This window comes from Toxotes jaculatrix, chromosome 5, assembly GCF_017976425.1.
Source record: "Toxotes jaculatrix isolate fToxJac2 chromosome 5, fToxJac2.pri, whole genome shotgun sequence".
In the NCBI taxonomy this organism is placed as follows: domain Eukaryota; kingdom Metazoa; phylum Chordata; class Actinopteri; family Toxotidae; genus Toxotes; species Toxotes jaculatrix.
The window spans coordinates 12,080,790-12,202,685 of record NC_054398.1 but is presented as its reverse complement, the minus strand read 5'-3'; the positions used below and the strand labels follow the sequence as shown (position 1 = coordinate 12,202,685).

The 121,896-nt window shown below is 41.4% G+C and overlaps 5 protein-coding genes and 1 non-coding gene across 9 annotated transcripts in view; 3 read left to right on the top strand and 3 right to left on the bottom strand.

The window, feature by feature from the left end:
* Positions 1 to 935: 935 nt before the first annotated feature.
* Positions 936 to 70,817, bottom strand: LOC121181892 (membrane-associated guanylate kinase, WW and PDZ domain-containing protein 2-like). The gene is made up of 23 exons (XM_041038107.1): positions 70,520 to 70,817; positions 52,857 to 52,973; positions 38,240 to 38,359; positions 34,239 to 34,463; positions 32,478 to 32,706; positions 31,713 to 31,792; positions 22,553 to 22,610; positions 21,410 to 21,531; positions 20,553 to 20,735; positions 16,845 to 17,374; positions 15,991 to 16,156; positions 10,639 to 10,670; positions 9,135 to 9,327; positions 8,932 to 9,023; positions 8,283 to 8,475; positions 7,566 to 7,805; positions 6,412 to 6,597; positions 6,002 to 6,010; positions 5,579 to 5,894; positions 4,621 to 4,840; positions 4,320 to 4,463; positions 3,736 to 3,874; positions 936 to 2,650 (listed from the first exon to the last, which is right to left on the bottom strand). The coding sequence occupies exons 1-23, from the start codon at positions 70,815 to 70,817 to the stop codon at positions 1,956 to 1,958; spliced, it is 4,587 nt and encodes a 1,528-aa protein (XP_040894041.1). The 3' UTR covers positions 936 to 1,955.
* Positions 45,248 to 45,318, top strand: trnag-gcc. Its single transcript has one exon. It is a non-coding gene; the product is annotated as a tRNA-Gly (tRNA).
* Positions 70,818 to 77,841: 7,024 nt separating the features above from the next.
* Positions 77,842 to 86,363, bottom strand: LOC121181703 (guanine nucleotide-binding protein G(i) subunit alpha-1). The gene is made up of 8 exons (XM_041037772.1): positions 85,890 to 86,363; positions 82,100 to 82,142; positions 81,246 to 81,387; positions 80,038 to 80,195; positions 79,779 to 79,907; positions 79,354 to 79,483; positions 79,075 to 79,228; positions 77,842 to 78,033 (listed from the first exon to the last, which is right to left on the bottom strand). The coding sequence occupies exons 1-8, from the start codon at positions 86,005 to 86,007 to the stop codon at positions 77,843 to 77,845; spliced, it is 1,065 nt and encodes a 354-aa protein (XP_040893706.1). The 5' UTR covers positions 86,008 to 86,363; the 3' UTR covers position 77,842.
* A 6,891-nt stretch (positions 86,364 to 93,254) lies between these two features.
* LOC121182171 (muscarinic acetylcholine receptor M2-like) lies at positions 93,255 to 100,795 on the top strand. The gene is made up of 4 exons (XM_041038533.1): positions 93,255 to 93,348; positions 97,489 to 97,722; positions 97,921 to 98,787; positions 99,762 to 100,795. The coding sequence occupies exons 2-4, from the start codon at positions 97,552 to 97,554 to the stop codon at positions 100,071 to 100,073; spliced, it is 1,350 nt and encodes a 449-aa protein (XP_040894467.1). The 5' UTR covers positions 93,255 to 93,348; positions 97,489 to 97,551; the 3' UTR covers positions 100,074 to 100,795.
* Positions 100,796 to 102,521: 1,726 nt separating this feature from the next.
* On the top strand, positions 102,522 to 111,457 carry LOC121182421 (S-adenosylhomocysteine hydrolase-like protein 1). Of its 4 annotated transcripts, none has more exons than XM_041038900.1 (17): positions 102,522 to 102,836; positions 106,580 to 106,691; positions 107,153 to 107,290; positions 107,483 to 107,583; positions 107,713 to 107,815; positions 107,946 to 108,040; positions 108,702 to 108,808; positions 108,897 to 109,013; positions 109,103 to 109,166; positions 109,270 to 109,358; positions 109,491 to 109,561; positions 109,650 to 109,744; positions 109,832 to 109,930; positions 110,488 to 110,556; positions 110,660 to 110,738; positions 110,856 to 110,976; positions 111,068 to 111,457. In XM_041038900.1, exons 1-17 carry the CDS (start codon positions 102,546 to 102,548, stop codon positions 111,072 to 111,074), a joined length of 1,758 nt encoding a protein of 585 aa, XP_040894834.1. In that variant the 5' UTR covers positions 102,522 to 102,545; the 3' UTR covers positions 111,075 to 111,457. The 4 variants fall into 4 exon arrangements, with proteins under 4 accessions (XP_040894834.1, XP_040894835.1, XP_040894837.1 ...); XM_041038902.1 differs by lacking the exon at positions 102,522 to 102,836 and adding an exon at positions 103,752 to 103,854; XM_041038901.1 differs by lacking the exon at positions 111,068 to 111,457 and having other exon boundaries at positions 110,856 to 110,980.
* Positions 111,458 to 120,563: 9,106 nt separating this feature from the next.
* Positions 120,564 to 121,896, bottom strand: part of LOC121182091 (ubiquitin-conjugating enzyme E2 H-like) — an 8,284-nt gene continuing 6,951 nt past the window's right edge. The window contains exon 7 of the mRNA XM_041038416.1: positions 120,564 to 121,896. This exon is cut by the window's right edge and continues 556 nt beyond it. The gene's annotated coding sequence lies outside the window, so the exon portion shown is untranslated.

Genomic DNA, 121,896 nt, shown 5'->3' with positions numbered 1-121,896 from the left:
ACATTGTCACAATGCATTATGATTCTTATTTTTTTTAAAACTCGTACAAACCTCTAATACTGAAAAGCTCTGCTGATTCATTTTTAATGAGAGCAAACACCTTGTTGAGAAAGATGGATGACATCAAAATGGAGAAATGCAGGAGGGTATTAACTTCCTTCATCTGTGGTGTCTCAGCTTAATAGCAACATGCCTCGACTCTGCCGGCGACGAAACTTTGTGATCGAACGTAGGTTTCGATGCATTTTATGCTTCAGCGATAAAATCTTGGGTTCAGATTTAAAGTATGGAATAGACAAAATAAAGCTCAAATAACACTCATCTGACACAACGGAAACCATGGTCCACTAGGAAACCATAACCCTGTCTGGAAACACGTTCACAGAGCGACTCTCCCGGATGACTCTCTAAGAAGAGGATGTGGTGCTACAGGCTACATTTTATCCCCTCTTCAACGCTAAGGGGACGAGGGCAATCATTGACATTGACAAGCTTTGCAGCTGAGAGTGCATCAAGATAACTGTATATACTGCTTGGTGTTAAGTCCGAAGAAAACAGGCTCCACAATTCAACAGTCCGCTGATATGTGTGCATGATCACTAACGTCAGTTTTGCATTCAGTTCCCAAAACAAATCACAACGGCAACAGCTCTGCATTAGTTTGAGTAAGGCACTCCGCCCCACCTCATAACCATCGGCCTCTTCTTCCCCACACCGATGCCCCTCTCCCACAGTGATGTGGTACACTTAGCACAGTAAAAGGCATAGAAATGGGAAATATAGACTGGACAAACTTTTTTTTTCTGTTGAGCATCAAATGAATACAGCACAGATTATAATTCTGCACGATGACTGCATGGTTGACTTGTGATCTCGTTGTGTACATAACTCAGAACAGTATTATGAGTTCTTACTAAGCCAACTGTTGCCAAAAAGTTCAATTTGATGGAAAACCCCCCCCCCAAAAAACAGATCATCTTTGTCTCACATGAGTACTGACTGCTCAGCGGGGCAGTCAGAGGGTCTCCTCTCTATATTTTACATCTAAAAGACATGTGAGTCCCTGTTTAATGACATGGTGATTTATATCCATGCACACGAACACCGCCTCCCTTAGCAGTCTAGGTTTGGTGACTTGCACAGTCTCTGATATGTAGTTATAGACGAGGCCATGGAAATAGTGATCCTAAAATACTGTCCTGGTGTTTTTTTTTCTCTTTTCTTTACAATGTTTCTAACTACAACATGGCCTCAAAAAAAAAAAAAAAACACCAAACAGGTATGTTTTTGAGTTTACCAAATGTACACATTTTTCACATCTTTACATTTACAGTATATGATATATTGGTAGGCGTGTGAGATCTTAACATATGTCGGGTTAACCAGGCTGTCAGTGCGGCCAGTGCCATGTCCTTAGGGAGTTTCAGTGTCACTTTTTCCATCTGATGGATTTGTAGTCTCCTTCTTCCCACTGCTCAAAGAAAATGGAGCAAAAGCAAACCTCTTGGATGGACATATGTCTCTCTCCTGCGAGGATCTTGTTCCATCTGACGTTATGTTGCACTAACCAATCAGAGCCAGACACGGTCGAGTGGTTAAAAGTACGTGTCAAAAGCACAGCTCCACTCAGAATCCGACATCGCTGCTTCATCTGTAATCAGAACATCAACTGTCACATCTGAGGGTCCAAAATGCCTTTGTACTGAGTACTCTCCATCAGGTTTTATACTGTATTTTACAATAGCTGTGAAAGTTCCTCTGTTTTTTTAAGGTGGTTGGTGTAATAATCATCTAGTAAGAACAAATGAAACAAAATATGGTTTCAGAAGTAGATGGAGAAGAAAACGGGACAGTAAGAGAGAGCGAGGGAGATTTAATGTTTTTCTCAGACATCCGATGGTGAACTGCATGGGGAGCCGGACAGTGTGATCCAGTCCAAAACAGCTAGATCCATTCTACCTGCTTACTGTGGAGGTCCAGGACCTCAGGGTGCCGGGCAGTTTGTCAGACCCAGGGACGTTCCAGGGCCCAGGGGAGGCAGCTGCGCTTCTCACAGGAGGGTCTTCCATAGTTTTAGACGGGCAGCAGAGCCCACTGTGGCCGCTAGCCCTCTCGTCTTCTCTGGAGAACAGACCTCTGGACACCAGCCTCTCCTGGAGGCTGACATGTCCATCTCCACCGGCCAGAGAGGCTCCATTCGAATTCACACTCACATATGTGTCCCAGGGCCAGACAGTGCTCATTGCCTGTGTGTGCAGGGCCTTTCTCTCACAGCAGGGGGAGCAAGCATCCCTCTGCCTCTCTCGTCTATCAACGGACCTCCCCAGGACAGCTTTAGGAGGCAAAGCACGAGGCTGTCTGTCGCCTGGTCCGCAGTCCACCTCTCCACACCCCTGAGGGGTTCCCTGCCCCCTGATGATGCACTTCTGCTGGGTGGACCTGCCACCTGTAGCCCCTCTAATGAAGCTGTGGTCTGTCTGCTGTGGAGCTTTGTTTGCCATACACACTGTGGCCTCTAGAGGGAGCTGATGAGGGGAGTCTGGGGCTGAGGTCGGATGGGATGAGAGCAATGGATTCGGGTGGGTTCCAAGGGTCACTTCCTGCAGGGCAGAGTGGGCTGTAGAAAGGGAATCCCAGGGGCCGGCACAGTCTGTTGGGGTAGGAACAAAACACACTCAGGTAGACCAAAATGGAAAAAAATGGAGTGGCACAACCAGCATGCTCATGCATACAAAGAGAAAAGGAAAGAGGAGAGGAAAAAGAAGAGACAGAGAGAAAAATGTGCACAGCAACACAGTGAAACACCACATCTTGATATAATGTCAGGCAAACTCTCATGCAAATGTGAGTGAGCAGCAAACGCCTGACCGTGTAGGCGTCTGTAGCTTATATGTTACACCTCAAGTCTGACACTGTTTCTACAGACACAGACGTAAGACAGGATTTATTCAGAGCCTGAAAACGATTAACATATTTGTAGTTGAGTGACAGACTGATCCTGAGCAGATTGATTTTGCACAGTCTACTTCACAGACCTCTTCAGGATGATAGAATTTCATCTTGAGGGTCACTTGAAACGATATTGCTCTTTTACTACAACACACACACACACACACACACACACACACACACACACACACACACACACACACACACACACACACACACACAGATACTGTTGTTTTCCCATGCATAAACTCATAAGCATGCACATCTACACAGATTAATCAGTATGGAGAGAGAGACGTGCAATTTTTCACAAACCGTGTCTTTAGAGTGGCCCATTAGGAAGAAATAGGGGGAGCTTAGTGTGTCACCTTTCATGCACATGGAGAGGTTGGGAGGTACCATTCCTGAGGGAAGGCAAGTAAAATCCTATACCAATCATTAGACTTAAAGCAGAGGGGTTACAACACATGAAGGCTAGAGAGCAGGTTGTTATTCGACTGTTATTCATCAAAACTGTTCCTCACATAATGACAAGTTTAAATTCAGATAGAAGAACAGAGAGGAATAAAATGCAGAAAGATATTAATGCATGTTAATATGTTCTCCAGTAAAACATACAGCATTTGGAGGAAAAAGCCATTCTGGTTAAAAAAAGACAGTAATGTTAACCTTCAAACAATGAATCTCGTAGTAAGTGAGACAGAGATCAGCTCAGAGACTAATGAGGGAGACAGAGTTGAAAGGGTGGGACAGTGAGAGACTTCAGCTTGTGTCAGGGAAACCCACCATATTCTGGCACCTGTCCTGTGCCTCTCTTTAGCAGCAGCCTGACCCGCCTGCCCCCCGCCTTGATGAGTTCAATGGCACGGGCGTGAGTCATGTCCCGCGTGCTGTCCCCGTTAATCTCTATGATCTGATCCCCTACCTGGAGGAGACACACAGAGGACAGGGTCGATTTCTGTCAAACTGTGTTTATCCATGGAAAGCTGACTTTTCTGCACGACTGCTGTCTCCATTGGAGCAACTAGGGAATAAGTGCCACTAAGTGCCTTGTTCAAATGCACTTTAACAGGAGTTGCTGAGGGTGAGCAGAGGATTACTCAGTCAACAAGTTCACACTTACATACTCACTTTCTGCCTTTCCTAACCTGTAAGCTATACCTGTCCCAGGAAGGAGGTGGGACAGACAGAAAAATAAATATCTGTCTTAACAAAGGAAAGAGTGAAATATATGAAGAAAGGAAGAACCACAGAGGTGCTGTTTTTATTTGAAAGGCAAAAATCGATTGTTATTCATTGACAGTAATTCCAATAATCTCAAAAAACTTTTTAACTTTGTAGTTTTTAACATCTCATCCATGCCATCTCACCCTCATCCTTCCATTACGTATGGCAGGACCATCCTCAGCAAGGCGCAGCACAAAGAGGTCCATCTTGTACTCTCTGCCCCCGCGGATGCTGAAGCCGAAACCTTTCGCACTTTTCTCCAGCTCCACTGTGAAGTAATCGAAGTCCTGCAGAACAAAACGTACAGAATTTTCAACAAACCTACAGCAAATGACAGTATTTGACCATTCTGAAAACAAAGATTACAAACACCACCTCTCCACAGCATGGTGATAAATAAACTGGAAGACTTAATACTCAAAACAGTTCTCGGTGTAGCTGTACCTGTGGTCTGAAGTCAGCAGGGATCCCCAAGGGGAACTGTGCAGCTGCAGGATGCTGTCTGAAGTCCAGCAGACCAGGCGGGTGTCGGTAGTCCAACGTTGGAGGCTGTCGATAATCAGTGACTGGTGGGTGACGGTAGTCTACTGGAGGTTGCCTGTAATCAGTGAATGGAGGATGGCGGAAGTCAGGTTTGACGTCCTGCCTGGCTTTTACCTCTGACCTGTCAGGATAAGAAACAGAACAAAATCAGAGGAGAGATCTGTATGATGATGGTGACAGGATTGATCTGAAGAAGCGTAAAGGGATGAGATGTCTTGTTGCCCAAATCCTCACGTCTAAAAGACATCTTGTAGATATATGTATTGGGTAACGTGAACTTAACACGCCACATGAAGGAGGAGATCACTGCGTGTGTGCAGCCAAGGAGGCTCACCAGACAAACTAAGGAAATATCACTCTGCTTTGAAACTTTTATCAACTCGCCACTCATAAAACTGGCTAAAATCCAAAGCTCTGGGAGTGCTACTCTCAGTGTCTTGATCTGAGACTCACACGCACACACGCCGATCCACGCACACACTCACACTTTCATAGTTTTGACACATAACAGGGCTTGATTGCTGGGTTACTGAATTATTTAAGAGATACCTTAAGGTAAATTATTCACAGACACTGTAAGAGCTAAGTGGTGTTACGCAACAAAGCAGAAACCAGCCTGAGACTGAGAGTCTGAGTGGGACTAAAAAAAAGTTGTCTACAATCAAAGGTTTGCCCCTGAACTTACTGGTCTGCAGGGAAGATGGCGGCGCACTCTCATCTATATACACAGTTTGATATCAGTGGCCTTTGAAAACTCCTGCTCCTTCTCCTAGACACCAAGACACTCTCTGTTTGGCGATTCCCACAAAAGGCTTCAGCTGAGTCCAGACAAGAACATCCCTCTTAGCACACCTCTTACCTGCCATCGTGGAGGTAGAGCTGTGGAGGGGGACCAGAATGCTGGGTGACCGGGCTCTGCTGGGCTCCGGCTGGTGCAGGCTGGGAGGCTGCTGGTGCAGGAGGGCAAGTCACGGTTTGGCTTGTCTGAGCCGGTGCCTGGCTCGGCTGGACAGGTGCTTGACCTGGCTGAGTTGTGGTTTGGCCTGGCTGATGAACTGTTTGGCCAGGCTGGATGCCTCCTTGGCTTGGCTGGGCTACAGGGCTGGGCTGGGTCTGTGGGCTGTGTTTCTGGGTCATGGGGCTCTGCTTCTCTGAGCTGGGCCCAGAATGGGAACCTGTGAGGGACAGAAGGTGAGACAAGAGTTCACCTGGGTGGAAAATGTCAAACTGTGGAGAGAGAGATTTAGAAATTGAAAAAGAAAACACGCACAGGATGAACAACTGTGCCATTCTGTTGTAGAATTTTCTGAGATGTATTTGAGAAAATTACTAAATTATGTGCTGAATAACCTAGCCTTATTATAAATCACACAATTAGAGGACTCTGAAGTGTCAGTGTCATAAAACACGATAGTAAAAATCTGATTCTTAATCTGACTCTGAATCTGATTCCTTTCTGGTTTATGTACAATTGCTCTGACGTTCTTTTTACTTCAGAATACTTCACACAATGCATTCAGTTTGTAAGGCTTCCCTTTAGCCAAGTGAAATAAAATCTGTTCATATAAGACAAAGGAAACCTACCTGTCTTCAGGGAGTTGTCTTCATCAAGTATAAAGGGTAAACTAAACAAGCAGCCACACAAAATTCACAATGAAAAAAATGTATTCCATTTCACACATAGACACTTACCCTCCTCTGGTATGATGTGCAGTGTGACTGTAAGCCCAGCGTCTTTAATGAGCTTGACAATGTCCGCGTGCGGCATGCTGATGATGGACTGTCCGTTCACAGCCAAGATCCGGTCGCCCACCTTCAGCTTCCCACACCGGTCTGCAGGGCTGCCCTCGATGATACGTCCTATTTTATGGGGCACAGCTGGAAACAGGCAATAACAAGGTGGTTGGCAACACAAATGTTGAAGAAAGATGTAAAAACAGCACTGGTAAAAGTCAAATTAAAAGTGGAAAGAATAACATTTTGGATTTTATTACAGTATGAGTCCCACCAGTCATGACTGAGGAACAGTGCAGCCACAGTTACAGTTACAAATATTTATTATGCCTTATAAAGTCCTGTGACTGCATAGAAATACACTGTTAAAAGGCAAAAAAAAAAACCCAACATTTTTTAGAGACACTTTTCACATGAATAAATACAGAAAACTGAAAATCTTCACTTCAATGTAACAAACATTCTGGAAGCACCAAGCAGAGAAAGAGATTTATAACAATATTTTTTCAGTGCAATAGATGCTCTTGTTACTGCATGGGCATTTGTGCAGGGTGTATTAATAATATTCATATGCATTCAGTCCAAGCTGACTTAAGAATCCCACTGTCGGTTAAAAGATATAAGCTCTCTATAGTGTAACCACATATTTGAAGCCACATTTAAGACTTTTAAAGGCTCTTTTAAAGATTTTTGACATGAAATTAAAACCAATTTTGGAACAAAAAAGACCCCAGCTAATGAAAGCTCTTAAACTACTGGACGGGATGAGAAACATGACTCAAATAAATTAATTGGTAAAGGACGACACCCTCTGGTTCTTAGTAAAGCAGATATTACTGATATTATACTTCTGACACAGTTTCTTGTATGAACATGCAGTGCAAATAGAAGTTGTGTGGGAAAAAAATCTGAGATCTTATAAACACATAGTTTCTAAAGAAAAAATTCAAATGATCACAGAGACCATGTACCTGAAAATGATATAGTAGCAAAAACCCATAAACAATCGCTCTAGGACAGTCACCACCCTTTAGATCGTTGTTCATCAGAATTTACAAAACACCATTTGCGTTCAGTAACAACCTCTAGGGCTCCAGACAGAGGCAACTCACTGATGACGGTGGCGTTCTCCGGTCTGTTCAGCGAGCTGATGATAACGAAGCCGAAGCCCTCATTTTCCTTGCGGTGAATAACCACATCACTGGTTTGCAGGGCAGATCCCTCTGGGGGAGAGGTGGCAGCTGGGACGCTGACCGCCGGAGGGCCCGAAGCTGAGGCCGCATCACTGCGTGGAGAGCTGTGTTGTGTCGACACCGAGCCAGGGCTGCGGCCATTCACAGGACACAGTTCACCTGGAGGAAAGGAAGCAAGAGAGGAGACAGGATTTATTGAAAAGCTTGCTTTAAAATAAAAGCAGCTTAAAATGTAGCAACTGGAGAAATTCCGGGTCTGCATGGAACAGAGCACTTCTCTACCTCCAGCAGAGATTCTCTGTCTTGCTTGTCTGTCTGTCATTTGACAGTTAGGACTCTTGAGTAACCACATGCCCTTGCAGTTGCACCACACTCACAATGAACAAAAGATAAATGTATGTATGATCTACTACCACAGAATAAATGTGTGGGTGAGAAGTACACACTGATCCTGCACACAGATTGTCAGCATGTGTGTGCTGTCCAAGTTGTCTTTGTGTTTTTTTTTTAAAATTTGATGCCAGGGAAATGTGCAGCATGTTCTCCACTCTTGGTGAAGTGTGAAAAAAACCCGAAACAAAACAAAACAAAAAAAAATGAAACCCAAAAGGAAAAAAAAATAAAACATGTCCTCACCAGGCGTTTGCACTCTCCTTCTCACAGTCAAGCTGACTTGACCGTTGCGAGCGGCTGCATGCATCAAGTCTATAACGTATTTGTGCGGTTTCCCAGCAACCACATTTTTATCCACAGAAATGAGCTCATCCCCGGGTCGAAGCCGCCCATCACGCTCAGCAGGAGTGTTCTCTATTATAGCGCCAATAACAATCTGTTCAAAGACAATCAATATTAGCAGCATAGATGAAGGTGAAGAGGATGAGACAGGGACACAGTGGAATAACACAATATTTTCTTCATCCAACTTGTAAACTACTTTTGGATTATGTTAGTGTTTTTCTACTTTCCAAATATTCTGCTGCCACACTCTCTCTGTATCACAGTTTGCATGCTGTTGTACACTTGCACAAGTTCAGCAAGGCGTTACTTTAGTATGGGAGGTACTGAGCAGTTAGGGGGTCAGGACAGCGTGAGAAAGTTAAAGTGTGCTTGTGTGTATGTGTGTGTGTCTGTGGACGGTATGTTGGTCAGCTGTATGAACTGTAACTTGATGAAGAGTGCGAGATGAGGTTAGGTGCAGGTCAGAAGAGGTTGGTGTGTATGAGGTTAAAAATGTGTGTGGTCCAGCCCGTCCCATACGAGCCTTGTCACGGGCGTCCGGACTCACAGCCTGCACGGCCTCGTCTCCCCCCAGGATGCGGAAGCCGAACCCAGTTTTCTCCCTCAGCAGGTGCACCTCCACCTCTTCGTACTCTGGACCTGACACACACAGATGCAGACAATAAAGCTCGACTCTTTCATTTCAAATCATCAGATGATGTAAGGCAACGTGATGCTCTATCTGCCATGATCTAAAGCTTCTGTACTCACGTCGGCTCTCGTAGATAGCCCTTGACTTCTCATAAAGGTCGTAAGGGTCAGGCTTGTTAAGGTCAAAGCCTTCGGTTGAGTCGGGTACAGAAGTGCGGTGCTGTGGCTGGTTTGGGAAGGGTGTGCCAGGCTGCAAGAGTGGGCCAGACAAGTTTGCCTGGGGGCTGCCATGAGGGTCCCACTGGTCAGTCAACTACAAGAAAAACACCAACAACAGATGTTTAATTGAAGATATGGGGTCCTATTTTAACTGTGCAACCACAACTGCAAAGCAGTAGGTGTTGGGTGCATGGACTATGTGGATGTATCCAAGTGCACCTGCTATTTTGGTTCATGCAGGTGCAACAGCGCAAAGTGAAAAACGGCTGGTTGAGGTGGTGCATAAAATGGAGGGTATGGTAATTAAAAACATTCACGTTTAACCAGTCAAATCACTGGCCTCATCATTCTGAAACAGATGTGCCAATCACAGTGACGCATGACGCCAACAGCTCACCAAACGGAACTTATATTGCTGTGCAGAGCAGCACAATCTGAGCACACAGAAGCTCAAAATGGTGGTGTGAGCTTTTATTTAACTTGATAGAAATTTGATATAAATAAATAATAAAAAATGACTGATGAGGTCATTTATGTGACCACATCATACCTTAAAACGTGACACAACAGCTTCTGCACTGTGATGCATTTCAAGAACAAAACATGAAATCCTATGTTTGCCAAAAAGAACTTCAGTATTGTATGGGGTTTACTTTGTAGCAGCCTGACATCATTTGCATGTGATTTAATTAAGGTAAACACAGTGGACAGCCGTGTGTTATCGCACTGTGCTCTGACACGGCACTTCTCAAATCAGAAGCTGCAGATTTATCAACATATGTGTCCTGCTGCCTTCAGATGGCTGAGGGATTTAATGAACTGAAAGAGACGCTTTTCATACAATATAAAGCAGATGTGGACATGATTGTGGGGTGGGGTGGGGGTGATGATAAGACATGTATTATGTCAAGCATGTGAGTTATATTTAGTTAAATGTGACTTAGTAACTTTATGCAATAAAGAAAAACAGCTATTTGGGGCAGATATGATAATGAATTCAAATCAGTATTCAAACTTTAAAGTTAAATGAGACTCATCATGTCTGAATATTCTGACTAATATCATGAATGACTGCTGATTGTAGAAGCAGTAACAGGTGCAGTTTGCGTATAAATCTGAAGAGCTTTTCCCCAGCTGGCGAGGTGTGAGATCTGATGTGTTCAAACCAATAAGCAGATCAGGATGGGCTGGTTTGTTTCACAATGATGCAAAAGCCAAACACCTCTGAGGCAACACAGCCTCGGTGACAAACACTGACCCTATACACTGCTAGCTTACCTCTCTGCTTCAACAAACAAATCTGGTTCACAGATGCACATTTTCCCTCTACCTCTCTTTCTGTCTGACACACACACACACACACACACACACGCAAGCAGAAACACATTTGGTTCAATCATTGTACCTGTTTGGAGGCCTTCCATGGAGAGATGTGGCCTGAGGAAGAAAGAGAGAAGACACAGTTGACAGAGAGCAGACTCGGACAATTTATCAGATGCTTCTCAAACAATAAAATACATACAATTAAAACTATACAAACAAAAACAACTGCAATGGAACAGACAGTACAGATAAGTGCATATACTGTATATATTTCTACATAGATACTGGATGCAAGTGTTAAAATCATCATCTCTTAACGTGTTCTCCCTTTTCTGATTTCATATTCCTCTGTTTTGACTTTGTTTGTGTAACTCTTCCTAAACGGGTTTGGTTGTTGCGTTTGTTTTCAACATAATTACATCATTAGCTGCGGGCAAAAACACAGACCCCCACCCCCAGACACGCGCGCACAAACACACACACACAGAGTTTTCTCAGTAAGTCATATTTTATCTGCATGGAGGAGGCAGGGAGCACTCTACATCACAACAACAATCTCATCAACACAGCTCCCCTGTGACTCCACTGAATCAAGGACATACACTACATTTATGCTGCTGAGACCCACATACATACATTTAGACATGGGAGAAAAACATGCAGTGGCTGCCTTGTGTAAACATTCAATCTGAATCTTTATACATGGGGACAGGAACAAATACAAGCATTCATCAAGCACACTAGACTCCTGCAGCATCGCTGATGAATTCTTTAACAAACGTGGGCGCTTGTAAAATATTCTTTAGAGAATCCTGATTTATTTAATATTTATTCAGTTTATGAGATTTCCGGAAAAAATGTCAGAGAGCACTAGATGGAATATATTTATGGAATTACTCTCCAACTACATCCGCCTGCTTTTTAGATGTGTGAGATGAAGGCCAGAGCACTTAGCAACGAAGCAGAATGGCAGAACTTTCTATCAAACTCAGCGAGCGAGGGGAGATTTGAGGAAAATGATATACAGCAGATCACTGCTAGTCCATGTGAAGACAAAATGAAAACTGAAATTCATTTCTGCCATTCCTTACACGTTTATCTTATATTTTTCCACATTTTTCACCACAAACCGTCCTCCATATGCTCAATTAAAGCATTTTTGCAACCTGGAATCTAAATGTCCTGCCATCCCTGCTGTGAGCATGGAGGTGGACACATGGAAGATGAGGAACACTAGAGAAATAAAAATCCTCCTGCCTGTGAATGCAGTGAACATGAACTGAGGCTCGGGGAGAGCTGTCCGTGGTGCTGAAATGATTCAGCACAGTGGCAGCAGCAGAGGGAGGGCTCAGTGGGAGGTTGGGACTATTAACCACATTCTGCAGGGAATACAGGCCTTAAGGGACGCCTTTAAGGAATTCTAATAACTCATTCTCATGAAACTTTCCTTAATAACCCACTGAAGGAAATGAGTACGAGCTACAAGGCAATTGTCCACTCACATTAAAGAGGAGCGTCATCCTCACAGATGCATATAAGCTTAATTTAAATGCTAATACAGCTCATCGGCATATGTGCCGGATGTGTGGAGCACTCGTATGCATGCTGATGAATTACAAATGAATGACTGGTAGAGAGGCTTCACGTGGCCTCACTCACGAGTCAGTGGTCAGACAGTCTGGCAGGCCGGCCTCACAGACTAGCCTGCTGAGTTCTGGATGGCCTTCAGATCAGCCTGATTGGCTCGTGCAGCCTGACACCCTTTTCTTCACAGCCATGATCTGCGTCCTCATTGGTGCCGCAAAATGTCTCTAGTCTATGGTTGGCTCTGCTTCAAACTGGGATGTCGGGACGGAGCTGTGAACACGACCAGAGCTCAGTGGAACTCTGGCAGAGTGCCCACGCTACAGCGGAGCAGTCAGACACACACACACACACACACACCCAGCAGCAGTCTAACACAAAGCACCGATGCTCTAAGTCACACATCTGAATTCATGTGTGCAGGCTGAATTTCATTCAACGCAGGATTTCTTTGCAGAGCACTGAAATCCTACGTCTGTGAACAAAAACATGCTTAAACATTTTTGACATTCTGCACATCTGAGTCATTGTAAAGGACCTTGCCCTTTTTTTCACCCTTTAGAGAGGAGAGAGACACACAGAGAGCCAGAGAGGCTCCTGGTGTGTCAGGCTTATAGTCCCTGTGGGGCTGTTGTCTTGAGTTGTTTGCTAGAAACTGGCGAGTTTGACGAAGATGTCATCTTTGGGGGAAGGGAGGTAATTTGTCACATTCAACTCAGCATTTAGAGGAATGCCCATTGCAAGCTGTGTGTGTGTGTGTATGAGTGTGTAAATTCGAATACAGATAATTGTATGTATATGTGACAATGCATTAATGTGTGTAAGGTAATCTCATTGTGTATTGAATTTCAGCATCCTTTTTAAATGGCGTATCTGACAGGGAAACGTGAGTGTATGTCTTTGCAAAGATTAACCACCAGGTGGCAGATGCTGGCACTGCATGGTCATAAGATGGTCTGCTGCTCAGCAGCACAACATTTGATCTCAGCTGCTCACATACACATCCATGCATGCTGGCGGGCAGTCTTTCTCACACACACACACACACACACACACACACACACACACACACACACACACACACACACACACACACACACACACACACACACACACACACACACACACACAAACACACCGAGTGTTTTTTTCTATTCCTGCTGGAAACACTTGAGTGATTTATGCTCATCACAGACTGAGAAGAATTTATTATCTTTAACGTAATCAAGTGACTGTGTATAATAAACTGAACAACATACAGAACACAATCAATTCACTTGATCCAAGCAACAGTTTGCCAATACATCTCCAATAATTGTCAATAATGTAGTTTAGGCTTGAGACAACTGGACTGGCATAAAATCAGCAAACCATCCAGCAGCACTTCAGATAGTCTGATGTATCAAGATCACTAGCAGATCATGTCTTTGATTGCTTCTCAGGTCTGAAATCATAATTCTTGTCACACTTCAATTAATTAAATCTGAGATGCATATGAGACTGATTGCCTTCATTCGCAATTAAATATAACCGATGAAAAAGGAGCAAATGCAAAAGCGAGCGTATCTATAATTCGCCTTTATTGTTCTGTTATCATCTCAGAAACAATGCAAATTAACTCTTCACTCCTGGCAATTTATCTCCAGAAAGAAACTACAGACTTGACGACAAAATGAGCATGAAAATGTGAACTGCAGAGCTGCTGGGTGTCACATCAAAAGCAAACATTGAACTTACGACGCCCCAGGTAATTATCAAGTCAAATTTTGACCCTGTGACCAGAACACTTTGTAGAGAATGAGTGCAAGAGCACATGCCAAACAAATAAAGCTTTCAATGTGCAATTTAATTTCCTCGCAGGTGGCCAATCTTGCAGGAAATAGGAAGAAGAGGGAAAATGGCCACACTCCATGTCATTCTGGCAATATTACAAGAACTCTGCACTTCAAACTTCCCCACTATGAAATTTTCTCTCATCCCTCTTTGCGGCTACTTTATAACTTCATTTTGATATATTTTCTCAGACCGAGAGCCTGTGGTCGGCTCCTTCTTTCACTTCAAGAGGAAAGGTAAAATGCTGAATGTGTGCAGAGAATTAAAGGTGGTGTGGAGCAGCTTATTACAATGCAGAACCTGTCACAGGGATTCAACAGGTGACAGGTATTTTGGAACAACACTGGCCCTGAAGTCTGTGTCTAAATACACAGACAGCCAACACTGAAGTCTATCAAAAATGTTTGCTTAAAATTCAAATGGATGTAGGAGGTAAACTGTGTCACTGTGAGAAAGATCCAGGAGAACAGTTTTCCAGACGAACGCGCAGACTGAAACAGGATGGTGGGCAGTCACACACAGAAACAAATCATATTTTATCAGTATATTAAGATCTAGTTAATAATTTTAAAATTGCTACACTACAGAAAGGGACTTTGTGCTTATTGGCGAAAGCGTTTAATAATACTGTTTGTATAATCGAAGCGTCATCATTTCGGAGCACAGTCAGTACAGGTAGCCAAACAGCATCATGCCAACCAGTTCAGCTTGTCTGCCAGCTAGATGACACTCTCCAAAAGTAATTTCTGTCCAAAGCACATGACAGTAAAACAAGGGCATTTATTTTGAACACAAGTGGCCTCGGTGAGAATGAAGCTGCTTTCCCCACAGCAGTGTTGGCGCCATCTCAACCCACGGAGATGTGCTACACCTAACAATGAGATTAACTCTACCTCTCGTCGCAACTCTCGAGTTGCTGTATCTTAAAACATTTCCCTGTGTTAACCCCCCGTGTTGCTCCAGTCTGTTTCAGTGGAAAACATCGATGACATGTTGGTGATAAAGCCACATTTGGAAAACACTGAGAACACATGGTGTGACACACACTCACACACACACACACACACACACACACACACACACACACACACACACACACACACACACACACACACACACACACACACACACACACACACAATACTTAATATGACATCTGCTTACATTCTTCTTTGAACTGTAATGTTTCTGTGTTTTCTCTGCATGAGTCAGCACATATGAAACACATTAAACAAAATACTGTCCATTTCATTTTTCTTTCTTTTTTCTAATGTCTAATAATGTGTCCTGTGGTTGTTTGCTCCTGCAATTATCTAATTTCCCAAAGATGAACATTAAAGTTTCTTTTTTTCTTGACCATCACATAGAAATGATTGGTTTGTGAAATAATCTGGAATCATTACACATTTTAGGAAAACACTTTTGTTATTTCAAGAAATACTATGATAATTTACCCAGTTTTGCACCAGCAAAATTATTCTTCTACCCTCTAAACTATTTAATATTCCAAATATAAAATCTCATCTTCAGACTTGAATAAAATCATCTGAAAGTGTTCAAAAATAGAACGGGTCTCAAAATGATCATAATCAAAATCTCCTTTGCTCTCTCAGCTCTCACTGTCAACTCTACTTGACTCCTCTCTTTCAAAAAGCTGCAGCTGGGGCTGAAGATGCACAGTAACATGATATTTGTGAATTTCAATCAGAAGTCAGCTTACATTTAGCCGGGCAGTTACTCTTGCACTGGACCTTTCTTTATTTTTGCTAAAATGATTTTGGCCTTTGAAAGGTGCCAAAAATGCCACTAGTGATTTGACATTAATCATTTGACATGTAATCATTTTTGCCACAGCTAATGACTTTAACAGATCAAGGGGTATCAGCAGGTATTAAGGTATATCACATTTATACCCCAAAAAGATAAATGTTAGTCATTACAAATTAAATGTGTTATCCATCAATAAGTATAATTATCAATTTTCATTTACTTTCACTTATGTGGCACTCTCTCTCACCTGTTCCTCTCTGTATGAGGAGTGTTGCCTCAGCTCCCACAGGGCACTCTTTCAGCATCTCCACCACTCGTCCATGTCCAGCTGCAGCCACTGGCTGCTGGTTCACCTCCAGGATCAGGTCTCCCTCTATCAGCCCCGATGCTCCCTGTGAGCCTGGCTCCAGCACCTGCACCCCAACACAGTGACACATCCACCATCAGTCAATTTGACCTGCTCTGATTTGATGCTGTGGTACTTTGCAATCACATTAAAACAAAATTTCCAAACCAGTCAGGAATTGTTGAGCCCTAAAATCATATTATTTTAGATCATTTGAACTATTCCCAATATCAGTCTAAGAATTTTATACTTTTTTACAGGACAAATACAAGATACTGACATGAATTCTGAAAATTCTGAGAACAAAGGAAAATGCCCTATGAACAGGGACAATTATTTTACTCCACAGGAATCAAGTACACAGATTGGGATTTTTTTTTTTACTCTATGGCTCCTTTAGGACAGTCTTCATTCATTATCATAGTAGTAGATAGAAAATCCAATATAAGATGAACTGACTTTGTTCTCATCATCTCAGTCTCTTTCTTCTTGGTTGAATTGACTGAATTAAATTTACCATGACCTGCTGTTTTAACTGTATTTCAAGTTTAATTTGCTGCTCAACTCAACTACTGAGTTTAGCTGACAACTGAGATTTCACTCTTTAAAGAACACATTCACTCCGTGAAACAGTAAATGAATGTAACAGTAAAATACAATTAAAATATTAAAAATCTGTGAAGCCTTTTATTTCTGGACTAATCACGTTCTGCTAAGTGAATATAGAGATGTACAGATGATCCATGATACATCACCTGTTTAACTCGCTGACCAGTGGGACTATCGGCAATTGTGAACCCAAATCCCTCCGACCCTTTCACCATAGTGACCGTCAGCAGCTCTGCCCCTTGTGCTGCTGCTCCGGCAACCCCTGCAGTTCCCGAGGAGGCCATGGACACATTGTCGTCGTGAGGTGTTAGTGCCGAGGCTGAGCCGGGTGTGGTGGGCGGCAGGGACGAGCCGTCTAGATGTGTGTCCCCCGGGTGAGGTGCTCCGGCCTGGGCCAGAGCCTGAGGAGGCAGCTGGGAGCTCAAGGACAGGTACTCCAGGTACGGGTCGTAGCTGCTGCGGCCGTTCACCACCAAGGGCCGGTGCTCCAGGCCGATGGGTGTCAGGGAGGTGCTCGCAGCGCCACTAGGGTCCTCTGGGTCAAAAGGCAGAGGATATCCTCGACAGAGCACGAGGGTCACACTCTGACCAATGGGTACCGACTGAAACAGCTTGACAACATCGGCGTGTGTGGTGCCGAGCACACAGATGTCATTAATGTAGACGATGACGTCACCTGAAGAGGGAGAAGATAGCAAGGTCTCAACAGCTTCAGTAACACTCACACTGTGTTGCACAGCCCACATGATATGGTCTCAGTGGTTCATGTGTAAACATACTGAGCTGCAAAAATACATCTAGTCACTGTCTGCTGCCATAAATGTTAAATCTCAGGGGCATCAGGACACAATGCAGGAACACAGAAGAAGCACACTGTCCCTCCTAAGTGGCAAACAGGAATATGATATCAGTTCACGGCCACTGCAGGCAATCTACAAGTGTATGTGTGAGACAGAGAGGTGAGAGAGAGAGTGTCTCTGTGAATATGATAACTATCTGGTGCACTGGTGTATCTTGGCATTCACAGAGAGCCTTTATCTCACAAATTTTAGTGGATGGGCACAGTTACACTCACATGTAGTAACAGTTTTGAGTATAGACTCATGCACAATGAATTATGACATTGCATTTTCATGATATTCTGATGACTAGATGGAAACACAAACTGTGCACCACTGTTCCATCATGTTTTGTGTAAGAAAAGTTGTATTTTTCAGGTCACACCTGTCCTGGCCGGCAGTACTGATGCTGTCTAACGTCATCACTTCACTAAATTTTATATTTGTGTTCACTTTACCTGGTTGGTCGCTGACATTTTACCTGCATACCAACAACAGCGTACTGAGACCACTTCACAAATGCGACACTAGATACTCTGTCATCTCTGCTGTATTTTGAACGTGCGGAAAGTTATGGATTTCGGCTTTAAAGTCACAGCCCCATGACAAATGCAGCTGCCCCAAATCCTCTATTTCACACTTCTGGAGGCACTCTCTGTCACACATGCAGTCATGCACACACTCCCATGAACATGTGCGCACACATAAACACACACTCTACATGTCACATGCACAATCATACACAATCCCTAAGAGCAATGCCGCACAGCTCAAATAGGCCAGCTAATCTCAGCCAGGGAGTGCCCGTATGTGACTGTGTGCATGCGTAAGTGTGAGTGTGTGTGCACAAGTATGTGTGTGTGTGCGTGTGTGTGTGCGTGTATGTGTGTGTGTGTGAGCAGCTCTGGCAATGTCACAGAGCGGAGAGGAGCAAGCTGGAGAGAGAGGAATCAGAACAGAGAGAGAGCAAGAGGCTGACAGACCAGGATAGAGGGAAAACTAGAGAGGTAGAAAGAGAAAGCAGATGAAAATATACTGAGGCTGAAAGCAGGGGAGAAGTGTCAGATGACATGGTTAGATAAGAAAGCATAATAAAGGGTAAGCCAGAGAGACAAAGAGAGAGAGGCAGATAAAATAGAAAGAGATGGATTCCAGATAAAAGAGAAACTCCGGCAGAGGGAAAGACATGAAATCAGAGAGAAGTAGAGAGTAGGAAGGAGGATTCCCAGCTCTGAAATGAGACCTAAATGAGCAGTTTAGGCACCAATCGTGCTCGGCATGGGGCCAGCTCACAGGTTCAGAGCAGAGCACACATAAAGCCTCATACAGTTATGCCTTCCCTGAACCCAAGACTACAGCCCACTATGACTTTTACTAACAGCAGCTTTTTGAGATCTGGCCTGACTAAGGTTTGTTTCTGTAAAAGATTAAAAATCAATCATTGTAACATAGAGGACCCTGAGAGTCACCCTACAGATCAGTCTTTAGGTCTACATATTGCTAGCTGGTAGCTCCATACTGTTAGCTGAGGCTTTCATCCACAGCAACCTACAGTAAACAAACAGGTAGGGATGAGATGTCTTTCTCAAGGATACTGTAAATGAAAACATGCTGATTGTTGCAGGGATCCACTGTTAACCTTCCGCATAAGGCAAGGTCTCTCTAATCGCTAAGTAAGCCATGAGAGACTGTATTACTGCCTGTGTGGATGTTACAGATCTTTGGTTTTATGAATCAAAGCACAAACAAGTATGGGGCAATTTCATGGTGCTGGCAGACTGATTTTTGATAATACTGTGACCGCTGGTGCCAGATTAATGATGCTGCACCTGTAGTATCACTATGCAAAGCAGGGATTTTTCTTCTATTGAAGTAGGTGTTGTGTGGGCTGCTGTCAGTTATGGCTGATTACATCAGATCGTCTCATTAAAAGCCGAACGTCATAGTGCACTGACAGAGGACAGTGTGTGTGCTGAGAGGAAAGTGAAGTCCTTGTCTGGGACACACAGTGCTACAGGCACAAATATAGGGCACCCCAAATATGCCACCAAGGGCCAATGATGTCCCCTTTTAAGATGAACTGATATTTCTGGGGATTCTGAAACCTCTACCACTAAGTTTTCACTTCTAAGATGTGCTTCAACTGTTCTTGGAGTATCGCTGCCATTGTTGATACCAATCATTTAGTATACAGCTCGTGGGAATTTCAACAACTGTGTCTGAGTTGTATTTGTGAAAGATTCAAAAACTTTAACACTCAAACTTGGCAAATTTGGCAGAAAATGTTGGCAACAAAACTGGACCCAAAGGGGGAAAAAAAAGGCCCAAAGTTCAGGTTTTAATAAATAAAGAGAGCTATTTTTTTCTACAGAGGAAGAGTTGTGCCTTTGTTTTGCGTATTGCATATGTCCATCCATATGTGTTTATCCCTTGATGGTTTAAGGGAAGAGCCTACTTCAGATTAAGCCTTAATATCTCCTTAATGGACAACGGACAATAATAAATTATGCTCTAAATCAATCACTGAAGGCAATATATCAAAGACACAAACTCAGCAAGTGTGGATGTGATTTTCTGGGTGACCTCAGCCAGCTACAACCATAAAACCAACTAAAGCACTAGTGCTTATGCTAAGAAATGTTCAAGGCACAAGTTTAACTTTTGATACCAAAATTACACAGCATCACCAAATTAACTGGATATTGACACTCTGCTGTGTTCCCCTGGGCTTTTAGGTACAAGAAACGTTGACAGAAATTACCCAACAGGCAGGTAAAAACCTGCTTGAATTAAATTGAAACTCTGCCAGCAAAAGGTCTTTGCACTTGATCTGCTTTGGCAGGAAATTAAGGTCCATAATGTTGAGGTGTCAGAATAATGAGGCTGGGCTTAAGCATTTCTATAAACACAGTATTACAGTATCAGCAGGGACAACAGTGACAGCTTGTATTTTGTTCAAACCTCAATTTATTTCTCAACCAGTTGTCAAAATTCTGTGTTGGTAAACATAATTACCTGTGTCCATCTTTCCGTCCTGAGCAGCTGGTCCATCTGGTATTACACTCTTCACTTGCAGGAACTCATCTGGCTCGTCACCTCCTATGATCGTGAAGCCAAATCCCATGTTGCTCTTTTGCAGGGCTGTGGACAGGAAGGTGCCCTTCAGCTGGGTTGGGTCCCTCGTAAACAATGGCTTCTCTGCAGGGGGAGAAGGTTTTCAAATATGATAAATTCAGATCCTTAACATGTACATACCTATTATGTACATTTGCTTCGTCAAATTATTTTTTGCGTTAAACTTTCTTTTCAGTGCTGAAAGAACCTATTGCACACTTTTTCTGAATGTAAAAACGAATAAAGACACGTTTTCCTTCATTTCTGATAAGCTGACTCATTGGAGATACGCAGATGCAGTTTTCTCTCAGACGAAACTGCACATAATGTACTTGTCTCTGACGTCCTTATACGTGTGCCTGGATTAACCCACTGGGGGCCTGAGGGTGAGCATGTTCTCTGTCCCCCTGCACTGCCAGCAGTCTCCATTTGACCCTGTACAGTGTGACATTGTGCATCTGCCCCATCAAATATTTAGAAAACTGTCCAATATATGACATGGGTTGCGAAAATAATGAAAAATGCACAATGTTTAACACAAAAAATATCTGTACAAAATCTGTATAATAGGGAAAATTAACAATCAGTTTAAAAATCTATCAGCCCATGAGTTTTCAGGGGTCCTCTATGCCCTTGAGACCAAGACCATGTGCTGTGCATGTCCTTTCTGCAGCCCTGGCATTTTCATATTTGTGCAACTAAGTATGTCAGCATGTTTTGATTCAAGTACTGCACATACTGTAGTATTTCATGTGTACCTCTGTATATAGTGGGCAGTGGCAGGGCGGACAGTCCCTGGCTCTGCATCTGCCGCTGCTGCTCCAGGCGTCTCTTGGCTTCCAGGACGGGGTTCTCAAACTGAGTCCTTCGGTTGATGTGACTGAAAACAGAGTGCATCATTTCAAATAACGGAAAAGAGATAATTCAGAGCCTTTTCTCGGGTCAGCAACGCAGATGAATTCTAAATTTTACCAAAGTACGTAAGTATTTTCAATAAAATATAATTTAAGAACCCAAAGTAAAAATGCTCATTCATAAAAATGCTGTCTTTCAGTGTACTAAATTACTGATGCATTTAAAGGTCCTGCACACAAGTTCTCAATTACGTAGCCATGAATCATATGTTAGGCTTGCTGCACCAATTTGGGTGGGAAAAATTACATTAATTTCTACCACTGTATCAATACACAGAGCCTGGTGACCTCATGTTATTTACAACTTTCAGGCACCAGAGCAGAGGGCTTCATTTAAAAGAACTAAAAAAAAAACACCTGTGTGTGGGGCCTCTAAGTTCAACAGATTGATTTGTTTTTTGTTGACTCTGAATCAAATGACACAGTCTAAGAGCAAAGGTTGTTAATCTTCCTAATCCCACTGAAAATCAACAGTTACAAACACCTGGCAAGCTTCAGACATTTTTCTCAGGAGGTGGCAAATCAAACCAAAGATAGAATTAAAGTAAATACTGAACTAGCATTTCATACTATGTGTTTCTACTGGATGTTAGATAATGCTATAAAAGAATAATGTTAAAATGTTACTTTTAAAGTAACTTATAGCCACAGTCAAATGTTGTAAAGGACCGAGTTTTCACTTCTAATTACAATTCATTCTGGTTCAAGTGGAAAAAATGTAATGTACCTCCAAATAAAACTGCACCTACAGAGCAACATTTTAAATAATTTTGACCAGATGAACGATTTTTATCAGCAGCGTTCTCAGGATAGTCCTTGCGGATGAGTATTTCACTGTCAAAGTTTAGTCAAATGAGCAGAGAGACATAAAAAAGAAATGAGAATTTATTCATCTATAATTCATAACGAGTTGCTGTAAACCATGGAAATGCATTTTCTGTTTTACTACTGAGCAGCTGAGTTAACCAAGTCAACAGGGAGACTTACTCTACATAGTAGCTGCCGTAGATGGGGTCATCTATCTTCTCCCAGCCATAGGGCAGCTCTGAGAAGATGGGGAAAACAAGAGGAGGAAAATGAAGTCAGTTTATGCTGAGAGCAGAAGAAGGAAAAAAGACACTAAATTGAACCACTGAGGGGAGACAACATGAGTCTCAGGGCTCACAGCTAGACACTACCAAAGTGCTCCTTTAATAGACAGACAACACTTCGATCTGCAGTGGCTTCTTCATGGAGACACGAATCACAACAGAGACAGGAGGAAAATAACATTTAAATCGTCTGACACATCACATCCTGCTCTCCCTTTCTTTCATTCTCTCCCCTCTGTCGTGTGCACAAATACTTCAAGGCCAAAATAGCTTCACTGTGCTACTTGATGTTTGTCTCTTTTTTTCTTTCACCCACCCACTCATTTTCGCCTTGGATGGCTTCCATGGCTGCTATGTCAATTGTCTCCTCCTCTGCTTCTCTATTCCCTCCTCACTTCATCTATCCCTTTGCTGATTTATCTCTTCTCACTCCATCGTAAGAGAACTGGGTCAATGCTCTGCTAAAAATCCCGTACTCCGTGCCCTATTCTTCTATTTCACTTATCGTAACTTCACTGACACACACAATATACAGTGAACTATAATGAGCTCCCTCTACCGGTGTATGCAAAATTCAGGATGTTTTGGTTTTGGGCTTCAGCACTCAGCCTTCACTGAGGCTTAAGGAACACAACAAGGAGACTGACCTCATACTGTAAGGCTGAGGTGACATACAAAGATACACACACACACCCACAATCACAGTCCATCTGCCCAAGCTGTTACCTTCCCACTCAGACATATACTCGAAATACAGCACTTCTGATTAGCATTCATCAGTGAGCATTACTGAAAGGTTGATCTTCCTCCCTCATATTAATTCATCCTCATGTCTTGTCTAATAAGAATAAGAGTCTTATTCATGCAATTCATGACTATGTCTGTAGGTGGGCATTTTCCACAGGGAAATAAAGCAAACCTGACGGAAGCAGAACAATACTAGTGTCATACAGATTGAAAAAGGTGACAAATACACTAACAATGAGTCATCAGGGACTCGGCATGACCCTGAGCTTATTAATGAAATGTAAATACACACACACACACACATACACAAGAGCTGACAACCTTGGTGGTAGAAGAGCTCTAGGTGAAAAAAAAAGTTAGACAAAGTGGGAATACAGCATGTGCTGGGTGTTGGACTTTTGTGGGAAGGTATGCAGTGGTGGCAGGTGGGGTGGGGAGTTTAGATGCCCTGCTAATAGCCTGCACAGGGCAACTGACATGTCAAAGACTGTCTATCAAAGATTGACAATCTTTGATAGACAAAGATTGACAATCTTTGATAGACAGTGCTAAAAACACATTTTGGTCAGTGCCACTGTCTATCAAAGACTGTCAAGTGTTTGCATCAAAAGCCAGGCTGATTCATGGTATTTTGTTTTGTTTGACGAGACTGTTCATTATCTAAATTGAGAGCATGATTATTTCAAACTTTATTTTATTTGGGCAAATTACCTTGGCTGTTTGTGTTTAGATAACATTTCATATTTATAGAAAAATGTTACTAACAATAATTTCCTAGAAAATTTATATCTTGGAAAAAGCTGGTGCAATTTGGTATTAATTATAGAGAAAAAGGAGAATCCGTTTAAACCTGAGCAAAATTTTTTTTTTAATCATTCTTCATAGGACATATGTTGAATTGTATGCTTGTCTATAGACAAATTTCATATTTATGTATGTTCAGCAGAGCATGTTCACTTGCTGCGCACTGACTAAACATTTAATCTGGATGTTGCTATAGAATAAATTATCTATAATTAGTAGGGAATTCCAGTTATTTCCATTAAGCTTGGGGAGTTACTTTCAAATTACAGATGTGTAAAGTAAAGCATTACCAAAATGTTTATATTTGTCCAAGCCAGGTATTATATTGGCAAAAGTACAGAATTTTTTTAAGAATACCAAAACACTTCCCAACCCTCTGAATTCTTTTGAGATTCACAGTCACTCACTGACACACATGCACACACTCACATGCAAACACACACACACACCCAGCTCTATTATATTTACAATTATTTGGTCTGTGTGACACTGATACTGTGGCTTCATCCCCTCACGCTATAATGTAATTATGAACAGATTTCTGATCTTGATATCAATAATCTGTCTGTGAGTTAGTGTGTCTGAGTGTGTCTAAGTGTGTGTGTGTGTCCTGGCTGCTGAGCATGCTGACTGTGCAGCCCAAGGTGAAAGGGGTGGATGCTGCAATTAACTCTTCTCTGCTTTACCGTTTGCTCAAACTGCCTGCATCACACTGCCATTACCTCGAACGACCCTTCTCATCCCCGAGGTGGAAAAGTCAGATGGATTCACACTTCAAACCACCTTAAATTCCCTCCCACCCTATCCATGAGCCACCTTAAATGTCGGCCTAACTCATCCACTAGTCGCTTGCCCTCCCCCTAAAGTGAAAGGGAGACAGTTTCCATGGAAACCACCAGTGGAAGTCTTTTTTTTTCTCGCCTGAGCTGAGGGCTCTGTCTTGTCTCTATTTCATGCCACTGAAATACAGAGAGCATAGAGAGAGCATTTGTGTGTGTGTGTGTGTGTGTGTTTTTTGCATTCATATGAGTCTATATTTGCAGTGCGTGAGTGTGTGTGTATTAGATGGCTGAACTGTGTTTGCATGTCTGAATGAGTGAAAGTGTTATCTTTCTTTGACACTAAATCAAACACCTCACGTGTCTGTGCACAGAATGAGCACCGAGGGGCTTGCTTGTGTGTTCGGGTGCTTGTTTATAAGTATCTGTATTGGTGTCTCTTTTGACATGAAGTCTAATTGTGATTCCTCTGCATTAGATGACTCATCTTCCCTCTCACACAGACTCTCTGACCAACAGGCAGCCAGGAACAGATACAATGAACTCATCTGACTCCGAAAAAAAACATACTAACCCTGAACTCAAGAATAAGCTCGAACCAAAAAACAACCTCCAAAATTTTCACAAAAATGACCAGAACCCATATCTATGTAGGGATGCAATTAACGATGAACTGATAAAATGTTTTGTCCATAATGTGTAATAAAGTAGTAAAAATGCCCATTACAATTTCCCAAAGCCCAAGCTGACATACTCAAATTACTTGTTCCATCCAGCCAATCTGTTTAGTTTAATATCGAAGACAAAAACCAGGAAATATTCACACATGAAAAGATGGATAACATAAATTTTTGGCATTTTAGCTTAAATAAGACTGAGAGTCTCCAGCCATGCCAGTGGCTCTGTAAGGCTGTACTGCATGCTACCATACTCAAAATAACAAGCAGGCATAATGTTTGTGTTCACAGTCTTAGTTTAGTGTGTGTATGCTAATTAGCACTAAACACAAAGTAGAGCTGAGGCTTACAGGAATTTTAGTCTTGCAGGTCATAAACCAAAATGGTGGCATTAGTTTAAACATGATCACCAGACCACCTTGTAGCTCCAACGCCTAAAAATGATATAAATACAGATTATGAAAATGGTTTCAGATTAATTTTCAGATGATTGCTTAATTGATTAACCAACTAATTGTTGCAACTTTAATTATATGACTGAAACACAGTGTTGTGTTTTTGTGTTTATACTGCCATGTGAATGTATACTGTATCAGCTTTGAATCTGGATATAAAGGACAGAGACAGGAAATAAACAAGAGCCATCAAGACCGAAACAAAGAGACAGGGAGAACATGAAAGTGACATTAAAAAAGACAGATAAATGTTCTTGGTCCAAATAGAGAGACGTAACATTTTAGCATAACTCCATCACTTCTGACAGTGCTTCAACTCTCCTCAACGTCTCTCCATCATTTGTTTCTTTTCAAGAAGCGGCTGTAGCAGGGTGTCCCTCTGCTCATCTTCACCACTTCTTCTAACTCCATCATTTCTCAGATTTCTTTTTGTTTTCTCTCCTCTGTCTAGTCTCTTTCCTTACTTCACACTTTCTCTGTTGGTTACAGACCGTGTTTCGACATCGTGACATCGGCCTCAGTGAGGATTCCTGGCTCTAAATGTGCATAAGCAGCATATTTTCATCATTAGCACTGACATTACTTTGAAACTGGCGTTGGGATTGAGCGCGTATAAGTGGCAGAACTGAAACCAACACTTGCCACGATTTGAAGCTTGTCCCGCTCTGTTCTTGCCTCCTCTGAGCAAGAGACGAGATATGGGCTTGTGTTATGTAACAAAAGACTTGCCAGACAAAAAGACTGCAAGCGAACCAGATCTGTGGTGACAAGCCTTTGAACTCTGGGAGTCAGTCTCAGCATATAGATAGAACTAAGGAGATCATTTCCTGCCAACATTTAACCATTGAACCCCCCCCCCCCCCAAAAAAAAAACAGTCTTACAAATATCCTACGATTCACCCACAAACACTGTGTGGTTTGCATTTTGTTTTGCAAATACAAAATGTACCTATCAAATTTCTACCTATCAAATGCAGAAAGGCACAAAAATTATATCCTACAATGACCAAAAAAAAAAACCAAAAAACAAACTCAGGTGACACTTGGCACAATCTTTCTGCCATGACTGTGCTGAGAATTTTCTCACAAATGTCATGAGTAATTTACCTTCCCCAGCAGGAGGTGGCGCTATGAGTAATTTAAACACACTAGGAAGCTGAGCAGAACAGAGTAGCACAAACTGAACAGCCACTGGGAACAAGAGGATCACGGCTGATTTATCTTAGGCTTGGATGGCTAGACAGAATCCAGTCATCCTCTTCTGCACAGTGCCGCTCAATGGTTGTGGTCGTGTTCCAGGGCGAGATCATGTTTACTCTACCTGATTAGTATGCAAATAATCTCAATGTGATTTGTTCTACACATAGTAGATTTGTATTTAAGCTTCCTCTTAAAATCACAGGATATTTAAAAATAGCAGAAAAGAGAAAGAAAACTGTCAATCTTTGATAAAAGACTATATTGTTCATTTTGATGACATTTTTTCCCCAATTACATAACTGAAACAAGCATTGGGCTTCAATTGTAAACCTAACCCTCTAACCCCAGTGTCTGATATGACAAGCCTGGTGTCTAATTGTGGTAGCTTATCCAGGTTTGGTCTTGAGCTGATAACGAGAGAGCAATGACTGTATATAAAGGTGGACGACGAGTCTCCACTTCCTCCCAACATGAAACCAAAATATCCAAGACAGGGGTAAGATATCATTTGGAGCCAAAGTCTGCATAGTAGTGATTGGCAAGTCGAGCTGTGGTATCGAGGTCCCACCCATACAACTCAACTGTGAGTCAATCACAGCTATCAATCATGACATCACCCACTTTTCATGGTATCAAATAAATAATTAAAAGCAAAATTATGAGCTAACACTTGAACATACATTAGCGCAATAATGACTAAAATTGTAAATCAAATAAATAAATAAAATTAGCTTCTTATACAAAACAATACACACAATAGTGCACATTTGTGCAAAAACATCAGCAAAAAAAAGCATCTCTTCATTTTCACCAAAAATACTGCAAGGGAGAAAAGCAAGTCTGAGAGGCTGAGCGAGGGGAAAAGGGAATAGTGGATGACGATATGAAATGCTAAAGGAAACTGGACCAAAACGACCATGAGATGGACTCAACGGAAAGGGAATAACAAGAAGGAAGACGCAAAAACAGCATTGATGAAAGTATGTCTGAATGTTTGTCTGCTTTCTGTCTGAGGCTGTAATTCTCTAAGAAATCCTTCGGGCAGATGGGGCAGTTAAAAACAAAACCAAATCTTCCTGCTGTTCCCTCCCCACATTTATTGTTTTATTCAAATCTCCTTGCAGAATCTGACATCCTTGCTTCCATGCATATTTCATTATTCAAAAATTACCTGTCCATTAATGTTGGCAGAAAATGTGAATTTGCGTTTAAACTGCTGCATCAAGGATGCAAAAAGTGTAAACATCAGAAAACAGGCAGTACAGCAAATTACTAAGAGTTACACAGTGAACATTAATAGAAAACAATAGCATGATGAGTAAAACAAAGAGCACTGCGCTGGATTAAACATGTGGCCGAGCTGTGAGCTGTTTATACTGAAAAAGAGAACATTTCCTGGCAACTAAACCTGTTTTCTGGAAGGCATCAATTCAAAGGTGCTGCGAGAGGATGTGATGTGTCATCCAAGACCCTCACAAACGTTCGGCTAACAGCCTTTGATTCAAAATCCTCTGCCAGTGATCGCTCAAGCATTAACTTCCTTTAACCACTGCTTCCCCAAAGACAGAAACAGGCAGACCAAAAAAGAAAAAGCCCAAATCAACTTTGCACAGTAGATAAACTGCAGACAAAGGAAAAGAGAGAAAGAAAGATGACAGACAGAGGAGGACATGGAGGGCAGTAAATGGGTAATTTTTGCCACTTTCACAAACATGACTGATTTATCTGCCTCCTGTTTCTCTGAGAAAATATATGCATTAGTCAGCAAATGCAAAATAACAGTCGGATCACATTATATGCTTTAATATGGCCAATCACATAGTTCAGGTGTTGTCACTGACACATCCTACTTTCTTCAGGCAGGAAGACTACACTAAAATCTAGACTAAAGTCTAATGTTAGCATTAGGATCTAGATTTAAGTCTAGTGCTGGCTGCTTAGTATTGCTTATGCTAATCCCTGGGCTGTTAGCTGTTTGTGTCCTTCTATTAAAATACGTCTCATGCAGAGCATAAGTTCCTTATTACAGCCTCACAGAGCCGCTAGCATGGCTGTAGACTCTTGGTCTTGTTTGTACACAAACAAAATAATCTTTTTTTTTTTTTTTTTTTAACTTTGCTAAATTCACAAAGGATCGAACTCTAATATGATGTGCTGAAGTAAATACTCATTTAGCATGGATAGTAAACCCAAACCCAAACACAGCCAGAAGCAACAGCAAGTTGTTGGACTAATGCAGAAAATAAGTGATCACAGAGCAACACAGTTGACAGAAACTTGGCTTCTGAACATTGCTGGCATTGGTGAAAACCGATCTTTGCTCTGCCAAGATGAAGCTGAAGTACGTCGGGCATGTTTGTGAAAAGGGTTTGTGAATTGACAACAGTAGTGTGTGTGTGTGTGTGTGTGTAGAGAGAGAGAGTGAGAACCAGTTTGACCAGAGCTGAGCAGTGTTATTAGAATTCCTGTCACAGACCAGCCCTTTACTGGGCAGAGGAAGAGAGGGAGAGATGGAAAACGAGAGTAAGAGAGAAAAAAAGAGAGAGAGGAGGAAAATTGAAGAGTGGAGGGAGATTGAAAGGGGAGAGTGACAGAGACGTGAGGTGAAGGAGTGCAGAGGGGAGAATGGAGGAGGGAGAAAATTGAAGAGATGAGGAACAGAGGAGAGGTAGAGAAGGTATTGATTCAGATCTCCCTAGTGAATCACATCACAGCCTAATTCGCTGACCGAAGGCTGTGACAGCAGCAGGGATGTAAGATCACCTCATTGTTATAATCTGATCACACCAAACCACCACAGGAACTCTCTTTTATTTACATGACTGACATCAGCACCAGACATTCACTGTATTAAATTCCTGTTCTTAGGTTTTAGACTGTGAAATTTAATTTTTTCCTTAATTCAAACACCTTTGCTTCCCGTTTCAAACTGCTTTAAAACAAACCTTAAAAGACAAGGCTAGTGACACTACATCTTTTTGTCAACAAATCCAAAATCCAAACAATGAACTGATCCCACTAATGAGTACTGTTTGTGTAGCCACAGCCTGATATAGTTCATTCCTCTGTGCCATAGACCACCTTCGTTGTCCACAAACTATTAGAAACACATAAATTAGTCACTTGATCCCAAATACACCATCCTGCTGCTGTAAATAGTCACTAGAGCAATAAATTGGGACTCTGTTAGAGGACCAGAAGATAACTCTGAAGGGCCATGAAATTATTAACAGGTAAGAAAAGGACTAAAGCAATTTCTGCAACAAAAAATAGAATATTTTTCAGACTGTAGTCTCTCTACTCTTTGTTTTCTTTTCCTGGATAGATTTACCCTACAAGGCCTCTAAAATTATAAAAATAAAGAATTAAACAAATATGAGGGAGGGAAATCATATTTCTCTTTAAGGGATCACACACTGAGAAGTCTGGGAACTGCCTCACTCGAGCACCAACTCTGTATTAATCTACTGCTTAAAATAATCTTAAATAAATTCACTTTTTACTCCTGTTTGAGTAGTGTTTGCTAAAAATTGCAGTGACCAGCTGTTTTAGAAAATTACAGAGTCTTTCTAAAAAAATAAAGTGTATATTTATGACTCATTTTCAATGGATTTCTGTCTTCAGTAGGACAATGGGGTTTGCAGCTGAACTCTACACACAGAGTAGGAAAGAAAGTAATGATGGGATTGCTATGGGATTTCTTGACAATTAGACAAATACAGGATACCACTTTTATCTTTAAACACAGCAAACAAGGTTTTATTCTGGAGTGATGGAGTCTGAAGCACACGTTATAGTTAGGGCTTTTTAATAAGATGCAATTACTAATGTTTTGACATGAAGCATGTCCTCATCAGAATAAGATGAGACAGTGGCAGTGTTTCCTCTTATTCACACTGGTTACAGCTGTCTTATTTTAATTTAAAATAATTACTACAGTTTGGTCATGAAGAAAGTCATAAAAAAGAATATTGAATGAACGTCACTGCACTCCTCTCTGCACATATAGCAAGACCATCCGATGCTAATGAAAACCACTAACAACAAACCTATAAAGGTATTTATATTTATTTATTTGTCTAGTTTATTCTTTCCATATTTCATAACCCCCTTTAATATGTAAGTGCTCTTCCCAAAACCTGTGGAGAACAGTGAGACCATCAGCAGACTAACAAACACCTCAAACAACAGAGTATTTTTGTGCTCTTTTTCTCGAGGAGGGAAAACACGCTGAAACAGTGAGTCAGGAACAGACAACACAGGTACACAAACAGCAGGAAATGCAGAGACGACGCACTCCCACGAATGCTGAAAGATGAGCCCGACTCAGATGAACATATACCAAAGCTTACAAAACAAGAGAGCAAACAGGTAAACAGGTCGTTCAGACTCACCATCTTCCCTGCATTCTTCTGGTGGCTTTGCTTTCTTTGCGAGCCGAGGATCCAACCATGATGTAGTTTTCGTGTTGTGACTGGAGACGAAGAAAGAGATGTGTAGATGAAGGCAATAAAGAGAGGAAAGGGGCAAACAGAGGTCAGACAGAGACTGACAGTGAGGATAAAAGAAAGAGATGAGTGCAAATTAACACTAATGACCTGAACATAAGAGTGTGTGTGTGTGTATGTGTGTATGTGTGTGTGTGTGTGTGTGTGTGTGTGTGTGTGTGTGTGTGTGTGTGTGTGTGTGTGTGTGGAGGGGCAAAGAGAAACAAGGGGATTTCTAAGGTAAACTAAATGGCCATTAATCCACTAATTAGCCCTCAGCCACTAATTAGTAAGGGTGAGAAGAGAGGGCAAAAGTTTGCAGGGGTGTGCGTGTCTGTTTGTGTGTGTGTATACATCCTGTGTGTCTGATTAGCAGCATTAGGTTACATCAATTATTCAACATAGAGGTCAGTGCTTTAATGTTTACACAACAAGCCATACATAAATCCTGTTTTTAAAGAGGGTGCACTCTGTGAGGTGCATGACATTGGTTTTGTTTTTCAGAGTTTTCATTATTTTCAGAGAAAGTTTTACATCATTTCATAATAAAGACTTAACTTCCTGTAACACATACAGACATAAAGGAACATGGTGTTTTTTGGCGAGTAAAATTCTTATATTGGTATATAAAAGAATCCCAAAATAGATTGATACAGCATTATTTTCTCTTACTCTATGAAGTAGACCTCCCCCTTCTCAGTGTAGGCCATCTCCCAGTTGTCAGGCAAAGGACCGAGCTCTTCCTCATCTGCGTCTGGGACTTTGGTGGGGGATTTAGAGGGAGATTGTGGGGCCTCCTCTCCTTCGATGGGAGGCTCAATGGAGGCTGGGGCCTGGCTGGACACTTCAACAGCAACCTCCCCAGAGGCATCTGTGCTCTTGTCCTCATGTTCACTGGACTCTGTGAAGCACACACACACACACACACACACACACACACACACACACACACACACACACACACACACACACACACACACACACACAAAGACACACACAGTTATTCACAAATTCACTCCATACACACATGCAGACCTGGATGCACACGACACACGCCATGCATGATGAGTCAGAGCCAAGCCACTGCAGAGCTATGAACCCCCCAGGAGAGAGGGGAAGAGAGAGAGAGAGGAGGGAGAGAAAGAGGGGAGAGATGGGGTCTGAGGACAATGAGCATGAGGAGAAAACAACATAGAGATGTCAGAAATGGAGAAACAGGAAAAGACAGTGACTTTAGGGGTCAGAGACTGAGTCAGAGACACAAGAAAAGGTTTTTGAGTGAGGAGGAAGGCTGGTGGCATCTAAGTCAGCGGATGATGAACACGCGATCGAGGGGAGTGAATACCAAAAAGGTCAATATTTGCCTTTAACATCACAATTCTTATAGGAAAGTAAGATGGAAGAAAGTCAGTGCTCTTTAGCAAAACTTATTGGATTTCAGGGTCCACATGTCCACATCCAGACTTACTAAAATTAGTTTGTTTGATAAAAATCTGTTTTTTTTTCTTTAACCATCCAAAATGTCTTATTCTTGATGTTAATCTTCCACCTAGTAATAGTATCAACAGTATCAGTCACTTTTATTGTTGTAGTGATGTCTGAACGGCATGCATAAAACACAATTTTTCCTGATGTAGTCACAAAAAAGAAAGAAGTAAATATAACAACACAACAGTAAGAGAATGAGGGGAAAAATCTGATATGCTATACCAACACTGTCTAAAAGAGAGGGGGGAATGAGACGGAAGAGGAGAGGGCAGAAGGGACAGGACTACAAAGATGAAGAAGAAGCTAGAGAGCTCAGAAGGAAGAGGATGGTAGAGGAGAGGAAGAGAGAGGGGAGAGTTGCGGTATTAATAGAAACAAGGACAAAGGCCAGTGGCAGGAGAGCAAAGACGGCAGAAGAGATGGAAAAATGAGAGGACAGAGAGACAGAAGCTGAAGCCAAAATCAGACTCTGGACAGTGATAACAGTGAAGACGTTGAGGTGCCCTTGTGAATTCTGTTACATAAGGTTACTGAGAACCCTTGCAGTTAATGTCTGTAATGACTGGTCAGAGTACAGTTTGTTGTCAGATTTGTAGCCATCTGCACTGGCTGAACTATATAAACAGCAGATATGAAACTGGACTAAAGAAGAAAATAGACTCTTCATTTGTCCTTAAGGGAAAATAAAGAGGAAAGGTGACAATTGCTATGACAACCGGCCTGTTTCTCCGGTTTTACTCAATCACACCAGTGAGACAGCAATAAATCACCCAGGGGACAGTCCAGGCCTTCAAACCTGATTTTCTCCTCACCTAAGTATGATGTTATAAAATGTCTTCATGGTCACGGCACTTGTGAAAGAGATTTTGAATCTAATTTCAGTCAGGAGTGAAAATTTGGAATAAAAACAGGAAACTGATGTTTTTCCCTCTTATCCATCAGTACCTGGTGTGATGGCCACCCCATTGCCGTTGACAACCGGACTCTCCTCCTCCTCCTCCTCAGGTGGCTCCAGACTCGCGCGCTGCTCCATGTTGCTGACTGACTGGTTCCTCTTCCTCTTGCCCTGGGCGCTGGGCCGGGCTCCGGGCAGCAGAGCCTCACTCACATTCAGAGGAGGAGCTGCAGGGGACGGCTCCGCTGGAGGTTTTGGTGTGCCGTAAAAGTTATCTGAGGGCAGAGAGGCACAGGGGCATTTGTGTTAGTGGCCAGATGCATGACTCATGCATGTGGCAGGTGATGTGACACACCATCTGTCAAGGAGAATGGAGGTCCACTGGTTGAAAGCAACTGAAGCTTTGAACAGAAGATTGCCTTTTAAAACATAAAACTTAGCCATCTGAACAGCTCATAGCAGAAGTTACTAAAACTGTTTTTGACTGGGAACTAATCCTTTCTAATAAGTCTGATCTATTTTGTGTATTTGCATGTTGGGTGAGTTTCAAGAAGACATTAGAATTAGCAGTGGCTAATAGCTGAGATCTTCTGCCTGAATTGAACTGACATAAACAGTTATGTGCATTTTTAATTTAAAAATCTATCAGATGCCAATGCTGTAACACAATACTGAACACAATACTGAGAGGGAGTAAATAAGCCAAACCCCCACACATTGGAAGTCAATGCCATTATCGTGCTTCCATCACAACGTTTTGCATGACATTTTTTTCTGACATATTATACACCCTATATAACATTCTGTTACAAGCAGCAACCTTAATCTGTCACCCAAACCTGAAAAGGAGAAAAACAGATAATACTGTACAGTCCTCTGAAATGTGACATAGACATGAAACAAACTGCAAACCTGTGACATCCACAATATAACTGTGACTCTTAATCCAGAATTGTCTTATTTTGAATGCATACCCGCAGCAATACAGACGAGAATAATTTAAAGCCTGCAGTATATAAAATGGGTCCAGACTCAGTTTAGGTTTCAGTCTTTTTTGTCATTTGTTTAAGACAAACATAAAGTACAGTAGTACTTTTGGGTCCAGTGGAAAGTTTAGACATATCTCTTGACATTCAGGAGCATGTGTTGTTCTTAAATTCTGTTACTCCGTGTAACTTTGATAGAAAATCTCTACGAAAGATGGAAATAAATTAGCAAAAAGTGTTTAACCTTTTGTTGAATCAGAAGAGGATGTTGCATAGGTTCTATAAGATTCAGACATGGTATGGTTCAGGTTTTGTTTGAACAGACAGATCCACACTGAGGTACAGTTAGAGTTTTGGGTATTTTTTGGGTTGAATACAACGTTTGCACTGCTGCTATGTTAAATTAGCCGACTCACTAGTTTTGGCTCTCAAAGCCCGAGCCAGCTGTCTGTTTATCTTAATTAAGATGACTCTTCCTAAACTACAAATGCTGCTTTGGGCAGACATGGGACAGTTTGCCTGGAGAAATACTATTACAGTATTAGTTGGAGGAATAACATATTATTTAGAGGTGAGGTTTCAATAATAGCTAATTGTGTCCTATATAGCGGACAGTATCTCCTACTAAAAACAAAAAAAAAAATCTACTAAAAAGCAGGATTCAAATATAGACACAGCTCTCTAAATATGGCCAAACAAGGGCAAACAGTGCCCCTTTTTAAAACATTAATGTTTTGGAATTTAAGAAAACCCTGTCATTGCGCTTTCTCTGCCTAATGATGCACACAGACCTATTTTAGAACATAATGATAGCTGTGCAGTCAGGCTACAACTAGTGTCTTCGAACAATCTCCATTATTATTCAAATGTTATCTATAGTTTTGTTTTGTTAAAGTGTGTAAATGTAGCATCCATTAGTCTGTTCTTACAGCATGTCCTCCACTAAATATCCCATTTACAGGATGGAGAAAGTAATATTGCTTTGTACAAAAAAAAAGAAATTTTGTTTTTGATTGAAAACATTATCCCCAGTCCTCTGGTGGAGGACATCTGCTGTAGCAAGTTTCATTACCTGTGTGGATTAGCTTAGCAGGTGGAAACAGGTGCAATGTCATGATAAAATAGTTACCAAAGCTGTACAGAGTTACTTGATTTGTATAAATGATTGTGTCATTCCTCCCATATTGGTGCAAGCAGCTCTGTTTGGAGGCACAATCACACAACAAAACACACAGCAATCAAAGCAAAGAGCAAAAATAGCATTGGGATTCCAGGAAAATTAAGAAAAGTAGAAGTTAAGTACAGTACCATGAAGAGAAGAAGCAGAGTACATGAAGCTCCTCTGGGTATCTTACTGGAGATCGAAACATCCTCATTACATTGTAAGTATACCAATCTCTTTTTTTGACACTGACATTTAAGTTTCTGTGATTTTGCACCTTTCTATAATTTCTGATATTCAGTTCTGTGTTATAATATTTGACTGGGCACATTTCTTTCCTAGTGTTATTTGCTCTTCAACCACAATAACATTCTACATTTATCTGAAATTTAAATACGACCCTCACTGTCAGGGAGATATATTTTGTGATTAAATATTGAATGTGAGTGAGGCAGAGATGTCTTATCTTATAATCCCTCAAAGTGGAGAGGAGTGGGGGTTTCACAAAGAGGAAACAAAGTGGACAGTGGCAGTTGGAGGAGAACAACAGCTGAGCAAAGAAAAGAGAAGAAGGAAGCAATCAAGGACAAAAGAAGGATCAGTAGCACAGAGACCACAGAGATCTGTTTACTTTCATCCCAGCAGGAGGTGGATAGATATTAGGAGAGGTTCAGTCGCAGCCACCACTTCCTCAATAAACACACTTACCCTGCTGTCCACCAAACAGAATTATCACATTGTGACAAAAATAAATAATATGCACACACTGGCACATGTAAACAAAGAATATGAAACTACATAAGCGGCAAGTACCCACCTGTGAAAGCTTAAACCTGAAGATACACTCTGGAGAACACAAAGCATGCTGAGATAAGTTTAGGTCAGGGTTCCTCCTTATGCACCACGCTAGTTTTAAAAACATAATGTTACCCTGATCCTGAGTGCTCCTGGTTTCGCCTGAAGGCATCTTGGCTTTATGCACAGTTCACATACATAACTGTGCATAAAGACTGCTCACATAAATAAGCTCTTATGTGCAAAAGGCTTTGCACACACTCGCACACATGCAAACACTCTTGCTGTACAATTACTTTGAAGACTTTTCTGATAACATTTCATGTCTGATTTTGGCCATCTTCACAATCTAAATCTTTTTCTATCTTGTTGCATTCTTACCTCCCGTCTCTCATTCTTTCTTCTCTGCCCTCTCTTATTTTTCTGTGCACTACAAATTGAGTTGCTGCACCTTCAGTGCAGCCAGCCTGAAAGAGACAGCTTCCCTCAGTGGGCATAAGTAAGCTCTGTGTTAAGGGAAACATACACCGTAAATATACAGAGATCCACAATTATGAAATCCACACACAAAAAGGGAACACACACGACTGTGTGTGTGCCTGTACCCCCAACACACACACATGCACTCACACATGATTTGTGCTAGTGTGTTGAGCTGCACATGCTCAAAAAACTGCTACTGGGCAAATGAACCAGCAAATCTCCCATCTGCAGATGCATCCCTGACACTGTAGCAAAGCAGATGTACGGACTTGACATGACTTGGAAATGGCATTCATCCAGCTCACACACATGAACGCGCACACACACAGACACACACTTGTAGTCAACCAGCCGTTCATCAACCACGAGAGGAAGCTGTAATACATGACTCTGTGCAGAAGACTCATTTTGTTTACTTCAGCTGTGTGTAAGAGTATCACCTGACACACCTGATCCATCAAGCAAAGATATCTACAAGGCAGCACAAGACGGCAGATTCAATTTAAAAATAACAAAATAGCTCAACTGAAACATATGTTCCCGTTTCTGCTCCCCAAGCACCTGTACTTGTCTGGCAAATGCAGAATGGTTCCTGCACAGCGGCCACAGCACTCCCAGAGCTCACCTTCATAGGTTCCACTCTCTAGCAGGGCTCCACTTTGCTCCAGTTCCATAAAACGCTCCACACTCACAAAGTTGTAGTCCACCCCTGGCACCTCCCCCTCCTTAGGCTGCCTGGTGGTACCTGCAGAGACAGAGGAAGAGAGACAAAGACAGAGGGAGGGAGAGGTCATCAGAGCCAAATAGGGCACTTCAGAAGAAAAGGCAGGAAGGTAGAGAAAGAGCCTAGAAAAAGCGCTGGACAGAAAAAGACGGCAGATTTGAGGCTACAAAGTGTATGAGAGGAAATGGGAGGGGAGAGGAAATGGAACAGAAGAGGCTGAGTGAAGAGTCATCACTGGTGATAGCCAAATCCATTCACACAATTGTGTGTGAGTGACAGTGAGAGACGGAGAGAGACAGCTAGAGAGGAGAAGGGAAAGCATGCTCAAACAGAAAACCACAATAATTCAGTCCCTACAAGCCAATCCGGTGCTGTTTTAGTAATGAGTGAATCAATATGCCACTTTTACCAAGCATAACTCAAACCTCCTTACACAGCAACACACAATGCTGTGCCCATTGGATTATTGTTGAAACAGCAGGAATGCACAGGCAACACATTACCATGCAGCAATTACAGCCTTCCTACATCAACGCTCTAGAGATCTCCATCAGTGCTGCAGCGTCGAGGCTCGGCGCTGTGATGGCAGCGATGGGAGTTTCGAGTTTAATGAGGTGCTATGTTTGTGTCTCTGCCAAGTGGACTTTCAGCCCAAGCTCAGTCAAGTCTGTTGGTGTTGATTCCTGTTCTCCATTGATCATGCCTTGAAACAGTCATTGGCCCAGTGGAGACCGCTTACAGAGCTTTTCCCAGAACTCAGGCCCACATGGTAAAAGCTAAGTCAGATTGATCTGGCTGTGCAGTTGCCAGAATGTCAGATCTGGTTGTGTAATTGTAAGATTTGTGCTCCAATGGTCCAAGTGTACATATCTAAAAAGGCAATGAGCAGTTCTGACAAGGTTGCAAAAAGCCAAAAGAACAGCAAATATGCTAAGGTATGAATGGAGGGGACATAATACTTACTAGTATCATTATTGGAGTGTGAGCTGTGGGAGATTAAAACAACAGGTGGTGGATGTGTGGGTGTGAGTGTGTGAGACAGACACCCTGTATGCACACACAAACACACACATATAGACTCAAATGCATGCACATGTGCAAACACTGAGTGAGTGGGGGGGGGGGGGGGGGGGGTTAGTCATCTCATGGAGTGCAGGAACCTCTAACTCTCCCCAGAGTGTGATATCTTAATCATTAGATCTCTATTGATCGTCTGTCACCACTTTGCTCCTGCAGTGCATCTACTGAGCATTCTCTACTGTATTTACTTCACCGGTGGGAGCAGAGATGAGAGCTAAGCAACGCATAATGAGTCTATAAGGCTGTCCAACACTGCCATTCTGTGTACAGACGGGTGTTTGTTTGTACTTATGTTCTGTGTACATGTGTGTTTGTCTGTGTGACTCTAAATGTAATAAATGTGGTAAAGTGCCCACTGTGCCAACAGTAATCCCATCTCCAAGCTGATCACAGCTCAGTAGGACACTGTAAATCCACTACAGGTATGAATGAGCTTGTGTGTGTGTTTGAGTGTGTACATATGAGTGTGTTCCTCCATTCGCATTGCTTGATGTATTCTGACTCGTATCAAAACTCCATATCAGATGAATATATTGTGAGTGGCTGTAAAGCTTATATAGAGCTCTATACTGCTTGACAGGACCTAAAGATGTCATAATGCATAAACATTCCACAAGGTGATTTAAAATCTTGATATGCTTCATGACTTGTTGTGTAACATACAGTATTTAACACTCCTGATGTTGTTTTTGTACATGAATAGAAGTTTAAAGCTTTGACACAGGCTTTGCTTTTGACTTGCAGATCAGTGAAGTTTTTTCTGATGAACTGACCATGTACCAGTCCCTGGTTAAAAATTTAATTGAGCTACTATATAAATACAGATCAGTGAACATGATGGAAAAGCTAACCAGCCCTAGTTAGAACAATGAACACCTGAAGTGCTTCTTCAAAAACCAACATGAAAGTCACTCAACACATCTTATACAGAACTTCAAAAAAAAAAAAAAAAAACATGCATTGGAGGTCACTTTTGTTGTATTGCACCACAGCACACAAGCATTTATGTCCACCACTAGCAAATATTTAACTTTTTGCATGTTTTGTCTAGCTCCTGTATAATGTCATGCAAAACGACAGTGCTGCAGTAAATACTGCTGTGTATCCCATTTTTCTCCATTTTCAGAAGTATTGATTTAACTCCATGGTAATTTTTGAGGCTGCAGTTTAGGTGCTTATGTATTGGATTGCATTATATCATAAGGTAAAATAAATATCTTCCTTCCCCACCCCCATGAGTTGACTCATCACTCCTCTGACTCAGTCTATACAAAAATTTAACATAAGCACAACAAAGACACTGAAAGGTTATTTTAGCTGACTGAATTATATTGTCAGGTGCTGTCAGGTGATCATGTTGACCACCCCTTCATGTACTCACAATGCTCAGTGTTCCAAGATGCTGGCTATCCTCTGATATCGACTATAACAAATGCCTATGTAGAGAAGCTTCACAGACCAGTACAATGAGAGCTACTCCATGAACTACACTGCATGTTAAACTAAAAAAATGAATCTTGAAGAGGACCATCCATTGTGTGTGCATTGCTACTCTGAATACCGCAGCAGCTCAGTCAGCCAGGCGGGGCTGGTCGCCTTCCACTGGGTACAGCTATTGATCTGTAAGATCAGAGTGAAATTATTCTGCTGCCCACACCAGAGTAGGCAGAGCCTGCTGGAATACTGATGACCTGCCGATGGCCTTCTCCCACAGCTTCCTTCACTGGACACACCAATCGAGCAGAGAGAGAGAGGGAGAGATAGAGAGCGTCTTGTTGGATCTGAGCTGGGAATATTGATCGACTATCTGGCCTTGAGATAGGCAGATAGGCCGACTGTTCCTCTTTTCTTCCTTCCTTTTCACACATTTCTACTGAGAGAGGTTTAGCACATTACCTGTTTTTCTCCCTGGCGCTCTGCTCTTCCTCCTCCCTTCCCCTTAGCAACACCCACTAAATAACTGTGAAGTAGACCTTTTTATTAAGACGAACCCTGTTCCCAGCAAAATCCATACTCTGTTCCTTCTGCCCCTGTTGCTGCCTTTCTCTGTCTTCATCTATCTTTAACCATACCAGCTTCCTTTTTCTTATCCTCGAAAACTCCCAGGTAGAAACCAAAACTGATAAAAATTCAATGTATAATTGATGGGGTCTTATGGTTGAGGGCTGACATCCTCTTCAGTTCAGTTCAGTTCAGTTCAGTTCAAGGGTTTTTCTCTTTATAGTTTTTGTACATAGCCACAAAAAACTGCTAAGCAGAGCTTTAATAAATGAGCTGAACAAAGCAGGACAAGCTGCACAGGTGCTCAAATTAAAAAATAGCAGCAGACTGTACTGAGAGGAGGCAGCGACGCGTCCCCTGAGCCAAAAGTACTGCTGCTGTTGACTATTGATTGGATGTCGTGCTCTCACTAATAAAGGATAAAGTCGGCTGTGAGCCAAAAATGGTCTTTGCATTGCAATCAGCCAGTGTAGCCAAACCTCTCAGAGGTGACGCTGCGAGTAGGAGTATGAGTGGCATAGAGATTTATGGCTTAAATGACTTAAATCTATAATAGCACAGAAAAGCTTCGGAGCTGCCCCTTTAGGGGGTGAAGACATTCTCTGCCTCAAACCATGACGACCAAGAACTACAGCATATTTTCACATTAGTGGGAGTGAGAGAGAAAGAACGAGAGAGAGATTACGTTGAAACATAACAAGGAAAGTCCATTTGGAGCTAAAGCTAAAATAGCTGATATACTGAAATAACTCAGCTGGGTGTCAGACGCTAAGAGGACAAAGACCTTTGCTAAATAATACAGTGGCAGAAGAGTGGCAAGCAGAGAAAACTTGCAACAGACAGCAACGGAGAAGGAAACAGGGAGAGGACAAAACGAATGATTGGTTAACCTTGCTGTGCATCCACAGCAGCCTGCGAGTGAGTTTGATACTGTGCATGTGTACGCATACACATTTGTATAATTAGACAGGAAGTCACCAAGAGGGAGAAGCAGAGCGAGGGAGACTCAGAGCTAAAAATAGATGGACTGATTATCATAATAAAGGGTGGGGGAAGGTGGTCAGTTGATACTGTCTCAGCTTGAGTATGTGTGGGAACTAAGAGATGAGGGTAGGGGGAACCAAGTATGTGTTTCATATTAAGAGTTAATAGTTAAAGATGCAGACAAAGGGCTATAGATAACATTATGTCCTCCAGAGTTCTGAGACTCACTGTTGAAAAAAAAAAAAGACTCCTACAGTATTTGTAGTTGTAATACATGGAACAATTGTACGGTAATTGGATTGAGCAACAAACCCAGATGAGAAAAACTGGATTCACATGGTCCCAGCTGAGCCTCCAGCTCTGTCTCAATGCGCACATATATGCATTGTGTTTGTCTCACAAACCCCTCTTGGTTCCAGCGTATCATCCATCAGAGCCATCAGGTTGCTTTGGGAGTTGGAGTGAATTTGTTACAGAGACCGAGGTAACACCAAATCTAACAGTAACTAAAAATACACTGCAAAAGGTGAACAGGCGTGATGCTCTTCCACAATAATCCACCTGGGGATTATTGTGGAAGAAGACCGTGAAAGAGAGGACTCAAACACGCCAGTACAAATGTGTTAGCACACTTGTCCTCTGAGCTTAATGGAAGTCCAACCTAACCTAATCATGCTGCATGAAGTGGAAAGAGACATTAATTTTCTGAATGCATATCTTTTCCTCTGAACTGAGACATGTTTGTTTAACCTCCTCAATCCTACATGAGCATGTTGTGCAGCTGAGAGCAAACCTTTCCTTAATACTAGCAAAGATCCCAAGGGTTCTAACTATTTTCAGTGTTTCACAAAAAAGTGTATAAAATGAAGCATTAACATTTCAATTCAATCTAATTGCGAAGCCATAAAAAAATCTTATCTAATTTTGAAGCAACCCAAGTGGGAATACAAAGGGAACATATTGGATTTTAAGATACAATCCTGCAACTGTACCACACACACACACACACACACACACAAAATACCAAGACACTGCCCTCAAAACCCTGAACTTGTTTACCCAGAATCCTTTTCAACACAGAGTGAGCAGAGCACCACAACAGCATGAGAGCAGAGAGGAATGTGAAGACTGTTGCTCTCTACACACACACACATCCACTGCTGCCTTCTTACTCATTTACTGTCTCAATCTCACACCTATCTATCTTATTGTGTTGTCTTTTCAAATTGCTCTCCTCCATTATCCCTTCTCTTTCTCTCATTCCTCTCATTTCCAATTTACCTCATTTTTCCATCCATTTGTTTCTCTGTTGGTACCCTCTGTCCCCATTACTCTCTCGCTCTCTCTGGCTTTTTTAATCCGCTCCCTCTTCCCCTCGTTATCCTCCTCTTTTCTTTTCTCTCCTTCAAGCCCTGTCTCGCACTTTGGTCTCTCTTCTCATTCACTCTCACTGTTCACCCCTCCTCCTCCTTTTCCTTCTTCTCCGTTCGCAGATGTGAAGTGTGACAGCAGGTCTATAGGAGAGGTATGATCGAGCACACACACAGGCATCCTTATTTACACTACAAAGCCCAGGCTACAGATGCAGCGACGCAACATGGCAACACTCTGACAGGAGCGTCTGCTACCACGACAACACGTCAGCGCCTGGCAACACAGTCTTGCCATGGTAACAAGCCGCAACATCTACATTAGCTTTACAAAAATAATATTTATGTCAGATATGACACTCAGTCGTTCTACGTAAACAGCCATTTCACTTGTTACAGTCTCGGAGGTCTTCAAATCAAGCCCTTTCGCTCTGCGGAGCTGCAGGTCTGCGATTCTTGCTGCCTCGCACTTCATCAATCAATTACTGTCACAGCTTGGCCACGGAGAGCTCACACCTGGTTACCTCAGAGTAATTCAGCTGGCGTTTAAGCGGACAGGTTTGACTCCAGTGGCGGCTGAAGACAGGGAGGACTGGGAGACTTGGATGTCACCTCTCCAGTGTAAATCTCTCTTGGGGCTGGAAGATGCTCTGCCCCCACAGATTTAGCCTAGTTGCAGTCAGCAGTGAGGATAGTGTGTAGGACGGATGTGAGATTGGGCAGCTCACTCTGTTACAGATACAAACAAACTTTAGAGTTAAAGGCAGACTGTTGTAAGGTGGAACAGCGGTACAGTGGTTAGCACTGTCACCGCACAGCAAGAAGGTTCTGGATTATGCACATTAGGTTAATTGGCAGCTCTAAATTGCCTGCAGAAGTGAATGGCAGCATGAATGGTTGTTCGTCTCTGTGTCAGCCCTGGAAACCTGTCCAGGGTACATACCGCCTCTCGCCCACTGTCAGCTGGGACTAGCTCCAGCACCCCCCTGGAACCCTCAAGGATAAGTGAGTATAGGTAATGGACGGATAGATGGATGTGGTAAGACACACTATCTTCCAGTGTGCTCACAATAAGAGAGGTTCAAAGCTTTATAGGCTGACCAGTTATAATCATTTCAGTCATTTACCAACCAATTAAAACATCAAACATGTACTGATTCCAGCTTTTCAAAATGTGACTATTTGGCACTTTTGTCTGTACAGGATGGGCTTTGAACATTTGATCACACAAAATAAACAATTTAAGGCTGGGACATTGTGATGGACATTTTTCACAGTTTTCTTAGATTTTACTGACAAAACTCTTCAACAAATATTTAGAAAAACAATCAAAATATGAATTGACATTGAAAAGAACTATTTCAGTCCTACTTTGTTCCAATGTAGCCTAAAAAGCTAAATAAAAGCAAGAAGACAGTGGCACATCCAGATGCAGCAACTCTCTCTCACTCCATATTTTAAACTATTCATGCAAGCATTGGTGGTTCAGTGGTAGAATTCTCGCCTGCCACGCGGGAGGCCCGGGTTCGATTCCCGGCCAATGCAACACAAGTTTTTGTTTCAATGTTGTATATACTGCTCACACTGTGTGTATTGCCATTTGGTTTATAGTATCTATTTTCTACGGTAGATCTTATAAGTCTTTATATTTTTTATTTTTTTGTATATTCTGGGTGCCCGAATCTGTCTGTTTGCTGTTGTGACAGATGCAATTTCCCCATTGTGGGACTAATAAAGGTAAATCTTATCTTATCTCATTTGCTGTCATTTTATCTCATTTGTTGTTCTATTTTTTTTCCGTTATTTACTGTTTTTTACAGCATCAAGTACTTTCAAACTTAACCTTGTTGCCTTTTTTGCAGCTGTACTTATGCAGTGACAGTAAAGATATTTAATTTCATTCTATTCTAATTTAAATCATGTTTTTGTGAATTCCTTACTTACTACGACAAAGTTATTCTGCTATTTGTGTTAAGACAGCATCACACAAGGTGAATCTGAGAAGTTTGTCTTATTTTCTTTCATGAAAAAGGATTATGTAGAAAACTGTTTGCAATTGGACATTGACAATGTGTTCTGGTCTTGGCATTGAAAACCTTAAAAATGGTAGCAGCTGTGCTGAAGTTCTCTCTCTGAGTAAACCGGTGTAAATTGAACCAGCCTACTTGAATCTCAGTATTCCTCTTGAAATAAACACCAATTTTCCATTTCTCTACATGACTTATATACTGTACAATTTTATCTCTTTTTCCACTGAGTTCAACGTGACATAGTTGGTATGTTCTGTGTGTTCTGTGTATTTGAGCTTTCCATCACAACCTGCTTATGGACCTTTAAATGACTCCATCAAAATAATGAAACAACTGAAGCAAAGTACGAGTAAAAATATGAGCAATAAAATATGAGTAAAAACTAAAAGAAGTGATTAATGAATGGGAGGCAACATTCAGTAAAACACCTCAACAGAAATGAAACCTGGTGTATAAAAAAAAAAAAAAAATTGTATCTTGTCAAGAGTTCCTCCCATAAAGTATCTGTCTGTCGGGTCCACTAGAGGCTGCGAAGACGTCTGTGTTGCTCAGTGATCAGTGTCTGGCGGAGCTGGTGCCTGGGTGACATTGAGAAATTACCCCTGTACTGAGGTGTTTCCTGTGGTGATGGAAATCAGCCCTGATAGGCTGAAAAGCACCTTTATTAGTCTGCAGTGCTGACTGACACAGGACGACAGTGCGGGTCATGATGATGCACACACACAGATACACACACTGGTATGCAGTGTGTGCAGCTGTGTGCGCGTATGTGTTTGTGTGGTGAGGTAAAGACTGACCAGAGTATACAGTCGAGGTCTCTGAGGTGTCAGCGCTCACTGACCATCACAGGATGAACTGCTCACTGAGCACCTGGCTCATTACTGCACATTACTCTGATCTTAGAAGAAGCACAGACAGAGACATGGGGTGAGGAGGGTGAGGTGGTGGAGAGGTAAAACTAGAGACAGGAACACAAACAGAGTAGGCTTCAGAAGAACCTCATTTTGTGATTAGCTGCTGAGTGAGAGGATCATACCGAGGAGAGGAAAAAGAGATGAGATGACACCTGTCCAGAGATTAACACGGAAAGTACTTTGCAAACATAACCAATTCATTAATCATGTTCAATATTTGCTATTTTCATTTCATAAAATTCATATCGTTCCCTCGCAGTTTCTTTCATCTGTGGAACAACATTAATCCAGTGTGCCAATCAAACTGCAGGGAGCACAGAACCACATCAAAGCATGTCAGCCAGCCCTTTAACAAGAGCAAGCGAGCAGGCAAATCACCCTTTTAAGGAGAGAGTCCCTGGGGGATGATGTATTTCTCTCTCTCTCACACATATAGAGGAAAGCACACACAACGTCGACATAGAATGGTGTGCAACACCCCCATTATTCATTTATCAGCTCAGGCTATTAAATCTCGACACACAAATAGAATAATCAATGCAACAGTGTAAAAACTACATGCGTACATGTACATTCAGTGTTTTTGTGCACACAGATATACGTTGAATCTTCCACTGAAACATACACGAGAAATTTAATTTATGTTTACCACCTCAGCCAACTTCACCATTATATTCATAACAAACATCCTCAAATAGTTGACACCACTCCTCTTCCTTCCTCTTTGCCTTATCATCGTCAGTCACAGTACCAAATTAGGGTTAAGGCCCCCTTACATCCATGAGAGTAAGCATAGATAAATCAATGGGCCATCTATAAACAGAAATCAGCAACCGGTAACTAAAACGAATACGTTCCAACTACAAAAACAACCAAAAACGGAACCTATATTCTTGGTTCCATTTCAGAACAAATTTTTGGATGCAACAATCACATACTTTTCTTCATCCAGTCAAATTAAAAATCAAACACAGATGGAGGTGGGAGAATTTGGTAGCTCACTGCAGTGACAGCTTCCTTCACTGAGGAAATCATTACAGAGGAATCGCCTAAGTGTTTGTTTGAAGGTGGAGATTTAGTCCCTTTCTATTTATAGCGTCACAAACTGGCCCAAAGTCAGTGACAAAAATGGTAACCAGACATCGATAATGTTTAAACAAATTTAATTTATTTTAAACTTAAGATGAAAAAAATAAAATTAAAATAATTATGTTAATCAGTACAGTGTGCTGGGTGCAAACAAAAACACAAAATCTTATACAAACTGGCTGGTGTAGGGCTGAGAGGAAGAGAAGCCAGAGAGATAAGAGACCAAGTTATTTAATAGGCTGGGGCCCTATTTACTCGGGTGTCAGCCGTTTCCTGATGTCCTTCCCTACTCTGTACTCTCCTGAACCAGGAAGCTAACCAACCATACAAGCAGCAGGCGGAGGGACGTCACAATCCTAAATGTCCATCTGACTGCACATTCTCAATAGCATAATGAATTTTAAATCTATTATTGTTAAAAAAAAACTACTTGTGTTCCTTTGTTTTGAAATAACTGACTGGTGACTGCTTTTATATTTGTAATTCTTAAAAGAAATTCACTCGGCAGCACAACAGCTCTCTACGGATGTGCTTTTCTACAAACTAATTTGCAAATTTTTACATACTCCAAACGGATTCACTCACGTTTCACATGTTAACACGTTAAATTCCAGTGAGCCACATCTGGTAAGTAATACCATGTTTAGACAGAGCACCGTGAAGAAATGAGAAAAGTCTCTAGTTATCACAGAGACAAACTGCTGATTGTAGATTGACCAGTCACAGCAGATTCTAGATGAAATTTTTTTCAGGTGTAAAGGGACATTAATTTTCTTCACTATCAATAAAAAGGGGAATCATTTTGTGGAAGATGGACCCAGCAGGAAATTGAATTTTTAAGCTATACATCTGGCAGAAAAAGAGACTGTCTGCTAGAAAAAGATGACGTACATAGAGTGATGTGTAAAAACTTATGTCAAAGTGACACACATGTGAAACCGTGACCTACATGTATTGTATTAAGTATATATATTTTTTGTAATTATTAGTTGTTGCCATAAACTAGAATTTTTTTTTCCTGTATCAGCGTGTTACTTTTAACTGCTAAATGTACTGTAGTATTTCTGGCATATAAAGCACACATATAGTATTCTTTTTGTAAAGCAAATATGGTTGAAAAATATAACAATCTATACCTCTTATTTATCAAAACTGATTTACTTCTTCCACGGTATTTACATGCAGTAGAGTGTGTAATGCTACCTGTTGACTGAGCTCTTGTTTTGATTGTGTTTTTGTCGGGAATGAAACACTTCACATGCTTTACACTAACATGTTTACAGCATTCTGGTAGCTTTTGATCACTGGGGGTGTGAAATGAGCAGTTGTGTTGAGCTGCATGGTGGTAGAGAGAGCTGTATGAAGTATTTTGTACAGGAATTTGGCAATGAAAAATGTTTGTTAGCAACTGCATAAATTCTGCGTTAACAGGACTGTGCATTCAAATCTTCTGCACGCATCACAGATAAGAGGTGTCATTTTCCACAGATTTCCTCACATCATCATGATAGCCATCTTCATTACTGCTATCACTATCAGTGGCGTCCATCAGCTCCATCACCATCACCAGCCTAAACATCTTGGTCATGTTCCTCATCAGCTTCTTTATCTTCTCCTCCTCTGTAGTAGAGGAGGATTCCCTGTTGGAGGCTGTGGAGCTGCGGGGCAGCATGCGACCAGAGCAGAGGATGCAAAGTGACAGAGGCTGATGTATTTATAGGCTATCTGAGTAGAGAAACGTGCTGCTCACTGTTGAAGCTATTTATAGACCCTTTTACTGATGCCTCCGAGTAGAGTGGAGAAGAGGAGATGGTTCTCTGGGGAATGACTTACGAGGCTCCCTCATATCTCCTTCTACCCCCATTCAGTGCACGTCTGCCCTTCTACTCCCCATGTCTCTGCTCAGCTCATCCCTCCATCCTCTTCCCATCCCTTTGCATCGACTCTTCACCTTCTCAATTTCCATCCTCCGTCCGCTCTCTTCTTCCCTTCCCATCTCTCCTCTGGTCATGTTCTCCTCTTTACCACCTCTTGTCCTGTCTTCTTCCCTTTTTCCATCTTCTTGAGGCTCTTTGCTCATGTCCACATCCATCATCTCCGCTCCCTTCTCTCTCTCTGTTTACTCTACTCCCACCTTTGTGCTTGTCCCTATATATTTTCCAGATTTTCTCACTCCTTTAACCCCCCCCCCCACTCTTAGCTCCACTCATATCCAAACACCACTTACATTGTTCCCATGCAGAAAGCAAACCCATCCAAAACTCTTCCTTAGACTCCTCAACAGCAGGTGCACCGGCAGACGCTCAGGCTCACTTTGTGAAGTGGCCAAGTGATCCCTGTAAATGAAATGAAATGGTGCCGCAAATTTATAATCTCAAAGGCTTGAGAAGTTAGTTAGACTTTCAAACAGTGACAATTTCATCAAATGTTTCAACCTGTAAACTGTAATGACTATCTCAAGTTTTATTCCCCCACATTCCTCCCATATTCTCTTTCTCTGCCTTTTGGTTTTCTTCTGCTTGACACTTCTTGCAACTATTGATTCATTCTTGCATGATTTTTTTTTTAACAGTCTGCAATAAGTGTTAGTCCCTGTTCTGGTGAAGATATGTGTATGTGAAGGTTTTTAAAGTGGCGGTCCTGCTAGTGTTTGGCATGTGAGCTTACTGAAGTGTGAAAGCATGTGGAAAACAACTCTGCAAATAGGTAAACATTCGCATACAAACAGCAAAGACAAAGACACGCATAGAAGACAGCCTGGAGGCAACAATACATCATGTGCATAAAGTTATTAATATCAGACAGCAAATTATCACATTCAATTCATTATTTTTTGGGGGAAGAACAGCCAATCCTTGAGCTGAATGATGTAACGGGATGCAGGAATTGATGTCAGCATGTAAGCCTTCTAGCTGTATGAACACACACACTCTCACACACCTCCTCCCACGTCCTTCAGTGTGACAGCATGTTGTGATGCAGAGTGGCGTCTGCTTGTCAAGCTGACAGACTCGCACTGACAGCATGGTCAGACCGCTGCAGACACGGGAAAAAAAAAACACTGATTTTGTAACGCTCCAAACCACAACAACAAACAGCCTGCCGGGCACGAGCAGCACAGCGCTGGGGATCATCGTGCCTGTTTTTTAGCCGTCTGATGCTGTGTCACTGTGATGGTTGAGCAATGCCTGCTACCATGTGTCTCAAACTGCCAAGAAGTCATGCAGCGAATGTGTATGAAATATCCTCATGCGAAGTACAGATGACCTGCTGACCAACGACAAATTAAATCAGGTCGGTGAGATTAAGACAAACTTGGGGAAATTAAATTCAAATATTCAGCGTATGATTCAGCTGCTGTGCAGGAGGTCTATGAGTTGGAATTTCTATAATCTTCATTACACTGCATCAGCTTTGTTAAGTGATAGGCAGTTAATTATGGGGATGTCATTACCACTCACACATCACACAGAATAACTGTCTTTCCATTCTCATAAAGGGCTGGGAGGCAGCTATAATTGAAAAGTGGTGACAAAACTATGGTTCATGCTACCAAAAGGGGCCTGTGCCGTCCTTCGGCCTCGACAGGACTGAAAGCGTGCGAGGACCTGCAGTGTTGAATCTTAGCCAGTCCCCATCACCCTGGTTGTCACCCTGTCAGTCCGCCTTGGCTGCACTATTACACACCCAACAGGCTGAGAAAGGTAGAAAACAGGAGAGGCACAGGGAAGGAGAAGGAGGATGGGCCATCTGGAGTTAAAATTGAAAGGGAGAGAAAATGTGATACAGTGAGGTGGTGACCAAAAGAAATCAAAGAGGCAGAGAAGGAGGGAGAGGCAGGGGAAAATGTGGGAGAGCAGAGAGTGAAAGCAAAGAGATGAAGTCCACAGGAGGGAGGGAGGGAGGAGAGGAAAAAGAGGGAGAGAGAGTCTCAGGAACTGTGCAGCTGTGGGAGCGTATTAAACAATCACTTCTGTGTCAGACGCTCGGCACACCGGCAGAGGACATCTAGTATAGTTTAAGTGCTCAGTCGATGCAAAAACAACCATCACTGACGTCAAATCAGAGCTTCGTTTTCTCATGGTTCTGTACCAGAATGTGTCTTTTCACAAACAGCCCAAAAGGCCGACTGATTCAACTCATCCACCTTCACGTGTAAAGCACCTACACAGCACGACTCAAGTTATTAACAGGATGCCGGAACATGTCAGACGACTACAAAGCCCTTCAACAAACATCAAATCAAAGTGCACTGATCCACATGCTGCATGAAAGGAATGACATGTGTAGTCTGCAGAGTCAAGCATCTGAGTGGCTTCAGTCTCCAGAGAAGCTGATTCACAAGCTGCTCGGTGTATTGACAGCAGGCGGAGCTGCTGCGGACGACATCCCCTCAATGTCAATCATGGCAATGACATCGTGCCCCAACAGGCAACAGGCACACGCACTGATAACTCAATGCATGCATAGACACGTACACCCACACGCAGCCCATAGCCATGAAGTGTCTGTCTGAGGATTTGTGTGTCCAGCATGTACAGTTTCTCACAGACAGATAAAAAGAAACATCTTCCTTATGTATACAATAGAATGACGTGTTTGTATATTAGTGTGTGTTGTGCATGTCGAGCGTGTGCTGAAGGGGGTAGGGCGTCACAGCAACGCAAGCCTAAAGACAAGAGGGTGGTTGCCGTGGAAACCTCAGGCTGAGAGCTTGGCAGCCGGACGATTGAGGGAAAAAGAAGGAGAGATAGACGGTGAGAGACAGAAAGAAAGAGCGTGTGTGTGATGAAAAAATACGAGGGCAACGTCCCGAGGGCGAGAAGGGAAAACTAAAACAGAGAAAGAAGGAAATAGAGCTGGAGGAGGGGGAGGAGGAGGGAGGAGAAAGTGATATCCAAGAAAGAGAGAAAGACAATGAAAAAGACTATTACAGGCACACAATGAGGAGAGGAAGAGATCAAAGAGGAATGAAAGAGAGGCATGAAGGAGTGATAGATGCCAGAAGGAAGGAGAGAGGAGAGATAGAGCCAGGGTGATGTGGACTCACAGGGAACGGTGCGGAGGTAGAGGTTGTCTCTGATGATCTGCTGGTGGTCGTGGTCCACAGAGCCCTTGGAGAAGCGCAGGTTGAGGTAGTGCCGCAAATCCTTGTCAACCACTCCCCCTAAGCACAAACACAGGAAGAGAGAGGTTACAGCTTGCTTCCATTTTGTTGGAGTGATCTCTGCAGATTTCAGTGGTCTTTTGTTTCAAGATACTTCATATTGTTCCAAGATCATTCATGATGCTAGTGACTGTGCTGGAAATAACCAGAAGGATTTCACTCCCCTGGAAGAACAAGCTACAATACAAGCACATGCTGTGCAGCCAAACACTGCTCAAACCCACAGAACTTTTAAAGTCTGGTGAAGATCCCAAAGTTCCCAAAGATACCAAATATCTCACGCTGAGTCTTGGGCAAGTGTGTAGAAAATCATGCAGAGGATTTTGATGGAGAGGTGCAGCTATAAAAATTTCCTTCATCCTGAGTTTAAATATTTTTCTCAGTGCAAACTTTATATAGCTTCAACAAAGAGCTGAAACAAGCTGATACAGAACGTAGCACAACTATCAGACTGCGAAGAGTGAGAGAGGAGATGATTTTTAACAACCTTAAGTAAAAAGGAAAAACTATTTGTTAAAGGTGTTAAAGAAAAGAATGTGATGATTTTGTGGTTTAATATAGGGTCAAAGTGGCTTAATCAGGTTGAAAGCTTGCTCTGATTTTCACACCATATGACTAATACACACACACACATACACACACACACAGATCATGATAATTGTGTAAACCAGTGATCCCCTTGGGGCAAAATGTGCAGTGTCAGCAGGTTGGGTGACAAAAGCCTACAGAGGACAGAAGCTCACACCACCTTGTCTTTGCCTCTCTGTCTCTATTTGCTGCACAAGCTGTGTTCCTTCTCATTAAATCACTGAACTGAAACACAATAAAATAAATGACATACATAGGCAAGGCAGAAGACTAAGAGCAGGCCAACATATCTGTGCTGTGCACACACACTTTACAATAATGGCCCAGAGAAGCCCAGGAGGATGAGAGGAAAACTTATTCTCCACACAACATTCAGTATGCAAGACTATCACATCCAGCAGCAGGAGGGATGAGGTTACATGCCATGCATTTACAAACGACAAGCATGTCTCACTCATGCATACTCTAGTGACCTCCCGCCAAACCGACTTGACAGCGTTCAGGCTACCGATTGAGATTAATGCGGTGCCTACCGTCAAAGAGAACATGCAGCATACCATCAGAGAGGAAATTCTTTACATGGGCTCCCACTGCACAGACTCTGCAGCTACATGCATGTATGTTGCTGACACAGGTGACTCGGTGGTTCTGCAATAATGAATCCTTTTGGAATAACATCTTATATAAACTGACACCATTTTAGAGAGGCTGTGAAGCACTGTGAATTGCCTCACAAACAGCAAAGCAAGAGGAGAGGAGAGGAGAGGAGAGGAGGAGAGGAGAGGAGAGGAGAGGAGAGAAGAGGAGAGGAGAGGGCCAGAAAACAAAGGAGGATAGGATGAAATCTTGATTAACAATATAAGGACTGTCGCAGTTTTCAAATGGGTAAAAATCACATCACTCAGATATGTATTCAGACATAGGCCATATCTTAGACATGCACAGACACCAATACACACATATTTATACATGCACACCAGCACACACAAAGACATGTTCAGACAGAAATGGAGAGACAGACAGAGTTAAGAGAAGGGCAGCGCAATCCAGGCACCTCATCAGCAGCTGCCCCAGATGTTGATAAAAGCAGTCCTTTATCCACAGGTAAATATCCACAGACAGCCTGTCCTCTCAGGCGTCCTCTAGCCTTGCATCCAACCACCGCACATCTTCTGCCGCCTCGGTGAAACCTCACTGTCTCCCTCCTGCCTCTGCTTCTCAACCACTGCTCCAGTACACACACCGCACACGGCCGCAGCCAATTTTAATCCCAGAAAAGAAGACGTGGATGAGGGGGAAGGGAGACGGTGAGAGACACGGAGAGATGGAGAGAGACGACGACCGTCGGGAGAAAAGAGAGGCGAAGGAGATGTGCCAGTGGGAAGCCGGGCTACAAACAACCTGCCCGCGGATTGGTCAGACAGCTTCTACAGTCCTGCAGCAGCCCCTATCTGCCGCTGCTGTTACTGCACTGGAGTGCTTGTGTGGTTTGTGTTAGTGTGTGTGTGTGTCTGTGTGTGTGTGTAAGCAAGAGACTGAGGATAAGGAAATAAATGTTTGTGCGTGAAAGCATTTGTGGATGTGTTTCTGTCTTTCTGAGTGTGTGTATATGTGTGTGTGCGAGTTCACCCAGATGCTCCCTGACATTCCTCAAATACTGTGTGTCTCGCCCACCAGATGCTCTCCCTGTTTGACCTTGTGTAAACGTCACCAACTAGAGAGAAATACTGTGAAACGCAGCAGCAGCAGCAGCAGATGTCACACTGAGGTTACACACACTCATACGCACATGGAAGGCTGATAAGCTCACAGCTGCAGATGCCAGTGAAGACGCCTTGAGCGCAGACTTGGGCAAGGTTTCTTCTAATTACAAGGAATAAACAAACACCAACACATGAAATGAGAACTTAGCTCAGGGCACAACTGAGTGTGAAGCAGAGGTATATGTATATATATTTAAAGAAGCTTTATTGGTGCAAACTGTTCAAATTAAGCAAATTTTGTAACCTTAGAGTTCAACTTGATGATGTAAAAATCTCACTCAACTTGTTTTGTGAATGGCTGCTCCAACAAAGCAGGAAAAAATTCTGGGGGGGAGAGAGTTTTATAGATTTCCAAAAACCTAACACGTCAAGGGGAAGAAAAGATGACAGCCGCAATCAATCACAAACTCATCAAGGCAAACTGCAATCAGTGCAGCTTCTGCTCAGTGAAGCATTACATGAGTCCATGCAGGTCACATAGTCTCCTGCCCATCAACTGATCTAAAGAAAGAAAAAAAACCCCAAAAAACAATTGTGTTATGACAATTCAACAAGGTGGCCGATTTAAGCTGTCTGCGCCACATTCTCTCCTGCAGCACACAAACTGCTGTTACTGGTGGAGCCGCACTCTCTCTCTACTCTCCCAGCAGCCACCACCTTATTAATCAACACGCTGCGATGGCACAGTGGGTCTCCATGGACTTGTCTGTTGAATTTATATGTTCAGTATCTTGTAGTATATGTCTGCTCTGTTACTGCTGGGTGAGTTAACTGTGCACCCACTGACTGTTTAGCATGCTGCTCGGATCCAAATGTGGAGGGCTGAGTCTGTACAGCACAAACAACTGTGTAAGCATCTGGGCAGTGGATGGTTCTGCATGGCAGGAGTGAGCATTAGGCCACATCTGGTTAGTATGTTTAACGTGGTACAGCTTTTCATTTCCACAAGAAACCAACGAGAAATTAGTTTTACAGGGAGAGATGTATGGAACGATAGTGGCACACACAACATAATCTAATGCCTTTGTTGCTTAGCAACACAAAAGAAGCAGATTTGTTTACACAGCTGTTGGTTTACCTAACACACCAGCACTACAGTATGCTAGTGAGCAACACTGGGTCTTTGTTTCTTAGCGAATCCTCTCATCCTAAATATCTACCCTAACTGATTTGAGTGTATTCACATGGGAATACAATCAACAATAATGTGTACCTCAAATGCCAATGCCAATATACTACAATCATTTTAATTTTGGGGGGGTATTTTGGCACTCAACTGAGAATAGCCGAGACGCAGACAGATAATGTGGGGAGAGAAAGAACGAGATGACAGGCCACAGAGGTCCCTGGCTGGACTGCTGTTTATGTGACATGCGTCATAGCTGCAATGTCGCACCACCACAATACCACCAAATTAGTAGATTTCTGAGAGCCTTGTTGATTGGCTTTTTTTTTTTAATCCTACAATGCAATGTAGGAGAATATAAAGTCTTACTACCAAAAACAAATCTGCCATTTCAAATGAGAACACACCAAGAAATGAACAAGTCCAGCCTTAAAAATAGCTATTCCTGAACTGGCAGTAGATCTGAAGGGTCAGTTTGACAGTATTGCAATGCAAAATGGTAGAGTACATGCACTTCTTTCCCAAAACCAGTGAAAAAAGTGCACTATGAAGATTTACTTTGTAGCTCGGACACCCTAGTAAGTAAATGTGAAGCATAGTTTGAGTAATCAGTAAAGTTTTTCTGATTCTAGTTACTCTCCTCAACTCAGAACACTACTGCTATTTTATCTTAACTGTAATGGCCTCTGTAAAAATGAACTCCTGTTCTTCCACTCAGTGGCATGACTACCAGACCAACCAAACCCAAAGCCCACAGGCTTGTTCTGGTATTTACAACACTTCACTTAAGAGCCTGAGGTTGATTTCAATTATGACTGTAAACAACAACAAGTGGATCTGACATGAACTCCATCACTGTTACTTACTGCTGCTGCTGTGGTTTTCAGACTCTCTCTTAGCAGCCCGGCCTATAGTGCTTGCACACCCACATTTTTTAAAATAAAAAGAAATGCAGCTGACTCTTTACCTCTTACACAGTGACCACATATTCAGTTCCCTAAATCTGGACCTTATTTCCATTTTAGAGACTGTAACATTTGGATATTTAATACAATAGTTGTATTGACAATTGTGTAATAAATCAGAATCATTACAGCTTAGCGTGCAATCATTCTCTTATCAAAATTTATCTGACTTGCAAAAATACACATAATATACAAACTAACCTTAACAGATATCATCCTGAAAGAACCAATCTAAAAAAAAAAATCTAACTTTAAAGCCAAACCTAAAAATCCAAACTAATGCCTTTTTAAGGTGAGGACCAAAGATCTTCCTCACTTTTTCTTTCCTTGTTTAAATAATAAATACCTTTGAGGGTGTTGTTCACCTTTCCATCTTTGTAAAGGCATTTACATGGGTGAAACTACAGCACAAGAACATTAAAGTTGGAATATGGCAGGCCTGATAATGATACAACCTTTCTCCAGGAGGCAGCTAACTGAATTGTTAATCCTGCCCTCACCACCCTCAGCAGGTCAAGATCACACTCCAACACCTGTCACTTATCTTGATAAGCCATCTTCCTTGAAACAGCATCTAGCCTGAGGCTGAGCTAACCAGCATGCAAACTATATGTTCAGAGGAAGATGAGAAGGTAAATATTCCTTTAATTAAAACTGTAATGCAAGGCTCACCACAGCCTCACCTACCACACATCTACCTGTGGTCTTCATACTAATTTAATGACATTATTTTTGTCTTTCCTTCTTTATGTCAGTTACTTTTATTCTATTCAACATAGGTAGACGTGATTTTTAATTCTAACACTCAGACATACGCACTTGTATTTCATCTTGCCTTTTACTGCACTGTATTTGGGTTTGTTGTCATCAATGCACTTCTGATGTGTTTAATACCTGGCTAAAAGACAAGTTTCCTCTAAGATATTAATAAATCGTTTCATTACCAATTAATCTGCCAGTTACTTTCTCGATTAATCATGCAGTCTCTAAAGTGTCAGAAATCAATGAAAATGCCCAGGTCTCTTCAGATGTCTTGCTGTGTCCAACCAGAAGTCCATAACCCAAAGATATTCAAGTTTACAACACAGAAAAGTGGCAAATCCTCACATCTGACAAGATAGAACCCAGTGAATGTTTGGTACAGAACATATTCCTGAGTAGTGCTGTCTTCTAACAAGGTGGGTCTGAACACACTGCATTGTTTGTATGTGCACCAACACGAGGCTTGAGGGAGGAGCAGATAGATGTAGAAACCAACAGGAGCCATTTTGTTTGATTTGGGAAGACATAATTAGGTCTGACATGCCCACTCTCCCAGGAGGCCAACAGTGAAGGGAAGCACAGTCGTACCACATCGATTCTATAAATCTCTCTCCTCACAAAGTTTAACTGCTCAACTCTTAAGTGCAAACAATCTTCCAGTCATGCTTCAGGAACTGATGCAGGCTTGCAAACTCTGACTCTTGTACATGCACACACGCACACAAACATAATGCAACATGTTCGCACATACATGCAAGTATAACCTCACAATCCAAAAAAAAAAAAAAAAAACAGAAGAGAAACAGTGAGACAAACGCAAAGTAACAGCAAGTCAAGTAGACATTCATTACTTTTAAGGTCAAAAACTTACTTCATGTACAACTTTTCTGCACACAATCCCTGACTTTTTCTCTTGACACACACATCAACACTCCCTCCTTTCCCCTAACTAAAGCACAGACACACCTGAACATGCACCACAACACACAACAGATCGAATCTGTGCAACACAGACACACAAGCTGAGCAAACCAAGAGGTCGTCTGGCCAGTTAAAGGCCGAGATCTGAGCTGATGGTCAGGGGCGTCTAGGGAGAGCTGAGGTGAAGTGGTGCTGTACCCGAGTGGTTGTCATGGAGAGCAAAACTTGGAGAAAGACTTGGTGATCAATAGCTTGCCCGCACTCCCACAATAGGTCACATAGGTTACAGAGGAGTACAAAACTGCAGGGTGGAAGTCAGCATACAGTATCTACAGCTGCACCTCTGGAGCACACACACACACATGCAAGTAAAAACAGGAATATATCTCCGCTGCATCCTGATTGAGTATTATCATAAACCCCAAACTCAGTCCACGTTCTCTATTTTTAGTCCTACTGTTTCTTTCATATGACCTGAGGGAAAATATGGAGTGGAACTGAAGCTGAATAGACCTTTTTTTGTTACAGCATAAAATGGTTCAAGTCAAACACAGGTATAATTAATAACAAAACTAATCACTGCACTGCATTGCAATAATTGCTGGAACAGGGCCATCATCAGTGTTATTATCTGCATCCGTGTTTTCCCTGCAATGACACGCCAAAATGTCTGATTTACACGGGAACGATGAAAAAAAGTTTCACTTTTCAGTTGCAGGACAGAAACTAAACTGTGTGAAAAGCAACATGAAGGCCAGGTTGTTGATAATGTTGTAGGATTACAGCCCAGTAGAGGAAAGTGTTGACTGATGGTCAAGTGCTATTTGTTTGTTTGTTTGTGTTTCGTGCACCTCATCAAACCAGCCTGAAAGCGGACTACAAGTAACAGTTAACCTTGACTAATAACAAGCTAACTTAGAAACTACCTTGTTTAACTCCGATCCGAGCTTCACCGTCGGTTACCGTTTAACACGGTCCATTTCCTGTATCACGTCTGACTTTCAAAATAAGGGAAAAACAAAATAAAAAGGTACAAAACAAAATAAACTTAAGAAGACAAACTTTACACCTATTAGGCATGAAACCAGCCATATGTGGGAGTGATTTACATAACATATATATGATTTAAATAGAATTCTACTTGGCTCATTCTTTATTTATACTTGACATTTATACTTTGCACCTACTTTTTTTGATTTTTTTCTACTTTAATTCTATTTTATGCAAGTTCGTGGCGTATATACAGTACATATACTATGTATATGTATGTTTCTATATGTGTTTTGTTTTTGTTTTTTTTTCTTTCTATATTGAGCATGTTAAGCACAAAAAAAATTCTGGCTGGAAAAAAAACATCTTCTGGATGAAAAAAAGTTAAATTAGTTTCTTTAGACCTTGCTCCTTAAGTCTTCTCCTTTTTTTCTCTCCATTTCCCCTCTACCCACTCATTTCTACTATTCTGTTTTCCCAACCATCCTTTTTGGTCTTTATTTCTCCTCTCTCTTCCTCTTCTGTCCCATCTGACATTTCAGTTGCCCAATTTCTCTCTTTTTGCCTCTTCATCCACCTCTCCAGTGGTCCAGTTAAGGCTACCCTTATCTGACCTAGTCTACTTTTTCTTGTTTTAGAGCCCCAATTAGGCACAGGTAGTTTGAGCTGGCCTCCGAAGGCCTGTGTGTGTGTGTGAGTGTGTGTGTGTGTGTGTGAATTAAACTGTAAATGTACTGATAGTTTCTACATATGACAGCCATTTAGCTATGGATGAAGTATCTGTTTCCAGTACTCCTAATGGCATTATTACAGCAGGCGACAGGGCCCATTATTAATAGTAAATGACAGAGACTCTCTCCTAAAGGTCTTAATATTGATCCCCCTCTATCCTCAGACTAGTCTTAATGATGATGTTCCTCCATGTCTTTCTCTGCAGCACCGTAATCAGGACCAGACGCACATTTACAACCTCTGAGTCACTATAAAGAGAAACAAGCCCATGCTACAAATGAGACTTCAAGATAAAAGGAGGGAGGTTATAGGAATTGTCAGACCTAATATTCCTCGTACCGTCCTACTCCTCCCACAGCGGGCAAATTAATTCCTCGTCTCCCCTCACCTCACGTCTACACTGATGAGATAAATAAAGATGGATCCGAGGAGATGCGTATTTGTTTGTACGTGGTGGCTCCTGTTTTAAATGTGGCTGCATGGAGATGTTTGTCTCTCCTGATTGCGCTCTCCAGTTCAAGCAGCGCTCCTCAGACTCTATCAGGAACAACAAGCAGGATGCATCTTAATGAGAATTAAAGCAACAGACCAACTAAGAGACTTGAAGAGGGAAAGAGGAATGAGGAAGCGTGTAAAGGTGTTTGTAGGCTCAAATATTTCATCCTTTCTTCTGTGGCAGTGGGAAGTTGAGTAACAATAATGGGGAAAAAAGAGAGAGGAAGAGAGCTATGAAGGAGCCTTCGAGGCAAAACAGAGTAATAAGAAACTCATTGGTTTTGGGGATGCAGTGGTCGATAACCTGAGGGGTTAAAACCAGCATGGGTGTGTTCCCAGTCAATACAAAAAAATTAATAACTGTGGCTGTGGCTGAAAGAAGGCCGCCCTCTGAGCATCATAATGATTCTCTTCTTCAATGCTTCATTTGGCTGCTATGGTCTGATAGTCTAATAAATGCTGTCTGTAGTGATTAAGGGGTCCTTCATGCTGCTAAATCCAAAGCAAAATGAATTGAATTCTGCTCAACTGTACTGACCTGACTGGTTCCTTTCTTTTCTCCATTACATGTGAGGACGGACTAGATGAACAAGCATATTATACACACCCAGCACATAAAGTCAGTGAAAAGTGGCCCAATAACTCACATCCCAACAAGTCAGGTGGAAAACTACGTACAAGCACTTCACAAAGTGAACATTTTTCTCCGACTCATCGACACAGTGACTGTCATTTCATTATGACCTTCATCATTTACATTGCTCCTAATATTTTTGTTATCACCAGAAAAGTCCAATGTGCTGATTCCAACAATAAATGTTAAGCACTGAGACATAGCTGAATAGCATGCAGCACTGTACTGTACCAGTGTGGTTTGTTAAATAGTGTTACACAATTACTTGCTACTTTGCTGATAATTATCTCCTGGATTTGGACAGGGACATCACTGCTTTCAGCCAGTCTCAACTTAGCGCACTATTTTCAGAAGCAAGAGCCAACCTCTGTAAATAAAAAAGGCAGAACATAAAAAAATAAGTTGGATTAAATTACCGCATCACCCAAATTAAAAAATAAATAAATCATATTTTCTTATTTACTTACCAGTTATAGTTGGCTGGACAGATAGTTTTGGTTTTATTTGCCAAGGTTTGAGATATCTGTCTCCAAGATTTCAGCCTTCACCCTCTTACAATTGAGATGAGCAGAATAATGTCGGGGTGTGAACAGCATTGAAAATTTGCATTCAGTGCATTTAACAGCAATGTTTTTCTCAGACAGTGTCCCTGCTTCAGTGAACATAATGTGAGCCATTTTTGTTGGAATTAATTTCTAACAAAGAGACAGTTTCTGTTAGCAGTTTGTTCTGTGGATTTTCCAGAATATCCAGAACACTGTCCCTGGGAAAACAATTTTCTGTTCATGTTATTGTTCTGTGCTGTGAGCACCACAAACAAATTATTATTTACCTCTATTATGTGAATCTCTGGCAATTTAAATCAAAACTACCTACATGGGCAGATCCCACCGGACCACTGACATTTTTATAATTTAAGAGAAGCAATCATTTAAGTGGAAAACTTACACCATGTCAATACTTTAAAGTAACAAACATATAAAAATAAAAATACATCTAAAATCTAGGGTAGGTATGAGCAGAGGACACAGGTTGGTCATTCCAGATATAATCTATAAACCTCTGTTTCAAACAGTGCAGTTTCTTTAGTACAACTATGCAGTCGTGACATCAGCTACAGTTTATACAATTACAATCTATACAACTACAGATGGTAACAATATGCAGGTTTAAACTTTAGCCATGATATAAAAGATTGGACTGGTGCGTAAACAGCACCATCACCACTTAAGTTCAAACTGAACTGGACCATTAATTTCCTGTTACAGAAGAAACAGAGAGGGGAGCTGCTTCAGGCCTTCTGAAGGCTACTAAATGATTAGACAGCTACTGCCCTCCACTGGTAGGAAGCATTCACTGCAGTGGTGAAATGATCCCTAATGCAAATGAAGCACTAAAACACATCAACTGAGATTTCTTCCAGTAAGACAGGAAGCCTGCTGCCGTAATGAACACGATTTGTTCGGGAGTGCAATTTAGGTTCATCATTAGACAATCCAGCAATTAAATTCCACTCTTACATGAAGTGATGCATTTCCACTAAAGCACTCATTATATGAGGTACAATGAGGAGGCAGATTCAGGTGGAATCCATTATCTCTTCATTTTGATATGACAACAGAGGGTGATGTATGGATAAAGAGAGGAAAATGAATTAGAGAATTTTGAGACAGTGGAGGTGTGAATGTATAAAAAGGGCTTTAACTCAGTATCGTGACAATGTCCTTCATGTTTTGTACATTCAGTGTATATAATACCGTGTATATAAGTTGGCTCCAATCCAAGATATTCAGCTCAGAAATGATGGCGAGCCTCTTTAGAAAGTCAGAAGAGCCCAGAACATTGTTGGTAGCCATCTTCCAGTTTCAGTGCTGCAGCTGGAGCAGCTCCTGACGCCAGCTTTTATAATCCTTCTCATTCAGATCTGAAGCCCACAGCGAAGCTATCAGATTAGCGCTGCTGGCTAATCTACACTATGTCAATGAATGAAAACCATCCACTGCCTTCTGTGCTGCCATGCCTGACTGAATAAGATATGATTCTGTGAAAGTGGGAGGTTGGATTCTTGTTTCAGCACAGACCTGGTGCCCAGTTGCACTCAGAAAGACAGAAACACACAGTGCATATCATTTTGAAAGCAGACCTCTGTGTTATATTTTGAGTTTGTCTGTCTCTGTGTGTGTGCGCCAGCAGGTGGAACGCACACAGACGTACAAAGCCACACTGAATAACTTTCACTACAGGTGGATGCAGCAGTCGCGATGAACCAGAAGTCCCAATTGCCCCCATCTCTGGATTTGAGAGACGGTTGTGTCGATCACTGAACACTCCCACTTGCAGACTAAAAAGGGAAAATAAGGCCTGTAGTAGTGACTTTTGTGTGCAAAACACTTTGGAGCCATAGTCACACATCTGAACTAGTGTCCGCCACTGTTGCAATGGCAAGGGGATCCTGAATTGCTTTGTGCAAACACAGACAGTCAAAAACCACATGCTTCTTTCACAAAGTAAGTCTCTATTAGTCACCTCAAAATAAGGACGCTCCACCAAGTGGTTGGAGGTGTAAATACAAATAAACATGAACGCATAAGAAAAAAAATGGTTTCTACACATAAACCTTGTGAAAACCATATTTCCAGTGTTAAATGCAGTGACAAAAGTCAGCTTGTAATTTCTGCTGGCTCAGCACTGATGGCATGATGTGGTGCAAAAACTTTGGCACAGAGCAGGAAGGAAGTCAAAAATAATGAATGTAATGTGAATGTAATGTGAATGTTCTAGCCAAAAGAATTACTGTTATTGATATTTCTTATTGATAAAAATAAGAATTTAATGCAATTAGTTAAATTTAAAAATCATATTTCTTATTGCTCCCACTAGAAATATATGCCTGCATATACTTGCATTCATTCTTTCTCAGCATAATGCGCATATGCACACAAACACACAAACACTCACAAACATCATTAATAATCATAAGAGATAATAAAACAGTTGCCTTGATGCTGGAAACCTGTGTATGCCTACTTTTTTTTCCACACTTGAATACGGAATCAATAAAGAATCAGACCGATAAGCAAAATCAGTAATGGCATTGGTATCATTTGAATAGGGATACTGACGTTTAAGCAAAAATGCTTTGACAAAACCTCCTTCCAGTCATGTCTTGTGAACACAAACTCCTTCTAAATACATTTCACAAACACATGCAGCAGCACAGTCCCAGATTGTCCCATGCAGTGTGTCCATGGTGAGGAGAATTACATTGACCTAATTCACTTAACTGGACCAGTTAGATATTTGGTCATTGGCTGGCTGAGCTCGAGTTTGATCCTCTGAGCCGATCTCCAGCAGCTTCTAGCCTCAATAAAATCATCCTCCGCCTCTGACAGAACTCATCTCTTGGTGAGTTATTAATACCAACAGAGCAGACAGGATGTTATGCACTGATTCTTCAAGCTTCTCATCAACAAAGCGACAAGAGAGCAGAAGAAGGTCACCTTCTCTCCCTCTGCTCCATCTGTCCCTCCATACCGTACCCACATCAAGAGGACTGGCAGGACTCGGACAGCCGAGTCAGAACCGATGACATCTTCAAACAATTTGCAAAGGTCTTGATCGTAAAGACAGTAACATGCTAATTGTACACAACTACTTCACACTGTCACACAGCTGTCCAGCTTCACATGGACAGTGAGGACACTCCTCCTTTTCTGAAGTCCAATCTGACATAAATGGTGCATTTGAATGATGGCTGAATTCCATAATAAATGAAACTTTTCTGAGACTCTCCAGACCTATACCAAATGGCCTTCTCACCTCCCATTCAAAAAAAAATTCAGACACTCTCAGGAAATTTTCTGGAAGAATTTAGTTGTAAATCTGCCACCATTATCACTGTTACCTATGTGCTGTATGAGAATGGAAAACTTGACATGTCACTTGGCAAATTTCACAAAACAGGTCATAATCAAATGGACTGACAGAAAGTTACAGTTTAAGAGAAATTTTTATATTTCAGATGAAGTGGTTAAAGTCCACTGCTGAGTTCCTGTTTACAGGTTCATTAGTAGTGGCTTGCTCCCTGGCCTGGACTGCCCTATATATGCTGTGGCCGAGAGCTGCAACACAGTGGGATGGAGGCTGGTTGTGCTCCACTTAGATGTTAAAGGGCATGTTAACATTTTGAATTCAATATTGTTCCCATAACCCCGAGTGGTACCCTGGCATCGCCAGACCAATTCATATTTGCGAACGGCGAATAAACATGAGCTTGCTGATTGGTCTGGTTTCCAGGCTACCTGAGTGGATGAAAACATCCTGGGGTCTTCCTCCTTCACACTCCTCTCTAGAGGCAAAAAACACAATTTGGAAAGTAGAAAATTACATTTCAGAACAGGCAATATCAGCAAGTGGTTACATGTTTGTGACTTTAAGTCTACATTTCTTATCCAGAGCTAAGTACATTCAGGTAGGAGCATTTCTAATATTCTGTTTATTGTTATGTAAATCAGAGCAACATTTGTTGTGGATTGAGCCTGGGATGATGGCCCTAATATAATCTGAATGAAAAAAATAAAACTCCAAAAATAGCTGACAGTAATATTATTTATATCACTGTATTTGCTCCACAGCTATTTATCACAAAAGATTAATGCCAATTAAGGCAACTACAAAGAGAGCTGGGCTATTTAGAGGTGGATACATATTTTATGAATTTATTTAATTTACAAACAACTGTGAATAAACAGGAAAACCTAACTGATAAGATGCACTGAACTGGAATTGACAAACCCATAAATTATAATGAAAATTATGTCCTGTAAACTGAAATCTGTAGCTATTTTGCTCAACTAGCTAGAAAGAAAAGACAAAGACAAGGCTACCACTTTAATAATTTGTCCATTGTGCTTTAGCCATTAGGACTGTTGGCACAATGAAGACATGACATACTTATAGAAAAAAGCGCTTTAGAAAATCTATTTATTTTAATTTTTTAAAATGAAGAATCTGCCAAAGATAATCTGACAAAAAAAATCACAAGACTGCATTTTCTGTCTCACAAAGTGTGTTCTTACACCTTCAACATACTATTCTCTTAAAACTCCACCTCTTTTCCTCTCTCTCTCTCTCTCTCTCTCTCTCTCTCACACACACACACACACACACACACACACACACACATACACATACACACACACACACACATTCACACTTCTCTCCTCTCCATACTGTTCTAACACCTCTCAGCTCACTTTTATAAATCTGTCTTACTGAGCCGAACAGCCGTTTGCACCTCACTCCTGCTTGGTGTTGATGAAAAGATGAGCACAGACTAAAGATGTTATCACATAATTACGTACAGATGGACGCAGCCAATAACTCCTTTACAGACCAGAATTCAAAACAAAATCCACAACTGTTTTTTTTTTAAGTTACAAATGTATTTAGAAGAATTCTTAACATTCAAGTTCAAAAGCAATCCTTTCAATAAAGCTTCTGCTGGCAGAAAATAAGTAAAGCACAGGTCTTACTAATAACATTAAGCATGGCTCTGTTATATTAAAGTGCCCCAGTGAGCCATGACAGTGTGACAGTGAGGCAGCATGCACAGTACCAGGATCCTGAAACTGAAGCAGCTAAATGGAATTCAGCCATCATTCCTTTTATTATTTATACATGGTGTGACATGTCAAAGTGTCTGCCATTCAAAATTAATTTAATAGCTCTGAAAAAAAACCTAAAAGCCTTATTGTAAATGATGCAGAGTATTACTTACATATCACTTCCCAACAACCCACCATACACTCCTCAAACACCAGTGGATAGTAATATGAGCAATGTTTCTTTGTAAAACATGCAACTTTTTTCTCACCTCTGCCTGACTTCACGCAAACAATGTGCAACATTATTCATGTAAACGATGTTCAATATTACACGTTGTGTAAATACACAATGATAAATATTGTCTCTCTCTTAACTATGCACAATACCTACCCTCACCTATATCTTGCCGCTGCCGTAACAATGAGAATTTCTCCCTGTGGGATTTAACAATGTTCATCTTACATAAATGTAGAAATCTTTTTGTTCTGATGCTCTGGTGAAGTTTGGTGTTATGCTGATAGACTGCAAATAGTCAAGATAAATTTACAACACATCTATTTATATGACAGAGAAACAATGCACTTGAAGCACTTACACACACACACACACACACACACACACACACACACACACACACACACACACACACAAGCCAGTTTCTTTGCAAAATAAAACAATGTTCCATGACTGACTGAGATATTAATTGCTTTAACAGCTAGCCATTTAGAACAAGAAGTCCACAGGCGCTGTTAGAAGGTGACTTGATACACAACTCGCACCTGCATGTTCTGAAGTGCAAGAAAACTTGCCAACACAGGACCTGTAAAAAACGACACCTTCTGTGTTCACGGCTCAGTCTATAAACTGGCCCAGAACTGGGTTGTGAATGCAGGAGCACCACAAATAAAACACGTTACAGTAAAAGTACATAATATTCCCATATTTACCAAGCAGCGTCCTGTCCTATTTGTTTGGGTATGGGCACACCTGCCTTTATGCAGTGTGTGTTTCCTGAAAATTGCAATCAGAGTAGATGAAACAGGCCAGGGCAGAGTCAGGCTGTGACCTCACTATGGAGGCCCATTGGGCCTCGCTGTCACTGCTGTACCCCCTCAGGGACAGAAGGGGGTTTCTACATTCTACCTGCCCGAAAATAGCTTGTTAAAATGTGTAAGTGTGTGCATGTTCGCATGGGCAGTCAGACATGACTGTGCGCCCAGAGAGGACATCCATCTCTGATTTGGCCGTGTGTGTGGCCTCTGAGCCGAGAGACTGGACTGCTTCTAGATGATTCCTCAGCGGGCCGTGAGTGTGTCAGCAACTGTCTGCAAGCATACTACCATAAATACACTCCACTCCCCACTGGATGGAAGTCAAATAGTAATATGACAGCCAAGAGAGAATGACAGAGGGGATGAGAACAGAAAATATATAGTGAAGGGGACAATAAGCAAGGCACAAACAGCAGTGTGCTCAAGGACGTTCTTGGCAAAGACTACATTCAGATGGAGAACAGTGTGAGGTGGGTAGTTCAATAAACAGATAGTCTCATGTTTAAATGGATAAGAGAGGGAGGGGGGAAATAGACCTGTCTGTGATACATGCACATTAGCATTTAACCCCTTACACATTACAGGCCCAGACTCTTACTCTGTCAGCAGCTCTAACTCAATAATCAATCACATTGACGCAACCCATGGAAACACCGAGATTGAGAGCAAGCAGTCAGGATTGCGTGAAGACAAATCCTCTGTGAGCAAACTCGGCAATGTCCAAAAATAAAAACTGGTTTGATTTCTTGCTTTACTCATGTCCCAGAAAGAAGCCACTGTAATGCTCATTTCATGGCTGAGAACACAGCCCTTTCAGCTACTTATTGGGACTTAAACTGGGCCTCAGAGGGTGTGATGATATCTATCTCCTCTGCTGTTTCTTCAATCCAATGTTCTACTCTCACACAGGCCCTGTCTGCTTTCACACTGGCTGACAGAAGCAGGTCACTCAGTCAACAGTGTTTCCATAAATCCACTGCTATGCTACGAAACATTACAACAAGCCTCCAGCCTCAGAGGCCACAATAATTATACAACAACACAGCACAGGCTGACAATAACAAAACACTCAAGGGCTTATCAAACCATGACTGCGAGAGACCTGAACAGTTTCCACTTCTGAACTCAGGAATATTTCATAAACAAAATAGGTGTGTGTGTGTATGTGTGTGTAATTTGGATGGCGTGAGTTAAAGCAAATCATGTTGACTTCAGAGTTGATCAATATGAAAGCGGGCTCACCAGTAATTAGGCTACTCGAGTTTAATTTTTCATCAGTGCGTAATTATACCGTAATAACAGTAACAGTCTGGACTGGCAGCCAGCAGACTCTCTCTCTCTCTCTCTCTCTCTGTGTGTGTGTGTGTGTGTGTGTGTGTGTGTGTGTGTGTGTGTGTGTGTGTGTGTGTGTGTGTGTGTGTGTTTGTGAAGCTATCCCTCTGTCGCTCAGACTCGTACAGCAGCAAAGAAGAAAAACATTTGATCCACGACGCAGGCCTGTTAGGTGAAACGAGCCCTGCGCTCGACCAAAAAGAAGGAGAAATCGCAGGCTGTGGCATGACGCCTAAACGGACACACCCCCTCCCAGGTTGTGGCCTCAAACCAGCGACACTGTGATAAACAAGCGGCGGCTGCTCCCGGCTGCTATATAGTCATTACAGTTACTGATCCTGGTGGAGTGAACCCATCATTACGGCTCGTAATTACATTTCACCAACAATCAGGCCTACGCGTAGGTTTGCGCTCGGTCCACCAAAACGCACGGTTTCTCCCTTTAGTGCAGACTGACAGATGACTGCACAAATGACATCTTTATCAAACCAGCGACACACACACACGCACAAACAGCATTACACTCCTCCCCGCCTCTTCGGTGCGCTCCTGGCCCCTCTCTCGTTCAGCATAGCTCACCTTGTTTGACACATTTGAAGCGGACCGGGTCTTTGCAGTGTTTGATCACGGCCAGCACGTCCCGGGTGGTGAGCCCGGCCACTGGCATGTCGTTGACCTCCAGCAGCAGCTCATCCTGAGCCAGTTTGCCGCTCTGGATCAGTCCCTTCCCCTGCTTCACCTCGCCGAAGTAGGGGAACTGGCCGTTCTCCGCGCCCCCCTTCAGCTCGAACCCCAGTTCCCCTTCCTTGCCCCGGGTTATCACCGCTTCGTGGACTTTGTTGGTCCAGTGGTTTTTCTTCTTGAGGCTCTTAGACATCGTTAGGGCGAGTTAATCTCCACGGGCTAGCCCATACAACAGCCTCCTATCGTCTCATCCCTGCCTTTGTGCGACCGGCTGCAGCTTCACAGCGCCCGTGGCTCCATCATCACCGGTGCACGCCAGGCGCAGTGTCCGCTCGGCGAGCCGCGCAGTCGGACAGAGGGCTGCAGTACAGCACGGCGGCGGATGAAATAATTATTACTCTGTCAGACACAGAGACGCAAGAGACAGATACTGGCGGATGACCCGGATGTGAAGCCTGAAGGAGGGGAGAGATGAATGGTTCTGGTTCGGCGTTAAAGGATGGAGAGGAGGGGAAATAAGACAGGAGGCGCTTCACTCCCACTACACTGCCAGGGGCGCTTCCTCAGGCTCACTGTGATCACACACAGGCGTTGACATGTAGGCTAGGAGGAACAACACTTTACACTGCATTATACGTATATACCTCAGCCTATATGATCTACCTGCAACCGTGTTTGAGGCTTTTCGAGAACGGAATAGCTTTACGACAGAGTTTTTCGCCATGTGGCCCCTAGTTTGTGGTAATTACTGTAAATTAATTAGTTAATAGGCTACTGCATGGTCCACTTATACACATTATTAACTGAAATGACATAGAAGCCTTAAGGCAATACCGGCATTATTACCAAATCTTGAGGAATCATCTTGTTTTACAATAAAATAAAATAAAAATAAAAATACATTTTAAAAATAAAAATACAAATATTATTTCTGTTTGGATTGTGTTTACATGATGCATCTTAAGATATATAGAACACACTGAATACCTGCAAGATTCAAATCTATCACCGAACGAAAGCTTCATTATTGGATAATTTTGCGAAATCCTTGATTTATGACCAACAACTGAAAGAGTTCTCACTTTTTACAATATCTGCACAGGGCAACTACAGTATGGTTATCATGGTTCTGTAAAATAAATAAATAACGGTTAAGACATTCTTATATTAAAACACGTGGTTAAGGTTGTGGGGCCTCAATACATTATCTCCCCAACATTTTGGCATTTAGGAAGTGAAAACATCGTGCATGATATGTTTTGTTTTTTGTATTTTTTTTTTGTGGTGTAAAAGAAACAACATTCAACATCTATACTTCTGTTTTTTTGAAAGCTTCACTCTATTTAAGTTGGTCACCGTTACATAATTGCTATGTTGACATAAATCCAAGTCCAACAGAGAATGACAAATCCTTTTGTTGCCATTACTTTTTCATGGCTTGCATGGTTCTGCGAAGCGGGTGAAGTAAAGTTTCATTCAATATTTAACGCATAAGTCAAGAGCCGCTCGTCCAAATCTACTGAGGATGACAGTCCCTCTTACTGCCACTCTGAGCCTCTGTGTGAGTGTGTAGGTGTGTGTTTTAAGGATATACAATGTACTTTTGTGATGTGAGTATCTTCCCTACAAAACAACATTACTGTACACAACCTCCTGTGCTTTTGCAACCAGTAAATAATCCATGAAGAGCAGTGGATTCACTTTGACTGTCACTTTACTTACTTGGCATTTAGGTCATACTGTACGTTCTGGTTACAGCAGATGCTTCTGACACTAATTCTCAGCAGATGATGATGCAGACTAGATGATTATTAAAGACTAACCACTGCACTGGAGAAAGAGTGCTCGTATAATCCAGAAAACTGGCTGGATTTGGAGATTATATACTCAGAAGGGAAATGAATCCCTGCTTTACTATATCTGTGCCTCTGCTGGCGAATGTCAGAACTGCAGCTTCAAGAGGCCTGCAGCCTGCACCGGAACATAGTTCAGGGTTGAGGAAGCACAGACTCTAAATGGCTCAGAGTCTACGGTTTTTCACACCAGCAGCAACTCATTTAAAGTTACTGGCATGCTAAATCATGAAATCTGCTTGATGCTGCCTTCAAATAGGATAATAATCTGGCACCTTGTAGCTGTTTTTTGAATACAGGCCAAATCATACACTAAATTTTTGTCCTGTGCTCATCTATCTATATATGGATCAGAGTATTTCACTATTTTGGACCTTTCTTTGTGAACAGAAGTGTGACAGAAGAACAAAAAAAAAGCCATCGGCTGTCGGAGCTTTGTGCTGGAGCGTCTAAATTTGGAGTCACTTCAAGGAACTCATTGCCACTTTAAGATTTTCTGTTGACAGGATACTAAAGTACAAAAGAAGCTCTCAGTAGTGTATGGGTGGCCAATAACACATGGACAGAGTTAGGGGGAGGAGAACTAACATGATCTCCTAACAGCATTGTAATGTGGTCCTTTGGTCTGAGTGACATTGTGCTGCACGATGGCTTGGAAGAAAAAGAGCTTCGAAAGCAAGAAGTGCTTTATGTTTGTTATTCTTTCTGTGAAAGTTTGAGCAGCTGCAACAACTCCATTAAATCTTTCACTTTCTGTCAGAATATTAATGATCTGGCCACAACGGTTGTATTAGCTGTGGTTGTGCACACCAGAAACATCCACAGAGGCTTCCTCAGAGTGTCTGTAAATATATTTGTGACTGTGTTTGTGTGCACAGGGTGGGGGAGGAAGAAGAAAGAAAAGGATATTACTTTATATCATCATTATAGACAGAAAGTAATGAGCATCCTAAAGCAGACTGTCAACAACAGAAGGCAAAAATACAATAGCACGAGTCAGTCTGCACACTCAGAGGGGGAATTTCAATAGAACTTATATGGATTTAGCTCACTGCTTCCCTCATTGACTCTTTTCTTTATGCATTTGCTGTTATTGAAGAAATGCACACTAAGTTGTTTTTATTGCTCAGCAAAGACAGGGGGGAGTGGGGTCACCTTCACACAGAGGCTCATATTCGTATACTCCCAACAGGGTGAACAGACTCCTCCTGTCTTTATCATCTTTATTTTATCCACGAATGTGCCAGAGCTTAAGAAGAAAAAACAGACCACAGGCAAACATATTAGCTATCATCTACTGTCTTTTGAGGTAGGAACAATATTTGGAAGTCATTTTAAACTTTAAAATTATATAGACAACACAGTGGCCTCTGTGAGAAACTCAGGGGGTGTGCTGGACTGGAGAAGTGGTTAAAAACCGGTTTCAAACATGCACCCACACACACACTCAAATGCAACACACACACAGAATAAGTTAATTAGACTGAATGGCTTAAGGGAATTGGCAACTAAATCACGTCGGCTTTTTCTCCAAGCTCACAATGAGATTTAATTATACACTGAAACTTGTGATGGCAAAGTACACCTGCAGAAAGTCCAGACTGACTCTAAACCAAACCAAACAGACATCCTGACCTGAGCCTGTGCAGCTGATATTAGCTTATAATTATCAGCTATATTGGTAGCCTATCAGACTACATGTCAGCCCATAAAATACCAAAAAACTGCTGAAGATATTAAGCTAATTTTGACAGTGACGCCATTACATTTTCAACCATAAAATGTCCTGCTTCATAGATGTCTTTGAACACATTTTGTACCAGTCAATATTTTATGATCAGCAAATTTATAACAACCACGTATCAAATGACAATGAGAAAATAATGTAACATTGTGTTAGTAATGATATACCTAAAGAGAATTATCACTGGTATCTGGCACTCCTCTTCATACGAAGCTTTGTTTAACAAGCCCAAACTGTGGAACTCTTCCAATATCAAAAATATATTTATTGTATTTAAAAATAAAGTGTATTGGCCAACATGTCAGTATAAGATTATCAAACCTGTCTTGTCAGTGGACAAGAATCCTTGCCTACATGGATGAATTGTTATCAGAATAAATAAATAAATAAATAAATAAATCACACTTAAGTTATAAATTCTTTCTCTTCTAATCTTCTCAGATGTTAACTCTTTTAAGTGGAATATGACTCGACTACAGATATAAAAAAATTAGCTGGTTGTTACTCATAGTTTTCAAAGCATTTCTACAGATGTGGTATGTGGTTTGGCTTGGATTCCTTTTGCTTTGACTCTGTGGTCAGCTGCAGTCTGCAGTGCTGTGATGTTTGATCACCTTCATTAGCATCATCCTCTTCTCTTTCACTCCTTCGTCAGCTACATACCTTCTTTTAGAAGAACCTTCATATCCACACTGTTTGATCTCCCTGTGAGGGCTTTGGGGATTAGCTAAATGAGTCTACACTTAGCTTTTAAATCACACAATGCCTCCCTAAAATAGTGTCCTCTCAGCTAATGCCTAATCATTGTGCTTGAGCAGTGATAGCTTAGCTAAGTCTGCAAGACAGGAGTCAGCCTTGGCACTGCTCTGACCCATTTGTGGGATGTTCGTTGCCATCATTTTGGTGTTTATGAAATTTATAAAAATGAAAAAAAAAAAAAAAAAAGACTGGAATATGACAGTTGTTCTGATAATCCTGTCACTATCTCTGGACTAATTCCTTTAACGGGTGATTGGCTCATGAATACTGGAAAGAACTCTGGGCCACAGTTCTTGCTTTAAATCACCACAGCTTGGTAGAAAATCACTTTCTCATACTAATTCGGGATTAATTAGTCCTAATCTTTGGGGTGTTTCCAATGGAGACTCTATATAGAAAGGCCCATACATCTTTGTCAGGAACAATCTATGTTAATTATATTAAACCTGATGATTAGATTTTCCTCAGTTGTCTCGTTCTGACCATCAAGCGGCCGTCAGTTTTGGTCATTAGTTACTCAATGTGTCCACTAGATGGAGCTATTCACTGCTGAACAGTGTGATCTGAGGCCATTAATTACTCCTCCTAAATATCACCCCTGCTCTTAGTTCTCCAGTTAGTTTTAGGATGAATATTAAAGAATCCGGCTGCTCAGAAATATACTTTGCTTATTGATGTTTGATATTAACAGTGCAGAATGATGTATGTGCAGAGTTTGGTACTAGAGGGAGGATTTTATCTGCTGAAGGGCAAAAGTTTCTGTGTTCTCACCTTGAAACTTGCAGGAGACACAAATATTCTTCTAAGCGAAGCAGGAAGCACCTCATGTCCAGGAGTTACATATCTGAGGTAAAACATATTTTCATTTTTATAGATTCTCAGCTTTGCAAAGGAAAAAAAGTTGCTTTTCTTTAAAAAAAAAAAAAAAAGTAGCTTACTAAACCTTTTTGCTAAACGAAATATCAGACAAATTCCTAATTTGAACAGAGTATTTTTTTAATGTCTGTGAACATTTCTAGCCAGGGCCTTTGAGATTCTCCTGCTTGCCTATCCTTGACTTTCTGCTGCTCAGAAAAGAAAAACTAAGACATAAACCTTAAGTGAAGCTGCTTTCTGTGTCTCTGAACCTGAGGAGACCAACTTTTTTTTTTCACTTGTTTAAAATTTTTGCTGTGTATTTTTGCCTTACATTTTAAGTAAGACAATACGTAACCTATTTTTATCAAGGGATGACACAGTCCAGCTATCAGTTATTCTATTCTATTCTATTCTAACTTTATCAAATGACATATTAGAGAAAAATGTCCAATAAAAACTCATAGAGCTAAATGGGAGGATCAAATAACTTGTTTTGTCCAGTCAACAGTTTAAAACCAAAACATGCTGAATTTCCAGTGAATCAAGACAGAATCAAAATGCTAATTCTCACGCTGGAGGAGCTGGAGCCAGAGAATGTTTGGCATATTTACTTTAAAACTGACTTCTAAATGTCACTGATTATGTCAATGTTTGACACTCATCAATTGACTGAAAATTAACTAATAGTTTCAGCTCTGCTTCTGTGTTACTTTCCTGTGTAGTGGGAGCAACCTTTAATGTTCAGCAGCATCAGTCAAATGCTTTCCTGTTAGAAAAAAAAAACACAAATAGTCACACACAAAAAAAGACAGGAGAAACAGGTGTTGCATAAGTTGCCATGGTTTCACCATAGCACCTTTTTTATTAGCAAAATCATGGATATTAGTCCACTAATGTCCCCATCCAATGGAAACAGAGGGCTGGGGGTCTAGGGGGGATATGTAACTTGAAACCATCACAGATCATATTCAATAACAGTGCACTTGTACCCAGCCACCTGTCTGTCTATGCACTGAATACAGATCTACATATGGTCCTACTGTCTGCTACAAAGCCGCCATTGACATCCTCTATTCAAAGCTTCTCTTTACTTCATGGTTCAATCAGGAATGTTTAAGTTTGTTGCAGCGCACCAACAACGTGCGCTCATTAATTACAGAGAGTAGCTTCTTTTTGGTCGCTTAGAAAAATAAAACTTTGAAAGAGGATGACAAGTAGAGGAATAAAGTCCCTTTGTTTTATATTTCGCACACACTAACACACACAGTCAGTCAGAATCACACAGGCTTTTGGCCTCAATCAAAACAAAGCTCCCACTCGCAGCACACATGCAACCCACACGTCCGGAAAAGTTTTACACAAAACTCTCACAGTATGTCAGAGTCAGAGTGAATTGGTCTACAGAGTGACTTGGTCTTGCTTGGTTTGTACAAGGAGGCAAAAATGATGAGATAAGGAAATAATCAGGAAAAAAAAATAGATGATATAGACGCCAGGGGGCTTGGGTGAGAGCTGAATGGTAACATCTACATAAACCTAATATCTAAGTCAACAAAGAGAAGACACTGCAACTAAGGCATGCAAGGCACAAGCAACTACAAATGAAAGACAAAAAGTGTTCATTCATGGACACCAAAAAAAAAGCGAAGGCCCCCCTTTTTATATAAAAATTAAAAATAATGATAATAAGGTAAAACAAGCACATTTTAAAAACTGTGAAAAATCCCCAGGCATAGACAGTTGTACAAATATTTTACACAAAACGATTTTTCTACATACCGTCTTTAAAACTTTTAGAGATGAACATAAGTTAATAAGAGGTTAAAAGTGACATTCTCCATGAAGATCCCTCCAGTCAGATGAATACAGTCACTTTATAAGTCGGCCACCAGGCTGCAGAAAAAAAACACAAAACAAAAAAACACAAACAAGCCATGGTTAGATGAGAAAAATGAGACGGACCACACTTCTTCCAGCTCGTCCTTGAAGCAGCAGACATTACCTTTAGAAGAGGCCGCAGTCCTTCAGGTTGTTCTTGATGATGACGTCAGTGACGGCATCGAACACAAACTGCACGTTCTTGGTGTCGGTGGCACAGGTGAAGTGGGTGTAAATCTCCTTGGTGTCCTTTCTCTTGTTCAGGTCCTCAAACTGGCACTGAATGTAAGCTGCTGCCTCCTCATAAGTGTTAGAGCCTAAAGGAGAGGACACAAATGTTGAGTACACCTGTACAGTAAATCCAATTATATGTATTAGTCAAGGTCATAGTTAATGGTGGTGTTGTACTGTATAGCATTATATTGTGAGGTGTTTCTAATATTCTGCCTCCTCGTGTATGTAAGTAGAAAGGACAACAAAATGAGAAACATCACTCAATAAAATATGATCCAGTACAACATATTCCTTTAACTAAGACCTCAACTAATACATATATTTGAATTTACACATTTCGGCTGCATATATGTATCTACAATCTGTCAGTTATTTGACTGGTTATCAATGGCAGTTTGAACAGGATGCTACACAGAGTACTGACACTGAACTGCTCCGCTTCACCTAAAAACAGCGAAGTATCTTACTGCGTAATAACTGAGGGTAAAGGTTGGACGTGTGTTGTTTTTACTTCATTAAAACTTAGAATCTTACATAGGTTTGGAGTCTGGACATGCGAGCGCCAGTAACTATTGCTGAGCCTGACAAGGACATGTTGTTTAAATGAGAAGCAGCCCACGCAGCTCAGGAGCAGAGCAGAGAGGACAATAATGAAAGATGTCTGTGTCAGCTGAAAGACTGCCACACCTTCAAGTGGTCACAAGAGGCAGACAGACTAAGGGTTTAAAAAAAAAAAAAAAAAGATGGCCCACGGTGAGTAAGTATGACCTGGACTTACAGACCTGGGTATAAAAACCACACAGCGCTAAACACTAAAATACCATGCAGATTACTTTTATGTTTATAGCATTTTTCAAATTATTGTGAAGTTTGTGGCTTTTTAACATTCATTGTTAAGCCATCCCTGGTCTGACCCACTAGGGGATTTAAGACCTGTAAAACCACTAAATTACCTTGTTTTACCATTCTTTAAAACACTCAAAGGCACTACAAAGCTCTATGCTGTCACTTAAAAGCACAGGTATACCTGACAGGTATATGCCACACACAAAGTACAGTATTTGCATATTTAACACACCTGAACTGCATTCAAGCGTGTCTGTATCTGTATCTCAGTCTCTCACCTGCATATTCTGGGTAGCAGATTGTGAGAGGGCTCTTTTTGATCTTCTCCTCAAACAGGTCTTTCTTGTTGAGGAAGAGGATGATGGAGGTGTCTGTGAACCACTTGTTGTTGCAGATGGAGTCGAACAGCTTCATGCTCTCATGCATTCGGTTCTGAATGAGATAAAGAGAGACGCAAAACGGTAAGAAATGGGAAAAGATGCACCAACTGAATTCACATAGCTGAATGAAAGAAAAATAATTAGTCTCAGGGTGAATTAAGGTCAGGCAGGTCTTACCATCTCCTCATCCTCAGCCAGCACCAGGTCATAGTCACTCAAAGCCACGCAGAAGATGATGGCGGTGACTCCCTCAAAACAATGGATCCACTTCTTCCTCTCTGATCTCTGTCCGCCTACATCAAACATCCTGCAGCAAGATCACAGAAACACTGTTAAATAACTGCAGCAGACACACAACACATTTTCACTCTTAAACATTCATCTGACACTCCTGGCAGTCACTGATACTAATTCCACATTTCCCTGCATCAGCAGCTGCGTCAATCTCGCCCGTGCTTGTCGCCATTTTTTGTAGCTATTTAAGCCATGTTAAAACATGACTTCCCCTCTCTGATTGGTCTGACCAGCTTATACAGCTGCCAGTGAAAACAACACTGCACTGGACAAATCGGCAGCAATTCAACTGTGGTGGTTGTACTCACTTGAAGTGCAGGTCCTTGAAAGTGAAGTGTGTTTCCACAATACCAGTAGTTTTGACTCTGGTCCTCAACACATCCTGCTGGGTGGGTACGTAGGCACCGTGGGATATTCTGTCCAAGTCATTTAGGTAGCTTTATAAAAAAAAAAAATAAGGAGACAGAGAGAAAAAGATTGGCATCAGATACAAAACCGACATAGATTTGCAGACTGGGAGTTATTCTGTCAGGTACAGTTCCAAATGAGTCTCTGTGTCCTACTCACTAAGCTGCGGAGTCATTGAGCTGATACTCTCGGGAGCGGCTGAAGCAAGCCTGAACTCCTCCGTCCTTCCACAGCCGCTGGATGACCCCGGCCAGTTCGCCTGTCATGAAGCCCTCTTCTGCTGAGCCTGCCAGGACGAACAGCTGCCGTGCATCATCCTGACAAGACAAAGCCCCCGCCCCCAATTTAAGTCAAAATCCACTACTTTTTCTTCTGAATTCATATCATCAAGGTTGTTCATTTTACATTTTGATAAAACTCTGAACATAAAAAAACAAAAGCAACAATATTTATTGTATCACAATAAATGTTTACATTACATTACAGTTGTAGTATGTGTAACCCTAACTGACTGAATTTGGATCTAATAATAGGCATTCATTTCTCATAAAAAAAGAAAACAAAACACTTAAACAGCCATGTTTGAGAACAAATTCAGAAATTATTTAAAAAAGACAAATTTGTGTGTCTGTTCTGGTCATTTTAACCATGCCACTTTGCATAAAAATTGGACTTGCAAAGCTGCACGGTGTCTTTAGCAGGTCTATGGCCAAAAATTGATATCTGTAAGAGCAGAAAATCAGGCAAGAAAAGGTTTGGCTGTAAAATTGGTCACGATGCCAGGGCAGTCACGCTGAGGCAATGACTAAGCCTCCTGTTATGCCAGGAAAAAAAACAGATTTGCAAAAAGAAACAAGAGTCTGTTTAGAATAAAAGAAGAAATAAAATACTCAGCAGTCTGCACTGTTTTTATTTGCACTGCATGGTTATAATACACTACACATGTGCGAAAACACCAAACCAATATACTCCCAAAAACAAGGAAAACAGAAATGTTGCTAATAATTCCTGTAAAACCCATTCCTGGTGACAGGCAGCTCTTTTGTACATGCACATACACGTACTTGTAAATGTCCTGGTTTACCACACAGCAGAGTTACCGTAGAAACTGAAGAACCCGTGGACAGTTCTCATGTCAGTAAACTTCAGCTTTAATGAAGTGTTTTGAATCCGATAAGAAACCCCTACCAGCTCTATCTGACCTGCTGCAGAGGAGGGAGTGAAAATAAAACTGCCCAACAGGGCAGGATGACATATGACTCAGTAGTTGTTGCTCTTACGGCACTGAGCTATACATTAGCCCAGAAATTCAACCTGTAATATCCTGAGAACAGTGTAAATGCCAGCTTGGTTTTCGCTTCACTCACCGCTCTGGCTGGATCAGCAAAATCAATCTTGAGGCGTCCCATAGCTCTGATGATGGCAATAATGGACTGGATGGTGTTGCTGTAGACCACGGCCTTGTACTGCTTACACTCCTCCTCTGAGTAACCAGCTTCGTGGATGATCCTGGCACACAAAGACACAACATTAGCGGCCGTCTCCAAGAAGCACGGATATGTTGATAAAATAGATTATCATGACAATCAGGCAGTTAACAGCTGAGAATGGCAGGGTGTATTTAAACTCTGTTTTTTTGGATCTGGATTTAGACCTTTTGTTCAGATTTGTCATGAAATTTGATTGTTCTCTAACCTAATTCAGTTGTTTGATATGTGTATATTTAGGAAACTTGCGTAACACTGACATTTTACACTCAAGGTTTTTTTCATCTAAAATGGAAGTTTTTGTTGACATTGAAGGAACTATGGCTGTGAAATACTCCCTATTTACTACCTAGAGTATATATAGTGCCCTCAAAATAACATAAAATCTGCGACTGATGACGCAAGATGACGATAACGTGTGCATGAAATCTTCACTTACTTCTCACTAAAATACAGATTATAGGGATAAATGAATAAGTGAATAAAGGAATGATTTTGTTCACAGTGAATAAATGTGTAAAGGGTGTATCACCTGTTGATTACTGATAATCACAGCTGTATCAGGGGATCTGTGTGTGTGTGTGTGCGCCATTAGCTCTCCATGTAGTCTGAGGAGGGTCAGTGGGAGTGAAACACTGCTACATGCTGTACATGATTCTCTGAACAAAAAAATACTTGAATTGTTGCAGTTGTGCTCAATGTGTTGTTAAATGTGATGTTGCTCAGGGACTCACTTCATCTGTTTAACAATTGTGCTTTTCCCAGACTCTCCAGCACCTGAAACAGTGAACAGATGGGACAAAAAAATTAAATTACAGTCAATACAGCAACATGATTTTCATCAGTTTAAGTATAAATCACAGACAAGTAGGCACGGTATGTGCAGCATCCCCTAAAAGTCACCACAAGTTCACTGCTGACAAGTGTGATGTAAACACACCACATACACATATTTTTTGTTGAATAAAGGACTTCCTCTGTCATGAAGCTTCATTTGTCTGTTTGGTATCAAAAAAAAAAAATTTGAAAGGTTAAATTCTGGTTTAACTTTGTGACGTTTGTCTTGGCCTCTCCTGTCATTCACTTAAGTGTTTTGAGAACAAACATGTACAGACCTAAAAACAGAAATAGATGTGTAAATCCCAGTAAAATTATGAATTCATTTTTGCCAAAGGTTCTGTTTTATTTTTCTGTAACAGGTGACATACCTGAAAATAAAATAATCCCTTAAAAACAGGTCCCTTTACCAAACATCCACGTTGTTTCATAGATGATCTTTGTTAGCCTGGACAAAAGTTATTTCAATATACACTGGTTGAATTTTCATAGAAGTTGCAAATATTTTGCAGCTGTCTGATTCTGTAAAATTATATGTGAAAATTCTTTCCCCGTAATCCCAAAACTACATACTTCTAAGGATTAAAAACTACACTTATCTGTATTTTAAGTTCAGCAGCCCTGCAGTCAAAACACAACAATCACGACTGAGCTGCTAAATTAACAGTTAAATGAGTAATCTTAAATTTCACACCCAAACCAAAAGACAAGTCTTTGCCAAACACACTTTCTTCCAAATGTTATCTACTTTAACCTGTAGCATATTAGCGGCTACACCGCCACAGAATACAGTGAAGCGTCTAAGACTGGTTTAACCAGGTCACAGTGCAATTGGATTAATCAACTGGATCCTCTCGTCAATGAGATTATACAAAGCCTAAACATCCCTGGGTTAGAAACTCACGCTGCATCAGTCTGACTGGCAAGACTCACGGCTGTCAGACGCATCTAATATGGACCATGTGATTTATGTGCCATCAATATACAACGCTAAGGCAGTATGACAGCTTTGTGGCCTTAATGGTAAAAGCTATGAAATATAAAAAACATACAATGGTACGACTCTAACATCCATTTGAATTAACCAAAGAAGTGTTTGGTGCACAGTCTCTCATTCAGTTCTCCTGCAGCTCCCTCTGAGATCCAGGGGTGTTTTCAGCTGAGCACACAACATTTTAATTACCTTACCTCTGCAGGGACTCACGGCTCCCTGGTGAGGAGAACTGTTCATCAATTCATCGTCCCATATGATAAACAGCCACACACTGCAGAAACAGAGCTAATATTACTGCAAACATGCTAACACACTTAAAACTAATTCCCAAACACATGCTCACGCCTCACTGAGCTGCTGAAATTGAAGGGCTTAATGGCTGGCAATTATGGCAAAAAGTAAAAAAAATTGCAATGGTTCAAGTTTGTCACTGAGCTATGATGTTTGATAGGGCTACACTGGCTGGACCAGGGAACACACATTCCTCTCAGGCTATGGGAGATGCTGACGTCTCCCCTGCAAACAATAAATAAAGCGGCAGCATCTCCCATGTGCTGCATTTTCTGCTACAGTGCTGCAAATATGCCGCTACACAAAAAACAAAGATCTTTATGATTTGCATTTGTGCAGTACACAGTCTACATCTGAGGCGGTCCTCCCACTCAAAACACTCGTCTCAAGAGCATGTCATTTGCAGATTACTGCATTAATGCAAACACCCCCAGTGGGATGCCTGACAGAGCAGCAAACTGCAATACGCAAGTAGGGTAAAGCTGCCTTTCTCTCTATCTTGCTCAGAAACACACACAAGACACACCCACAGACAGCATAAAAGACATCCAAGGCCACAAATGTTGAAGTGAAACACACCCATGTGTTCAAAGATATATGGTAATAGCCTCATCAGATGATAAATCCACAAACCAATCCCACATGTCTAATGCAGGTGCTTGTGGGAATCGTGACAGGAAAAAAAAACAACCATGAAAATTCAAATCAGGTCCATCTCAAATGATGCACACACACATACAGGAACCCACCGCTGTGGCTGGGTATTGTACAGTGTCTGTGACTGTGGTGAAGTCACATGTCTGAATATAAGTGGTGCCACAGACACACAGACCTGCCTCAGAACCTCCCCCCACCAAAACATAAGAAAATAAATAACTAAAAGATACACAATTCTGCTGCATTTTCTAAACAGCCTGTGGACTACATGACCCAAGCAGACTTCCAGTTAGCATGCACTAGCTGTCTCTGTTGTGTGTATAGTTGCCACAGATGCTTATTGCTGTCAGCCAGGCTGAACAGGTTGCTATGCAACCTCTTGGCCGTCTTGTCCTCGCTAAAACAGCCAGCAGTGGTTATCAGCTACCAGTAATAATAAGAAGTAAGAGGAGGTGTGGCAGCTTCCTTTGGAACAATGGAACGATTCCTGATAAATCTGTGAGATGCAATACTGGTAAAGGGATGTGAATCTGGATATCATCTGGAAGATCAGTTCTTCTTTTACCCTCATACAATGTTGAATGTTGTTTTTAACAGTCTTAGAGGCTGCATTACAGTTCAGTGATACAATTTCCTTGACACATTTGCCCGCTCTACCTGGACAAACTGGGAGTCCTAGTCTCCTGCTTTGCCACCACATTCAAATGACCACACTAATGTTTGTCCCTCAGACACCCTATCAGCTAACTTAATTTTGGATCGCACAGAGTATAAAAATCACTATCAGTCGTACACAAAATATCATTACTGTATACATAAAGGTAAAGGTTAAAAATAACATTGTGTACAACTCTTGAGAAATCACAGATGGGCCACTCTTTCTTCTAGGTCCGAAGTTAACCGAAACAGACTAGCAGGATAGCTGGCATTGTTTCTGTGCCTACCGCTACATTAACTGCGTGAACTGATATTCCCAAAGACAACATCTTTTACGTGTTGAGAATGGATATTTATTCAAAAATTAAAAAAAAAAAAAAAACAGCTAGTTTCATCCAATGTTGCAGACTGATCGCTTGTTTATGGAGTGAGCCGGCCTGAAAGTAGGGTTAGTGTTTATTTTCTGTGATTATGGCTGCGAAACAGGAAGACGACTAGATACATAAATTTAAATCAAAATAATGAAAGGAAAGTCTGCCACGCTTACGACAGCAGTACGGACATTTCTGACTTGTTGACGGATAAAATCTTGTGCACAAGTTTAAGCTTTCTGCTGCTGGCTAACTAATCCGAGCTAGCGTTGGGGCGCTAACCTAGCTAATCAGCTAACCGCTTAGCTAAATTAGCTCAATGATACAGCGGCTGGCTGCCGTGGGATTAAAGCTCATCTCGCTGTAAACTGATAACTAGTTTGTTGTCTGAGCTGGTTTTATGGTTTTAATTTGCGGAGGAGAAAAAAACAAGAACTCCAGCGGCTACAACTTTTTTTTTTTTTTTTTTGCTAACTACGCCTCCATAGGGCCATTCATATAAAGCCGTGAAACGTCTCTAACTCCGTGAAACATCTCAAACTCTGCCGTTTGTTCCGTCAAGTTATTTAACAGCAAAACTTTAACTTAGCTAAAACACAAATATACTTTAGTATATGTTGAATATAAGTTCACAGCAAGCGGCGGAGAGGAGGAAGCTCCCTCTCCAAGAAACAGACCGAGACCCTGTCCCCACCGTCCCCTGCGTGTTTCTCTCACCAAGCAGCAGCAGCTTGACCTCCCGGGCCGCCTTCTCTCCGTCGTCCCGCAGGTTCCTGTCGATCATTTTGCTCCGCTCCTGCGCCGCCTTGTCGTCCGTGCTCAGAGTACATCCCATCTTCTTTTGCCCTGGCCTCCGAATAAATAAGTAAAAAAAAAAGATACGGACTACAACGCAACTTTAACTAGGAGTGCAGCACCATGCAAAGGCTACAGAGCTAGCATCCAGTGAGGGGTAGGAGGAGGGGGGAGGAGGCAGTGTGTCTCTCCAGCACTTGCGATTCAAACACGCCCTTGACTCGCACTCAAGGCCCCAATCTCACAATCACGGCGTTTCAAATATTAGTTAATCACAGAACGCGACTATCTGGACGTCTGCCTTGCGTCTAAATCGTTCACGGAAAAAACGGAGCAGGGCGGAGCAGACATCTACTCACTCTGAGTCCGAGTCTGAAAATATTCGCTTCCTGTTCGTCTTCCAACATACCCGTAAACTGCGCATGCGTGAGAGAGCAACAAGCTTCTTTCAAATTTTGGATCTTCGTGCAGACATTCAGACAAGTGTGCTGTTAAGTCGTATATGTGGGTGATTTGTGAAGTAGAAATAAGTAAATAGAACCCCTGTTGGAGACATTAAAAATGAGCCCTTCGATTCGCCCTTACTTTTTATTTTATTGGAAAAAAATAAACGGAATTTAAAAAGTAACTGTGGCATGTGCAACTCTACTATTTGTAAAACGCTCATAACTTAATTTATTCCTTAGGACTTTTATGGCAGGTCAAGAGTGGCCTTTAGGATTCGTCAGCTGATGACATTTCCAGGGCTGATAAATTCAACTCTTCAAACCTTGTAGTTTCTCGTAAGTAACTGACTGAGGATATGAAAACGAAGCTAACTGATTCCTGCAATGCAGGGAACACTATAAATAGTTCTCAGAGGACGTCAAGCTTGAGATGTTCCCTGTTCACCAATGTCATTTGGAATTAAGAGGAACTGTGGAAGCTGAGACAAGATCTGAAAGACCGAGAAAACTTTCAGATAAAACATCACATTTCCTGGCAGAACGGTGAAGTAAAAAAAAAAAAAAAATACAAAAAAAAAAAAAACATATGACTGCAAAGGAGCTACAGGAAGGTTTATCTGACACAGGAGTGGTGGTGCACTGGTCCAAAGTGCATCTATGATCCAAAGCAGACCTCAAAATCCACCATAACATTTTACATCTTCAAGAAACACATGTTGGAGATTTCTGAACAATCCTCGCAGCCCCCTGACGTGAACATCATTGAAAATCTGTAGGTAGATCTTAAACATTGTTGCGTGTGCAAGACCAAAACCAAGGCCTAGAAATATATGGACTTTCATGAGTCCTTTAAGGGCCATGAGATCTAATGTCTGCATTAATGTCTGTTTGCTGCAAGGGTATTTGCTATTTGTCTTTTCACTTCACAATCAGCCCACAATCTGCCATTCTGACTACTAGTAATAGTTCATAATTTTGATTTCATTAGTCAAAATATTGACCTATCTCATCATGTTTTTGCTTACTAAGTCTTACTTTCAACTTAGTCTTTCATAATTTATGCCTAAATTTGGATCAAAACATTGATTTTGATCTCATATTTTTTATTAACCATAGTTTTGATTTAATCAGTAACTTGAAAGTGACTTGCTCTCTCATTTTGATTTAAGAAGTAATGATTTTGACTCATAATTTTCATACATCTAAAGTGTATCTCAAATGTCATTTGCACCCTGCCTAACTTTTCATCCCTTATATGCTTTTTCCACAGAGGCCTCTATAGATTACTGCCGTTCATACACCAGTTCTTAATTTCATGTCAAGTTTTTACAGTTACAGTGTGTTCCTGGCACATTGAAAACATTGTGGTGTGTAGACATTCAGGAGACAATTCAGGCAAATCAGCTACAATTAAATTGTAGCACGTTTGTTTTATATGAGTCTGCAACACATGAGCGGGAAAGAAAGAGATCAGGATAAATCATACTTCATCCGTGCTGTCACTGCTGATTTGCATTGCAAGCCTCTGTCATGAGCTGCCAGTACCCAGTAACGTGTTTGCATGAGCAGCTCATACAGACAAACTGCTCAAACGGAGACACTTTTAGTGCTGAAAGGTTTGGCTATTTGAGAATCTGACATCTTAAAACAGAATAAGTATCTACATATATATGTATATGTATATACATTTATATATATTTAGATACAGGTGAAGGAGAACAGACTTCAGTTTCTTTCTTTACTTTAATCTGAAGTTAAAAAGTGATTCACAATCAACACAAATTTTAGAGAAAATGTTGCACAGGGAAAAGAAAGGGGCCAGAACAAATAATGATATAAAAGAAACAGATTAAACTGACGTGCATATGTAGGAATTAACTCCTTAGAGAAAGATTTAAACAACACTGGGTACAAAGGTTAGCAGCTCACTTGGTGAAGGTCTGCTGTCGTTTAGTGTTAAACGTCTCTGTGAGGTGATGGAAAGATAAGCTGACAAATGAGGGTTACACCCTGCGGTTAAGCTTTCTCCATGACCACATCCAGGAATTCAAATGACTGGCGGATGATTGTGTGATTCAACCTGAAGAGCTCTGTGGCCAAATCTGTACAGCTGAAATGAACAGAACCTGAATACGTCATTTCCAAATGATGTGACATGAGCAGTTTAGATGAATAAAAATGGATATGCAATGTGACTCATTAACATGGGTCGAATCATTATATTGAAGTGACTGTGTGATTATGCTTAAACACACCGTAGACACATGCAATGCAAATATGCTGAAAACATTTCAATGAAAATCTGTCTCTTTTCATGTTGCAGAGCAGTGCCACACACAATGATCAGTTTTAGTTTGACCTCTAATGAACCATCATATTTTCCAATGATATTATGTATAAATGGGATGGGAAAGGTTTGAGTTGTGGTCACAATTCATGTCCTCGCTTTGCATACAATTTCCATTGCAGATGGCCCCTGCAACATGCAAACTAGCGCTATAACTTTTTTCCAATTCGCTCTGAGTGAACATGGAAAGATTTTCCCGTGCATGAGACGCATGAGAAGAAGAGGTCATCAGGTAACCACTACAAAACTCTTTTCTAAAAATTATCGGCAAACAATAAAGATAACTAGACATCTTTTTTTCTGACTGGAATAGAGGGACTAATATAATGTTGTTGCCATTACACAACCATGCCACAGCACCGCAAGCTACACAAAATGTTCTGACTCTTTCGAGTAATGGAGCCTCATGAGTGTGAGTTGAATGGGGAAACGAGCAAATCAGCTTGTCAGCACACTGATGCTCATTATGTTCCACAGAGATCATGACCTCCAAGTGGGACCTATTAGTGTGTGTGTGTGTGTGTGTGCGTGTGCATGTGAGCAAAATAGGCCTCTTTATCACTGCGTAGATAACAGAGAGCCTCAAAGATTGCACCAAACTCTATATTCAAAACACCAAAGGTCAAATAATCACTCCTGAATATTTTCAGGACTGGATTACAGTATTCTGGCTAATATGACTTTGGTAGCAGCAGCACCAGAAACTGGTCATAGCATCAGTGGGGAAGGAGTCAAAATCATCAACCCGGAGGCAGTGGATGGTTGGAGGAAAATTAAGAAGGACATTCAAAAACAATTCAGGACGTCACAGACAAACCCTACCTAGTCCTCCCCTTGACCACATATTAATTAATCCCCATAGTTAGGTTATATGATGACAACAAAGTCATCTCCATGACAACTGACCAAACTCCATCAGCTGATGAAAAGAGACACACTTAAAAATGCAGAAAAAATCCTCTAAAAGGATCTTGAGTTCTAACATGTTTTGACAGCATTTGAAAGATAAATCCCAGATAACAATTCTTCACCATATTATTCACGTTTACTAAAAATATTTTATCTGACATGTTCATTGTCATATATTAATTTATATTCATTTAGTGAGTGACTTTGGTTTGCTGCTTACAAAGTTAGACAGTTAGAGATAGTTAGATAATTTCCAGTTTATTTTTACCTCCAGTCAGTTATAAACTGTGTTTGTCATCTGCCAGCCTGTGAGGGAGACTAAACCGTATGAGGAGTTGTGGTAAGGTAAGGTAAGGTCATACATTAGTCCTCCAGATGGCAGCAGAGTCATGAAGCAAACAACCAGGACAAGACAGAAACATGAGAGCTGGTGACCAGATGATTATGAGTATTTCACAAGGGTTAGTCCACTTACAGTATAGCGAGTTTTGTTCTGTACTGAAGCATGAGAACAAAAATTGTTGAGCAGGGGTTTTGAAAGAAAACATGCACAGGTCTCATTCATTTCTCTGTGCCTGCTGTGATGCCTGCTGAATCTTATCTTTCAAAGACTTGGTATTAAGTGTTTTATCATTAGTTTGGGAATAAGCCAACAGTGGGGCTGCAGAGAAGAGAGCAGCTGAATGTGGTGCTGCTATTAATATTATCACCCTTCATTGGTGATATTATTAATTTAGAGAATTTTAGCTGTTAATCTACAAAGAAAATCTGAACGATTAAAAAGGAGTTTTTCCCGTTCCCGGCCAAGTTTCACCATTGATACCTTGAAAATCTTTTTAATCATGCAGCAGAGGGAATGTGTTTTCATCCAGATGGTTAGAACACAATAAGTACATATAGTTAAATATCTATGTTTTGCAAAGATTGCAGGTTATTTATTTTTTAGAAAAACTGATGTACAGCTCTGTTACTTGAATCTAATGGAAATACACGAGGCACTCAAACTAATTTATCTAGAGGTAATATCAGTGCCAGTAGCTGACCAGAGTCCAGGTGGCCCAAATCCCAACTGGACATGATAATGAGTTATAGCCTCTCTTTGATGAATCATCAGAAGAGATTATAAAGTCACGATTTTCTCCGGGCCCCTGAGGAGAGCTACAGTAAATGTTCAAGCGTTATCAGCATTTGCCTATTAGCACATGATGTTGTGTACAGTTATGCTCAGAGAAAAATAAATCCAGAGGTCATGAGAAAAGCATAACTTGCAGTGTGACTCAAGTTTTCTTTCTCCTTCTGTCACACTTTTTCAAGAACTCCACTTTGTTAATAACTGAATGCACCAGTAAATTTCAGAAAATGCCAGGCTGCTATTGTGCGTTGCCCCTTCTCCATTCAGATAGATGCTCTGGCTCCAACAAGATGACCTCATTTCCTTGCAGCCTTGAGGCTTTTCTTCATATAGTGAAGAGGAGAGAGCTTCATTGTTAGCTGTTTTTTTTTTGTGGATGGCAAAAATCTGAATGAGGGTGTTCCTCTCACCATGAAGACACACAGAGATGTGATTCTTTTTTTTTTAAGAATCACGTTGTGAGACCGTTGTGCTTACATGGGCACAGAAAAGAGGCAATGTGTGAAAATATCAAGAAAAGGACAGATGAGAGAGGGGGTTTGTGTGAAAGGGCAGTGCATGTGTGTGCCGAGGAGTGATGGCTTTTACCACTCATGGTGCCGTGCAGTAATATACATCGTATGCCCTGAAGCAGTTCATCCTTTATGGTTTCTTTCTGTCCTCCTTTCAACTCTGAACACTTTCATGAATGTATATATAACAGTCTGTGTTGGGCTTTTGAGCGTGGGTCAGCTTTTGCGTGTAATTCCACCAGAAAAACATGTGCCAGCTCGCACAATAAAAAAAAGGATGGAGCCTTTGATGAAACTGAGACCTTTAACCAGCCCATTCACATATGCAGACGCTAATTCAGAGCCTGTGCAAGGAGAAAGCCTTCGCATGATGTTGCCATGCAAAGTGATTGCCAGTGGCTAGCAAGGACTAGACACGACCGTACGACCCTCATGAATTATACATTCAGAGTCAAGCTTTAAAACCACACAAGCTGTTTCCCAGAGGAAGCTTCATGACAACCAGCTCCCTAGTTATATTTTGACATTTCACTTGGAATCACAAGAACCTTAAATTATGCACAACACAAACTTTTAAATATCCTGGGAAAAATATCATTACTAATACTACTCTTGTAGCAGAGTGCACTTGCAAGCTTACTGACTGACATGTTATATCTCAGTGTGAGTAAAGACAAAACATGTGGTTTTGTGGGGGTCATATGCCAGACTATTTCTTGTCCAGGCTCAAGTAACTTCTGCCTTGCTGTTTGCCTGTTTCCAGTCTTTCTGCTCGGCTAACTGGATGTCATCTCCTAATATAACTGATATACCCTGTCAAACTATTCCTATTTTACCATTCATATGTTGCATATCCTTATTACAAGATTTAAGTGTTATCATTCACCATCAGGATGAGTGATACTGCTAAATAAAAGCATTTTCAAATGGTTAGAATGACAAATAACAGCAATACATGCAAGAGTGTCCTAGAAATCCAAGGAGCTTCTAGGAGACAGGAAACCAAAGACACATGAAGCTAAACACACACACACACACACACACACACAGTGGAGACAGAGTCAAAGCCTCTTATTGATTTGTGCTCATGACAAATGGTGCAACAGCAGAGGTGGAGTTCATGGCTGCACCAGTACAGTTTTCTCAGTGAACATGCCAAAATAAATAAATATAAATATAAATAAATATATATAAACAAAATAGTAAAATAATACACAAGTTTTCTACAGTTTATATTATATTCCAGCAAACAGACTGATGTAGATGTGATCAGTGAACCCTAAGTCTGGACCAAGACAAGCGCAATAAATCATCTCATATTCCCTCATGTCAAATCATGTTTACATGTCCTGCCCTGTCCTGCTTGATGCCACGCTCTTCGTTTCATTTGCAATATTGTTTTGTGGATAGGGACCATTATTCTCTGTGATAATTCCATCAAAGTAAGGTCATCCACCAACTGGGGCAGACTGCGTCACCGGTTTGGTTAAAAGGTCAAAACAGCAGAGTCTTAAAGGTTAACGTCCTGCAGCAACAGAATAACAGTGCGACCCTTCTCCTTTGTCCTCTTTTAAATAGTGCTTTACCATTTTATTTCAGGCCACAGCCACTCAAACTTCCCTCCACATGATTGCCTACAGCTTTGTTGTGCAGGAGGACATGATGTTTTATAGCTGAAGAGGCCAGTGCTCTCCATGGTTCTGAAACAAACATCTCTCTCTCTGTCTCCGTCTGTCTCTGTCCCTTGTTTATTCAAATTTGCGACCCTAGCTTAAGGGATTCAACACAACACTCACTAATAGCCCTCATAACCCCTCCCTAGTCTGTCTGTCAGTCTGTCTTTCTATCCAACACACACACACACACACTGGTTCTTGTCAGAGGAGGAGCAACATCAACGTCGGGTTACTTTCTGCTTCTCTCTCTGCTCCAGTGTGTCGACAGAAGTGACAGTAACATGGACGAAACTCAGACAGCTCACCCATGTTATTTGTAAGATATCATTTCTCTGTGGATTTCTACCAGTCTGCTGCAGGTAAGGACACTTTTTTTTTTAGAAAATTACTCTGACTTACGGATCAGCAACTTTCAAGAGATATTAACACCTTTTGGCTGAGGCACCAGAAAAGCCAACTATATTTCAGCACATCTGTAAAGTTGTGAAATGCATTTCCTCTATTTTGAATTTCACACGAAATTCCCTCGGGGTGTGTATTTTTGTAACCCTTATCTTATTTATGCTGTAAAGTAAAAAAAAAAAAAAAAAAAAAAAGATTCAAACGTTGCTAAAAGTCAAATAAGGACAGTCATTTACAAATATTGCAAAACTGGAGTGTCTAAAAATGAAAAGCTAAATTATGGGAACAGTCAGATATTGATAAAATTGTCTTTGTAACCTCACAGACCAAAAGTCAAATTCCAGGAATACAATGTGATACATCAATATTGATCAATCAATATTGATTGAAATTTTGCCCTCCTCAGCTTCCTGAGAAAGTTTCTATTTATTGTAGAGTCGAACTGGGCTTAATTGTTCCCCTAAGGCTGCTCTAGAAATGTTTATCTTCATTTCTGTACTGAGCTGAAAGGTTTCAATCAGCCACCAGCATCAGATCCTGACTCTGGATTCCCCAGTCTCCCTGCTCCCGAGGAATCCCCCTGGTTACTTGTGTTTGTGTTTAAGAGGGAAATTAGATTTTGAACAGACAGCTCCTCCCTGAAAACTGTAGGCCCACAAGATGAAATTAAGTTATGTTTGTTAATCTTTGCTCATTAACTCTCTCCCACTCCTGTCCCCTGAGATGGACTTCCTCTGCCTGTATGGCACTGCGCTGTCCTTTTTTTATTTCAAAGTTTTTCATCTTTTCCCCCTTTTGTGAGTTTTCTCCTCTCTCCCTGGTTTTATATTTTCATCCTTTCCACCTTGGTATATCTGTTATTTGTGCCTTGTTTTCTTTCTCGCTCTACTGCAGCACCGCAGTACGGACATTCAGAGGTTTTCTCTTCTCTCCGTTACACTGCTGTGCGAGGCCAAAGCTCAGGTTGATGTGAAATTTCCCACTCTTCAGGTTCAGGACGCACTCCTCTGAAATCACAGCAAACCCACTTATAGGAACTAGTGCAATAATATCAGGAAACGTGCTGGAAAATGCTGCCTCAAAAAACAATTTCAAATCTGTCAAATGCTGCTTTTGCAAATCAAACATCATCAAACTGGGCAATTTCTAGTTAATTTAGTCCCATATGGTAAAATTTGTATGTTTACATGCTTTGCAGTTGCTGGTTGAGTAGGGTCCCATCTGTACAAACATCCAAAACCACGACAATTTCCATTCAGAAAAGACACAGCAAACAATAAAATGCATTTATGAGATAAAAATCTATTTGAAAAAAGCACTTTGATCTCTGTAGCCATTAAATCCTTCTTTTGATGAAGCTGTGTACTCTGTGTAATGTCCCCAGTCACAGATGTGTTTCCACACCTGCTCTTGTCTCAGCAAACAAGCCCCTTGTTTCACTGTCTCATCTGCTGGTAACTACTGACTCTGCACCCGACTCTTGTTTAGTTCATGATATCAAAGACAGTACAGACTTTTTAAAGCAGAGCTCGCCCTGCCAGATGAGTACTACTACATCCTAGAAGCATATTACCGGTACAGCTGTTGCAGGCAGCATCTGCTGGATCTAATTACTATGCCTCTGTGCCTGTCAAAGAAATGCTGTTTGCCTCTGTGACTCTCTCCAGTAGCCCTGAACAACAACAAGGGAGATCCAGTAATGTAGGCCTTATTAGCCTGAATGAAGGGCAGAAGTGAAGATGGGCTTGTGAGCAGGCAGCCCCCCCGCCTCATCCAGCCATCTCATCACACGGAAACATCTTCACACAAGCTTATTAGACAGCCTGTTAATAAATGTGGTGCACTTTGGCAAACTAATAGAGTTTGACATTAACCTCACTGTCCTGATAGCTTCTAAAAACGAAGGAGAATGTGATTTGAGATTTGGTGCAGCTCCCTCTGGAGCCACAGAAGGTTTTATAAAGATGAAATAACAGCAAAATACAATTGGGTCCTAATGAAGGGCCTTTGCTGCAGAATGTGTACTTTGACTTTTGATACTTAAGTACACTTTTCTGATAAAATTTCTGTCATTTTAAAATGAATAATGCAGGACTGACGTATACAATAATTATTTACTTTGTTGTATTCCTACTTTTACTTAAAAAACCTAGACACTTGCTCCGCCACTGCTTAGGAGGATATCACATTAACTTATATTAAATTCCTTTAAGACTTACCTGGTGTGGACCATTATTGCTACATGACTTACTGCGACCCCAAACCTAACTTTAACCTAAAAGCAAGTGTAATGTAATGGGTTACCTTGTGGAGACCTGCTTGTTGCCCCAAAATGAAGAGATTGTAATCCACACCACATGATAAAGGCAGGATCTTAGCCCAGATCTTATCTATACTATAAATTCACTATGAGACCAAAATGTCCTCACAACTCAAACCTAAGAGGCACAGGCTGTCAAGGCTAAGCCACCAACACACAGAGACACACACACACACAAAGAGAGGGAGAAAGAGACACTAGCTCTTTCTCATCTGTGACAGAAAAGCCCCAGAATGGGTCTTTGATGAGTAGGTGATAGAGTTAGAGATGCCGTAATGAAGTTTCATCTCGCTGTAAGAGCAGGAAGGAAACATCTCTCAGGTACAGTATGATGTTATCCTGTAGTCTAATGGAGTCACTTACAGGGTTTCATCAGTGTGCAACAACCCTCGTGGTCTCATCTAAGTGTCTTTACATTGATTTTCTGATCGGAATACATCAGTTAATCACATTGTTATGCTGTGTACATACTGTTGGTCTATATCTGATGTTTCATGTTGTTTTTTTAACATAATAGTAACTGTAAAGATACTTTGCCTTAATTGTGGTGTTTTGCTGTTAGCCTGACTGCCTGGGGCCATTCTGAACACACAGCTCATAATAGATACAAAAGAACAGGTATCTCCATACACATATCATTTGCTATTTAGTAGATGCTTTTATCCAAAGCACCAAACAGCACAATGAGCGTGGGTGGCCCCAATGGAAATCTGTCTGTACACACACTGAAACAGTCTCTCTTAACTCCCAAAACAGGCAGCCATCCCCCACCTTTTTCCCCCACTCAGAGAACAGAAATTATTCTGCAGATAACCCCTCTTCAGCCTCGGAGAAGCTGTCCTGTTCTGACATTTAAACCATGGCTTCTATTGAGGTTTATTTGGACATCTGTCTCAAAGAGCAGGCACACAAGCACAAATAGACATATTCAGTCACAGTCACACACATCCAGTACCTTTTCCAAATGAAAATCCAGTTTTCAAACCAGACAGCAGCTCCTTCATTTCCAGGAGCAGAGATTCTAGGAAAGGACTTCTACATGCCTGCAGGATCAAAATGACAACTTGACATTTTTGAATTGGCTCTTGCGCACAGATTGGATACTCTCAAAGGGCATTTTGTGACTTTCAAGGCTGAACGGGAAATTTAAATTCCCTCTCTAGAGGTGTAGGTGTCCTCGTTACATGGTCCCGTTCAACCTGTCAGGTCAGATTTGATCAGAGTTAAGACTTCCGAGTCAGTTAAGACGTAGGTGAGGAGAATAGCTCAGCAAAGAAACCATTTATACCTCTATACAAGTATAAAGATAACTCAGACCCAAAATTAGCCAGATGCAAAATTGTTTAAAAACTCAGTTTGTAGTAGAAGCATCAGATATCTTTTAAGTCTAGTCACATCTATGACTTTTTACTACATTTTACTATAACAGTTGATTTGCACATAAAAGACAACACCTACTGTGCAGATTTACATATAAACTCCAAACCAGTTTCAAATGGTTATTCCTGAAATGAGTATGCGCTGTATATTTTAACACAGTTGCTGCAGCCTTTGTTTGCTCACCTGTCTATCCTTCACACCTGGGCCATGCCACAAGCTCAGAAACACTCAAAACACCTGCCAGCTGTTTACACGCTCGAGGTTACACATGATTTTGCATCTGTGACTGTGTGGGCAGATAAATGTGCACACAAACACAAAGATGTTGTATCAAAATCAGAAATATCAAAATAGCTGTAAAGAATCTGACTCTTTCATAATCTTTTTTCATTACCAGGTATTGTATAGATATGACTCAAGCCTGAAGCATCTCTGAGAAAGATATCCAAGAGGAGACAGAATGGAGTCTCTGAATTCAACCCACACCACCAACATCAGCAGTGCTGACAACACCAGCCTCTTCTCTAGAAGCTTGTACACGACCGTGGAGATAGTGCTCATCATCCTGGTGGCTGGATCTCTGAGTCTGATCACTGTGATTGGAAACATCCTGGTCATGCTCTCTATCAAGGTTTGGGTTTTCTTGTTTTGATCAGTCCTGAGTAATGAGTGTGTTTTCAAGCATCCATCTCTGGACACCCAAATTAGAGATAACCATGTGCAACCCTGTGCAGAGGGGTAATCTAATCGATATGAGACACCACACATCACATTTTACAAAAAAAAAAGATTAGCATCTGAAGGCCTGTTCCATGTTGTTTCTCTAAAGGTAAACAGAAACCTGCAGACCGTCAACAACTACTTCCTGTTCAGCCTGGCCTGTGCAGACCTTATTATCGGCGTCTGCTCCATGAACCTCTACACTGTCTACATTGTGATAGGCTACTGGCCTTTGGGAGCAGTGGTGTGTGACCTGTGGTTGGCTGTCGATTATGTTGTCAGCAACGCCTCAGTCATGAACCTACTCATCATTAGTTTTGACCGTTACTTCTGTGTCACCAAACCACTCAGCTACCCAGCACGCCGCAGCACCAAGATGGCGGGCCTGATGATCGCCGCAGCCTGGGTCTTATCCTTCATCCTGTGGGCTCCCGCCATTTTGTTCTGGCAGTTCATTGTGGGTGGGAGAACCGTGCCACCAGATGAGTGCTACATCCAGTTCTTCTCCAACCCAGTCGTGACGTTTGGGACAGCCATAGCAGCTTTTTACCTGCCAGTGGCCATCATGATCTACCTCTACTGGCGCATCTCAAAGGCCAGCCGTAGCCGCATGAGGAAGGACAGCAGGAAGACCTCAGGCACCAGTTTGGGAGAAGGCCCCTCTCACAGCCAGGAGGAAGGATGTGAGAGCCAGAACAACTGCATCGAGGCAAGAGGAGCTCAGGAGGAGGCTGGAGATGGGAAGGAGAAGGAAATGTTGCAGCAGCAGAATGGAAGAGGCCCTTGCAAAGAGGAAAGAACCGACCAGGTGGACTCAGACAGCATCCACGCCTCAACATCTAAAGACTTGGCTGCAGTCCCTGCGTCCTCACAGAGAGGATCAACTGCTGGGAGGAAGGCAAATCAAACACAGCCACCTTCTCCGGAGAACTCAGCCGCTGACAGGCAAAGTCTGGTCACAAGGACACTGTTTAAGGTAAATTTGTTTACTGGATAAAAGTCTGGACATCAAACACCACAAATTATCAATCACAAATTTGACTGGTTTTACAGTCTTACTGCAGTTTTGTTCCCCAAAGAACGAATCCCAATGATTCTGGACTTTTTCTATAGCACCACCAAGAGGTTGACATTTGTGGTTTTGAGAGAGGTATCTCAGCAACTACTGGACTGATTGCCATGAAATATAGTACAGACTTATGTTTGCCTCAGGGTGAATTTTAATGAGCTGGTGTTCCTTTTACTTTTCCTTAGCCATCATCAGTTTCTGTACAAATACCTGCAAAACTAATCAATTTTAGTACCAATAAGCAACCACTATCGTTATAACACACCTAACTGAGATAATGAACATGCTGAGATGTGATGTTTCAACTGTCATTGTGAACATATTAGCATGTTGACATTAGTACTCACAGACCGACTAGCATGGATATACTTTCTAAAAAAAATACTCACTCAGCTTTGAAGAATTTAAAGTCTTTCAGCTCATCGTTTTCAGAAACAGAAAGCAGCTGTTTTCACTGAAAAAGCCCCACAAAGCCATTCAACACACTACCAGCTCAGCACCAGATGACAGACAGACACACTTAGCGACTAGCTGGTGAACATAGTGGAGCATTTAGCTGCTAAAGAGCCAGACATTTCCCTCTGGAGTTCGTACAGACCAAAACAGAGCTAGAAAGAGAGTGACTAATAGATTTATATTTGCAGCTGGCCAGACACACGAGTCCAAATGAATTTTAACGTTGCTCCAGGTCTGCCGGATGTGTAAACAAACAATTGTTTGCTAACATCACTTTCCTCACAATTCATTAAGGTCACAGTATGTCACTGTTGCGTTTACAGCTAGCGCCACTGCCTCCAAGTGGCCAACAAAACCAATTCATATCATTTTTAAGACGACCAATAAAAAATTTTCTCTACTCTTTTTCTACTCACATTTTCCAGGTGACAAAGCAGAACGCTGTGGCAAAGTGGAAAAGGAAGGGCATTTCCTCCAGGGAGAAAAAGGTGACGCGAACCATCATGGCTATCCTGGTTGCTTTTGTTGCCACATGGACGCCGTACAACGTGATGGTGCTGATCAACACCTTCTGCTCCATCTGCATCCCAAACTCCCTCTGGACCATTGGCTACTGGCTCTGCTATATCAACAGCACCGTCAACCCGGCCTGCTATGCCCTCTGCAATGCCACCTTCAAAAATACTTTCAAGCACCTGCTTCTGTGCCAGTACAAGAACATACGTGCGGCACGATGAGGGTGGGAACACCGCCTCATGTCCGTGATGGAGTCAAAATAATGTGATAAAGAGATCAAAGACACCAATATTGGCGTGAACATGTTGTTGAAACATAGGCTAGGTGTGTTCTCGTTGTGCACTTACTCCATTTCTTTTTCAACTTTCTCCCTCTGCCACTGAAAATGAAATGAAACTGTTTTAATTTCATAATTGTATATGCTTTTTTTAAATTTGTAATTGTACTTAACTTTGATGGTTTTAAAAAAGACATGGCATTGTATTATAATGTTCCAGCCAATGCTTTCTAGTAGGAATGCTGTTTATTGTGAAAACATTGACCGAGTGTCATTTGGGGTTTTACTTTGAAAGGATCTTTTCCTCTTTGCTCCTTCTACATGAGCTTGTGCAGCACGTTGTTTAATATGCAACCTGTTTTTACCCCAGCATTAAAAGTGTGGTTAATGTGATAAAAGTATAAGTCTACTATAAGAAGAAGACGATCCACTGTAGAAAAATACACTGTATTCTTGACATGTTATTGTATAAAGTGACACTGAGCTGTGAAGTGGGAAGAATTAGCCAAACTGAGAAATCATCAGTCGAATTAAAAACTTTCAGAAGTCTGTAAAAAGATGTGTGTGGGTGTATATGTGTGTGTGTCTGTGTGCGTGCGTGCACGTTTCCTCTATGGTTAAATTTACTCACTCCTATTAAACTAATAACATCTGTAATCCATGTTGTGAAATGAGCCCAATGTGAGATTTGTCCATATCCTCACCTCTTTCTTTATGTATGAATATATGTTCTCTATAAATAAAACTGATTATGACAAAGCATTTTATTTGGTATTATTTTGTTTCTTTCTCATAAACTGTCCTAAATGTGTTCAGAGTTAAACAATGCTGTTTTTTCCATTTCCATATTTTCATATTCATTGATGCACTTCTGAGTAGGAATAAGTGTGAAAAGTGAAAAAACAAAAAACAAAACACAACCTGTCAAATCAACACTACAAGCAGCTGAACGAAGTCAATCAGTTAAAATATTTTCTGTGATAAAAGAGATAATGGAAGAGCGAACCTGGTTGACAAAGAGAATAAGACGTACTCCAACAAAGAAAAGCAGAGCAAATGAAATATGCCTAGACAATTTTCTTTAATGTTAGCCTTTAAAATTAAAAACTGTTTAAAAGGTCCTCGTGAAAACCTCACTAGCCATTTAGAGGGACATTTTTATACCCCTCTCAATTTAACACCAGAGTCAGAAATTCCTGCACTGAATAGAACTGAGGATCAGAGACCTATCTGGCCAGAGAGAGAGGACAGGATACAGTATCCCTCTCCCACTGCCCCTCCCTCTGGACTGGGTGTCATAAACCTCTCCTCGTTCTCCCACAGCCTTTGCACCTGAAGAATAAAGGACAGAAGGTTTCTCTGTCTCAGCTGTGGGAAAACTCCTCTGGACAGCTGTGGAACTGTTACGCCATCTGGTGGAATAAAAAGCCTGTCTCAAAATCAATACTCCACTGCCTGAAGGGGTCACTGGTAGAAACCTGAAAACTTTAACTATGTGTCTGTACTGTTACAACATCAGTTACAACATTTGTTAAATATTTAGGATGTGTGGAAAGAGAACTTTTGACTGTGTGTGATCACTGTGTGTTTTTACTGTGAGCTGCATGAGAATAGGACAGATACATAATCACAACACAAAAATCCGATAAATCCCAAAAATGACAAATCCAGGTTTTATAATGGCTCTCAACACTGTCAGCTTATATGAAGTCTGATCAGTCCAACAAATCAAGTGGATATCTCTTTTTTTTGGTCCCTCATCACTTACATTGAAAGTGAAGAGATGTTTTAATGGCCAATGTGACCATGAAGAATGATTACAGCAAGAAAAACCTGTTCCAGTGTTCAAATGGGCACACTTAGATTACCACATTAACCTTTAATCCTTAACATTATGTATTTCAAGCCTGATGACTACACCAGTCTATTTGAGGGGCCAGCCACACCACTCCTTCCCATAACTGTGGTGTGAATAATGATTTAGTTGTGCATATTTGTCTCAGCCATTTTGTTAGACTTACATCAGACTTATAAGGGGAGGTGGAGGAGGTGGTCACCCTGGAGCCACTATTGATGCTGGTGGAGTTTTATGTAAACACGTCACCATGCCGTTTGTTTATAATGTAACCCTTGGTTTGTGTTGTATTCATGTCTTTGTTATGCAGTGTTAGCAAAGACAACACAGATTTGGAAAAAAAAAAGTCTAATACAGTAAGTGCTTCTTTTTGGAGAAACTTTCTGTGCCAGACTCTGAGAGGGCCCCATGCTGACTAATGTTTAGAATAAAAACACACGCCTTGCAGGAGGAAATATCAGATGTATGTGGGCAGTTTATGGCTGAGCCGTCACCTGGTTTGTTGTCAGATCACCTGAGCAGGAAATCTAATTCATTTCACTACTGGCTGCCAGAGGAGTCATGGCAGAGTTAAAGGACCAGACAGGAGTCTCCCAGGAGGACCTGCCACTACCTGATGATTACCCTGAACCACATGTGGAGGACGGAGCAGTGCTGAATGGAGAGGCAGAGTGGGACGCTTCTAGTACCACAGGGGAAAGCACCAAAGATCAGGCTGTAAAAAGCAGCCCGAACTTGCTGCAGATGCTCAAGGCAGCAGAGAGCAGGTGGACTCCTCAGGGTCGGGACAGAGACGGGACAGAGGCGTCTGGGACAGGAGAGCTGGTTACTGAAGCTCTAAAGACTGACATGGTAAGCAAGGACTCTACTACACTGACTGACTCCACAGGCAACGTGAATCTGCATACACTCAGGCTGTTAATGATTTTAGTTTCGATGTGCAGTCCTCTCTCAATGTTTGACCAGTACACCCACACACATGTTGGTGTGGGTGTACTGGTCTGGTAAATGTACTGGTAAATGTCCACATCTTGACTTTCGGTCATGAATTTGACCTCTGAACTAAGGTAACCCGGATGACTTCACTATGACATCATCAGGGGCTCTCTCCCCCCCTTTCCAGGGCCACAAAAGGCATTATACTACTGCTTTTACAGGCTGTGTGATACTTTCCATGATGGGTAAACTGACCAGGATGTGTAAAATCTGTGCAGTGGCCCTTTAAGAGTAACACTGCAGAGCTGCTTTGGTCATTTAGTGGACAGAAAATGGTAAATTCCAGCTCCATTGTCCGATTTATTTATTTAGAGAAACCTAAGCTGCCCACTGTGTCCCTGAACGCAGCCATAACAAGGCTCCTGTTTTTTCGCTTTGCTGGTTCTTTTTTCACTATAGCTGCTCTCGTCCCTCTCCCTCTAACAAATGAATGTATGGTCATGTATGTATATCTCTCTGCTGTCTATTGAATGCATACCCTGAGAGCAGAGTGCACTTCACTGCCCATATTCATATTCATCTGGCCTCAAGTAACACTTGACTGAGCTTCTCTTGCCTCTCTCCATCTCTAACCTGCATCCCTCCCCTATGTTTTCCCAGAGTGCCCCTCTGTAAGCCTCACAAAGACTCCATTTGTTTCCACTTTTGTCCCTCTATCCTCTCTCCACCTGTCACCTGGGCCTGTTGGGCGAGGGCGTAGCATAAAGCGTCACTCTGTGAACTCTGTAATCAGTTCAGCAGCATCAGCTTGCAGCTCTGTCGAGTTGTTGAGTGTCACTGTGGGGAGCGCTCTGCCAGCATGAAGAAAGTGTACAGTCTAGTGAACATAACTAAGGCCAAGGACCAGGAGGCAGTGCAGTCCATCTGTATCAAGGTATCACTGCTTTTGTTTTGGCAGCACAGTTATGCTCTTTATGGGAAACGTTTTTGAGTTTTATTTTGAAGGACAGTGGGTCAGGCTTTCTTGTGGAATTAGGTAGAAGTAAACAAAAAGCTGTTTTAATGGCAGCACTTAAACTTAAAAAAAAATCCTTTCTAACTGCTTTTGAAACAACTACAGCTGTGAATTTTCAGGTCTTCTCCAAGAGCAGAGTAGAAAAGTAAAGAAGAGGATTTGTCATTTGAACTGTTCGAAGCAAATCAATGCACAAATTATCTCCCAAGGAAGTTTTTTTGATTTCACATTAAGACTCACACGGCAACATTAATTAAAATAATCCTAGTACTTTCACAGCAGCTGGCTTGAATTCAAGCCTATTTTCTGGTCCTTGTGAGAGACAGTTTTGTGACCATTAAGTTAACTTTCACACTGCTCCAAGTCACAGCTTAATGTCTTTTTGTGTTAAAGATTAAGCAGCTGCTTGAGTTAGTGCCAGCTGTACTCAAAAGCCTGTATTCAAGATTCAAGATTCAAGATTCAAAGGGTTTATTGTCATTTGCACAGTAAGGAAACAGGTTTCCCTGTACAATGAAATTCTTACTTTGCTCTTCACCCAGAATGCCATACAAAACGTTGTAAGTAAAATAAAATAGATAAATAATAGTATTTACAAAATATTAACAAGAGCATAAGTGAAAAAAGTTACATAAAATATAAACTGTACTGATTCAACCGATTAAACAAAAATAGAGTTAAATTTTACACCAGTCTTTGAACAGGCACTGGTGCCTGTTCAAAGACAGGCACCAGTGCTTTATTGAAACTCCAAACTCCAGGTGTGTTAATATTAGTTTTTTATTTGATCTATTGACTTGTCTTTCATTGAGGAATTATTGTATACAGATTAAATCAACCAGGTCAACAAAGTGGACTGATTGATCCATTTGCAGGGAGGTGAAGCATTTCCAGGAGGACTGTGATTTCTTCATGTGAAACATGGTGACGATAAAGTGAAGGTGCTGTTAACATGTCATAATGGTGACTGATGACAGATTTTTGTTCAGTCTTTGTAAATTGATTGGCTTGGCTTTGTGGATACTGTTATCACCTCATCACAAGTAACTGAGGTCACAAGAGTGTCAGCGTCTTAAACCCTGTAGGCCTCCACGATGCCTCTTTGGCATGTGATAAAACATCTAATGAAAGTCAGAGGAAAGCACGGGCCTGAGAAACCCACACAGAGATCCTCATTTCAAACGTTCACAGGTCTCTGGCTTAATTGCTCCTAACGAGGATTGGAGGGCTCAGTTTGAGTAGCAGCGTCACATGAAAGATGCATCACTTAATCCTGTCTGATACTGATGCCTTTCCCCACTTATTTCTCTAATGCATCTGTAATGAATGTCATTAGTTATGAGTAGAAGGCTTACTGGAAGAATTATTCCTGAAATACCTGGAAATGTCAGATGACAGTTTCACTTTGACTTGATAATGCATTTAAGTTTTAATTCACACCTTGGTGATGTTGGAACAAGGTCACCTTGTTATCATTGTATTATTTTTTTCTATTACACTCGGCCCTTTCTGTTTGTATTCTAAAAATGTCTTCCTGGCTTCTTCAGTGCACTTTCATCTGAACTGACAAGTGATAAAGGACTCGTGGTCACAGTACAGCAGAGGGAGTAGAAGAGAGGAGCAGCAGAGAGCATCTACACATTGCACCCCTTCTACAGTTTCTCCAGCAATTCAGTATTGTACTTGCAGAAAGCTGGGGCACTTAGACAAACTGATGTTTTTATGAGTCTAGTTACAAAAAAAGCAAAACAAAAAAAAAAAAAAAACAGGATCCTACATTTCCTTGAATGCAATTTGAAAGCATCTTTCATTAAACATAACTAATTGGTCATTCCCACACACCCAACCCATAATCACTGGGGCTATTTTCTTGTAGCAAAGTCCCTCCACAGCTTCAAAAGAGATTATACAACTGTTTTCACCTACTGGGTAGTGCTCCCTGTGAGTAAACTCACCTTATATGTGTAAAATCAATGCAGTGCCCCTTTACCTAAATGTCTTTAAGATTTGATCCAACAGTATGTGTGTGTATTAGAGTACAGTAAATCAGCAGTATACTTTAGCTCAGTACACGCTTGCAGCCCTGCAGCTTCAAACACTCATGTGCATGTGTGTATTTTTTGGAGGTGGGGTCAGTGTGGGGGTGTGTCTGGGTTGGTGGGTGTGTGCACATGCCTGCACACAAGGAATAAGCCCCCAGTAAGCTTGAGGGTGGTGTGGGGGTTTTTTTTGGTGGGGGGAGCTGGACCTGAAGCTCAGACTCAAGCAGCAGAGTCACATTGAGCAGCCAAGGAGCGAACATGGCCAAGTGGGATTCCTGTGGCAGCAGCCCAGCCTTCACACAGCCACACTGGATGGTGAGACAGCAGCAGATGCAGGGATGAGTCAGGACATGAGAAGGAGATGTATGACAGTGACATGCTGTGAAACATAAAGGTGGTAGTTCACAAGAAAGTCTGCTGTGATGTGCGGCACTTATCTGCAAATTTCATCATTTAATTCTTATGTCTGCATCAGGTCTGTCCGCTTCAAACATGACGTTGATGAGAGTCTCTGCTTGTGACCTAATGGGAAATAGAAACTGACATGTTCTTTCTCATCTGGTTTATTCTGTACGTTTATGTCTCCTCTTTTGTCTCCACAGCAAATACAGTTCACTGACCAGAAGCAAGAATTCAACAAACGTCCCACCAAGACAGGTCGACGCTCTCTATCTCGCTCCATCTCACAGTCGTCCACAGATAGCTACAGTTCAGGTATGGAAACATACACACACACATACGCTCTTAAGTCTGATCACATGTCTTTGATACATAAACTGAGCTGGTTCTGATCCCAGCTGCACGATTACGACAGGCCCTGAGGATTAGCCTCGCTGCTTTCTCGTTCAGCTAAACCTTAATTAAAAGGAAAAGTCTTCTGAAGAATTAAGTCTCTTTAATTTGGTCCTAATCGGCTCTGTGAGCCTTTCTCAAACATGTCAGTCACTGCCAGAGTTTGTGCAAAAGGCTCACTTCAAAGGCTCATAGAAAAGACTGACCTCGCTTAAGTCTGATTCCAAACACGATATCAGAAACAACAAAACCTGAGCCGATTCATAACTGTAAAGCTCTCCAACAAATCATATGTCTGTTTTGCTTGAACTATGTTTGTTCTTGGATTTTATATTCTACCAGCTGATGGTTTTTACACACAGTGCCTTATTGCTGTGTTGCAGTGTGCAGTGACAGCTCTGAGGATGAATCTTCTCCCAAAGACAAGCTTCAGAAGACCTCCAAGGGCCTTTCCGACTTCTGCATCAAAAACATCAAGCAGGCTGATTTCGGACGCAGAGAAATAGAAATCGCAGAGCAAGGTAAAAATACTGAGTCCTCACACCTTTGTTTATGTCTTCACAAGTGATAAATGTATGAGATATATGTAAAACACATCTAATAAGACTCTACAGAGGAAATGTAACACACAACAAGAAGAAATAAAATATGCTTGCATTCATGATTTCTGTCCTCCTGCTGAATTTGACTCTGTCACTGTCTGTGATGTTTAGAGATGCCAGCACTGATGGTGCTGAGGAAAAGAGCAGGTGGGGAGAAACCTCTGGCTGGAGCCAAGGTTGTGGGCTGCACACACATCACTGCACAGACAGCGGTCAGTTCAACAAACACAAACACAATCCAACACCGACCGAGGTTTAGTGAGAGCAACAGACACTTCAGAGCATCAGAAGGTTAACGTTCTGTACGTGCTGTTGACTCTGTATGTGTTGACTTCTTGCAGGTGTTGATTGAGACTCTGTGTGCGTTGGGGGCTCAGTGTCGCTGGGCAGCCTGTAACATCTTCTCCACTCAGAACGCTGTTGCAGCTGCTCTGGCTGAAGGAGGTACAACCAGCCGTGTGCCAGCTGCTCCTCCACCCTCCTCCACCATCACCCTCACCTCATCAATTTTTTTTGTCCTTCTTTACTTTCTCTTTTGATCTTCACTTGCTCTTTGTTTCTCACTTACTCTAAGGCACCTCAGTGTTTGCGTGGAGAGGAGAATCAGAGGACGACTTCTGGTGGTGCATCGACCAATGTGTCGGTGCCGAGACCTGGCAGCCCAACATGGTACTGGCAAACAATAACACCACTGTGCAGTTATTTGTCACAGAAAGACAGGTAGTGCTTGGTAGCTCTACAGTAAAAAATTCAATATGTCCTCAAGGACATGTGCATTTATTTATTTATTTTACAAGAAACTAAAATTTATGTGTCAACTGTTTGTTCGATTAATTTTCTATATTTCCAAAAGTTAGTTTTTTGACCATTTAGTACAAAAATGCTTAGTAAGTTTAAAAAAAAAAAACTATGGTCATGTTATGTTTGGTTAAAGATAATAGTGACATTTCCTTATTGCTCTGTTCCTTTTGTGCACATGTATTTCTGCACTAATAAATATAAAGTTAATATGATTTCCGAGTAGAAATTTAGGTAGACACAGTTGGTAGTTGTGCTCTCCTGCTCTCTCTGTGTCATGTGAGCATTTGAAGGTACTAATTAAAAATATTGCTCATTTCTTTTTGACAAATTGAGCACCAAAACCCAAGCGTTTAACACATTTTAATGGCCTGTGATACAGTTCCTCAGTACCTCCATATCTCAGCAAATCAAACTTGAAACTACCCATTAAAAATGTACTTTATTATGTTTGGGTGAACTGTGCCTTTAGTTTCACTGCCACAGTTACTGCAGTGATGGAGACATTATTTTGCTTTGTCACTCTTGTCAGATTCTGGATGACGGTGGTGACCTGACCCACTGGATCTATAAGAAGTACCCGAGTCTGTTCAAGAAGATCAAAGGCATCGTGGAGGAAAGCGTTACAGGCGTCTATCGGTTGGTTTCACACTAAACTTGAATCTCTCTACAGGTACACAAAGTTATTCCTCCAGCTCACACGTGTGTCCCTCCGACTGTGTTTTAGGTTGTACCAGCTGTCAAAGGCGGGCAGACTGTGTGTCCCGGCAATGAACGTTAATGACTCAGTGACCAAGCAGAAATTTGACAACCTCTACTGCTGCAAGGAGTCCATACTGGATGGGTGTGGTGACTCATGTTGTGATGGTAAACAGGTAAAAACACTGGTGCAGCACAGAGCAGCGACCTGACTGTGTTGAATTTTTCTTTCAGGTTGAAGCGAACCACTGACGTCATGTTTGGAGGAAAACAGGTGGTAGTGTGTGGATATGGTGAGGTCAGTTTCAATAAAAATGCTGCAGTCTTTTTTTTTTTTTTTTAACAAAGGCAAATTATTAAATTTAAGCAACTCTTCCAGTCTCTTATCTCTTTCCTTTTAGGTTGGAAAAGGTTGCTGCGCTGCCCTGAAAGCACTGGGTGCTGTTGTATACGTTACAGAAGTGGATCCCATTTGTGCCCTTCAGGCTTGGTATGAATGGAGAAAGCTTTTATCAGCAGAGTTGTGAAAAGTGTTTCCCTCCCACATTGTATCCAAACACCATAAAAACATATTGCGAAAAAATCTGAACTCCATTCTCCGATCCCCCCCTGCTCCTCTTAGCATGGATGGCTTCAGACTGATTAAACTGAGTGAGGTGGTCAGGCAGGTAGACATGGTCATCACCTGCACAGGTAACTGATGCCCTCTTGTCAACAGCACACCTACACCACACTAATGTTTATTTCTATTGGTATTTATTTAATTTTCATTTCTCTGCAGGCAACAAAAATGTGGTGGGGAGGGAACATCTGGACAGAATGAAGAACGGCTGCATAGTTTGCAACATGGGTCATTCCAACACTGAGATAGATTTGGTAAAAACATGGAGTGTGTGTGTGACTCTGCGTGTCTCTATATGTGTGTGCTCGTGTGTGTGTAAACTATTGACTCTTGCTTCTAAGGTGAGTCTGCGGACCTCAGAGCTGAGGTGGGAGCGTGTGAGGCCTCAGGTGGACCACGTTATCTGGCCTGATGGCAAGAGAATTGTCCTGCTGGCTGAGGTGATGATACTGTTATTATTGTTTCTGTCATACACCACTACCAAGGGACAATGTACAACAACATATGTACTACAAAACAAAGCCCTGAAGGAGCTCAAGCTGCTTTAATGACTGGCTCTCTGCACATTATCCTGTTTATTACACAGCTACTTACTTGACATTCAATTTAAATCATTTCATGTCTAATGAAGCGAACAGAAGTTTTCTTCAGTGCTCACAGTGTGGCTGTTCTTCCTGGAAGAGGTTTTATATATATATTTTGGCCTATTTGGAGCTACCTTACTAACTAATTTACCTTGAAAGTCACTGTTACCAAGCTTGATGAATAAAGCTGGGTGAGATTAAAGCTGAGTGACTGAAATGTTTTCTACATAAAAGGTAAATTTGTCCATTGTTCATGATCAGAGCTGAGTATTTAAAACTGTTTTTCAACAGGCCTTTTTCACAGCTAATGTTTTGACTTAGATCAGGTGTGCAGGTGTGAAGTCTGTGGGTTATGATCAGTGGCTGCTGTCACATTATTGTGTCATTTCAGTATTTGTTTTTTTTTCTCTTAGGGCCGTTTGCTGAATCTAAGCTGCTCCACAGTGCCATCATTTGTCCTCTCCATCACTGCCACAACTCAGGTATGTTCTTACAGATTTATTTGACAAAATAGACTGTGTTTAGCGTTAGTGCCAGTGTCACCTGTAGTTGTGTTAACAGAGGCTTTTTGCTGCTGTGTTTCAGGCCCTGGCTCTCATAGAGCTGTACAACGCTCCTGAGGGACGATACAAACATGACGTCTACCTGCTGCCAAAGAAGATGGGTAAGTCCACTGATTTAAAATACCCCGAAACAAACATGACTTTTATTGGTTTCCTTATCAACACAGTCAAAAGGCTCATTTAAAAATGATAAAGCCTATATGTTTACATATTCTCAGATGAATATGTGGCCAGTCTTCACCTGCCCACATTTGACGCTCACCTCACAGAACTGACTGATGATCAGGCCAAGTACCTGGGCATCAGCAAAAACGGGCCCTTCAAACCCAACTACTACAGGTGAAGACAAGTACACTGTTTCTCACATACAATACGCACATTTTATTTATTTATTTATTTTTGTATTTAACAAAAAGCATTTTTTTAATAGGTATTAACCTGTGGACATAAAAGCTGGAGGACAGCAGCTCCTCAGATATGCTGTGGTGGATTTTAGATCTGCAAACAGAGCACTGACGCCCTCTACAGTCTGAAGATCACTCAGATACAATGTTGTGAAAGAGCAGATGAAGACTGCAATCTACTTTTGTTCACTTATGTTTTTCTTTTTTTTTTTTTTGTGCATGTGCAGTTGCATCTGTTTCTGGTTATGAATGTTCACAGTGTCCAGGTAAATACAAAGAACTGACTGTTTTATTATTTACTCTTCTGTTAAAAAACAAAACAAAAATTAAAAAAAAACAACAACACACCATTTATAAACTGGAGCAGCTGTCACTTACATATATTTAATCAACCACTTGTAAACTATAAATTGCGGCAGACTTTATCGACTGAATATCTGCTCTTTATACCATTAGCACTTTTAAGTAAACTTAAACTGAATTTGAACAGATCCCAGACCTCTAACACAGTCTGGCCAGAACACATTTTCATTGAGTTAATGCTCTGAAAGCGAATTGTACTGGAGTTGTGAGATATAATAAAAAGAACAGTTTCGCTCTTTTTCAAGGCTTTTCCTTGTTTTTCTGTCTGATAACTTTAACAAAACTTTTGTCAGGAAGGTATTTTAAATTTTGCTCTCAGAAACAAACCTAAACAACCTGTGCTCACACACAATATCTATAGTTTCCTATTAAACACTAAACAGTGAGTAATGGAAAGGCTGACCAGTGGCCCTGCTGGTAGGAAACAACTCCACAAAGACTGCCGAACTTCATTAGTGACTTTTTTTTTACCCACTAGGGGGCGTGAGAGACCTATTGTCTTTGAGTGAGTTTAGGTGATTGAAATGCGATTCTGAAGAGTGTATGGATAGCTGAGAATGCGTGTGGTGCTGTGCACACACACACACAACATCATCTCATAATGAAAAATGTCCAGAGCTTTGAGTAGGAATATCACTTTAATGGCAAGTATAGACTCCAGTTGTTATTTTAACACTACAATAGAGGCAACCTGTTACTGAATGAAAATAAATCAGACTACAGACAGTCCACATCCAAAAACTGTTTAAAATTAATATTCTTATATGGCATTCAAAATATGTTTATAATATACTTATTATAAAGCCACGTTCATCATTATTGATGTATACTGCTGTGATCGATATGATAGAAAACTAATATATATATATATTAGTTTTCTATCATAATGTCATATCTTTTTTTGATTTTGATATTTAAACATTCCACAGAAAATTCACATTACTTTTAATACTAATTCAGGTAGTTTTAAAGTAGTAAATTTAAAGTAGTATTTTGTTTTCGTATCAGTACACAAAAATCTTTCTGATACTTCCAGCAGCTTTATTTGCAGTATGACCAGTCAGCATTAGTTTAGGTTCCTGCTAGACGCTACGTAATTAACTCTGTTCCAAGAAAATCCAGCCGGTCATATAACAATCATTATCTGTTTTCCTCGATTGTTGCATCCTGTCTGTCTCTGATCGTGAAGTACTAAAAATACACACCTGTTCCTGGATTACTGTAATCCAGCGCCTCCCTGTGTTCGTGTGTGTGTGTGTGTGTGTGTGTGTGTGTGTGTGTGTGTGTGTGTGTGTGTGTGTGTGTGTGTACCAAGGCATGGCCTGGCTGAAGCTCTTCACTGAACAGTACACTTTGTTTCTCTGGGACAGCAAACTGAAGGTGAGTCACTAATGCTAATACAGCCAGTCTCTCTTTCTCCTCCTACTCCTTCTTCTTCTTCTTCTCTCTGATATAGGAACATATCACTAAAATAAACATCTCACTCCCTGGCTCTTGTTTTACCACAGTGACACTAAATGAATCAGCTGACCAATAAAACATAAGCATTTGCACCTGATTTTTGGCCAGAAGAGTTAGTTGGCAGTCTCTTTCACTTTTAGGTCACTTTTCATCGCCTTTCTGAAGCAGTTCACCAGCTCTCTGTGCGCTGTGACCTAACATGAACTGACACTCACCATACTGCTGAGTTTAGTGTTAAATATCTTTAATGCATGAGACAAGTAACACAAGAATGTACAGTGCAAAGAAACAGTTGAGACAATAGCAATTAAACAGCCATTAGTGTAAGAGATTAATGAGGGGATCCATTAACTTCCACACCCAATCTAATATAACGACACCATTCATTCTCCTGTATTACCAGTTTTCTATGGTCAGAAGGGGTTTAGCGTGTGTGTGTGTGTGTGTGTGTGTGTGTCCTTGCCTCCTCCTCCCCGTTAGGGATTCTCCCTAAAGAGCTTTGATGCCTTCTCTACATCACTACAAGGTCTAATCACCCGTACCAGCTGTCAGTGTGTCGGCCTCCCTCCTTCCTCACTCTGTGTCCACTGGCACCACTTAACCTCACATCCTCTGCAGTCGGCCATAATGGACTCTCACAGCATTCATACTGAAACATGATGAACATATATCAGCCACTGATCGCTCTCACTGCCCCAACCAAACCAACCCCTCACAGATACAGCGCAAGTAATATGTTTGGTCCTTGTTTGAATGTACATATTTTTCTCTTGTACTATGTTTTCTATAACTTATCCTAAATTGTCCCTCCTTTTCCTGGGCACCACTACTCTCTTCATACACTCCATATAATTGTTGGCGTTTAGGTAAATCATATTTTTGACATTGTTACATAGAAATCAAGTTTACAGTATAATCTGTACCTGTTTCCGTTGAGCTGTAACGCTTACAGTAACTGAAATATCTAAATACAAGATACAACTTTAAAGGCTTCATTGCATGCAAATTCTGTATGTCTTAGTGCATCATTTTATACACATTTACTGTGATTCTTTCTGAAATAGTTATCCTCTTTGGAATCTAAAAATTTAAAAAAAGCACCAGTGCATTTTAGAAACACTGATGTCCAAAGTCCATGTCCAAAATGTATGCATTTTCTATATTTGACAATTAAAGTATACACTCTGCAAATTGTACCTTGTTTCTAATCCTAATGACAGGAGCATATTTTTCAAATCAGCCTAAAACAGTTAAGTATAATTATTTTGACTCTGTAAAAAAACAGAACTAGGCTTTAAAAACTCACTATGTGTAATGTGTGTTTAACTGTTCTCCTCAGGTCAAGAAAACCTTAAAAATTCCAAGAAACAATACTGAGGATGTGTGCAGCTATGACCCTGTGAAGTCCCGTAGGTTTGACGAAAGCTGATTCAAACAGCAGGAGTTTATAAAGATGCATTTGCCAAAGTGTCTGTGGGGTTTAAAGCTTTGACGCAGCGCTAACATCACTCGTGTTAAACCTCTGCAGTGCCTCAACACAGGCCTTTCGTGACTGAGCAGGATCAGGTTGCACCATGAGCTGAGTGTTAGCTGCTGCTGCTGCTAACACCAACACTGACGATTTACAACCACAAGCCTTCATCTGCTGGTTTCACAGCCAAACACATGAACACCATTGATTTATTGATTAGGACAGATGATAGTCAACTCAGTGCTTAATGGTCTGTGTATGGATTTATGGGTTTACGGCCCAATAGTCAAAGGTCTCCTTTGGTCCATACCTTCAGAGGTCTAAGATTACACTCAGGGTTTGATGTCATGATCGGCTAAGTGTGGCAAGACGACCCTGAGGGACATCATACATCTAAGGGAGGAAAGAGGCAGGAGAAAGAAGGTTTATAATCTATACTGATGCTTTCCTAACCAACAGGCTCATTGGAGTTGTGTTGAATTTTTGTCTATGGCATGTTCTCAGGTTAATTCCTCTCAGAATAACCCTCTGAGTTTATATGGTGTTCTGAGACTGTAAGAAAGCTCAGGGAGGGATGGTCAGCTTTAACCCTTCACTTCTCCACCTGCAGTCAGTCACACACCCAGCATCCACACCCATACCCCAAACCTACCATCCAAGACAATTTGTTAACACCCAGGTCTGTGCTGATGGATAAAATTACATCTTCTCATTTCTAAACAAAAAATAATCCTCTTCCTGTGATGAGTCCCGGGGATGACGGTGGAGGGCCGACGGGTAAAAACTCTCGGTCAGTTGTTGGCAAGTCTAGAACCACCGGATCCTTCCAGCCCACCAGAGTGAGTTCTACCATTGCCAAACACTGTGGGAGAGTGCGCCGGTCACCACCACCAGATCTGTGTGACGACTGGGGTTCAGGTTACACGGAACGGCGTCTCAGAGATAGAGCACGGGCCTCCATGGCAACCAGTGATATCTGAGAGGGACAGCATAATCGATCAGATCCATAGTTCATCCCGCCCTCTCCTCTCTGTATGTTTCTCTCTCACGCAGAAAAACCAGGGAGATGCCAGAGTGTTTATGAACAGCTGAGTGTCTGTCTTGTCCTATATTGGCACTACACATGATTGCTCAAACAACGAGAAACAAAGCAAAAATGTGCTAGTGCCAAAATGGGCAAAGAAGACTTTGTCTCTTTGTCTGTTGTTTTACATTTAAAGTTCAGAGCAGAATCTGGACACAGGCACAGGCAGTGTGGTTCTGTCTCTACTCTGTTTATGGCCCTATGGTAATTCACTGATAGTGTGCTGTGACAGTGAATTCTACCAGTGCCATACACAGAACAGGAGGAGATATGAGTGCATCTTGACATCTTGCGTGTTGCTTCATGCTTCAGGTTCTATTTTTTATGTCTGCAGAGTCTTGAGGAGTTTGTGGAGTCTTGTCTTAACTGAACAGTCCAGTGTGTGATAGATACAAACAGACAGTGTCACGGTGTCCTTTGCTCATGTCTGTTTGTCTACCTCACAGGATGGGGAGTAAATCCAGCCATGCCATCTGCTGCTGGGACAGATCAGCCCGTGGTGCTTATTTCCCAATTCACGATTGTTCAACAAAATCTTCACAGACTTGAGGCTGTAGTTATTATATCCTTCTAAGAGTTATTACTAGGTTACTGTTGGGTTTAGTATTTTGGGTCAATTTCTAGCCTCCACAAGAGCCATGCTGATCCTGGTGAAGGAGCAGGTCTGCTGTCAGATTGATTCTGGCTGTAGGGAATGATGCGCTAAGTGATTTTTGAGATGCTCCAAATGGGTCCCAAAGCAGGGCTCATCTTCCCGTTTCCGGGAGAGATCAATAGAATAAAAAGCTTGAGAGAGAGAGAGAGAGAGAGAGAGAGAGAGAGAGAGAGAGAGAGAGAGAGAGAGAGAGAGAGAGCATAAACAGAAATCACAAGAATCCAGAAGTTGCTGTACTGCGTTACATGTTTTAGTTTCCCCTCATATCTTGGTCACTGTCGTGATTAGTTACTGATCATGTCTGACAGAAGATCTGTAACTCTCCATCCAAAGAAATTCAAGAAGAGAATAAAATATATCCAGGTCCTTCAACAGAATCAGTTCCTGTAATAACTGAGGCTCTAGTGGAGGATAAACCAACTACACTTTGCATATTTTTTTTTTTTTTTTTACACATACTGAGTATAATAAGCGGTATTCTAATTTTGGGCAGGTACCACCACGTTCAGTTATCAGGACATTGCGCACGAGTTTGCCACGCACATCCAAAAGGGCCTATGCTCTTTTTTTTAGATGCAGCATTGGGCTTCTTACCTGAAAAAGTAGATCCTATATCCTCTTTGCACACAACAACACCTTAGTTAGAAAAATACAAGAAAAAATAAACTTCCAGCCAAGACTCCCATAGCATCCAGCGGTAGAACATCTTCACAACTAGACAATGTTTTAATCGCATCAAAAATGAGAAAACTGCCCGATGATGGTCAGTCAGCTGGATGAACTGGACAGGATGCTGGAGAAAAGCTGACTTTTCTATTTGGTACTTCTTCTTCTTCTTCTTCTTCTTCAGCCCGCTGCTCCACACAGTGTCACCTTACTCTCCATATCTCCATCTCCCCGTCCCGTACGGCTCCCTACTTGTTTGGGCTGCCTATGGCAGGGGATTTTCTTGTGGACAGGTAATTAGTTGGTAAGCATCTTAACCCAGTGGCAGTATAGTAATCCATGCCACCCTCCTCCCTCTCCTTCTGCCGCCTGTATACGCAGGCCTAATGCACATTTCCTCTGCGCCCTTTACGCACAGGACGCGCACTGCAGTGCTGATGATGAAAGACACTGGAAAACCGGTTGACTACCGGTAATTTAATGCTGTTTTGTATACTTCAAACAACATCAGGGTTATAGTTACAAAAAACAAAACAGTAAAGTTAATTTGATACTAAAACAGTATAATCCTGAAATAAAACAGACTGATGTTAGACGGAAACAAAAAGGAAAACTGCGGCTTTCGTTTATCCTGATCCATTTCTATCCCCCTGTCTCTCTGACTAAACACTTTACACGCTACATAAGAAAACCCTGATGTTTGGTAACAAACAACCGACCTACCAGCATCCACCGGGTGTGGCATCCAGCTGCAGCCAGGCTTGAAGCTCCTCTCTCTCTGTCTCTCTCTCTCTCGCCCCCTCTCTCTCTCTTTCTCTCACCCCTGCTGGGAGACTGAAAGTTTCTCCGAGCTCAGGCCTCCTCTGCTCCTCGTTATATACGGGCACCCAAAGGTCCCTCCAGGGCTCATTTACCTGCTGTCGGAGATTATTAGACAGATTGCAGGTGGAAAAAGAGGCATCATCCTTTCAGCTGATGTGAATCCGTCAGAGTGGGACAGGACAGGTTTGGGTTACGGCTCTTTCAAAGTTGACGCTGAAATCCACCCGGTCGCCCTTTGTCCTCTCCATACATTATGAAGGAGGCGCAGCCGGCCAGCAGCGTCTCACCGCCCTCTGCACAGCTCTGCTCCTCCTGCTGCTCGCATTACTCTAAAATAACTTTACTCATCACAGACAGGACTTTAATATAAAAACCTCATCATTACTTTACGACTTTCTCTCTGTTATTAGTTGTAGAATTGATCAATCATCAAGAAACAATCATCCAATAAGTTGCTGTATTTCAAACCACAGTAAAGTAACTGTAGAATTAACAACAGTCGTTTCTCGCACACTGTATAATGAATTACTTTAAATGCTCACAGTTACACGGACGGATCATGAAAGGATGGGACTCTGGGCACAGAGGTGTGAGAGGCCAACACCTCTGCTACATTAGAGCAAGACCCTCAGATTGAAGCAGATATAAACAATATGTTTTGTGGTTTTGTGTCGCCCTGTAGTTCTTTTGTGTCTCTGGTCATTTTGCACCTCTGCAGCTGCTTTGTGTTTGTAGATGGGGTTTTTTGTGTGTTCATTTTGTTTTAAATCAATTTGTGGGTTGCTTTAATACAATCTGTCTTCAAATCAATTTTATGGGTGTTTTTAAAAAATGTTTTCTTCTTCTTAGAGCTTAAAAAAAGATAGAGAAACTATATGAGGAAAACTAGTTAAGTTTAATATAACTCATGTAGGAGCTGATCATCCAAACTTGATATATTATCACTACTGCATTTAGAAATCCTGGAATTTCTAGAGAAGAGAATTACAATGGTCAAAAGTTTAATCTGCGTTACTGAGCATAGGGTTACCCTCCAAACCTCCAGCCAAATTAAACTGATGTTGAAACAGGAAACCTGAATGTGCTCAGAAAGAGGCTCCACAGCCACACAACTATGAATATTTCATAAGATCATTATTGTCTGTCTGCATCACAATCCAGCACCTCAACATGCAGGACTGCATAGGCTTTTTATTTATTCACAATTAGTTTTATTTGTATCAGAAATGAAAAATCAAACAATCAAATGAATGAATATTTTAAGAATCTCCAACCAACGCCCAATTTGGATTAAAATGACATTTGAAGCCTTTTTAGACACTTTTAAAAAATTTGTGTTTAGTAAAATACGTACTATGGATCTTGTATCTCCCGGGAAACTTCGACTTACTTTAACTTACAAGGTTATGAAATAGTACATCATAATTTCATACCCTGAGCATTTTTATTCTTATGAAGAAACCTTTCATTTCTTTTTTCTTTTCCATTAGTCTCTATACCTGCTCATCTCTCACCAAAAGGCGTTTTTCACAGCGGACATTTTGACTTGTCATTAATCACCCGTTACTAATATTCAACAATGGCCCAGTGAGCCATGACATTGTGACAGTGAGAGACAGCCTGCACAGCACCAGGACCCTGAAACTGAAGCAGCTAAATGGAATTCAGCCATCACTACCTTTATTATTTACATCTGTGCTTTTCCTGCTGTGACATAAAGCAGAAAAAAACAATAATGAATTGAACTGAATGAATAATTTGCCATAGATATGGGTCATGTGGGTCTTTGTGACTTACTTAGGTTAGCGATTTAACTCTGCTTATACATTTAAAGAATATGTCTGGGGGTGTTAATACAAGGGGATAAAAACAAATGAAAACAAATGAAGGCTTTTAGACTTTTACAATCTGTAAGACAGACAGGGCTGCCATCTAGTGGACAGAGACACAGATGTTAAAATAACCCAGTCAGAGTGAACATTTATCCTGAGAACACGACTTCACAATCATTATGTATGTGACTAAGTCCCAACAATATTAGGGTAAACAAATCCTTATGGCCTTATGACAAAGAGTAAAAAACACAAACTAATTCCCTTACCTCAGCACGTGAGATAATCTGACAATATGTCATACACAGAGACATATTACCAACATAGTTCATTTTTTGTTTTTTATTTCTTTCTTCAAGTTACAAGGGAAGCACATTTATTAATTTTTTTGCCTTTAAAAAAATCAGGGATATCTTGACTTGTGTCTTGGACATCGGGCTTAAAAGACAAAAATAAAAACAAACAAATTATAGGCATCAAATATATGTCTCATTAATAAAAAATACATAATACACTGATGAATCCAGATGATGACAAACAACAAGGCTGGACAGAGGTTTGTTTTGTTGCAAATGACAACTGACTGTGTATCACGTTGTCCTAAGACCTATTCCAACATATATTTGGTTACAAAGGCTAATTAGAGCCGTTTTAACTAGGCTATTTAACAAATATATTTTTAATGCCATGTCAAAAACTATGACATGCTAGTTTTATTAACCTATGCTATTCTCAAATGAAGGCAAACCCTCTTGCAAGACACCATGGAAGAGATCCTGATATAATTTTAAAACATTATGAGAGGACTGTTCATTCAACTTTTGACTAGAATCCTTTTTTTTTCTTCCTCCAAACAGGAAGAAATAGCCCATTTTAATGGCGGTGAAGTTAGATACTAATTTTTGTTTCCTTACAGAAATAACACAAAATACAAACTGATCTGCAGTGCGTTGAGTGCATGTCACAAATATGTATCAGGCTTCAAGCCTGCGTTACACACAGACCAGTGCACCATCATGAAATTTAACAGTAAACTGTCACTTCTCTGGTAACGCCTCCTCCGCACAATCGCATGAACAGGCACGTGGACCTTTTTAAGGAGGTAAATCAGGACAAAAGCTGTTAATCTGTCCAATGAAGAAGAATAAACCTGTGCCTTAATTTAAACTAATTTGAGATGGCCACACAATAGTTTGACACTTTGAGGAACATTATTCATTTAACTTCTTGTTGAACCTTAAAAGTAAACTCCTTATCCCCAAATCCAGTCCGAGGAGGATTTTCTGCGTGTTTGTTTACTTCAATTTTTTTTTTTCATTTGGGGGGTAATATATCAAACTAAGATTGTAGATCCATCATATTTTGGTCCCGCCATTTTGGAAAACAACAGGCCATCAACAGCGTGACAAAAGTAAATGCGACAGTGTTGAATGGCTGAAACAAAGAGCACTTCTGTCTGACAACGTAAATTATCTTTGATGGACACATTTGCATAAGAAAGGAGTGCAGGGGAGCAGGGGTGCAACACGTCTTTGGAGGATTTGATTCAACAAAGAGTCATCCCACAGACAAAGATGCATTAGTTCTCCTCATCTTTACAGGACAATTAGTCTTTAAACTAGTGTGTTATATAAGTATTAAACCATACATTATGATAGAATTCACCACCCGCAAAAAAACTAACTATCCCTACGCAAGTCAAACACCTATTATAGTTCAACACAAGCAATAGGCAAAGTTAAGAAGTTCAACAATTCAACAAGGACCTGGATTATCCCCACCAAAATCCGACAGGCTCACAGAGGCCCTGCGCACAGGCGTCCTCTTCATGTCTACAGCGTTACAGCTCCACAAAGCCCTACACAAACTTTACTTCTGTGTCATGCCACAATATACAAAGATACTCAGAGAATAACAAACACTTTCCTAAAACGGAGAGGAGAAGGAGGAGGAGATGAGTGTTGAAGACGAGAAGGATCGGGACTGTGAACCTTCTCCTCCACTTCTGCTGAGCATCAGGGGTCAGTACAACACGGGTTATCAATACGCCATGATTCTCCCTGGATTACATTCATGCATGCACACAGGCTCACACACGCTCACGCACACACGCTGTGGTGTTGTCATGGTTGATGCATTGGTTGTTTGATAGTGCGCATGATGTGTAAGCAGGTCTGCGCAGAGGGCAGTCCTGTCAGAGAGGCCGTCTGCAGCCACCAGTCTGTACACGATGAGCTCATGACCGCACTGTGGTGGCCTTCTGGTCTTCGGTTCCTCAGAAGTGATGATTGTAAATGGCAGCTCCTCAGGGCGGCAGTGTCAAAAACTAAAATGAAAGGTGACATTTAATAATGAAAAAAAAGGGGGGAAGGGGTCCACTCTCTTCTGAAGTTGAGATTGCTCAGAAATAGTGGATCCTGCAGTCATCCTGCAGACCTCTGTCGAGGCGAGGAAAAGATGCCGACAATGAGGCAGTAAAAATGCTGAGTAAAGACCAGAAA

Bases quoted from the DNA above. Each gene is read 5' to 3' on its own strand.
- LOC121181892 (XM_041038107.1), bottom strand. From the start codon at position 70,817: ATGTCTAAGAGCCTCAAGAAGAAAAACCACTGGACCAACAAAGTCCAC. The intron at 52,974-70,519 runs GTGAGCTATGCT...GTTTGTGCTTAG, and splicing joins CTTCAAATGTGTCAAACAAG to GGGGAGTGGTTGACAAGGAT. The intron at 9,024-9,134 runs GTGAGTACAGAA...TGTGTGTGTCAG, and splicing joins GGCTATCTACGAGAGCCGAC to GTCCAGAGTACGAAGAGGTG.
- LOC121181703 (XM_041037772.1), bottom strand. From the start codon at position 86,007: ATGGGATGTACTCTGAGCACGGACGACAAGGCGGCGCAGGAGCGGAGC. The intron at 82,143-85,889 runs GTGAGAGAAACA...TCACTGTTTCAG, and splicing joins GGTCAAGCTGCTGCTGCTTG to GTGCTGGAGAGTCTGGGAAA. The intron at 80,196-81,245 runs GTGAGTGAAGCG...TTGTCTTGTCAG, and splicing joins TTGCTGATCCAGCCAGAGCG to GATGATGCACGGCAGCTGTT.
- LOC121182171 (XM_041038533.1), top strand. From the start codon at position 97,552: ATGGAGTCTCTGAATTCAACCCACACCACCAACATCAGCAGTGCTGAC. The intron at 97,723-97,920 runs GTTTGGGTTTTC...GTTTCTCTAAAG, and splicing joins TGGTCATGCTCTCTATCAAG to GTAAACAGAAACCTGCAGAC. The intron at 98,788-99,761 runs GTAAATTTGTTT...CACATTTTCCAG, and splicing joins TCACAAGGACACTGTTTAAG to GTGACAAAGCAGAACGCTGT.
- LOC121182421 (XM_041038900.1), top strand. From the start codon at position 102,546: ATGGCAGAGTTAAAGGACCAGACAGGAGTCTCCCAGGAGGACCTGCCA. The intron at 109,014-109,102 runs GTGTGGTGACTC...TTTTTCTTTCAG, and splicing joins AAGGAGTCCATACTGGATGG to GTTGAAGCGAACCACTGACG. The intron at 109,359-109,490 runs GTATGAATGGAG...TGCTCCTCTTAG, and splicing joins ATTTGTGCCCTTCAGGCTTG to CATGGATGGCTTCAGACTGA.